Genomic DNA, 133,117 nt, shown 5'->3' with positions numbered 1-133,117 from the left:
TCTATTTATTCTATTTTACATGCGGTTTTTTGCGTTTTTAATTGTGTTTTAATAGTTTACGTCAACAGAATATACACTAAAAAGGGATTCTTCGATATTTCCTTGCGGGGGAGAGGGACAGGATTAAGGCTTACTGTGAAGAACTCGGCTTTTATTATATTATTTTAGATGCGTTGTTGATTGCGTTTTAATAGGGTACGTCAAGAGAATGTACACTAAGAAGGGATATTTTGAAATTCCTCTCACGGGGGAAATGTTATACATTTATAATAGATACATTTTGAGCCACAACAACGTGTGGCCGGGTCAGCTAGTCTAAAATAAATAAGTGGAAAAGATTTTCCCTTTACTTGTGAAAATACATACGAACAGAACGTAAAAGCAGAGAACACTAGCATTATTTATAATCGCTTAGTTATTGATCAATTTTAAATTAGCTTTAATTCAGCTTTTATGAAATTATTATGAGTCATCATTATCACGTTGCATGCCATTAAAATTGACAGAATGCCGAGTTTGGTATGAAGACGTCAAACGAAGATTACACAATGAGCAATTATAAAAGAATATCAAAGAGAGAAACTTTTTCATATTCTATTTTAAAATTGAATTTTTTTAATACAAAAAGTTTGACCTCTCGTTGATCTACTAGCCCGTAACAAAAAAGTTAATTTGATATTATTATGCTGTTATTAATTTGTTGCGATACACAACTTATACACATTCAACAGCAGGTAACGAAGCGAAATTCATTTATTTTTCTCCTTTAACATCGTCGATTCAATTTCATATAAAAAATATAATACTCGAATTTCGTCAACCTATTCCTTCATCACGTACGGCAACACAGGAACATCATATTACTTTACTCACAAATAGTTGATTGGATATAAAACCACTAAATATTGTAACTGGTTTCGGGTTTTTGCCTGACCAACTGCAGGCACGTGATGTTTATCGAATTTACTGTCCGCGTCTGACATCTAAACACAAGAGTCACCTTACAATAGGAAATATCTTCCTGCAGATACACTCCTTCGCAAATTGCTCTCGTCTTATGTTACGCTACCTCACACAACAACACTTTATTCACTTAAAAATCGCCAAATATAAAACAGTAGTAAAAGTAGACCAAGTATAAAAGCCCCGAACATAAAGTCAGAGAAAGTCAACCGCGGAGCAAATTAGTTCCTGTTTCAATTCTATATAGAGCTGTAATTCGACTGTAATTCGCAATACTAAATTGTTTCACCCAGAATCTCCCGCTGAAGAGGGAATGTTAGAAGAATTCTTTTACATTCTAGCAAAAGTAAAACATTGCTACATCCCTCAACTACAAGAAAGACATTCACAATTTTGTAATCTCTACTTTCTCTTAAAAAGTATTTCGCCATGCTTATCAAGGAAAATTGTAATATACAGTCGACTCCGCATAAGTCGATACCCCAAGGGAAAGTGGAAATGTGTCGACTAAAGCGAAGTTGGAAAAAAACCACAAAACTACAATTAATATATTACAGTAGTGCTTTATACAGTAGCATAGACTTACAAAACATTGTGTTCTCCATTTACAATTATTCTGTAGATGAAAAACTGAAAAATTTGTTTAGTGTTGTTTGTTTTGACACTTAACTGTTTCGACTTTCTTTTTCAACGATCACGAACGCCTTGAAAACATCATCTTCGCAATTGTCAATTGTCGGCAAGTAACGTCTAAGGATTCTTCATGCCTCTAACGTGAGAAAATGAAAAATTGGATTCTGGTGTGACGTTGATGTAGATTGTATATTTTCTTTTTGTTTATCTGTTATTATTTTATACATAAAAATTCATAAAATGTTAAGGCATTTTATTTAATATGTATATATATTAATAATATTAATGTATTATTATACTATTAAATATATTAATTATATATCAATAAATAAATCGACTCCCCTCCTGAAAAAAAGTGAGTTCGTACCCCACTGCAGAGTGAATTCATTTTTTCGGGAGGGGTGACGACTTATCGGAGTGTGGGACAGCAAAAGTATGTCGACTTATCCAGTGGTGTCGAGTAAACCGAAGTTTTTTTTAACATTAATGCCTATGTAAGTCGGCCGGGACTACAGAAAAGTGACTACTTAACCGAGGGTGTCGAGTTATCCGGGTGTCGACTTATCGCGATTCGACTGTATATATATATTCAGTACAGGAAGAAGAAAAAATACACCTTAAACATAAAATTACTGTATATATATGTTTAAAGCTTGTACTGTACGTTTAAATTGTATTTTAAGCTCTATAAATGAATTATAATTTATTATTTTTATAGTAATTTTTATTTACCATTGAAAACTATAATACTATTATAGAATGACTTTAGATAATTTTTGTGAAAAAGCCGATTTAATAATTCATTCACAAACTTTCATTCAAAACATTTAATTTATTAAATACAATTTTAACATTAAAACATCACACATTTATTATTCAGTTAAAGATTCAGGAAGCAACTGTACAAAATACACCGAACAAATGTCGATAAAATTCACGAGTTTCTAATTTGTTTCAATGTAATTACTTTGGTTTGTAAGGTCCAATAATCTTGCGAAGTTCATCCAATTCGGGAATTCGCTCCCATTTTTGATTGATCGTAATCAGCTGGAAAATATATGTATATGTGCTTAATTAAAATTTATATTTAAATTTCACTCAGAATTTATTTTTTTAGATAGTTTTAAAAAGTTATTTTGTGTCATAATAATAATACAATTAAGACATTTCTAATTTAAGCGTGTCTACACTTTTTTCATTTGTATTATTCCTTCAACAGGAAAATTGTTGATCTTACACACTTCTAATTATCATGTTAATCTAATTTATACTTTAAAAGTGGTATTTGAAAAAAAAAATTTGTAATGGAGAATTGATATTAAATCTAAAGTAGTTATTATACAGGAAACGTCGAAGGAAAAATGCAGAACGGTTAACTTTTAGATTAATTTCAACATTTAAATAGTGAAGAATCCGGAAAGAGCCTATTGTTCTATTTTTAAAAAATAAGATTATTTCTATAACAGGACTTTTCTAAATAAACTGCTTTTGATATAGTTATTAAATCAAACTTTTTAATACGAATAAAAATCCATATTAAAATCCTACCTTCTGTGGTTTCTCGGGATCCACCAATTCCCATCTCGGACAGGCTCCTTTTACAAATCTGTGATTTTATATTAGAATAAACATGTTATTTAATTTATAATTTTATACATTTCTAATTAAAAATGTCAAAAGTAAAAATGAAATGAGACATAACAAGTAATATAAAATTTTTTTTTTTAAAGTCAATTCCTACTTAGGTCAACAAAGAAAAATTTTATTTCAGTTACATTTTATGAAACGTCACGTACCTTGCATCTAAATTGTAAAATAATTGATATATAACATAAGAGACCATTCCTGTCGCAGCGGTTGCTGTAATAAAAACTAATGGAACAAGCTGTAAAAAATCAAAAAAGTCATTCGCGTTTCCTTTTATTTAAGCAATTTATGATAAATATTTCAATAATAAATCATATAAAAATAAATGAAAATATACGGCACTAACGAGTTACTACGATACGATTTAGAAGATAATTGTTTATTACCAGTTTGTATTATAAAAATAAAAAATATTAACGTCGGTTATTTATTTAAAAAATCCTAAATACAATTCATCGATAAAAGAAAACAGCGTCGATTACTTTTAAAATTACTAAAATTATTTCTATGACTGCATTGTGAAAACAACGGATTAATATACTCAATAAATACATATTTATGTGTTCATCATAATTTAACGATATTTTACATAAAACTTTCATACATTCTGACTAAAGTAAAAAAAAAAAAACTATTCATTTTAATTCACTGGTTTTCTTTTTACTTCGATCATTTAAAAAAGGTTTAGGAATAAGTCTAGAATATCGAGTTTAATAAATATATTAAGTTGTATCTAGTAACATTTTTCGGGATTTCAATTATCTTATAAATAAACTAAAATACATACCTCCGGATGTGTTCTCATTGTGCGCAAAGAAAATAACTTTCTGAAACTGTCCATTAAAGGTTCCCGTCCGGGACAGGTACCACGAAACTTTTCAAAACCCATTTCAACTTTATTCTATAATTTAAAAGTGTATTGAAAATTAACTTATCGTCAATAAAACATTTCTTATCTAAATTGCTTATATCTAATACATTTCAATTACCTACATAAATTTTAAAATTAAACTTTTCTTATGTATAAATGAATAAAGAGTATTGTTCATTAAATTCAGCTTTTATTTGCAAATCTGAACTACGTAAACTGTCGCTATTCAAAGGGAAAGTACAGGAAAGTCTGTTGTCAAAAACACATTAATTTCGAGTTTGCTAGGTACTGTTCAACAACAGTTATGAATCGCGATCCACGTTACAAACCGTACTGCAGCGAAAAGTATAATTCAGAAACTCGCCACGCCTTAGCCTATCTTAAAACTAAGAAAACAGATATAAGAGATATATAGAAGAAACGAAGTGAATTGATACCTCTTGTCTCAAAATGGTGAATGATGGAGACGATGCAGTCTTCGCCGGTCAAACGTAGTCCTACACACGAACAATACTTTTCAACAAATGGCTCGTATTTACCGGTCCACCGGTATATATCCTTCTGTCCAGCTTCCCCCGCTGGGTTTATTGTCCCCCTAGGCAACATATCGACTATACAAAAACCATTAGGGAAGCGGCCAGATGGCCGAGCGGTCAAGGTGAGCAGCCTGCCGCCCTGGGGAACCTGGGATCGAATACGGACGGGTCGAAAAATCCCCAGGAATTTTTCGGGGGGTGGTCCGTCCAGATATGTCGGTCCCCGTCTCTCACCACCCGGCCGCCCCATTGTGGGCCTGGCCGAACCCATAATGAGCTTGCTATAAGAGGCCCTCTTAGTACCCGCAGGGCGGAAAGAGTTACAAAAAAAAAAAAAAAAAAAAAAAAAGCCATTAGGGAAGACACAAAAGAGTACCACTGAACATTCTAGAAATATTTATGAACAACGAACAATGGTGGCGTTAACTAGAAAAGCCTCTTTGTTAAAAGACAGTTTCGCTTTAAGTTAATTAAGCGAGCAGCGACGTCCACACGCGTTTAAATGGCTGCCGCCACAAAATATACGTATTTTACGTACTGTGTGTCAAATCAAGTTTGTCACATACGAAATTGTATTTTAATCTGCTTATAGGAAAAATTAACAGTTCTACACATAATCTTCTGTTCGGACATAAATATTTTCCGATTTATTAGTAAAGACACGTGTTCTACTCACGTTGTTGTTTACAGTTTTACGCAATATCGTATTTTCTCGATCGACTGTCTCCAATATTTTACAGTCTCGGGGACAATTATGCGTCGTTTCTGATTAAATATTTTTATTCGTTTAAAACAACGTATATAAAGAGCCCAACAACAAAAACGAGTAACACAGGTGTAAAAGTGTTGCCCACTAAAGCGGAAATTTCTTAAAGCTCTTTTCCATCAGCTTAACTAAAGTAGCTTTACGCTCCATTAACTTTAAAATCGAAAACAAAAGATTTCATTAATCATTCAATATGCTTTGAACTTTGCACTTTGAAATCTGAATGAAGACTGAAATGTCGTTGTTGTAATGTTTTAAATAAATAAATATTTATAAAAATACTACAGAATAGTTTTGAAACATTTTAAATTATATTATAATTAAAAATATTTTAAAACTGTTATTATTATTAATGGTAATAGTCTCGAAGACATCGCTTTTAACGTATAAAACAGAACATTCCTCGTGTTTCTAAATTTATCCCATTTCGACGTTCCTGGTTGTAATTCTTATCTCAGCGGCACACTCAATATTTCATCTTGGGGAGCCGAGTTCAACGGATAAAACACTTTTTAAGACGAATTCAATAAAATTACTATCCTCTTTGATAGCCAATTAATACCTGACATAGAAACTGAACACTGAACACACGACACAATATAAATTTAGAAAAAATGAATTTTAGTAAGGAAAATACTTCTGGAAGATTCACTATTGTTTCTTTTCCTTTTACTTTGTAAAGATGTCAGGGTCCCTTCGCCCATCCCCTGCTGCGCCACTGGATTACTCATGCTGAAGTTATTTCTACGAATCAATTCGTCTTATCGATTCCAATTCTTTTCGAATCTTTTTTCAGCTGAAATATTGTAATTATAACATCCTGACTTAAACGGCTAATATCGTCAGCTGTACTTAATTAAACCGACACTAAATATCGCTTTAAGTGGGTTCCAAAGAAATCATGGCGGAGGCCATCACAATACAGTTTTTATTTGAGAAAACAATCAGGTATACAATTATGCTCGTATGTGTGTAAGATTAGCATCTAAATACAATTACAAGTAAAACTAATTATTACTTTTCTATCAATGTCTACACCATACTCAAACGTCACTTTATAAGACGAAGCTGTTATCCACGGATATTCCTTGTTTTGTATTGAAAGTTAGTTTCCGGTGGCAATTTGCGTAGTCGGATAGGTGCACAGAGTAAGCAATGGGCGCGGGCAACAGTGTCTACGATTCTGTTATCAGTTACACTCGTAACTGATAAATGGGGGTCATCAGCTATTCTTCGTGTTTCGATTCTAACTGTCAGCAACCCGGTGGCAACTTGCATTACATATCGAATTTTCAGTGTAGACTACTTTCTCTTCTCTTTTCTCTAACATATGGCTTTACACATCTGAAATGAGATTTATAATTCGTTCTAAACGTAAAAATAAATCAATCATGAAGAGGAATGTAGAGTCACTCAAAAGATCTCATCAACTTTCTTTTATTTCAGAGCGTAAATATTCCTACAATGTACAAGCTTTTATCTATGAAATTCGGACACTTAATTTAACAAACCTTCACTTTTATTAATAGATTATAGCGTAAATTACAAATGTTGATAAAATTGGGTTTACTATAATAGAAGTTTATTCTTTTTTCGATTGTAAGGGTCATCATAAAATCGAAGTTTTTATTCAACTTTATACGAGATGATCATTACAAAACACGATAATATTAGTTTTTGCCTACATATTAATGTTAACATGAATGCACGAGTATATGCAAGGAAAGGTCCGCGGAAATCGCGAAATTCGCCTATACTTTTAATATTAAATTTCGTGGCAACGCAACAATAAAAGTCTGTATATACTCTGCAATAAGAAATTGTCAGAATTTTATTGTTGCGAACGGTTGTATTTTCAGTTCGTGCGATTAAAAATTATTTATTTCAAGTGTTTTTTCAGTTTTTATTTATTTGCTGCGAGTTTATTGTTAGACTACGGTGTTTCTATATTTATGCATTTTTGAACATTGTTAAGCCGAATATCATAATTAGTGTCAATGATTTTCCGACAAATCGCTATTTGCACGACAATTGATCGGTCGTTGAGCGGTTTATTCGCAGAGACGATGAATGAAATCCTTCCACTTATTTTGGGACGTAATTTTTACTCTTGTCATTGTTAATTTTCGTTAAGCGCAAGGCCAATCGAATTGTTAAAGCAAAATGGAAATTAACAAGTACCTGTACATTAATAATAGTTTATAATTTATATACACATCGTATCCCATATGAAATTTGCACCGTTAAAGTCTAAACTTTAATTAAACAGAATAATTTCAAGTTATTCGTCATCATGTTTTCTCTATTTTCACACGTTTTGTGTTATGGCAATGGACACGATTGTATAATTTGTAAAAAACCGGTTTCTCTAATTATATATCAAACATTAAAAATCTCTGAAAAGTTCAAATTACAATATTTATTAATAATAAGATTTCATTATAATATTGATTTGTGACTTTTTGTTATAATTAAGACGATCATCTGTCATATTCTTTAAATTATTTTTTCATTAGAAATCTTACAGTTTACATTAAATACGCATATTTTCTTAACGAATACAAGTTGCATTTTCATAATAGTCGTGTCTTTCTTTTGCAGAATGGAGAATTTCAAAGAAGTGGCACACCTCGGCAGACGATAAGCGGGAGGAAAGCGCCTCGTCGTCTTCCGCTTCGGTTCGAGTGATTCGGGTGCTTCCGAAAGATGTCGAGGAGCGCGAAGAGCGCGAGTCGCCTACACCCGACAACAAACGGGTGGTTGTCATCACTCCGAACGATAGCGCCACGCCTGTCGTCGACTACCTGGGACGACGCTACCCGGAAGTTACAGAATGGACGGTGGAGTGTCGATCACACGAGATAAGACTCGATGGACAAGAGTCGAAAGTGATGGTGGAAACATCCGTCAAGCGGAAAGAGCCTTGGTGGAAAATGCTTTTCTTCTGCTGCATAAAATAAGCCTTTTCTCTGCCGAGGTTTGCTTTCATCCGTGTCCACTTTTCGCGGAATGTTACTGCCACCCGAATGCGACTTTGTTACCCGGAAATGACGTTTCACTCGGCTACGACTTAATTCACTGGACTTGACTTTTCATCCCGAATTAGGTTTTTTCCTTTTCAATTGACTGCCAGATACTTCTGCAGTGTCAGATGACTCGTTGTTCCACTTCGATTAAATTAATAGTCATAGAACAACGTGACTTAGCTGGTCGGCAAAGTGACATAAGGCAGTGCTTGTCGAGTTTAAAGACTGTGTTACGATATTGTTTAATCGTCTATAAATGGAGAAGGCGACTTATATTATACGGACATTCACACTGTATTTAAATCGGTGTTTAACTGTTAACATATTTCACCATAAATAGCAAATATTGGTCGCTAGTATGCATTACAAGAGGAAATCCATTTCAACGTTGAACTTAAATAAAAAAGATTGTAGTCGGTATACGTCCAAACCAGAATTATAATTATTTCAACAATTAAATTTATAAATCGAATTGTTTTAAGCGTATATAAACTCTTATATTTAATAAAATTTAATATTTAAAGATTCGATATTTATCAAAATAAATATTAAAATTCCATATTTTTCGATTCGTTAAAACTTTTTCTTGCCTCCGGTGCGAAATTACCTTGTGCACCGAATTCGAGAATGACCATGAAAATGCTGTTAGCGAGGTTTAGTTGTTAGTAAATAGGCATATGTATATACCGTTAATTCAGTGGAGTAGCGTAGTGGGGGCGGCACGTATAGGGGGCGGCAAAATTTCACAATAAATAATATCTTGTAAAAATACCTAAATAAGGGGGCGGCGAAATTTTCCTCCGCCCCGGGCGGCTGACACCCACGTTACGCCACTGATATAAGCCATTGATCCCATCTGTAATCTGTAACGGAATGCCTTGAACGCCCACTAAGGGCACCCCATTCTGGGCCTTGCTGAATCCATAATGAACTTCCTAAAAGAGCCGCTCTTAGCTCCCACACGGTAGAAAGAGTTTTTAAAAAATAAGGATCATTAAAACAGAAATAAATCAATAAATATGCATCAAATTAAGTTTAAAATTTGAGCTTTCTAGACCTAGTAGATTTTTTTCCTCTACGAACGTCTTCAGTGCTGGATGAAGAAAAAGAAGAAAATACAACTTTTTAAAGCAATTTTTGCACTTTTCGATTGCTTATAAAGATTTTCTATAAAATGATTGCCAAAATGCAACCACTTTATAGAAAATCTTGAAATTTTGCATACTACATAAGAAAACAATTTTTCTTTTGAACGAATATTCGGAATTACTTCAGGTGTTTAGGGCGGAGAAATCGACCCTGAAAATCGACAGCTCTGATTCCTGTATATGTAGTCAGTTAGTGACTTTTTTACTTGGCGAGAGAGTCACTGCCGTGACTTCTGATAATTATACAGATGTACGATTTATGTCATTGTCTTATTTTACATTTATGTCTTTTAGAACAAGCTAAGTTTTATCGACAGTATGAAAAAGGGCCTGTTTTGCACCGTTTATTATAAGGAGGAGTCGTATAAACTTCATTGTAAAATGAGGTGTAAAAATGTTTGTTGTAAAAAGTGATCGCAAATAAAAAGTTTGAGATTGTGACAGAGGAACGTAGTTAATATTTCTACGGATAAAGGGAGTAAGTGTTCGATAGATAGATAGATGTACGATAATTTTATCCCGTAAGGTTGGCAACTCTGTCTCTCTAATCTGTAGTCGGTTCTTGTAGTTAATTGCACCGGTTGCCGTTCGGCAACCGGTGCAATTATGAGTTCGAAATTCTGTTCGAGAACCGATTTGTTCGAAAACCGAGGTTTGGCTGTAAGTCGTTACGCTTAGTTCACACTGAACAAATAGCGAAAGCAAGTGCGAAAAGCAATTTTTATTCGCTTAGCGAAATTGACCCTACAATCAAAAGCGAAAAGCGATTGCGAATTTTAGGCAGCCAATCATTTGCAAGCAAGCAAAAATGTCATCTCGAAAAACAAAATGGCCGCTTCCGATATTTCGTAGTTAACCATATTTGTTTATTTATTGAAAAAGAAAAATAAGTCAAACAGAAAACGAAGCTGGGTGAGAGAAATATTAAAGATCCGTAATTACAACATGTACTCTATTGCATGAGAAAGTTTCTGTAGCCATTTTGAGAACAATAAAAGCCACGTGACAACTAGCGAGAATACGATTGGTGCAAAATTTTTTGCTAGTGGAAAAGCTCGACAGTTCCGAACTTAGAAGCGATTCGCGAAATGGTAAAATTCGCCGGAGACAACGTCATGTCTGACGTGTTATTCGCTCTGTTTTTCGCTTTCGCCAGCGAATTGCGCTCAGTGTGAACTAAGCTTTACAGCGTTTTTTTTAAAGAATCGCTGTCACCATGTAAATTGGTAAAGTAATACCCATTAACATTTGATATTGTTATTGTATTTAAAAAAGTAAAATTTACCACAAATAAGACAAAATTCATAAATATTATTAAGCTTTATAGACGTTTTATTGTGCATGGAATCATGCTATAAACTATGATTTTTCGTTATTGTTGTAGAGCAGGGATGTCCAACCTTTTGGCTTTTTTGTTCTACATTTGAAGAAAAAAATTATCTCTGGCAGTACATAAACTATAAAACTACAAGTAAATGTGACACTAGTAGATTTTCTGTTGAAATAATTTATTTAGCCATAATGTAGCCAAAAAATAGCCAATGCGCCAAATGATATTGTGAGATAAGCAGAGGGTCAGGGGTTTATCCTCGCTGACCACTTACACTGCACGGGTTGGTAAAACCCGATCTCGTTGTCGTTTCGGATGGCTAGGAGGGCAAAAACAAAGTGAGTGGGGATGTGCGTCGGTAAGTCGATGCGTCTTTGATTGACAGGAGACAGGTTAACAAATAAAACATTTATTGATTAACTAGATTACTACAAAATTGGTTACAAGGCTATTCTACTATATACTATGAGAGTAAATGCGGTTAGCATACGCCTGAATGCAACTATATGCAAGTTACAGATTCTAACTAAGACGGCTATGCGTTAAGCCTATTGGCGTTGCGGGAGAGAAAGTTTACAAGGGTCCTAACAAAATACAATCTGGGTGTGAGATTGGACGATATAATTCGATGTATGGCGGTCGCTGACGATGTGGAAGAGTTTCTCGTAGGTCCTCTCCGACGGGACTTCGTTCCTGGGCATGGAGACTGACACAAGTACAATAATAACTTCTTATGCGCGCGCGCAAAGTTCCGGTTGCGCGAGCTTTTATAGAGTTAGTGTGGGAAGCTGTCGGTTGTTGACAATGACTTGCGAATTCTTGACAGTCAAGTGTCAACTTTTCCACCTAACTGTTGATAGTAACGGAGACCTCTGATCCGTTTCTCCGCGAGAATTGTTTCTTTCGGGGATTGTTTGCACTAATTTGTAAGAAAAAAAAATGAAAGTTTTCTTTCATTTACACAGATTTTCCCGCTAAAATCCGCGGTCTCACAATATTTTATGCGCTAAACTTAAAAAAAGGTAGCCCATTTTGGCACAAATTAGCCAAATATTTTCATTTGAGATACAGCACGTCATATGCATATAATTTAGGGTGGCAGCCATCTTAACTTCTGTTTTCAGCACTTTTGAACCTTTTCTTCACTAGCCTGCAGCGGCTAACTTAAAGTGGAAATAGTTTAACTGTCTTTTAACAAAGCATCTTTACTAGGAAACGCGTCGAATGTATATTCTTAAAGACCCTAAATGTGTACTAAAGACATCTTGTGACAATTCTTTTAATAAAAGAGTATTACACGCCGCGCGAATTTTAAAAAATTTAAAAATAAGTACATAAAGATCTCAATGTTTTAAGGAAGTTTATGATTTTATGTTAGGTTGTATTCATTACAGCGCTGGGACATATGCGGGGTCGCGAGTTGGACAGCCTTGTTGTAAAGTATCTCTAAGGCCTGAGGGATGATGATATATACTGATTTCCTGTCCATTTAATGAATGATGCATTTTTAGTTCAACAGGAATCGTAAGCAATCAATATAGTAGGTAAAAATCGGATGTTACGACAGACTGGAGAGGAAACACAGCTGTTGGAAAAACCACAGGCTATCATTAAGCTAGCGGCATTTTGGTATTTAATTGAAAAAGTCAAAAAAATAAAATAAAATGAAATTAATATTTATGCAATTACAAGTAATTCACATTTATGAAATTCTGCTGATAAGTGACAATCGTCCTTCCTATGCAGTGGCGGCCTTAGGGGGTGGCGAGCAGGGCAATCGCGTGGGGCCTCACTCTTGCAGGGGTCTCGCGCAACAACTCGAGTAGAAAAAAGTTTATATTTAAAACTTTTTATTTCATCCTTAGCTATTAGTTATAAGTCGCAAACATCATTTTTAAATTCCTGCGTTATATCTTTTAAGGCATTTATGTACTGTACCTTAGTTTATCATCATTACTAATTTGTCGTCTTTATGACTGTTAACTTTTATAAATCTTCTAATATAATATTTTAAAACTCTAAATTTATTTATTTATAACTTTTGCATTTCTCGTCAATCATAAGAAATATCTATTTTCAATTCACATACTTTGCACAAAGGACAAGGGCCTCGCAAAGATCTGCTGCCCGAAGCCTCGCAATCATTAAGGCCGCCGCTGTTCCTATGATTTAGTAACTAAAATTGAAATAAAACGTATAGTTTAAATATAACTAAGTTATTATTTAAATATATAAAATTACTTGTCTTGACTGACTGAATGATTGATTCATCATCGCCCAGAGCAAACCGCTGAACCTAGAGATGAAATTTGATACACAGGGTACAGTACGTTATAAAAACGCACACTAACAAGGGATTTTTGGAAATTCTCCCGCGGGGGAGAGAGAGAGGATTAAGGCTTAACCTGAAGAACGGCTTCTACTATACTATTTTAGATGCGGTTTTTTTGTTTTCAACTACGCTTAGTCTTCATTAAATACTTAGGTGTATTAAATTGATAACATTTCAGATATTGTTATAAATATTTTTATATATTTCAATTTTTTAACCAAATGTTCGAACAGTTTTAAATTCGAATTTGTTATTGCATATTGGTTCGATTATAGAACGATGGTAAACGTTCCAGAAAATTGATCGAATTGAGAGCAGTTCGTTTGATTCTCAGCAATCCTCATCATTCTCAGCGGTAGGTGTTATATAACAATTACTTTGGTTGTTGAAATACAATATAAATGGTGTTTGCTTGCAAAATCTGCTCGGGCAAAGTCGTGGGTAACAGCTAGTTAAATATAAAGAAATAAAGAAAATATTTTGTTTAAATATCAATACAATCTATTGTATTAATTGGTTTATCGTATTACTTTTTACTGGTTTTTAAAGTCTGGAACTAATCTTCCAATTTTTCCATACGGACAGTATCTTTTTTACACTTTCTTTTACCCAGAAATTTTGGGGGATGCAATTTTGTTTTTACACGTTAAATTCTACAGCGTAAAAAACAAAAATTGGGTGTACTTTCCTTTATATCTAAAGCAAATATTTTAAATATTTTTTCTGGAGTAACGAGAAATGATAACTGGACAACCGAAGCGCGTGTCTTCTGTTCTGAATAATTCAGGCTCGAAACCAATCCGTTTCTACAAATTTGCATCACGAATCCGTGATCGACATGAATAAAAGGCTACTTTTTCTGTTCTCTAAGCAATAAGAGGAATATATTTAAAAGAATGTTGAAAGTAAATAAAATTCATTATAGAATACAATATATTTATTTCTTGTTTTATCTATATACATTTAATGATCCATAAAATAAAAGAAAATTTTTATATACAGTCAAACCTGTTTTTATGCGGGGGATAGGGACCGCATAAAAAAAGTCTAACGTAGAAAATAACTCGAAACCGTACGAAATAACTAGGAATTGCTTTTTTAACTCCTTGGGCCTTTGTCTGCAACACCTAATGGGGAAAAATCCTCTAAGAATTTTAATTTTTATATTAATTAATTATTTCCACTTAAATACGAATCTAACATTAAAAAGTTAAAAATAATCGTTAAATAATGATTTTATTTGATAAATATAGCTGCAGGAAGTGTTATTTCATTTAACAAGGCGTGAAATTTCACACCTGCAGTCTAAAGCTGGAAGGGAGCTAACTTACCGCATCTGTTCAAATATAACATAATATTTATGGTTTTTATGCTATTAAAATAAGAGGGCACCGAAATAAACGTATGAGAAAAAAATTTTACTGAATAAAAAATGAAAAAACCTGCTGATGTCATAGAAAACAACCAATAGAGTTTTTAAAAATTTTACAGGAGTCAATTATGTTCCAATTTGATTGAAATTTTCATATACCGCACAAAAAAAATCGCACAAATAAAAATCGCACAGAAAAAAGACCGCACAAAAACAGGTTTGACTGTATAGAGAAATCAACAGTCGGTTAAGGAGATAGTTAAACAATACATTTCAAAAGTTGGAAGATATAACTAATCGAATAGGGAAGATCCTTCACTGAAGGAATAGACCAACTACATTTTCCAGCGAAATGGTTTAATATTTAGTTATTTTTATAAATCTTTTGCTCTGTAGTAAGATCAATAATTTAAACGATCCGATTTATAAAATTTATTAATATCAAGAAACAGAGAAAAATAATTCTCTTCTATCGAGTAGACAACACAGATTCATACCAAATATTTTTTTGACAGGACTTTTTCGTTTTAAGTCAAAAAATCTAATATTAGAAATCATTTCCGCTCGAGAAAAAACAATTATGCGTATTCCTTTTCAATCATGGCCATTAGTTGTTCTTCCGTCGGATCGTAACTCGGAGGTTTGGGAAGTTGCGTCCGGGTTTCTACGAACCTGCCAAATTTTTAAAATAATGTTTTGTAAGTTTATAAACCTGTTTACGAGAAATATATTTTAAAGTGAAAATGAAGTCTTACTTTTGAGGAGCATTATTCAGAGAAGAATATGCGTCCGCCGGACTAGCCAATCCCAATCTCCATACAAGAGAAGGTTCTTCTTCAGTAGAAAAGTCTAATAAAAAATTTTAAAATAGCAAATTATTTTGATTAGTCTATTTCATGTCAAATTGTTATCTGAATTTATCAATTAAACACATTAAATGTGACTTAAAGTGTAAGGCCAAGAAAACTCGGCCATGTGTAATTTATTTTAATGTGCTGATGCTTTCAATTACAGAATATTATATTTTCTCGTACTGTATTTAGAAGATGTATTCGCGTATACTTTGATTTACGAATAGTTATTTTATAGCAATATAAAATAGGAAGTCATACAAACTATTATGACGGTATAAAATGTCGTAATTTTTGTTAGCCATCTCACACAATACTAACTTATGTAGTTAAACGTGTCCACTTCTAGGAATATAACATCAGTTTAAGTAGTGAGTTTATTAATTTAATGGGTTCTTCTTTTAAGTTGTATAAATAGTCTACTATATAGTAAATGTCGTGAGATTTCTATAAAGGATTCAAACTTGAATTCGATCAAAACACACTTGTGATTCTTTCATATATAATTCAGATTACGATATCGTTCCTCGTCCGACATGCATTCAACTAGACAAGCCAATTATCAATAGAAAAAATTAAAGCAAGCCTCTTAACTTGGCATATACTTTTTTCAGATTCCCGATGAATTTCTTAAGAATTATACATTAAACTGTAATTATACTTATTATACAATATACTTATACTTATTAATTATACATTATACTTATTACATTAATCTGTTTCATTTTTCTATTCTCGATATTCACTTTTCGCGTTATTTTATTACAAACATTCTGTGTTGTGTAACATTAATCCTAATATAGGGCCTACTGTAGATTTTAAATAAAAGTTTAATTCTCTGAGAATATGGATAAACTTTGCGTAGGAAATAACTTATTAAAATACTCCCGATATATTCCAGGTAATTTTTCAGTAATATTTCTAAAAAAAAAAAAAAAAATAGCATAAAGTATTATAAATTGTTTGCTTTGTATTTTATTGTTTTTTCCTACAAAGGAACAATACAAAATTTCACTTTCCATTATATTCATTTACATTTTTAAAACTTTTTAAGTGCTTTATTGGGAAAATGGCAATAGTGTTAATACAGCATATTATTACAGGATATCAATAAATAATAATAATAATTAAGTTTTAAACAATAATTAAACAAATTAATTGCCATACTTGTAAATGTTATATTAGTTTTTATACTTGTAAATACCATATTAAAATGAACAATCTTCAGATTATTTAATATTTAGGTTAACTATCTTCAAATCATAAATAAAATACGGATTAAATTGAATATTATTCCAGAACCTAGTAACCGATAACAAATGCCATCCACTTATTTTTAAACATGTTCATTAATTTGTTCTGCATTATTTTATATGGTATTTTTTGCTGTGTTACCATTACATCTTTTGAATAGACGGCTGGGAATAAAAACACGCTTCAGATATCAAAGCTGTCTTGTAGATGACTCTTCCGAAGAGAGATTTGAGAAAGATCCAAGGTTTCAAGCGTGGCAAAGGTACGAAGGTACGATGTTAAATCTATGGGACAAACATGGAGTCCCATCCTCTGTTAACTTTAGCCAGAGCATTTTTTTTTTTGTGTGTGTGTGTTTGGAGTTTTATTATATACTGACGTCAATAAATATACATTTCAGTTACTAAGACTATTGTTTTATCAGCCTCTTCGAACTCAGCTTCACCAATTCCCCATCCCCTGAAAAGTTCGAGCGACACGGACATAAGCAGCTATTTATTAAATTTCTGTTATTATTTAGTTATGCAGTTCAATATATGTAAAAACTAATATTGTTTACATAAAAAATTATTATAAATTTCGGAGAGCATCGCGAAGTGACGAGAATTATATAGTTACTCCTAATATCTTCATATGTAAGATTAACGATTACTTTGTATCTCATTTTAAAAAAAATTTATTAGTTAAGGATTTTTCAAAGATTATTTACAAAGTTATATAATTTTTAAACTCCAAGTTAAAGAAAAATATCTTGTATGTTAAAGCTTTCTTTTTTATTTTAAAAATATACAGATTCGAAAATATCATTAACTTAATAAATAGAAATATTCATTACTTAGTAAAAAGAGTTCTAAAGTAGAAAATAAAATAAATAGATCTAAAATTTTGATAGACTTACTTCCTCCTGTTATCTTTTGTACATTATTTGTCTGAAATGAAAAAAAAACAACCTATTAAATTCTGGAATAATTTGAATTTTCAAATATAAATCTAAACTCAATTTTTTATTATTAATTAGCAAGAAAATTATTAACAATACAAAAGATATTAATGTTTTGTAAAAGATAAAAATCAATGTGATAATTCTATACACGCATATAATTATACTAAACAACAAATTTTAACTTCCATAATTTTTCTTAATCTTATGTACGCTTACTGTACATAATTTTGTTTTATCTGTTTTTTCTCATGTTTAAACTAACAAAATATTTCTATCATGTCAGGATAAAAAAATAAAAGCCAAGTTGTTTATTATTAATTTTATTGGTAATAAATAAAAGATACAATTGTATATTACGGTTTAAAAAGTTTTTCTTGTCGTTTTTCGTTTACATGGTGTTACTTTTGAAATCTGAAATCAATGTCCAGCAATAGTCAGACAATATTTCGTCACTCCATTCGCCTTGAAAACATTTTGCGAAGGTTTCCCATGTCCATTGCTGACGTAGCCAAAACTAAAAAAGCTTACGTGAAAATGAAGGAAGTATATTTTCAAACTTGCGTTCGTGCCTAAGGATTGATATGATTTAATTAAAGAACATTTACAAGTTTTTGTAGTTTTCGGAGTTTCTATTTCGTAGAAAGTTTTGTGGTACAGCATTGAAACTACTTCATGCTGCGAGTTCTCTGTCTTTAAGGACTTTTCAAATTCTTTGTTTCTCTCAACAAATTAATTTGACACCTAAAAGCACTCTTAATTTAATTTTAGTGTCGCTTAAATGGTGAAATTTTTGTTTTAAATATAAAATGTCTGGACCTTGTTTTCCATTGATTTTACAAAGTTTTTCATTAAGACCAATTTATATCCAATGGAGGAAGTAAAATTTTATTGAATTGGGCTAATGTGTGACGAACTGCAATTTTATTCGCCTGATACATTTTGCTCCCTGAGTGGCCAATACTTGATAAGCTAGTGCAAAGCTCTTGCTCTACTGCCCATCCGCAAATATCAGTATTTTGTGTATCCCTGTTGTATACCAAGTAAGACAGCTATAACTTTGAGATCAGCACGAACATACCAACAATACTTTTTATATTAAATGTTTTCAAGTAGTCGTGCCATGTGTTTATGAGTTTCCTTCATATGAACTGTGGGGCCAATATAAATTGATGGATAAATATTCTCTATAAGTAGGAGGAAAGTTTAAAGGCATAGTTTTGAAGAATCGATAAAGAGACGCCATTCATCAGGATTGTGCTTTTAACTCGAAGCTAACATCAATCCATCGATATTCATGGAAAAAAGGTATTTTTCCATTATGTATTACGAGAGATCTGTCTGATGATTACTTTAAATAAATGCATTGTATCAGGACTCTCAGGAGCGAATAACTTTCATTCTTGTAACCTCAATCCCAATACCTTAGCTGAGTTTTAGAAAAATTTAACATCATGAATTAGGTCTTCAAATTCGGCTAAATAATCAAACGAGGTTTATCTTCAATTCTTATTCTTAACTTACAGAAAATAAATTACGATCAGTAGCGTAGCTAGGGTTTGTGCCGCCTGGGTCAGTCCATGACTTTTCCGCCCCTACGAAAACACAACATAATACACATCAAACATACTTACTTGTTAGAGAGAAAGTGAAAATGATGTATAGCTATAGGAAAAAACATTAAACGCTATTTCCAATGTTATTAATAATTAAGCAAATTAAGTGGTTAAATAGGTATCAATAAGACCATTTTCAAGGGAATATACAGTATTTCGACATCACTTTTCGTGAAAAAATAAACTTGTGTATGGCATCCTGTATCCTTGGATTGTCCCGACAAAAAAGCCTTTCATTTCACTTCTCATTACAATAGATACTTTGCATCACAAAAAACAAGTTTCCTTTTCATTGCGTAGATTAAGAGTGCCGTCCCCAAAAGAATGCCGCCGGGCGGACAACCCTCCCCTAGCAACTCCTACTGATTACGATATGAAATTTTACGCTTTATTTCTGCTTGAAAATCAAAGATCCTGTAAAAGCAATAACCTGTGTTATATGTTTTGTCTCACCAAATCATCGCAAATTGTTAGATGGCATGCACCATTTCTATGCAAATAGCATAGAAATGGTCATGCCATCTAACCAACCTCTCAAATAAACAGCACACTGTGCACAACATATGACAAGAAGCCCAATATTTGTTTTCAGTCTAAATTTTTAAACCAAAATACGAAAAAATGCGCCTTTTCTGTTAGAAATGCATTGTTTCGTTTTTGTTGTTGAACTTCCCACACATAAAACAGAAACTGTCGGGGTAAGGTTGAAGTTATTTATGCAATCGTAAGACGTTTCTGATGACGAAAACTGTTGAATTCAATTTCTTAAATAAAAATTGTTTCATTTCACACTGCTTAAGTAGTTTCTTTTAGCAAGGTCTATAAACACAAGGTCAAGAAACCAATATTCTGTGCCTTACGTCTTTTCTTTCCCCCCTTCGCCACGTGGTGGGTCCGTCTCCGTGGAGAGGAGTTGTGTAATTCTGGGTGTGTAACTACTACTACTATAAAAGTTTAGAAGGCCGTACCTATGGCTTAGCCTTAGAAGAGAAGTGAGAAGAGGAAGAGGGGGGGAGGGAAGATGGGACAAGGATGATAGAAAAGTGTGAAGAGACGGCCATGAGCGGTCAGTACCGGGCAAAGATAAGTAATGCCAAGATAAGCTTTTACAGAACGTGGGCCTAGGCCCGCAGAGAACAGTGTGGGTGCTCCAAATTGGAGGTGACAGATGAAACCCGACAATTACAGTATGCTTATCTAAAACAAGAACAAAATGCTCCTTCAAAGGAGCGGTAACACACAAACACCAAATCGGAGTGGACAAAGAACACAACGAAGCAAACGCCGTTACATGGAATTTCGAGTAAAGCACGGGTGGCGGGCGAACATAAACCGACGAATCACTGTCTTGGGGAACTCTGAGTACCACGTAGGACATACTACAGGTTCAGGGGTACAAGAAAGGTCGCGTGATGGACAACCCTCCAGATGAGAACATAACATCCCCAATGTGGGGGAACAGAGCCCGACAGAACACTCGGTCCCGATGAACCGAACACAATGAGCAAGCCTTGAAGAAGCCGAACGCGGGTGCAAAGACGAACATCCGGTGAGAGCCCCAGGGCTCGACATAACAGAATAATATCACGACAATACACGAAAGGCAAGCATTCGCTACAACCTTTGCTGACAAGTTCCCATCTCGGGAAGGTCCTGGGTGCCGTATCGGACTTACTACTGGCTCAGGATTACAAAAAGTCGCGTGTAGATCTATGTGGCAGGATCAGAGGAGGGACGCCTACTGGAGCTCTGGTTAGTACTAGGATGAAAGTTCGCAGATGTGATCCCCGTGTTGTAGATGAAGGTCTTGAAGGCAGTTGTTGTTTTCTTGTTGAAGAGAAAGTCCTTATTCCGACAGGGCCAATGGAACCCTTGGGAGTACATGACGCTTTTCAGCTGGGTGGGTAGAGTACACTGGGCAGTGGAACAGTATATGTTCTGGTGTTTCTTTTCCCCTCTTGCAATCACATTCCGTCGCCTTTGTTTAAGAAACGTTTAAGGTAGTGTTTAAAGCCGCTATGCCCAGTGATGATGGGTGTGTAACTGAGGGTTCGAGTTTTATTGGAGGGTGTGTCTCAGGGAGAGGTCAGAACGGAAGTGGAGAGAGGACAGAGAAGCAAAGTGGTGGTGGTGTGTGAAAGTGCGGGGAAAAATAGTCGGGAAGTGGAAAAGTAAAGACAGTGAAACCAAGTCAGTGTGGAGATTTTGAATTTCGAACTGTTTTCTGCCCGGTGCGAAGAAAAGGAAGAGGTGCACTTCGAACTCATTTGTCGGTATGTTTTATGTCCTCACGTTACGGGAATTTTGAGCAGTATATTGTCGGGAGATTTGATGTTAACGATATTCGGTATATTGGATTGTCGGGCTCCGTACATTCCTGTGTTTTTTTCCTAGAAGTACTGTATGTTCTCAGGAAAATTAAAGGGTTATCTTGTTAATTTGGATAGTTGTCTTTGTCTAGTCCCTATTGAGATCAGTGGATTTCCCCTGCTAAGCGTCTGCTCTATCAAGCACGCTTGTTCTAAACTTGTCCCTTCGAAGAATCACTAAAGTTCTACGTGTCCACTCGTTCTCACGTTTTATACTCTCACAGTTCCTTATGGAGTCGCCATTTTGGTTCCTTAGTTTCAAGTTCACAGTATAGATAAACTGCATATACAGGGCGTGACATCCATACCGTAAATTCGAAGGAACATGCATGTTCTTTCAAGTTTACGGGGAAGTATGACCGATCGTCATACTTCCCTCTGTTATAGCAGAGCAGGGAAAGTAAAAATACAGTAAAACCTATGTAAACTGGAATCGCATAGTACCGAATTATTTTTTCTGTTTTGATAGATTTAAGTAGTAAAAACTTTTTCAATATTTAAAGTACACCAGATAAATGTCTCACAGTTACATTTATTTTTTATAGTAAAGCTATTTTACATGCATAAGATATATTACTAGGCTTAATCCTTGTAACGTCAACAAAACACGAGACATGAGAGTGTAACATGTCATTGCCTGTATATCTAACTATTTATTCGCCAAAACAAAAGTCCGTACAAACGTAAAATTATATTCTACTGTATTTATAAGTTTTATCAACGAATTGAATTTTAAATTATTTATAATTTTATTTGAAAAAATCAAAAATTTAAACATTTTTCCACAAGTAATATAACTTCCTTTTTCAAGAATAAATAACATTTGATTCAACTATTACTTTCAGGAGCCACCATAATGATTTTTAAGCTAGAACAAAATGGCCAAATGATAAACGATGGCTTTCGCACAAAAATAAACCTTGAAACATTTGTTTGCCTAAAGATAATGGCAACTATAACCGAAACTCTGATCATGCCAAGTGAAGTTTTGCCAATTAACATATATTTTGAGCATGTTTCGGATAACATTGGCCAACTCTTAACGACATCTATTATTACAATAACAGAATTCTACTGTACTATATTCTTATTTTTCTTAAAAATTTTGGAATCTATAAATTATACATTAAAACAAAACTACCCGTACTATAGTATCAATACATTTAACAAATTGCACCGCACATTCACAAACAACTAATAATGATTACATAATACTATTTTATTGAGTAAATTATAGATTTGCTGTAGCTTTATTTTGTCTTCTTATTTTGAAGTATGTTTTTATTTAATTCCACGTTAACGCCAAGAAATAAAAAGCTTGATTATTACTATACATGTACGAATATTCTCCAAATCGTTGAAAAATTTCTTATTTCAGAATTTCTTTATATAAGCATTCTTATAATATATTTTAGCTACCTATTCTAAGAATGAATTTTATTTCTGAGCTGAGGTCATAAAGTTATGAATAGTTCTAAATTGATTTTTGCCCATGATCTGGAGTGATGCTAAATCACACTCACATTTTTGTAAGAAATATATTGTCATTTGTTCATTTTTTCCGTTTTAAGTTTCAATATCAGTTTATTTACGGATTCCTACAATAATTTTATCACAAAATTGTTTTCGAAACAATGTATGTCGATAAAACCAAGGTCGATCAAGATTTACACAATGTATGGTTTACTATTTGCACGATATATTTATATTGCTCTCACGCTAGTCGATTATTATTATAATTCATACTGTTAAATATCACATTTATTAACATAAAAATTCTGACATTACGGTTCATCTTTTTCTGAATTCGATGAAGCTGACATTCAAACCATGCTAGTTTCTTACTCTAAACTTAATCTATTATTCCGAGGATTATCTGGGAAAAATCTTATAAAATAATGGAAGTCCAGAGTTTTTAGATTCATATTTATCTCACTAAACATATTTGGAAACATATTTTATGAGAATTCATTGAAAGCCACGTAAAAAAATCTTATAGTTCGAATTTGAACCGCATACAAACTATTAGAAAGTTATTACCATACATTAAATATCTTATAGTAAACCCTTGATTTAACAAGCCCCGATTTAACAGACTTCGGAATTTAACGGGCAAAAAATTTGTCCGACAGAAAAATTTAAAACCTTTTTATTTGTGAATAGAACATGCTAAAGTTGGATTAAAGCGAACCGTGTATAAATTAATCAATGTACAGTACATATAACGCTACTAATATTTTATTCATATTTATACATCACAATAATATTGTAACACCTTAAATATTTTCGTTATTAATATAGTTTTAAAGCACATTCAATTTAATAGAATTTCGGCAATAGCGGACACCCTTTCCCCTGATTAGTCTGTTTAATCCAGGGCTTACTGTATTTTCCAATCGAGAAGTCATTCCCAATCCCGAAAAAAATCCTGGTTCGATTCTTTTATGAATCAGATCTCCGAGACAAAATTTAGGCTATAATATAATTTACATACGAGAAAGTCTCACATAAAAAAGCCAATCCAATCCATTCAATCTAATTCGAAATTCATAATTAGATAAGAGAATATATTTAATTAACTGTAAATATATATATTTATAGTACTTTTTCTTATGTACAGTACAAAGCATAATTAATAGCAGTAAGTATATACCGGTATATTAAGTTATAATGCGTAAATGCTGAAAATCAAAGCTATTATAATTTTTTAATCTTAAAACAATTCTAAAAATCCAGCAAGAAGTTGCTTAACTTTCCCAGTAACATTTGGTGGCGCCATCTTCTTATTTTGAAGTATGTTTTTATTTAATTCCACGTTAACGCCAAGAAATAAAAAGCTTGATTATTATTATTATATATTATTTAAAACTTTTTATATTCTTAATTATTATAAAATGGCAAAAACCTTACTTTGAGAATAGGGATGGGTTTTATAAAAAATTGTAAATGCTAATAACGAGTAAAATCGTAATTAAATTTGACCCTACTGGAGATACACACAACCCTTTATCTCCCCACCCCCTCGACCTTTATTTACCAAAATTTAATAGAATCAGTCCCCTAATAAACAAACCTCCTTGCAAAATTTCAGAAATTTTCGACAAAAAACACAGTAGTTATTCAAAGAGAGTAAACAAAATCGTGCCCCTCACACACTCATACATACAGAAATTACTTCCCTCCCGAATTTTTCGCATTTCTTTACGTTTCGAGGTCCCGAATCCAAAAATGTAAAAATTTGGGGATGTGTTCATTGTTTGACCGATCGCCATACTTTTCCTCTGTTATATATAACAACCGAGAAAGCAGTGGCGTACCGTCATTGGAAGAGGTGGAAGCGCCGCTTCCACCTTCCCTTGTAGTTTCTAAAATATAAACTTTCTTATTTTAACGTACTTTGAATTAATTAAAATTAATATTTTATTATAACTGCATTATGTGTCTTATTACAAATTTCTATACTACATGTGAAAAAAAACGATAAGATTGCTATTGTATATTTGAATATCAGTGGCGGAATGGAAGCGCTTACGAGACAGCTTCCACGGCGAGAATAACTGAATGGTGTAAAGCAGCCAGAGGGCATTGGCGCGTGCGCTTTACAGAGCACCAACCTCACCCGGTTTAGCTGGTGGAAGTTACACACGTATAACGCTTCCAACGATTCTATCCCTTAGCCACTGGCAGGGAGCTATCTGACTAAGTGAATTGTTTAACCCTTTCCCTGCCGTCTGCCACGCCCCCTTATTTTGTAAAACGGCCAAGGTCAAAATAGGTAAATCAGGCAATATTATTTTAAAAATTCACCAAAAATTAAATTATTATTTGATTCATATGAAAAAAATCACATATATTTATCAATATAGTTAGTTTTAAATACGACATTTTTCAATAAAGTTTGTTTGAAAAATTTATGAGAAAAAAAAATAATATATGATAATTGACATTCAAACTTGAAAATTTGTTACTTTTTGTCAAAATTAACATTGTCTGGTTACTTTATTCTTATTGTCACTGAGCCAGAATGACGTAGAATATTGTTCTGTACAGTTTGATATTACATTTATGCACGTACGTTTATTCGTTGTGAAATTATCGCACATTATATCAAACATTTGTTTGAAATCTGAACTTTATTCTGCTTTCATCTAACATAATTAACTAATATACTTTATTCATTTCATATCAAACAAGACTATATATTTTTGTAATAAACATACGATTACCAATAGCAATAGATGTAACATTTGCTAATATTTTAGATTTAAAAAAAAATTAAAAATTAAAAATTAAAAAAAATATATAAAATATCAGAACTGAAGGTCATAACTTAAATATTTACGATATATTAACATATTATAGCTGAATAAACTTATTATAGCATAAATCAACTTATTATAGCAATATTATTGCATGAATATGCTAAAAATGAAATAAAAAATTATCAGAAAATGAAAAATTAAGAAAAAATAACCGATAATTAAAATTTTTTAAGTCGACAAAACACCACCTGGACAAAAATATGTAGAATGAACGATAAACAAGACGATGCCGTCAAGTGCTGACATCTGTTGTCGATAAATTTTATAAAAATCGATTGTTAACAGGGTAACGATCAATCGGTACCCTGGCCGTTTTGCTAAACGAATAGGGTAACGATAGATCGGTACCCTGGCCGGGAAAGGGTTAAGATTTAAAAAGTAAAGAGTATTCAATGTTATTTTTATGTACTTTTTTTGCAAAGTTATATTTGATTATAATTTTCTTTTAATTATACTGTTATTATATTGACATAAAATCTTTAGAATTTTTATCACTTTTAGATGTTAATAATTTTAATATTACGAAAAACAATTTTTCCAAGCGTGTTTTAATTCTTTGAATTAAGTAAATTTTATGGGAAATTTTGTGATATATCTAAATTACGTAGCGAATTGCAATACAGTATTTATATTCGTGTCCCGACTATATTGACAAGTAACTCGTAAACATAAAAATATTATAATTAATGTCGATCCGAACAAAGACGTACTAAAAGAATTATATGATATAATATCATTAATATTTACGGTACCATCTACCGGTGGGGCTGTTGAGCGCAGTTTTTCGACCACGAAGCAAATTCATACATTGGCCAGGAACACTCGGTCGGAGGAAAAATTGTGGTCGCTAGCATTGCTTTCGATAGAAAAAAAGCTTTCGAATACGTTGATGGAGTCGACGACCAGCGACTTTATGATAAAGTAATTAATTTAGAGAAAAATTTATTAGTTTAAAAAGACATAGGTAAAAGTCGTTTGTAGTCGGACACCCATTGTTTATATCAAACTGCCAGGCAGAAATCATAAATCGCGGAAGGAAGTCGTCCTATGATCGGTGGAAGATCGAATTCATCTTTTATTTTGACTTTTCTCCGGCTCCAGGTAAGAGTCTCGTTACACTTAGTAACCAGGGACCAACCACTCGGGATGCGTGATTGAGGGAGAACGACCAATCAAAATGGATGAAAGAAAGAACAGAGATTGATATAATCTCCGACAATCGAGGACACCTAGCACTCGGTTAATGTTCCGAATAACCAAAATGCCGTGTGTCAACGCGCAAAAAAAAAAAATAAATAAATAAATAAATAAATAAAAACAGTTTCTCGTCTATTGTGCCAACCTGTAACCCGTGCCACTTCGGACTTAGACCGTGTCCCCGACACCAACAGAGGAAGTCTCCCCGTGCCCTACAGACTTGTCAACGCCACTGTCCCGGGGCCACCTTCGATCGATCATCAAAGAACCACATCGACGCTCAGGATGTCCGAATGGCTGATTGTCCTAAAGCAAACTATTTTGTACATAGTATATGTTTATTTTATGTTTTTTTTTTTTTTTTTTTTTTTTGTCGGTTTTTGTCAGATACGTCTCTTCTGCCACAACGCACGTACGAATGGACCCTAAGCCATCATTGACGCGCGCAATTAACTGATTGCCCCTGGAAGTCGGCTTCTTACAGAAACACAGCTTCCCTATCACCAAATGTCACGGCACGCCACTGCGAGAAAGTAAAAAGCGTAACAAAAATCTTTTTAAATGAAATAAAGTATCGATAAGTTTACTTTAAAATACTTTCCGTAGAAAAAAATTGCTAGAATATTTTAAATCAATTTTTATATATGATGAAATGATATTTATAGAGGGAAAAAAACCTCACAAACCTGAATTAATAGATTAAAATCATTTACAACTTACCAATTACATTAAAAATATTTCAAAATATTATTATAATTTGAAATTTATGTGTAATCTTTCAGTTATTGATTTATCAAAACAAATTCTTTTGTTGAAAAATATTTGTTTTAAACATTATCTAAATTTAGCATGTAAAGCAATTTATTTTTTATTTGAATCGATTTTCTTTACACACAGCGAAAAGCCAACAGGAAAACAATATATCTATTTTTGACTTTTAGAGCTTTATGTTTCAATTTAAAAAAATTATTAAAAAGTAAAATTCAAATTGAAAGTTTTAAATATTTTTTTTACGCATTTAAATTAAATTATATGCCAGATTTAAATATTAACTAACTACAGTATTTACTTCAGTAAATCGAGTTAAATAATTAAAATAACATTGAAAAAAATACAGAATTAAAATAATAATGTGTCTATGTTCATGTTTCTATAATTCTGGCGTATAAAATAACAATATGGAATACAAAAAATATAAAAATAATAATTTGTTATGTAATTACTGTACATTGTGTTATATTAATTTCTTTACTGTATTACGAAATTATACGAAAATTATTCAACACTACTATCGGAAACCGACAGGTGAAAACGAACCAGCTTCTAAGTTTGGTTTATGTATAATTTATAAATTATTATTATGATTATTCACCTTGAAAGCTCAGTTAAATTGTGAAAACTAATAACGAAACTGTACGAGAAATACTGTACTATTTAATGGATAGAATATCGAAAACTACTATAGAATAAATGAACGGATACATACTGTATATAAACTACATAATATATATTAAATACTATAAGTTAAGTATTAATTGATATTACTCTTTAATCCAGACTAACTTAATAACTCCGCCATCCACAAAATCTAGAAGTTTTAAAGAATTTTTTAATAGAATAATTAATTTTAAAAGGTTATATCAGAACATTTTTTTACTTAGAATACTACAGGATGAATGTTTCTCAATGGTATAAATTTTTAAATTGAAAAATTGGAAATTTGTAGCGTGTTATATATGAATTATACTATTAGAGTAATAAAAAAATGTACGTACTAAACATAAAAAGGGACAACTTTAACGGCGTTATTTCGTGGATGACAGTATAATAATGATTAAAAAAATTCGACAGAGGTATATTAAAGAAGATTTAAGTCGACAAAATCGATTAACTTTCGTAAAATGCTTAATTTTTACACCATAAAATTATACAAAATAAAATTCTTAATTCGAAATTTTGTAATCGCTGGATCAAGAGTTGATGTTATAAATTATTACTGACGTCAAAAATAAATATAGATTAAATACATAATTATATTTTTCATAATATAAATTTAATGAAAAATAATTGATATTGATTAATATGTAATAATGCTGTAGTATAAAGTGTTTATATTGTATATCGGATATCATTATCGAATGGAGTTGACCTATTGTGTTTCAACACTGTTGGCATTTTTGAATCCAAATCGTATATTTATCATCAATACTTCTTTGTATATGACAATTTATGTCTTTAAAAATGTAATTTAGGACAAATGAATTAGGTATCCTTCATCCACACTTATTATCATATCAAGTTTTAATATGATGTTTAGGGTAAATAAAGGATGAAAAACAATGCTATAAATAAATTAACAAATTTAAATTTCGACAGAATTTGCAATTTTAGTTTCATAATTAATTTCATTAATATTTTAAAAGCATTTGTTAGGAGTAAAGACGTGCGACTTTAACAATTCTTCACATATTCTAAGGTAGATTTAGAAATAATCATTAAAATCGTTCATATACTGATGTCGAGTGCAGAAATTAAGTATTCCCTTACACTATGATTATTTAATATTAAAATTAATTGAACAGTAGTTTACATGAATAAATAAGTATGAAAACAATAATATAATATTTATAGACATTATCAATAACCGAGAGTTTTTAAAAAATTAGATTATAATGAGACCTTTACCTTATTTTGTTTTACGGGAGGATTTGTTTTCGTGTCGGCCATTATTAACCCTTTGCGAAACGATACCTTCCTTTCTACTTTCTAAACACATAAAGATTTTTGAAATTGACGTCACATAAATTATTGATGTTTCTAGAGAAACGCCTAAGAGGTTTTTAATAAATTTTAACGCACGAAATATACCAGAATCGATATACATTTATTTTCAAAATTTAATATGAAAAATATAATACCGAATAATTTTTTATAATGTGTGTAGTATTGAACTTTATACATTACAAATATTGCATGTCGTATAGTTATTTAAATTTTAAGTCTATAAATAATTCATTTTGCATTATAATATATTGCTTTTCCTTCTTTAAATTTTCGAATAATGTTAAGTTACAATAGCTAAAAATGTTTTTCGACTAACTATTATATTCATGGTAAATATTAAATAAAACTGATTAAATATTCATATTTTTTAGTTAAAAACAATAAAAATTATAAAAAATAAATTAATATTCATTTTTTCAATTTAAAGATTAATTTTAATTATAATTAATTTGATCAAATTTGTTAAAAGTTAAGTATATTTTGTACTGTAATACAACTCCTAGACAAAAAATTAGAATATTCATCTAATTGAAAGTTTAGTGTACATTTTCTCATGAACAACACAGAGTACGAAACTTTTTTTGACTCTACATAAACAATGTCTATGTATATTTATTATACCCAGTAATCAAACAAATTAACTCAAACTTTTTTTTGTTACAAATGTAAATGAAATGACAAAAAAATAGAATAACAGTTTGACCATGACAAAAAATTAGAATAATAGCAAAAACAGCCAAACAAACACCCATAAAAAGCTATGTTATAATGCAAACTTCCATATTGCTGAGCAGAGCTGTATAAGAGTACAACATGGGCCGTAAGCGCGACATCAGTGACAAAACTAAAGATATTATCATAGCCTTGTACAAAGTAGGAAAATCACAAGAATAAATTGCGAATTATATATAATGTTCGCAGCCAACAGTCTCTAGAGTACTGAAACAAGAAAACCGTGTTCAAGTTTTAACTAATAAACGCCAGAAATGTGGACGTAAACGAGCAACGACTGCGAGGGATGAGAGAAACTCGAGAAGGATTGTCATGCAAAACCGCTTTAAGACCGTTAAACACTCGCATGCACAATACAGAGCAATTGGAGTGAATGTTAGTAGCCGAACCACATGCCGAAAGGTTGCACGACTTGCACTTCAACTTCCATGTTCCCAAGACGAAGCCATCTCTAACGAAAAAGCAACGATAAAGAGAGGGTCAGATGGTGCAGAGAGAGGCTCATGTGGAACAAGACAACTGGAACAACGTTCTCTTCAGTGACGAATCCCTACTTTGTTTCTCCTGTGGTGACTAAGGCCCACGTGTATGGAGAACAACCAAAGAGGCCTTCGAAAAGGACTGTATGAGGAGATCCGTGAAGTTTGCATCATCTGTCATGATCTGGGGATGCACGAATGCTAACGGCGTAAGACAACTGTGCATTCTTTGGGAACGTGTCAATGCACAGACATATCAAGACATCTTAGAGACATTTATGATACCATCGGCAGAGAATTTAATTGAGAAAACATTTCTATTACAACAAGATGGAGCATCCTCTCATACCGCGAAGTCAACGATACGTTGGTTACAAGAACGACAGATTGCAATCCTGCCTTGCCCAAGCAATTCCCCAGACTTAAACCCGTTAAAATTTTGTGGGGAGTCATGAAACGACGATTTAATTAAAACGATGATCAACTTCTAAAGAGGAACTAGTGACGTACTGTACATACAGTACATTCGCCACATCTGGAAGTGCATCACTAGAAACGAATGTGAAACATTAATCCGCACCATGCCCGACACATTGCGAGCACTGATAAAGGCAAAAGGCGACGCACCAAAATATTAAGTTTATTTTGTTGCATTTTCCATATTTAACCCACATTTAGCTAATATTCTAATCTTTGTCATGGTCAAATCGTTATTTTTTTTTGTCATTTCATTTACATTTGTATCAAAAAAAAAAAAAACGTTTGAGTTAATTTGTCTGATTAATGGTTATAATAAATGTACATAGACATTGTTTTCGTAGAGTCAAAAAAAGTTTCGTACTCTGTGTGTTCATGAAAAATGTACACTAAACTTTCAGTTAGGTTAATATTCTAATTTTTTGTCTAGGAGTTGTATACTATCAGGGTTATTACCTAATTATGTTCTCTTTTTTGAATAAGAAAAATAAAGAAACATAATTAATAATATGCGTGCATATAATATAATAATATAAAAAATATAGAAAGAATAGAAGAGAAATATAATTAGAGGCGAATTAATATTTACCATTTCTAAGTTATAACATTCTACTTAGCTCTTTTAGGTAAAAATATGCCTTAATAATATAATAAGTTATAAATCAATTGATATCTATTTTATCATTTATTGAAATTCACTAAAGCTATTTTCAATTCGTATTTGTTAGATATAAATATAACTTTAATTTCAAAATTAAGGTAATTTTAAAGTGTCTTCCATCGTTATTTCTATTGCTGGCATCGTGTGGAGAAAATGATGCCAAAATTAATATAAAGTTGCCTAATACTAAAAATTATATTTAGAAAACGCTTTTTATCAGATACTTCAATATGACTATTATAAAATATTAATAGTATCTTAAAATTTATCTTGTATACTAGTCCTTTGTCAATTAACAGGACTTACACTGGAATTATGGTATTCTAGTATAATAAGTCCTGTTAATTGATTAAAAAAAAAGTACTAGTATACAAGATAAATTTTAAATTACGATAGAGGACACAAAGGCATAATAATTAATTATTAATAGTATCTTTTCCGTTTTTGATTTATTATTTAAATATCCTAGAAATAAACAACGTTTTAAATAGTTAGCGGATTTCCTGATAAAAATATCAAACTTGTGAGATACTTTTAAAAGCATATTAGAAATTCTTGAAAATTTATTTAATAAGAAAAGCTAGAGAATATTTTACAAAATATTGTAGGTGTACAGTACATCAACATATAAGCGGACTATTTCCGAGTGGATAAAAGAACTGAATTTCCTGATTTTTATCCTGTTTCTAATATCCAAATAGGAACAGTTTCCTATAGAAAGTCCTCCCGAGAGATCGTCCACATGTTGCGTTATCTCACTCCATTAATCCAATTCAATCAATGTAAAATTATTAATTTATACAATTAAAAATATAATTTTTAACAGTGATGATATAAATGATATTAAAAATAAAATTATTTTAATCTTTATATTTTGCATAATCGTATTTGAGGTTATATTCAAAGATATAAGTACCCTGTTTACTTTTGAAATTAAATTATTGATTCTCATTTTGGTTAAAATGAAAGTTTAAAATCTCATTATATAACTTGTTTACTCATTAAATAAATGTGCTTTTCTATTAAAAAAAAAAACATCAAAAACACCACTAATTGATATTAAGACTAATTAAATTATGGCTTAATTAAATTTTCTACTAAAAAATATACATTTAAATGTTTATAATTTTAATTATTTTCTATTAAAAGCGATAATGCGTATGGAATACTAATGTTTTTGAACACACAGAAAATAATTTCGTTAATTTTTAAATACTTTATATAGAAAATTTTAAAAATACAGTAGCAATAAAACGATATCTTAATTTTAAAATTAGTATATAAAAAAAAAATAAATAAATAAAAGTAAATATAAAAACACCTTACCACTGGGAATAACACCTGGATAATATGTACTGTACAACAATATTGAACGGTTGTCAATCTTAAATAGTATTGTATTAATTTTTATGAGAGATAGTTTATTATTATTATAATTTAGGATTTTAAAGTTAAAAAGTCGTTAACTATAAACTCATTTTAAATTTGAAATGTTCGATGCTGTTTAAAATTCGAACACAATTTACCTGATGAAGGCTCATAAATAAAGCCGAAAAACGCTTGTAAAGAAAATTTAAACTCCCCAATAGTAAGGTGTTTTATACTTAGTTATAATAGGAGCTGGGTTAGAATGGATTGTTATAAATAAAAGTTTAAGTACTTATTTGAAAAGTGTTTAACAATGAAACTGCATTTATATACTTATTTATCTTTGCACCTAGTTTGTTTGATTCCCTTTCTTTTGTTGTTTCTGTAACAATTACATTTATATAGAGTAGGGTACGGCTAATGCTACGCCCAAGTCTTCTTCGAGAAATAATAAAAAAATAAAAAAAAAGTGCAAAGTTTTGTGCAATACAGTCGAATACAATTTCGAAAGTATAAGTAAAATGTTGCAAACTAATCTTAATGAGAACTGTTGACTCTTCCTGCCCAAGAAACCGGAATTGAAGAACCCAAGACCACAGAAAATGGAGAAATCTCGCTGTTTCCAATCTGTCCAGTTATACAGTCAAAACTAACACGCACATATCCTACGTATCTTATTTAAAAAGTTCATCAATATTTCAAATTCGTTTTCTAAATAATTTTATTATTATTAAAAGTTAGCATATATAATAAATATTGGATATGGAAGTTTACAGCTTACCGGTAATTCTATATTCGTACAAATAATAAATAATGACAACAACAATAAAATTTTGATTGAAGAAACTTTTGCGTGTTGTGAAGTAATAAATATTTGTGGTTATTTTAAAAATAAGTAAAATGATTATATGTGTGCAAACTTTGTTTTTATACGTATTAACTGAATAATGAATAAGTTGTTTATCCTGTTTTCCAGCTCATTGTCGTATCCTCAAGACTAGAGGCACCATCTGGTGGTAGATATTGAAAATATTTTTCGCAAAGTTGTTTACCATTTGTAACGTGTATACAATACATCATAAATATCGTTTTCTTCAGTTCATATCATATACAATTAATACAACATTAATTCTATTCTAAATATTATATTAAAATTTTAAATTTTTATTTTACGTATGCATTTATTAAAAATTCAAGCGTCGTATTTTATATTTCATCTCCTCGGCCGTCCTGCCGTCCTGTGTATTTGATTCGCTGTCACTTTATGATAAAGACAAACTTCTTGAGAATGAAAGTTATAAAATGGAAATATTAATGGAAGAGACATAGGGGACATACAATAATGTAAATTAATTACAAAAAAGATAAAAAATAGAACAAAACCACAAAACTGAAAGGGAATTCATTACTTAATCACGATAATACAACAATGTCATCAACAATAGTAAATCTATAGAAGCTAAATGATTCATTTGCAAAAATAAACAGCGATTATTTATGTAGAGAAGAACAGGATAATTAAATCTAAAAATATCTTGAAATACAAAAATAAAGATCTTTAAAATGTCGAATGATTCTCGAACACTTGAAGATTAAAATTAATATAATAAAACTTAAGGAAAAAATACTGTTAAATCTAGAAATTCTTTTTACGTTCAATTCAGTGACTTGGAAAATGTTTTAAGCGCTTATTCATGACAACGAAATTGTTCGTCTTATTGAAAGACAGTGGTATAGTTAGAGTTCTCCAGGCCCGGTGCCGAACCAGATTTGTGGGCCCCCGAAAAAAACTTTTTCGGCAGGAGGTGTCCTTATTCGTAATGGTGAATCGGGAACGTCCAAACAAAAACAAGTAATTTTTTTCTGTAAATTTCGGCTTTTGAATTTATTTATTCCGTTTTGTGCGAGGTAAAACAAATTAGGTATTTTTTGTTTTGTTTACGTAAACGGACTAAAATATATTTGTGTAGTGGTTTATATAGTGTATAACTAGATTAGGGTTGAGTTGCTGGTTTTCTTGTGTAATAGGGGCCCCAGCAACTCGAGCAGCCAAATAGCCTACCAAATTTTGCTTTGTTCTGATTTCCGTGAAAAATTTTTCGGGTCTTTTTTTTCCTGTGATTTTGGGGCCTCCATGGGCCTATCACTTTCCAGGGGCCCGGTGCAGACCGCACCTACCGCACCCCCTAGCTACGCCGCTGTTGAAAGATAGTATTGTCGATGTCGTCTCATAAAAGTCGGATTGTTGAAATAAGTTAGTTGACATGCTTCAAAAATTCCTAAAATACAATTCAATCCTAAAGCTAAAATCAGTTGCATCATACTTGATTTACTGTATTTCAAATGAATTCTATTAGTCGCATACAGTATTATACATAGTTAATCTTTTTATTACGCATTATAAAGTACAGTAGGCCTACATATAAATATACAACAGAAACGATTATTGTCAAATAGGAAATGAAATTGCAATGACATAAATAATTGAAAATTCTGAAATCTCTTCTTACAATAATATTTTCAAAATTAATTTCATTTAATTTATCATTAAATAGGGCGAGTCAAGAGTTTCTTGCACCCTGTTTTTATTCCAAAATACTGAAGATATTAATCTTTGTTAATGTAGTTACATATGAAGTCATTCGTGAAGTATCGGATGGAATCTTTTTTGTTGACCTAGAAAATCACGTTGTAACTTTTTAACGAGAAGTAACCTAAAAGTTCCAAAAACAAAGTTAAAGAGCACCATTTAATTATCCTAACGGCCACCAACAACATTGTAAATCGGGAGTCATCGAGATTTCCGGCTAGTTATTCTAAATTAAGATTTATTTTATTTTTCATATTCACCTACTTAATCTAATAGTGAATTAGGAAATCCCCAAATTGAAGTGAATAAATACGTTACAAAGTCTTTGATTTGTCCGAGTGGATCATGACTTGTCTGCGCGAATTGTCATGAGTAAACTACACACGTGATTTCAAAGTTTAATAGACGTTAGATTTAAACGGTGAAAGAAACTATGAGAAAGACTTTGAGAAAGAAGTATTATTAGAATTAGTTGCAAAATATAAAAATTTGTTAGAAAATAAAAAAAAATAAAAAATGCACTACAAATATAGAGACAGAATATTACTACAATCAGGGAATTGTTATTTTGTTACAAAATCTTAAAAAAATTAACTGAAGCAAACAAAGATCAAACGGAAAAGAAAGGGTAGAATTTTGTAGACCGGAAATCCTATGTTGTAATCGTTTACGTAAATCGATTGTTTATTCATTACTTGTAACACCATTTTCAGTCAGTTTCTAATTTTAAACTTGTAAGAACTTAGAATCGCCATAAAAATCGAATATCTCCATATCACTTTTCGAAGAATTCAAATAGCACATGCCTTAAGCTGCAGTTCGTGAATTATCTCGCCGATAGAGGCGAATTAAATCACGATTCAGATTTCAGAGTTAAATCCAGAATCATTTTCTGGATTTTAATCATCATTGTGTAAACAGATGTTTAAGATACTAACTTTTAAAAATTACAGTAAATTCATGAGTTAAAGTGATTTTAAGTAACTTATAAAATCATCTCCAAGGTCGACAAAAATGTTACATCCAATTTTCCATGTATGAATTCCCATTTCATTCTACATTAACAAAAATTAATATATCTTTAGTATTTTTGAATGAAAATGGTGCAAGAGACTTTTGATTCACCCTGAATAAATGAAAGTAACTTTATGCAACGATTTAGAAACTAATTCATTATGGCGGAGTTTATATCATATAAATACAGGATACCTAAATAGACTGTTTGATAATTTGAATTGGAACACCATTAGGTTTCCTGCATTTATATGAAAGTAAATTTATTAACTCAAAAACTTTTCATTGTGCGATTTTAGTACAAAGTTATCAAAAACACAGATTATTTTTTATCGTTATAATTTGTAATGGTTTCTACTATCAATTTGGTGCAGTAGGCCTATATACGGTACTTGTAGTTCTGTTATGTTGTTATTCCTTTATTGAATTTTCAATAAATCAATCGAAATAAATAGAACTAAAAGCAATTTATCAATTAAATATCATTTAAACGCTTATAAATTCCTACAAAAACATATAAATTAAAAACGATTACAAATAATTTGGCTGCAATTTGAAAAATTTTAGACAAATTTCCACTGTCGTCTGTCTGCTGTCTGTTTTTCCTCATTTTCGAGAATGGAGTTAGATAGACAAAAGCCGAGATCAGATATGGAAAGCTTAGGAGCAGGAGGCCTGATTCTAATATTCTAACTTCCAGTGTAAACCGGAAGTCACGTTATTTCAATTTAAAAGTTTTTTCTGAAAGGACCGGCACAGTCTCCGTTCCTAACGGAAAAGTATGATGTACAGGGGCAAGTCACTGGAAAATGCTCAATATACAAGACATCTAAAGAGTGTATGGTCACACTTTTAATGGGGCATAATGGATGGAATATAGTTTCTGTGTACACAACAAATGCCAGGCATCATATGAAGAAGGAGAAGAAACGTGTATGTGTGATGGATGTGCTAGTGATTCAGATGAAGATTGAAGTTATTTTGTGTACGCACCTACGCATGCACATGTATCTATGTTCGCAGATAAAAAGTGTAAGAGAAAATATTATATGTACTACAATAAAAATTAATTTAAGTAACAATATATAAACCAAAGTATCCTCTCAAAAAATTAGATATGTATTATCACGAACTTACCCATGTTATCACGAAATAACCATTGTACGTAACATATGAAATATATCCATAGAAAACTAAGATATAAATACATTCATAATGATAAAAAGCAATGCTGTTATCTTCAAAGTATGGTTCATTTAATAGTATAGTTAACATTTCCATTTACGAAATATTAAAGAATAATTAGTTTTATCACGAATTTACCAATGTTTACCCTTCTCCATATTCGTAAACGAGCAATGAATAATATCTGATTTCTGTTCATATTTTAAGAATATTAAAAAAAGCCTCATAATCAGACAAAGAGGACTGTAATTTATATAGAGCAAATAAAAACATATCTAAACACTCTCGATGAGATCATTGATTCAGCCAACGAATTTCTCGGCGTTTGAGATTATCACTTGTCATAGAAGTTAATTTTTTTAAAAAATACTAATTTTTACTATAATTTACAAAAGAAAAGATAAATTTTAAATAATTTCTATTATATTTAAAATGTCTGCAATATTATGTAATCCCGAAAAAAGTTATTTATTAAGAAAATATTAACAGTTTCAAACAGCAGAATGATATATGTAACGTGTTCACGATGTCATTCGTGACCTCTACATCTGACACGGATACTCAGAATACGTAAACACAGGCGAGAGATTGGCCGACACAGCTGTAAACGAATCAGCTACTTTAAAAGACCAATGAGAATGTTTTTAGTGCCTTAGTTTACGTCTCGTTCTTTGTTCGCTGATGTAAAGCTACATATTATAATTACGATTAATAAAGACTAAAATAATTATAAAAAATATTTTATACATAATTTGTAAGACAATTAAGATTCCAAATATTTGAATATGACAACTGCATCAATGTTTTCATGAAGCAATGACAATTACACAATTCAAGATATAGTCAGTGACAACATATTCATAACAATCATTCGTAGCGATTTTATGTACTTTAATGAGAAACATGAGAGAATATATGATAATAACAAACATTTACAGTTTATCGTTAGAGTTAACGACAAACTATAAACGTTCGTTATTACCATATATAAATAAAAATTGATCATTTCAATTTGAAATGATCAATTTTTATTCAAGTCACTTTTTCTAAACCTTATCTGAGCATGTTGAACAACTATTATCATACTGTTTATAAAGCAAACTTTCTCTGAGTCATAGATAAAGAAAGTTTGGCTATTATTTGTTTAATGTACCTTGTACTGTAATTCGTTAAAAGCTTGTCATATGGCATAAGGGCGCCATTTTCTGGACCAGCTGCCTGAAGTTTGCCGTAGCGTTAGCGTTGCGTTTGTATTTGTATGTAGTTTTGAGAGTATTATTTTAAAAATACGGCGTGTCGTGCTGTTATAGAATGCTCAAATAGACCTAGAAAGATGTTAAAATGTTTGTTTTTTCTTTTCGGAAATGGAGCTACCGAGAAAAGAATTTGGATAACTAAAGTTAAACGATAAAACTGGAAGAAATCTCGTAATTTGAAGTTATGTGATGCGAGTATCATATTTATATGTTACTTTCATTAAGAAAATTTTATCAATAAATTTAGATATTTGCATTAATTGATGTTTTATAGGTCAGTTTTTAGCTTAGACTAATCAGTTTTTGGACCTAATATTCAAACAAAATTAGAAATAAGAGAACCCTTGAGTATTCAATTGATAAAGACAACATTGAGATTTTGGACAAAAATATTAGAATCATCGCCAACTACTTGCAGAATAATTTTGTATAGGAAATTATTGTAATTAGGAGACAAGAATATTATGTATAAAATATATATATATATATATATATATATATACCACGTATATATGTTTGTATAGGAGAATCATGCTGTCCGGAATTATTTACAACTTGTAATTCGAGTGGTAATATTTAGAATCACCCTGTGTGATTCTAATTACTGTATATGAAAAAATTTTAAAATCCGATTCTTCAAATGATTTCAGCCATAAAAGTGCATATGTTCAATACGGCATAGTTGTAACAATTGTTGAAAATTACCACCGCCAATTTAATACAGGATTCTATTATCCGCCTCATTGATTACGGTGCGCGTTCACAAATATCAGAGGTGTGTCAAATTATTTCAAAAGATGCGATAATGTGATTCCGTAATTTGTCAACATTTTCAATGATGCGACATATTAAACATCCTGTAACTTTAAAACTATGTCATTTTCAACATATATTCAAATGCACATTTATGGTTGAAATTCTTCGAAGAATCAGTCCCTGAAATTTTTTGCATATATTTTGAACGTATATCACCCTGTATAATGACAAGCACTTGATTACTGTGTAAAAATAAATGGCAGATACATAGGAATTTCCATAGTTATATTTTTTGTATAATGTTAATTACAAAATTGAATTATTAATGCAGCTGAGATTGAATCAGTACAGAATATTAATGGGAGAGCTATTATAATACTGAAATATAGTAAAATTAGTTCTCTTTTGAATTGGAGTTTAAGATTGATTAAGCCACATTTGGTATGTGTTTAGATACTTTGAGAAAAATCGCTTGATATATATCACTAGTGCTATATGTATACAGTTTTCTAGCATAACTATTAAATCAAGTCAAAGAATTTATATAAGTTTTGTTATGTCCTTAACTTTTTAAATGTAACTAACCAGATTTTCTCTTGCATTATATTGTAATTAAAATTATTTTGTTATTTTTACGTTACGTTGCTAATCACACTCTTTTGTGACATGCTTTAATACAAATAAAGTTACATTTGTAAATTTTTGTCCAAATGGCAATTATATTATTAGGTTTCTGAAGACAAACTCTGCCCAAAAAGGGACCAATAAAGTGTGTAGTCTGGAACACGAGATAAATAAATGGTGGGCCCTTTTTGGGCAGACTTTGTCTTCAGAAACCTACAAATAAAGTTAATTAATTAAAAAAATATATAATTTGTAAATCTTATTAAATATAAATTTGTATATAAAAGTTAAAAATAATTTTTAATAATGTAAAATTAGATAATTTTAAAAAATGGTTTAATAAAACTTTATTGAGTTGTCATTTTGTTAATTTATTCTTTAAGTTGATAGACTTTAAGGCCAATTTTTTTTCAGATGTCAAACATTGATTCAGATTTAACTTGAAGTCACGAAAAAATAATTATAAGTAGCAGTTTATTACATAAACTTTTAAAATTCTTATTTTAATAAGTTTGTGCTTATGTAGTAAAATTTCAGTGCTTCTTTTAAAGTAAAAATCCATAGTCTAGTAAGTCTAAATAATTTAAGATTTTTTAACGATAAATCACGATCACTTGTAAACTACTAGCAGAAAATTAAAATTAACGTGAAACAGAAACATGTTAGATAGCATGTTAAAATGTGATTAATTTTCTTAATTAATACTGGATGTTTTTACTTATGACACTACTTGTTGCATTTCTTTATTCGATTTGACATCCTCAAATGCTTTTTCCTGCAACGTACTTGATAATTAAATAACGTTATTAGTTATGTTATAACATTTATCTGTGCAACTAGAACGGTAGTTAGGCACTTGTGTTAATGTTTAGCTAGAAAATGGCGCCTATATATAAATAAATTGTCACATGGCCAAACTGTGTTCACATATGGCTCCTGACTTTCTTAGATAGCCTATAATGAGAGAGTGGCCATATAAGTAATGCTTTTCTATTGGCAGTTTGTGATCACATGACTTTAAGCTGCCATTATTCTTCCAAACGACGTGTTAGAGAGATTAACGTTCACTGTTATCTTAATTTTATTGCCCATATGCATCGACTTTTATACTTGTAGTTCATCTTAGTTTTCATTAAATAGTTATTAATACGTTAAATAGCGAATAACAGATTGATGAATAATAAATATATTGATATTTGAATTATACTGTATTTATCATAAGTCACTTATAATAAATTTTCATTTTAGTTTAATAAATGACAGTAATAATATATATGTATAATGTGTATTGTGCAGGAATTAAGTTGTTTTATAAATACAGTATAAAATATATAATTTATACGGGTATATATTATATGATATATCAATTTATTTCTTAGTAATAACTTATTTATATATATATATATATATATATATATATTATTTAATATGAGACAGCTTATGTTATAAGATATTTTTACTTATTTGTTACTTATGGTATGGTTTGCAATTGTATAATTATTTTATAAGTTCCATGCAATTAAATAAGTAATAGCATAAATTGTTTAAATCAAAATATATCTTAATTATCTGAAATGATACACTTAATCTGATTTTCGTGTATATTTTCCTGATGATCAATGGAAAAAACTAGAGTTGATGGAACCAGAAAATTGAAAGAAGAACGATCAAATTATTAAAAACATGAAAATAGAAGAAAGGGATGCAATGAATATGGGTCAATCTCTATCTAATACAGAAAATAGTGTATTATATTTTATTGCAGGCTATATATTATCGAACATAAGAGAGAACAAGAAAATATGTAATGTATGTTTTGAATCTGTATGCTCCAAACACGCCATTGATGTAGATACAAATTTAACAAAATTAGTATCTCTGAGTAGTTACAAAAAAATTACCTAGTTTATGCTGCTAAAAGCATATATATATATTGTTTTTATATATAGAAACAAAATTCAGATCTTTGGAGAATGTGTTTTTTGAAGAAGAAACAAAACTAAGGATTTCATAATTAAAATTATAAATTCTGATTTTGAAATTCAGAAAATCCATTTTAAAGAATGTCACAACATTAAAAGAAAAAGAATAAATCGTTTTATAACATTTAGACTTAAACTTATTGGTTTAAAAAAGAAAAATAATGTAAATACAGTTTAAATGAAAAAATTATAATTTCTTTTATAATTTTAAAAATAAATGGTATCAATTTACCAGGTGAATAGACGGGACGACGCGATACTTTTGTTTTCCGAGACGTTTCGTATCATTTTGTCACGTTTATTTAATCTATTTTTAAAACATAACATTAAATATTCAGAATATTAAAAAAGAATTGGCTTGTCACTCATCGCGTCGGATAAAAGTTCATCACAAACAAATTCCAAAAATTATTAAATAGTATATTAAATAAACAAATACAACAATAATAGTAAAGATTAATTCAAAAAATCGAAAACGACATTTATTTTCCTCTTCCCGAATTTCCATTTAAATGAGTACTGGATTATTTCCGTTTTCCTAACTAAGTATAGTATGTGGCTGCGGCTAAATATGCAGTTTAAAACAGACATGGCGGCAGCTATTCCTATGATCACTCTCTCATTATAGGCTCTCTAGACTTTCTTACAGTGACTAGATATATATAGTAGTGTGGCCATGCAACGTACTGTACTGTACATCCGCATATTTCTCTGAATGACGTTCTAATGGAAAGTTTTTTGTTTCTGAAAAGTTTTTCCATTTTCAAAATCAAAAATCGAATTATTATATTTATTAAGGATTCAATTTTTGAATAAAAACAAAATTTAATGCTAGATTGTTTACAAATAAAGCAAATTAAAATTTTTAAAATTTCTCAAAAAATTAAATATTACATTTTAATAAGCATTATTACAGTAATATACGAAGATCATAAAATGCAAGAAATATTTTACATCAAGAACATTGTTAAAAATGTAGTAAAGTATCTGATCAAGTTACATTAAACATCGATATTGTTATAAAAAGATAAGCAGCAAATCTATTACAAAGTTTACATAAACTTTACATAGGGAGCAACAGATTTGCCACTAAAGACATTATTTGAGTTTTAAGTTTTTTAAAATTTATTTTTAATCTAAAAACTAAATATTTTACATAATTATTTCATGTAGATTGTGACAATTAGGAATGTGAAATATTTTAAATTCTTCCATTTTAGTTTTAAGAATGTTTTTAAATTTAAATTTTGCTTTGATTCAATTTCATAATAATTTTAAAATGTTTCTTCTAGTTGAACGATGAAATTGAATGTCTTTTCATTGCAAAAAAAACAGAGTATTTTCTTTAAAACATTTAATTGTTGTCATCCTTTCATACAGCAATTCATATAGATGCAATCTTCCAACTGAGTTTAAGTAATTTTCACAAATTCTAGTATTATTTTTGATGCTTTTACTTTCCGGCTCTGTTATGTATAACAGACAGAAAGTATGGCGATCAGTCAAAAATAACCCCTGAATATTTTTATATTTTTGTATTTGGGACCTTGAAACATCGAGAAGTTCAAAAAAGGCAGGTTTCTGTATTATGGATGTGTGTGGTAGGGGCACGATTTTGTTCATCCTCTTTGAAGCTTAATAATTCCTTTGTCTTTTATCGATAATTTTTGAAATTCTGCAGGAAAGTTTGTATATTAGGGGGGTTGATACTATTAAATTTTGGCGGTTAAAGGTCGAACGGGTGGAGAGATAAAAGGATCATGTGTAGTATCTCGAGCAGGGTCGGACTTAATGACGACTTTACTTGTTATTAGCATTTACATTTTTTTAAAATAAAAACCCATACCTATCCTCGAATTAAACTTTTTGCCATTTTATAATAATTAAAAGATATAAAATGTTTTTAAAATAAAATATCGTAACAGATGGTGGCACACACGCAGTTTTAAATGTTGCAGGGAAAATTATGTAGGATTTTGATTTTGATTTTTTTAACAGTAGTTAAATTTAATTAAGTACTTTACACCCATATAATGATATACGCTTCATGCATTTGGAATATCTGAAACCCGTAAGAATACTGCATAACATCTATGTATTTAGAGAATAATAAGAAGTGCACGTCAGACCACTGATAAACAAATTTTGGGTTGTTTATATTTGGCCACCTTATTCCTATTATATAGTATGTATCCTGTAAAAACATCAGAACATAAAATTCATGTTAAATCTACTATTTTAACAACAATTGCATTTTAATACTTGTTAAATTTGTTTTAGCAATAATTACGTCGTTATTATAGCCAACTGAAGAGGACCATACAGTCGAAATGCATTTTGGCTTACTAGTAGTAGTATAAGTTAGTAACCAATGTGTGATTAGTCTATTTTTATGGGTCTCGTAACATGAGTATTATACTATAATCAGAATACGAACAAAAAAGCTAAATATTAATATTATTAATATTAGTAGTTGTTTCCATAACTATTTGTTATTAATTAATGCACAAAACGAGTTAGTGAATGACTTTCAATACACAAAAGCAGGTAAGCACATACACACAATATGAAACTGGAAGGTATATCCCATCAGAACTGGTACGGCCAATCAGAAACGATCTGTCACGGCCCTACTGTATATATCTAGCCACTGTAGACTTTCTCAGCTTCTAGCGACATCTAGCGAAGATTTTTAATATTTATCATTCGTTTTGTATGATACAGTATAAAATAGTAAAAAAATACTAGAAAAAATATGCTGCATGAATAACACTAGAAACGAAAACTGCGATGGAAGTCTCATATAATTACAGAGGAACTGAAAAGGAATAATAATTTTTTAATTATTAGGCAAATAATTAACTAAACAATATTTTATAGTTTATTTGTTTTAACCATTAGTTGATAACATCTTTGAATGTTTAAACAAATATAAAAATCATATGTGTATTTAAAGAAATGAAAATACGAGTTTTATTATCTTTAAGCAAAACATTTTTTTCTTAACTTTACCAAATTCAAAACCACTGATTTAACAGGATATTTTTTGCATTGAATTTGCAGAAATATTGTGAATATCTCATAACTTAATACGTTAACGTTGTCATTGATGTTATTAACCTTTCTTTGAATGTATTCAATTGTATAGCATGTCGACGAATCATACATTAAGGATTTAAGATGAAATTTCCAAGATCTAACTTGAAATTCTTGATTTCTTTTTGTGGAGATTATTTAAAGACAGAGCGTATAGAAATTATCCATATTTCCTGGACAGTGTTTTCAACCTTTTTCTCATAGAGGATCGGTAAAATTATGGATAATTTTACGCAGACCAAGTAATCATATGCGACTATAAATTATGCTTACTTATTGAGCTTATATATGCTAGTCTAAAGTCACTGTACGTAAAAAAGTACGTACAGTAACTCTAGATTACTATTTAAATGACACCCATAATAAACTGAGCCAGCGTAAAATATTTTTCTGCGGTCGATTTCGCCTAAAATGCTTCTATGCGTTTCACGAAACACGTGTAGGTCCATCAACTTGTGTTTTCAGAAAATAACTTGTTATTTTCAATACCTGTGATGAACGGTAAATTATTCATTATTACTTACACTACTTATGCAAACAATCCTACATTCACAATAAATTTTGAAAGTTTTGAGTTGGGGAACTTTACGGACAGCATGTATTATGAAGGCTGAGAACCCGTAATAAACTACATTAGGCCATACTATGTATTGTAAAGCTAATTTTGTAATGCTAAAAGATCCGCAAATATGATTTATATACGCAAAGATTAACATATCTTAATATGTTTTTTTTATTTTTTAGAAAGATGTAAATCACTTCTATTCGAAAATGTTTTATATGGCCACAATTAAGTACTCATATTTAGTCAGAAGAGAACTGATGTCATCAGCTCTTGTCTGATCTATACGCAAAGATATCATCGTAGATTCTAGAATGATAAATGACCATTGACTTCTACGTAAGTCAATTCGAAATATTTTCACGCATACATATATAAAAAATATTCTGTAACAGATTAGAAACCCTAGTCTGTAAGTATAATACAGTAATTTATGTACAATTTTTTCGACAAATTATGAAATATAACATTTAGTCAGTCATTGCTGACTTTCTATAGTTAAGAAATTATATAATTAACTCGAATGCATCTTGTAGTTTTTTTCTTTTTTTTTGTGTGTGTGTAGGTGTGTTTGTATACTGAATTTAATAAATCTTGGCGAAGCGATATCCGGGCTCGTCCCTCACCATCGGTTGCCTTGTCGTAAAGCCTGAACGAATTCGTAATGGGTTTGTAATTAAAATCCTCCAGATGGCCACAACGCAGGAAAATTATTTTAACAAAAACAAAAACAGAAGTGTTTTTAGTTTTGTAAATTTAAAATCATTAAGATTTTTATAACAATACTTTTTTAATTTTTACATTCGAGTTAATTAACGTAACAAATAATCTGTCGATGTTTTTTTTTTCTTTTGCTATAACTGAAACTGTCACATAATTCAATTAAATTATTTTAGTAAAACTATTTAGAAGGCCTATTACCGAATTTGTAAATGATTTCTCACTACAACAATTTTAAGAATCGTATGGAACTATGAAAATAGTGCATTACGATTCTTAAAGTATCTTTCGTAACTCAAAGACTTAAAGTAAAGATTCTTTGGTAAAATATCCTATCTATTTATAGCCTGCAGATGAATTAAATTATTATTTTCCAATTTGTATTTGTAGTTCACTATAAACTTAAACCAAAAATATTCATACAATTTGTAAACGTTTAAAAAATCTATAAATACATTAAAAATATAGTATTTTCGTTTGGCTTTATATTCTTCTTGTCCTTCATTTTACAAACAAACAATTTTTTATCTTTGTACTGTATATGATTTTATCAATTATCAATCAAAATAAGACTTACTTAATTTAAGGTTATGCCAATAATAATAAATTACATAATAATTTAACTTGAATAGTCGCTGAAGTTAAAACTGATAAAACTTCAAGGATTATTCCTGTAATATTCCTGTGTAGTTTCATAAAAAGCAGCAGTAACTGTGCTAACATTACAGTCATATTTAGTAATGAAATTTTACTGTTAACATTTAATAATTGTTTGTTTTCTATGTATATATGTATATATATATATACATATATACATACATATATACATATGTATGTATATATATATATATACATACATACATATATACATATATACACTATGTATATATGTATATAATATATATATATATATATATATATATATATATATATATACATATATACATAGTGTATATATATACACAAAAATATAAAACTGTTTTTGTTTCGATGTAATATCGTTTTCAGAAAAACAGCAGTAAGATTGGTTGCAACTTAAACTTCCAAACGACATATAAATGATAAATATTATTTTTTCATAAAATAGATTGCTAAAAACTAAATTATTCAACTGCACATCATTTTGAAGTGTTTTACTGTTGTTATAACGGCTGAGTTTATTAATTAATAGTAAATGTAAAAAATATTCTCTCATAATGTAAATAGCAATTAAAATAATACAGAATTTTATTATTAACATAATATAACTTTCAGAAAAATAACGAGTAACTATTTATATAGTCTAATATAAGAACAGACAATAAAGCAACACGGTGTTTTTAAATCAGCTCTGTAAATATTTATTTACGTAACTTAAATAAGTAGATTTAATGCAAATAGATTACTCGATTACGTTTCAAACAAATTAAATGTCTGAAAACATTTAAATATGTGATATATTTTCACTATTGATATAAATATAATAACATATTTTTCCATTTTATTCGACAACTTAATTGAATAAACAATTTGCATAAAATGAAAAGTGTAGGCTATATAGATCTATACGTACTCATTAAGGTTGGCAAATTAATTCAGAATTAATGTTTTATTCATTTTCTAATATCTTAATTGAAAAATGAAAATGAAAATAATAATAACTAACAAAATTTCAATGCATTTTTTAGAAAAAACTTCAGAATACATGTGAAATGTATCTAAATATATTGAAGTAAATACGAGCGATAAAATCTAAAAACTTATAAATCAATAATGAAAATATGAAAATAATTACTGAGAAGAACTTACTTTTCTTTGTTTATTAACAATCTTGAATTTGGAAGGATCAAATCCGTCGAGAGATTCCTAAAGAAAATAATAATTGTCACAATAAAGATTTCAAGACACATTCTGTAATTAAATGATTTTAAACTTCATTCATGTCTTGTATTAAATTTCTTGATTATTATAAAATTAAGAAAGAAATTTTATCATGAAGATCATTGTAACATCTAATATTAATCTAACAAATGCGGATCGTTTTCTGTAATTATTCAAAGGAATTTCCTATAACTAAAATTTACTAATCTAATGAATTTAGTGGAAAAAGTAAATTTATATAATTCCGAATGAAATGCTAACCGGTGGAAGTTCATTCATCAAGATGATCGTATTCGTAACGTATTTTTCCTCAAAATGTTCATATTAATTTTACAAAATATTTGAAAATTCATATTGAAACCTATCGAAAGTATGAATATAATATTTAGATTTAATTTATATATATATATATATATATATATCTAATTATTTAATAAACGTTATATCATAAGAAAGAATATCCATTTTATTATTAATTGTAGACGTAGAAGAATTAGTGTTTTTTTATAATACTTTAAAAGAGCTTCAAATGGCTAGAATGAAGCAGGTGTTTAATAGTCGTTACATTACTATCAATATATATTTTATTAAAAATGTATCAGAACATCAATTGGTTGGATATAAATAACAATAAAATCAAAGTATCGGTTGCTGTCCGAGAATGATAGATGACTAAATTTTGAAGTAAAGTTTTTTTTCAATCGATACTTTTTATTCAAATTTCTCAATCTTCTCTGAAGTAAAATTTCCCCCTTTCAATCCTCGCTTAAACTCGCGAGAAAAATCACCCAATGAACCATATAGAGACTTCAAAATTTCTATAAATACATTGTCAATTTTCTCTGTATTTCAAATAGTTAAATAGTTATAATTTTTCCATAAAAAATCACCTAATTATTATTAGAGATTTGTGGTACTAAACCTTTTACTATATAATTATTTATCTAATCGTCACGAATCACATATTTTATTATAGATAATTTCGATGTTAACATCATAACATTAATACAAGATTATAACATTCTAAAGAAATGAATTATTTTCCAAAGAATTATGAATAGTTTTGATGTTAAATAGGAATGTTTATGACTAACAAAAATAAAAATAGTTTAAATATTGCCGATCTATGCGTTAAGTGTGGGTTGTCTTCTTTATGTTAGTTGAATAATTATCATTTTAAAAATATTTTTAAAATAAGACTATACAATAATGAGTCTTCTTATGTCCTTATACCTCAGGAAATAACAGTCTTGTCGGAGTCGACCTTTATTTAGAGGCTACTCATCCACTTCAATATGCAAAGCGTAATACAAAAAATTCCCTCTGGTGACAAGGAACAAATAAAAAATATAATATACGCTGACTAATATAAAAATCGACTCTGCCATAAGACTGTTATTTCCTGAGGTGTGAGGACATAAAAAGACTCATTATTGTATAGTCTTTTATATATATTTGTGAATGTTTACAATTATCGTCCTGGCAATTTTTATTAAAATACAATATTTCGTTTTAATTAATTTGTCTCTAAATAATCTATTATGATTATAAGAAAGCCACCTTTATTATTATTATAATTAGAAGATGGCTTTCTTATAATAGATTATTTAGATAATCTATTATGATTATAATAGATAATCTTTATTCACAAAATGGGGATTATCCCTGTTGCAGGGGGTTGTACAAAATTGACTTATAAATTTTCATATTATTAAAACATTAACTAGGTTATTAATATTTAACCGTTTTTATACATTGGTTTTATATTGTTTCGTTATTAACATAAATAAAAACAGTTATTTTAACAAACACAGTAATATAATTATACAATAATGGTGAAGTTATACAATGTTGATATATTTAGACATACTGACATAGATTTAAAACATTTTTGTAATCTTAATGAAATAATTATACAGAGAATAGAGATCATTTTTATTTAGGTTATTTAGAGAATTTCTATAATCTTGGGATGAATCACTTTGGAGTATTCGAGGAATGTTAAAAGAGTCACGTACATTAGAGAGATTTTGACATTTTTGAAGTAAGTGTTCAATTGAGAAATTATCGAATTTGCACCATGGGCAATGATTGTTTGACAGGTCAATATAGATATTATTGATATAAAGGGAATATTTATTTAGACGTAATTGTGAAATTAGCCTTTTTACGTTGAAGTTAGTTGATTTTATCATATAAGGTTGTACAGAAGGTATTTGTAAAATTTTTAAGTACCAGTGATGATAGGTATTGTGATTTAGGCTATTTTGATCCATATTTATAGTGAGCGATAGCTGATTCCATTAACATAGTATATCCAAATTTCCAGTCCTGAATATTATCTTTGAATAAAAGGTCTGATACTCCAAAAGAATTTAGTATTTTATTTAGTTTAGTTTGCCAGAGTTGTATTGTAGTTGATTTTTTACTGCCTTTGATTATTTCGTGGTGCAGAAAGGTAATATTACTGTCAGATTTGAATGTTAAACGATAGTAGAATTTAATGATACCCATCTTCTAATTATAGTAAAAAGCAAGATTATTATGCAGACATAACGTCAACAATCATTTTATATATTAGGCTTTATAGTATTTATTTATGTCTAAAACATCGTAATGCCGATGTTTTACATAAACTTAATACGTATATACATTAATGATATATGCATGATGATAAAATTGATAAGATGTATACATAAATTAATTTTTAATTACTTTATTATTTCGAAAATTGATTCAAATTTTCCCGTTACGATCCCATTGGCAATAGCGTTAGCAAGCCTATGTTTAGATTTTACGGATATAATTTATCTTTCTAAATAATGATTAGAGTTGTTGCACATTTTACGGTATTTCCTGTGCATCTTATGATTGTTACACTCATAAACATTAACACGAATATTAAAACAAACATTTTTAACATATCAATAATTATTAGTTTATGGTGGCTTATTTCAAAATATAGATTTGGAACGACTGTTAACGTTTCATTAAGAACAATATCCACTCTCTCTAGCAACTTTTCATATCCTTGTTGCTATCAAAAGATGAATCAATAAATCATTTTTCTGAAAAAATCAATACTGTTAATTGCATAAATATCTTTCGACTAAATCGCTGGATTGACCTTTTTTTTATCGACTTTGATAAGAACACACCAAGGAAACAAAGCTTAATCTACATATTCATAAATTTAAGAAAAATAATCCGTTTAGACAGCGTAAGAAAATTATTGAAACACAACTGGAGAGATGCAGACTCATTTACTCGGGGACGTACTGTACTATACTGCATCTTCCGGAATGTACTGTACAGTACAGTTCGTCCCCGAACGCTAAAGAGAAAAGGTACTCATGGAAAATTTTTAAAAATATTAATGAAAATTTAAATACTATGTAAATATTAAAAATATTTTTAAAACGTCTGTTTTATTTACCACTGTGTGTTATTAAACTACATATAAATATATACATATATCGTACTTAGGAAGCCTACTAAATTTTGCCCTCTTCAGATCCTACAATTATTTCATAATATCAGATATTTTTAAAACAATTTGCATAATTCATAAAGTTTATATAAATTAATATTTTACCTTTTATAATTGAGTACATAAATGATATTTTATATTATGTACAGTACAGCCAAGAACTTAATCTTAACGTTATCTCTATTGAGAATTTTCTGCCTCTTCAGCTTTATAATTATTTTACAATTATAGAAGATGAAGAGGACAGAAATTTATGTCCTGCTTAATGGATTGTACAGTACTAAGACGTGAATAAAAAATGACAAGCGCATATACAGTGAGAAAATGAATTTTAAGTTTTAAAATGTAATCTAGTAATTTAGTAATTTTATTTATTTAATTGCGTATATCAACCGATCTTCTATTTACAGTCATTCAAAATTAATAGTGCCTTGTCAAGTTTCCAGTTTTTTAACCAAAAATAAAAGAATAATGAATTTTTCAACACAATTACGTTTAAAAAGTAAATTCTAATTATTAAAGAAATATAATACACTCCATATTCATTTTACAAACTTTACAACGCTCCAACACAGAACATATGGTCGGGATGAATATATCCATAGAACAAACAATAAAGTTTGTTTAATGTAGAATAAACTACATGAATAAATACTCTCTACTATATGAATTTCTAATAAACTAATAACTTTTAAATAAAAGTTAACTTCGATTTGACAATTGCTTAACTCAAAAATGATCGCTCTTTCATTATTTGATTTATAACATAAATATTTACACGTTATACGTAACATATATTTGTGTAGTAATGTATTGTTAAAAGATTTTCCAGTATCTGAATAAAGTATTTATTTATAAAATGTAAATAAGCAATGTATGGAGCTATCCATAAATGACGTCCATACTGGAAGGGATGGAAGGGTTATGACAAGTTGGACAAAGTCAGACAAGGAGAAAGTTGAACTTCAACGGACGTCCGTTTTATTTCATTAAATTTTATGCAGTTTAAACATTTTATTATTCATAAAGTGGTAAAAATTTTGGGGAGTTTAGTTTTGTTGGACGCCCGAAAAAGGGAGGGTTACGGAAACTCGGATATATGTATATATATACATACAGTAATTTTATAATTACTGTAAGAAAGAAAACTTGTATATCATATTTTTCATATTTTTAAAAACTGAGTATAACTAGTGCATTAGCTCGTCATATAATATATTACGTAATATACAGCATGAAACTACCAATTTGATATTGTAAGTAAATAAAAAATAAAAAATAGCCATTGCTTAACTAAGATATAAAATTTAGTTGTACCAATTACTTGCTTTGAAAAACTGTATTGGAGTTCTGTAATGATTATTCTATTCAGTAAATTTCATAGATATACAAGGAAAATGTAATATAACTCAGAATCATTCAATTGCTTGAACATTGATAGAGGAAGCAAAACAAAAGTAACACGAGAGATCGTCTTCTATGACATTTATAAAATATCAGCAGGAGACAATTTTTAACAATGAGTGATTAGAGATACCATTTGAAAAACAAAGATAAGTAGAAGTAATAGCAGCTTTCCATTTTCTATTTCTCTAATCAATCACTGTAAAGAAATCATGCAACTAATGTTAAAATATATTTATGCGGTATATAATGAACGGCGTAGAACTATGATTCTCAGAAGATTGTTTTTCATTTAAAACTTCTGCAGACAGAACTTAAGCACTGATACATTCGAAATTATTATTAGTTGAATCACTTTTCTATATAATTCATTTTTTCTTTCTTTTTATTTTTTTTGTTAAAGTTGATAGAGTTCTAGCATATTATCCCTTAAAATATTAAACCATTTATAAAAGAATTACATACATATTTAATTAACATATTTAAAAATTCAGTACGGGCAAAATTTGAAAAAAACAGTTTTCATTTTTATATTAATAATAAGAGACACAGTAGATGCGATTACACACAATTACAGTAAAAAGACATAATCCTCATTTAGAAAACTTAATATCAATTTCGTGTTCATGTTTCTACTTTGAAACGTATAATATTACAAACATATTAGATCTATATAATAGAACAATATATTTTATGTATATCAACATTCAAACGATTCCAAACTTTCTGTATTACTAATTATGTAACTAATTAAAGCTTTAATCCTGTAATTTAAAAATCTTTATATATTTTTTCTAAATTAATGATTGCGTGTTTCACTCAAGAAAAAGAACTGTTCATTTTATTGTAAAAAAACAAAAGAAAAGAATTCGGTCAGATCTAATTCGATATGTTGTGCTGTTGGACAAAATTTCAGTTTATTATAAATGTTTAAAATATTCAAACCAGAAACAGTTAGTTATCTCAAACAGTAAAATTATGTTAAATATTATCTCATTTTATATTTACGTCTGAACGTTTCAACATAGCACAAATATTAATATTACAATCTCAATAATAAGTTATATACAAAAATAACTTTTAAGACATATATTTAATGAAATATTATTTAAAATTCCAAAATAATAATAATAACAAAAGCAATAGTAGTAGTAAATAAAATATTTTTGAATGCTAGTATTAAATTTAATTCATTTTTAAAACTAAAATTACAGTTTTTCTCGGAATTAATTAAATAATTTTAATTAAAGTTTTAGGGAACAAAGGGAATAATAGCCGTTTAAAAATAATTTTGAAAAATGATGGAAAAGTACAAAATAAGACAAAAATAACACAAATAGCAATTCTCTGTGACATAAGTAAAATATTAGCTAAGATGGTTTTTATCAATGAATGATTGATGATATTGATTAAAAAACAAAAATAAGCATAAGTAAGAACATAATCTACTTCTCTTATCAATCATTGTAAAGAAACTATGTAACTATCGCTAAAATATATTTCTATTAATATCTTACAAATGTCTGGATTATGTTTGAAGCAAGGTTTTTTATCCTCGTATAATTTTCTTTCGTGTCACTCTCGAAGTTTGTTCAAGAATCCAATTATGAGATTAAATTTATATAATATTTAATTGCATTTATCATTTCACTTAAAATATTTTATTTTATTTATAAAAAATAAAATAAAATGGAGGTTTTTTAATGTTTATATCGGAATTATTTCAGTTTAAAATATTGAATTCGAGAACTTTGTCACTGCAATAATTTTGGGCTAGGACGGACTGGCCACGTGGAGTTTTCCGGGTTTTCTCCACGTCTGTAACGCCTAAATAGGAGCCAGTTTCCCTTAAAAAGACTTTCCGGAAGGCACCCTCCCAGGCATATACTGTAAGTGTTGTGTTGTCATAACTATACAAACAAACAATAATTTTGAACAAGTTATTGTTATAAAAACAATATTACTTGCTTTTATTCTTAATAGTAGTTAACTATTACCTATTAACTATTGGTAACAATATTTACTGTAGCTCTTTAAATTATGTATATGTATTTACTTTTTAAAAGAAAAAAATTAAATTAGCCTGTAAATTTCAAAACTTAAATATATTTCTAATACGTATAACTTCCTATTAACGCATCTTAACTAATAGAATAATAATATTTTCAATTAAGAAAAGTTGATTTGTTTTTAAATAAAATGTTTCATATTACACCTAAAAATAAATACAGGTTATAATCTCTTTCTGTTTTTTGAATTATTAAGTCAGTCAGCTTTTACTTTATTTTCCTGTCAACGCATTATAATGTATCAACTTATAGAAGAGACTATAAAGGTTTACTTTGTTATATATAACAAAGCCGGAAAAGTAAAAATTCACGTATCAAAGATTTAACAAATATACGAAATACAGCCTTGATATGTCTATATGACCTATATAAAATGTTTTCACGCAAAATTCTCGATAGAGTGTAGTTTTAAAATGACTATATCAAGTAAATATCAGCTTCATTCTATATTTAAAAAGCTTATATTATCAGAATACACGCATTAAATTATGGTTTATATGTAAACTATATTTATAATTACTCTTATTTGGATGGAAAACAATTGTACACATTATAAAACACTACATTTGCAATTTGCAAGTTTTGGTAAATATTACACAAAATTTAAAAAATAAAATATTGTTGATTAACACTGTATAAATAAATGTCTATTTCTAGTTAGTTCGTTGATCTCGGATCAATAAAACAAAACAAACTTTTCGAGTATGTTAATATTTTACAGTATACTATAAATATCTGATTTTACTTGCATTCGAAAACTATTATTAAATTTGCCCACTTAAATATTCTGAAGTAAAATATTCCTAGCAATAAAACGACTTAAAAATAATTTATAAATTTAAAAATCTTTTGAAAAAAGATGTTTTAAAATAAAATTAAATTCAAAATTTAGAATTTTGGATTCATAAAACACTATTTGTGGTAAATTTAAATTTAATTAAGAGCACATTTGCTATGAACTCGTAACCTATTTACGTGACATACACTTAACTTTTAATGTTAGTGGCTAATTCACAATGATATGTAATATCAAAATTGCAATTTGATTGCATTATGATTACCGGTAGTATCAAGACAATGACAAAATCATCCACTTTGCAAGAGAAGTTTGAAGTCACTTTATTATATCAAAATAATTTTGTATTTGCATTAATTGCTTTAAAAATGATTATATTCTATATATAAATAAACATATAATCTTTTATTATTATTTATTTTTGAATAAAGTCGAAAATAACTTAAGAAATTAACATAAATTTCTTTGATAGAAAATCAACGGAACTAAATATCAAATTGATTGAATGTAAGCTATGCGTGACCAAGTTGAAATATTAATTTGCGTGATGTAATCATAATTTTAAAAAATTGACTGAGTTACTTCATATTTTTTCCTTACTAAAATATACCCACCAGTCAAGAATATTTTTGAATATTCCATCAATGCGTGAACGATTTAATTTTTAATAGAGTAAATTCGGAGTTTCAACGTGATCGGATAATATATTGATTCCAAACACTCAGAAATAACAAATATAATAAATAAAAGTTATAATACGTGCATATTATTGTGAGAAAGATATGTAAACTAAAAACTGATCTGACAATTTAACTTATATATTTGTATTTAAGACTCGGAACTATAAAATTAAAATCCTGCATGAGTCTATAAATTACTAAATTATTTCATTAAGCTGTAAAAATGAATTACCTTTATACGTATTTTAGTTTTAATAATCATAAAATTATACGTAGCTCGACAATTATAAAATTTACAAGCAAATATTTCAGAATCGGGTTTAAAATATATTAATATATTCTTACATTTATTTCGTTGTTCACGTAAATAATAGTTTAATTTATAAAATTTAATTTAAACGTAAAAAAAAATATAATTATTGAAATTTTTAAAATGTAATTATCTCAGTCGATTATATATAAATTTGATATAAGTGTAAATTTGAAGAGTTTTCAGTAATAAAACTCTGTCCATTTTTTTCTGTTCAGTATTTTATAATTATTTTTAAACTTTTAATATAATCGATTCTTTATACATTCCAAACTCAAATGATAACGGTTACAATTTGTAAAATTTTTGTCTGTCAAAAAATTTTTAATGGCATTTTTCCCCTTTAACACGCAATAGTACCGAATAAGTTAGATATTTGATGAAAAATTTTTGTTTTTATTCCATAGAATTTGACATATATATTATTTTCATGCACTACATATAGCAAGAGAATATAATAATATTTGTTATTTTCCGAAAACTTTTCATTTTCTTCTATTTTATATTATGTTTAGTTTCTAAAATAGTTCAATAACATAAGCATTTTATACGAAGTCAAACAATATAGCAGATGAGAATACAATGCAAAAAAGAAAATCTGAAAAAATCAACATAATTTGTTATTTACATTACATTACGTTATTATTACGTCAGTAAAAATTTAATTCTTGAATGAAAAAGCTTACTGGTTTTCACAAAAAGTTCATGTATGAAAAGTTTATGAATTATTATTATAAAAATGCATCAATTTAAAAATTTAATCTTATAAAGAAATATTTTTACATTTTACATATTAAAACTATTGGTTAATTCATAATCTTAAATACTCGACGAACTGCTGTTAAATATTACATAATAATAGCTGTTAATCAATGGTACGAAGAGAATTTCGTGAATTAAAGTAAATTGACAATGACTGTAAATGATGAAAACTAATAAAAATAATTAAAAAAATTTGCAATTTGGATATTATGAATAAGATCAATGAATGAACTGCTTAATAATGGAATAAATAATGAATGATGAAAAAATTAATCATCACCAGATGAATGTAAGCCTGTATGAAAGACAATATTGCTTGTATAGTTGCATGACGCTTAGATATGTTCCGAACGTTTCAGGGCCGTTTAAATGTCTCCAAGAATGATTTTATACTTTTAAAAACTCAGCCATAATCAATAATTTTTCTCGATTGTTCTTGATGATCGTTTGTTATAAATATCTTTGCGTGAATGGTAATTGACGATCAGTCTTGAAACATTTTATGGATCGAGGAATTCATTTCACTCATAATGGTGAAGTCAATATTCACAATTGTAAGAATGGGTAACTGAACTTTAGATGTTCTTTTATATTCATTGAAAATCATATCGTTAGTTCCTTTTATGAAGAGTTCTTGCTCATGTTCAACATTTTTATATAACGATGTTATATATTAAGCATAAATTTCGAATTATTTTGTCATCTCAGTTCTACAACAATATCATCAATAAGCACTATCTCATTCAAGCTTTTGCTAACATATAGTTGGTCATAAATATCAACCAACACACTGCTTGTGATTCATGAACGAGATTACAATAATTTAAAAAATTCGTACAATGTAGCTACTATTGTTCGTTTGATTTCAATTTTTATGAAATTTATACTTTGAAACTGTCTTGTTATTTACAAATACTTAATTAATAGTGACGTTGCTATTTAAATATATTTATTGAGAATGCAAAACGATATAGTCTAAGAGCAGTATAAAATAGAATATACTATTTTAAGATGCAATAAGTTGCAGCTAACATGAAAAGCCTCTTTCAATAACTCTTTTAAAACAATTACAGTATATTGTACATTACAAAAAACTCTAAAGTATTGAGATGTTAATGTTAATGTCTCGATCCTGGATAAAAGTAAAAAAATAATCATTTTTACGTTGTCATCGATTTTGGAATGGATGCTTAGAATCAAACGGAGCAGCTTTCGAATCTAGGTTTTAGGATAGATTCGAAAACATGGTTTGAACGGAGACACATTCGACTGGTATAATTATTTTTTTTATTTATTTTATTCTGAAGAAAAGTTTTAGAAGTAGAAGAGGGATATAGAATGGTTTTCTCTGGGTTGAATTCCAACATTAGACAAAGTTGCATGAGAAGAGATGTAGTGTCTTCGTACTAGTAGAAATTACCCTGGCACTTCTTCTCCATCAGAGCGTATGAGAGTATTCTTTAACGAACCGAAGTGCATGTATATCATGTAAATTGTGCCGACATGTATTTGTATACCTCGTTTTCAGTACGCTGAGTGTTCAGTGAGATTTTAAAATAAATTTGAGCATTCGGTATAGTAATAACAATTTTAGTATCTATTTCTATTATTAAACAAAAACATAGTATGATATGTCTGCGTGATAAATTATGCAAAATTCGGCAGATCGTATGTGAAATAAAATTGATAATTTCCTTTTGATGAATTGTCTCAACTAATATCCTTAGTAATATTTAAGAGTTCATTAACATTGTCTAATCGATAGTAAGATATATAACTTCCTTATTCTTAAATATTTATTCTTGACAAATAATTATTCTAAATTTTTAATGCAAATGATTAATATTTTACTTATGAAAATCTTAATGTGAACTTTCGGTGAAAAAAATCATAGAATTTTAGTTAAATAATTGATTTAATTACAATATTAATTTAAGAAATTTATTCTCAGAACTTTTAATAATTAGGAAGAGTTTATTTTTCCATACTTTAAAATTTTGGAAATTAAATTAAGAAAACCCAAGGAAAGAAATGAAACTGGAATTGAATTAATACTGTTCTTCAATGTTCTTCAAACCTTTTAGAAAAGTTACCTTGGTTTTTTTAAGTCACAATTTTTAAATAATATAAAATTACTCGATTAATATACAATTACTTATTATATTTATTAATTGTATAGTCTTTTAATAAAATGCAGGTCCTCTATAATTAATCAGTACTATGAAATACTGATTAATTATAGTGGACCTTGAAAATCGTCAGTCATATAAATTCCATTTAAAATTAAACACAAAATTTAAATTATAGAGAAAAAGTATGCTTAAATTATTCACGCCGGTTTAATTGTAACTAATGTTTAAAATATAATTTTAATTATTTATTCATAAAATCCTCTTTGAGAACATTATTAACATAAATAATAATGAGAATATGTTAATAAATACTTATTAACATATTCACATTACTTTTACAATAAAGATTAAAACCATCATTACAAATTTATAATACTTTTTATTATAATATTATTTTTATCCACATCAAGCCCGAGTAATTTCGAGAAACATTATTAAATTAGAAAATATAAAATAAAACGAAATTATTTTTCGAATTAAAAATTACTGAATGTATTTCTCATAAATATTCTAATCTTAAAAAATAAATTGTTTAATTTAAATCAAATCATTCCTTTGCATTTTTACAAAATGATGCAATTTTAAAAATCATGTTTTGTTAATAAGTCAATTATAAAAAAAATATTTTAAATATTAATATCAGCAGATTTCAAATTGTTAGACATTTCATGTTAAAGTCTTTTGTTATTCAGTAAGCAAAAACTGACTTGATATGAATTATTTTTGTCATTTATTATATCAGATAAAGTATCGAATATACTCTCTTGAGTTATTGCATTTCCCTTTAAAACCTGCAACCCACTTTCTTGAAGATGAATTAGTTATAATTCAGCAATAACCATTGAATAAGTCCAAAAATGTTTTTACATATAAATAATGCAAAATTTTCTATACCTAACAGCAACAAAACGATGAAATTTTTTGGTCTGCAATTTGAAAGAATTTGTAGGTCTACAATTTTTTTTTTCAAATTGCAGAAAAGTATAGGGACAAGACACTACAGTACTAACTTAAAGTGGAGACATATATTTTAAATTAAATAAATTAAAAATATAATTAAAAATTGCAGCTCGGCATTGTGACGATGTTACAATAAATAACTGCTAGTATTAGTTTAATTTTTTATTGTACCAATTCATTAAATTTCATCCAGAGAACTCTTTTAAAGATTTTTAATTTGCGTTTAACACAATAGAATATAATGAACATAATGACATTTTTTACCTTGAAAGGAGAAGTATAATTAACAGATATATCATTACATCAATACTAATGAAGATTGAATACCTAGATCTACTTCTATGATAATTGAATAATGTCATAACATTTACACTCAGATAGACATCTAAGAGAGGGGAAAAATTCGTTAATTTTATGTTTTATGAACTCTTTCTGGAAAATTTATCATTAAAACGAGAAAATATAGGTTAATAATTAAATATGTAGACCTATAATTTATCAAAACATAAAATATGGGTCAGTTAGAACAAAGGTTAAATGTCGTAAATGCCGATGTAATAAAAAAGTAGTAATTTTGATTTTTAAAAATAGTAATTAAAGGAATTGTTGCTTTTAAAGAGTGTACATGCTATATTTATATTATATAGAGTTCGGAAATGGTTATATCATGCAATAAATTAGTAGTTTAAGCAAAGAAGTCACACCCAGATCATATTCAATATCATCGATCAATACATAAGTTATTGTTCCTTATTTCGAAATTACTCTATTAATCAAACATCCTCATAATTAGAAAAAAATTTTAAATACAATTAAATTTACAGGAGCAATTTTACAAATTTTTATTTTTCTCATCAATTTAGAAAATGAACATTAAACTGATTTCTGACTGAGAAAAATATTTCAAGAGATCAAAAAAAAAAAAAAAAAAAAAAAAAATTATTCTTGCGCAAAACTGAAGTAAAACTGCCTACTTAGAAATTAAACTATTAAATTTTAAATGGTTCTCCACCCAAAATACCAAGTAAGTAGGCCTAAAAAATTTTCTAAAGCGCACGATCTCTTAATAGGTGGAGCATAACGCATTTTAACAAATGCCAAATATATATAATTTTAATATTCTGCCAAACTTTAAATTAATCGATAAATACAACACTGACTTGTGAAACAGAAAACGTATACAATTCAGCTTGAATTGAATTTATTATTTTATTTTATATGCTTTATGTTAAAATAATTTTTATTATAAAATTAATATATTTTTAAAATTGTATTTTAAAAATGAACTGCAAAATATTAATAAAATAGATAGAGTTTCCAACGTTATATGGATTTCACTATTATAATACTTTTATATATGTTAATTTGATCTATTTTATTGATATTTTGCATTTGATAATTTCCGTGCTTAAAGGAAATAATGCAACAAGTGAATAAACGGAATTAAAAAATTTAGTCCATTATTTTAATGATTTGAACAATGTTTCCCAACTTTTTACGTACACGTATCCCTTTAGAGACCTTGATCTCATTAACTTACCTATTTATCAAACTCAGCTGTATTGAGCATGATATAATACATAATTTTTTTTTCAAATTTTAACCTTTCAACATAAAATAACAGGTGCTTGGCGATTCATTAATTTGTTGGATTTCTCCGTCCTTATCTGTTGATACGTGTTTATGTTTTACACGTATTTGTACTGTTCATGAGATTAATTTTATTGGTAGTAAATAAAAATACTGATAGACGAATTTAGAAGATTTTTGCTGTCTAAATGTCAGTATTTGTACTGAAAGAATAATCTTTAATGATCAGGTGTATAAGCCGAACAAACAACATTGAAATTTTTAAAAATAATTTATGTTTTTTAAGTGAGATTCAAAAAATTCGCAATGTTCTTGGACTGAACAATATTAGTGTTATGCACATCACGTTTTATGAAATTTGTAACGTTTGAATATTTATTTGAATTTAAATTCTACAAAATATATTCTATATAATAAAGTTTTTATGATGTAACTTTATTCAATTTCCTAACATTAATTCGTATATTATTTTTCACGTAATATTAAACCAAATAAAAAATGATCTTTTATTTCTCTTACCTTTCTGTAATTCCAATCATTCTGGGTTTCGGCTTGTAAATCGTGTACAGTTTTTACATTTTCATCGAAAGCATTGTTAGTCCTATTCGTCAACCTGGTTATCTCGACGGGAGGTAAAACTGAGGGTTTTATCTGTTCTCTGAGATCGAGTCCATTGCCGAGACCAACATCATTTATTTGGCCAATTTTCGTTCTATCCGAAACTACGGAGTTCATATTAGAAAAAATGCTATCGATGTCTAAGGACAAATCATCATTTGGCACTGACTGAGTTAAATCTCGAGTTCTTTCAATCACTTCATTCTCGGAAACGGAAACAACCTCTTCCACCTCTTCCGTCACCCTGGGATCTTGGTGTTCAACTTGCGGTACTCTGAGAATTTCTTGAGTATTCGGTTCCGGAGCCTTCTGAATATCTGGGGTTTTGACTGCCTCTCGAGATCGACTTGAGCCAGTCCCCATCTTTTCTAAGAAAAACGAAAAATAATATGCAATCCATTAAATAACGGGAGATGGACATCACTCATGCACTTGCTCTTCGACGACAACATTAGCCACCTGGTGGTAAAAGTCGGAAATCAATTTTTTTTAAAATTAATATAAAATATATTAAGTTGAATTATATACTACCATTATATATATATATATAATAATTATAATAAAAATTAATATGCTTGGTTTTATATTCTGATACTGATAAAATAATTTTTATTTCATAAGTAATTTCTTAAAATATCAAAATATCAAATTAATTTTTATTAGTAAAAATATACGTAAAATATTATGTAATAAATTTCTTTACTAACAATAAGATTAAAATCAATTCATAAAGCAAAATTTAGGCCTAGTGTAAAATTTGTTTATATAATACCTTAAATTTTTATAGACTTTTGTAAAGAACTCCAATCTTTTAATTAACAGACAGTCGAGTGACATTCAAATCGTTCGGTATTGATATTCAGTCAATTAATATCAATGTTTCCAATTACTTGCATTAATATAAGTCTGTTCTATTTATAGCATCGTTGCGTTTAAATAGGTTAACATTTTCAAAGCACGTGCTTTATTAGGAGTCACGACCGCTTACAGAGAAGATAGATAGGACACGCATCAAAGCCCGCGATCTCGGGAGGTCTGTGAATAAGAATTGAAATAAAGCTCCCACTATGGGGTCACAATTTGTCAGGAGTCTTATAATCTTTTTAAGTGGATCCCTGTTGAATAGGATCGGATTTATGCATTAAGTAAACTATAGCATTGAGTTTTACACTACGAGGCTACAGCTTGCTCGAACCTTTTTTATTAATTAATATTCAATAAAAGAATGAATTCTTATATATTGTAGCTTAGGATTATAATGACTATAAATATGATCCTGTTGTTGGAAGAAAAATATTTTATTTTATTCGCTATAATTTATACTATTATATCCTTGTTAACGTAGCAATTTGTCATTTTTCTCTTCATTTGTCTTCATAAAAATTCATTTAATTAATAGTTATAACTGAGAAACACGTATCTACTGAATAAATAATTTCATTAGTTATTAAAAGTTAGAAGTCGCAATTTCCGGTACAATTTTAATTCTTTAAATATTTCGTGATTCTTGTTATAATTCTTGATAAATTGTCTAAATTATTCATAATATTTTAAAATATTTATAAACACGAATTAAAGAACTTAAAAAGCTTTTATTGTAACAATAGAAGCTATTAAAAGTTGTTCGTTTTAGTACATTAGGTCTTGAAAAAGTGAAGAATTAACAGATAATTTTTAATAATTTAATAATGATTTTACGAATATTTCAAATTTAATTCCACAAATGAAATCACGCAAAACTTAATCATTTAAATTTGAATTAAAAAAAAATAATTCAATGATAAAAAAATTTATTTATATCCTAGCGAGATGTTTCAGTCACAAAAAATAAATACATAGCTTTTTTTACATAGTTTTTCTTATTAGAAAACAAAACTAAACAAACATTTAAAATTAGATGTTTCTTAAGAAATATATTTATACATTTTGTCCTTGATTTAATATTTGACAGAAAAAAGAATACAAAATAAAATAAAACAATACGAACGAAGAAAAATTGTTACGATTTGTAAACAAACTTTTTCTGTACTGTACGAACAAATAAATATGAAAGAAGTTTGCAATCACGCAAAGATTTATCACTTTAAATAATAAAATTTTATAAATATATTTCATACATTGCAAATTTAACAACAATAAAATAACTGCAATGAAACAAAAGTTTACTTAGGAATTATCTAGTATTACATCGAGTCCAAAGGGAAAGTTTACACGTAAAAGTGAATTTCGAAATTAAAAAAAAAAAAAAAAATATGAAATATTTAAATAATAGATCGACATATAATTAGGCATAAAATTAATCGATGGCGTAAAACTAATCGATAATTTCGACGAAAAATTAAAAACGGCCGAGTGCAATCGTTTTCAGAATGCACGTCTGTATCGAAACTATATTGCACAGACCTGTTGCTAAGGTGACTACATTCGATGATTCGAATGAAATAATTTTTCAAATATTAATAACATTATATTATAGTATTCTTCCACTTTCAGTTTTCATGCTGTTCTTGCAATACAATTATAATATCAACAGCTGAAGTAACTTGCATAAAAATAACATAACACATTTTATCGACTTATATATTATAAGGAATAAATTATTGATAAAATTTTCAACTCTCTCCTCAATAACTCTACTCAAATTGCATTATTATTATGATAATTGTTTTCAATTTGAATTTGATTTTATCCAATCTTCTGAAGCTTGTAATTATTGATCTGTATTCATTTCATTGATTTGGATGAGTTTTTATAAGCTCCCTCTTCTTTCAAACGTCCTCTTTCCTAAATTTTTCAGCCATTATGCAATCAAAACAACTACAATAAAAAATGTTAGTTCGTGATTCAATATTCATAAATACAAAATTATCGAAACAAATCAATAAAATATATTATTAATATTTTTCTCTATATCTTAATGCCGATAAGACTGTAATCTTCAAGAATTATAATAAATAGAGATTTGACTAGAATATATTGAAATAGAAGTGGCGAGAGTGTGTGATTTTTAAATAAACATTCTTATCAAATGATTTGTTATGACTACAGCTCCACAATGTTCGAATGCAAATCACGCAATGCAGTAGTCATATAACCACTAAAAAAGTAACGTAGGATTTCAATATATTTGAAAGGCAAACCGTCATTGTGTTCTACGTAAAACAGTAGAATGAGAATTAAAATATTTTTGTGATTTGCCTAGCTGATCAGAAATTCGTATGAAATATTTTAAAGAAGAATTACTTTTAGAATAATTATGCAATCTGATGAATACATAAATTGGAGCTGAGACCAAAATTAACATTTTTAAAGTTTATTATTTTTCTAGTTTCTAATTAAATTTTATTTTCTATTTAAGCTCGTTTTAAAAAATATAATTACTAACATAATTTAAATTATGTTGATAATTTAAACGCTTCAAGAATTCGCTTATATTTAAACATTCGGATGTAAAGCAGAGAAAACAAAACCTACTCGAAACTTATTTTAAAAATATGCTACCTATTTACATTGATGTAATTAAAATTGTAAATAAAAATGATATAATTGGAAAATTAGGGAAAAAAACAACTTATATTTAATTAAAACTTTTAATTCCAAATAGAAAATATCTAAATATAAGCTATGGACTAATAGAAAAGAAGATAAATTCATTCAAAACGTACAGTGGATTCAATTTTCCTATGAATACTCAACTCCACTGTGTTAATTAAAGTGTATCTGTGTTACATATAGTTTCTAATAAAGTAAAGTTTTTATGTTCTTGAATTAATACAGAATTGTGGTCATAAAATTTGTGTGTTAGGTATTTTGAAAGCGAAAAGTTTAGAAGAAATAAATCTAATGTTATAAGTAACTATTCAATAAAATCTCTCTATTTAGTTCATTCTTTTTAAGTAATTGTTGTTTAATCATACTATTACTGCCATTCTACGTAAAAATAATATTAACTCTTTATTTTGATGACGTAATTGCCTTGGGTCATCAAAATAAGGATTTATTAAACTTTCCTCATTTTTTGTTTTCTAAGAATAAGTAATAATTTTCTTAGTTTCAATGGCATATTAACACAGTCAAAGAGAAGAGTAAGATTATTTCATTCAAAAAAGTTATTGCTTAAATTAGGATTTTGTTATATTGTCATTGAAAAATTCTGGATGTGGAATTTTATCTTTTAGGCATAATTTTCCAGTTCGTTATTTCATACAGATGCAAAATTTGTACAACTGGTAAATAATTATGCATTCCACCCGTGTGTCCAGGTTTACATAACACACAACATTACATAAACCGGCACAAAACATTTAATTTTCCTTTCTTTGGGACACAAATATGAGAAAATCCTAAATTTGATAAATCTTTTGTGTTAATAATTCTTAAAAGATTTAAAATTGTTTTAACAATAGTAAATTTATAGAAATATTAAACAGTAAAATTCATAACAACTTATAGAAAAAAAAACAGATTAAATATTCGATAAATTCGTGCTTACTTCAATAATTCTTAAATAACTGGTCATTTGTATTCCTCTATGGATCTTACAGACTTATTTTTGTTATATAAAAAAAAATACGTTTTGTTATATTTGTTAGTAAATATACTTTTATATGTATATAAAAATATATTTCTGTCATTTTTTTTTATAAATTTTAAAAATATTTTAAAGTAAATTACATTTTATAAACTAAAGAGAAAGACCTAATTTATGTGAAGTTGCGTGTCTCTCTAAGTGAAATATATACGTACAACTATAGTTTGTTTTTTTTGTATTAATTTACACATTTAAAATGAAAGTTTAGACGACTGAGGTAGATTTACTTATTGTATTACTTGTGATATATGGTATATGTTTAATACAGTAAAATAAATAAATATACAAAATCATAAAAACATTTGAGTAATTTCAGATTTTTTTTAACTTCGATGTATTCTATTTATAAACTTCACAAATGTAAAAAATCAAAAACTTTGTAATAAATAATACTTCATAAACAAAACATATTCACTTTATCACAGAACATTCACTGTCATAGGCGTGGGCTTGGGGACAAACAGGTCGTTTTTCCCAACTAGATCAGGCCTTCTGGCCAGGACGAGGGAGTTTGGAAGCTAGAACCTCGTATTAATAATTCATTCCCTAAGTAGAAATAGAATATAATAGAAATTTCTATTCTCTGCCTCACTTAGTGGTACGGTACTTTTATATACAATAGCTTATATCAAGCTATAATATAAGCTATTATATAATTTTAAGCAATAATTATGATACTAGGACTAGATCTCTTACCCCCTTGAAAAAGTTGCAGCGGACGTCCTATTTACAGTATTTACATAATAGTCATTAATCTATAAAAGCTTATTTTAATTCAGCATAATTGGACTATTTTGTACTTTTTACGTTCAACAATTGAAAAATGCATTAAATTTATCTACATACATACATATATATATATATATATATATATGTAAGCATTAAAATGCACAACTTTAAATATATATATATATTCAAAGTTGTGCATTTTAATGCTTAGTAAGCTCTTCTGATACTGATTTCATCTTTTTTTCCCATGCCTCATAGCACAGATTGAAGTCATTTTCGTCGAGCTGTTGCCCAACATCAGTTATAGCTTTTTGCATGTTCTCGATGGTTTCAAAATGATGACTTCTAATTGTCCGTACACATTCAACGTTATCATCCAAAGTCGAAGTTGAAGAAAGTCCTGATTTTGACTCATTCGCCATCATTTCTCGCCTTCTGAAAACATTATATGCCAACGAGCACGTGACAGAACGTCACCACAATGCTCAGTTTTTGATGCATCATAAATTTCAGTTCACTCTTTTCTAATTTCATAAAAAATTTCATTAAATGTTGTTGTTCGATACTTTTTTCTATTCTTCCGTAATCGCTACTCCAAACATACGTGCCCTAAATCTTTAATAATACCCGTTATGTACCACCAAATGTTCAGAAAGAATTACGCAATTGCTTGTTATGTAAATGAATGTTAGTGCCATAAGGCACAATGTAAACTTAATATCGTTACTTTCAATCAGACCTAGTTTATAACTTAAGTTGTTCAACTGATATATTTCTGATGCTTGAAAGAGGCTTTGCCGTGACAACCTTAGACATGTAATTTTTTAATCATGTCAATTATTATTATTATTATTATTATTATTATTATTATTATGTTGGGTTAACCGAATATATCTCACTGGTTACCTTGGTTACTATGCTGGACCAAAGTCAAGGCATAGTAACCAAAACAAAAATTAAAGAAGTGTATCAGTGTGTGTGTCTGTATTCAGGAATTTTCTCACAATATGACATGTATTCAATATAGTGGCTTTTTGTAGTGTGATGTATGTGTTTCTATTCAATTCTAATGTGCCCAGGCTTTTGTGTAGTGTGTGTGGTATGACACCTGTAGAGGAGAGAACAACAGGTACAATAAGTACCCTATCCATCCTCCACAGATGCCTTATTTCCTGGGCGATTTCTGTGTACTTGCTGACTTTTCCAGTGCACGTGTTGTGTACATTGTGAGTGTTTGGAATGGCTATGCCTATAATGTATGTGATTTTATTGTGTTTGTCAATGAGTGTGATGTCTGGTCTGTTATGGTAAATTATTTTATCTGTGATTATGGCTCTGTCATAGTACTGTACAGTACATTTTGTGTGTGTTGTTTTCCAATACTGTCTGTGGAATGTATTTGTAGTATGGTTCGTGGATGTCTACTAATTTGTGTTTCTTTGCAAGCTCTTGATGTATTATATTTGCTACTTGATTATGTTTATGTAAATAATCTGTCTGTGCCAAGAGCTTGCAACCGGAAGTGATGTGTTGTATAGAGTCAACCATGATGTGACATTTTCTGCATGTGTTATTATTATTATTATTATTATTATTATTGTGTTTAGTGAGTCATACTCCGTTGACACCGGTGGCTGTGTACTATGCCGGACCAGAGTCAAGGCATGGCAACCAAAACAAATCTAAGATTAAATTAGTGTTTCAGTGTGTGTGTCTTTATTCAGGAATTTCCTAACAATATGGCATGTGAGGTGAGGATACTGTTGTGTGAATCTATGGTGTAGTTGTTGTCTGTATGTTGTCATGTTTATTTCGAATTTTGTGATAGTATAGTAAGTACGGATGATAAACTCGTTCATTTCCATTGTCCATTTCATTTGCTGGCGTGGTTTTCCAGCCTTTGTGGTCTGTGGATGCATTGCCACAGAAACACCAAGGCTAGATTGGTTCCTCGCATCTGTTGAGGGCATTGCAGTAGTCATGCTTGAGCCGGCGCTACTTTCGCCACCGGTAACCAAAGGAGACTATGGCATATTTTTCGAACGTAAGCCTCTGCCTAACCCACGAACGCGGACCTTGTTAACTCGGGAGACATCCGAGCCGGTATCAAACACAGATCTGGTTACTACCATGATAAATATCTCCACAGAATGTGGGTGTGGTCACTCTTAGCTTCATTTCTCTCCATAGACCTTACTGGCATGGTTGTCCCTACCAGGAGCTTGTGCTCCAGCCTGCATTGCTCTATGGATCAGTAATATTACTGGGTTCTCCCACCACGACCAGGTGGTGATCACGGGAGAATTATTATTGTTATTATTATTAAAATGATTTCTGCCAATACATTTTTGTTTATAGGGAAAAATAGATTCCAGATTTTCGAAGAGGTTTATATTCAGGTGGTAATAAAAGTCTCTCCCAGGCAAATTATTTCAAAAACTAATAGGGCAATTACTGGAGATTTTTTACCGATACAAACTAAGTCGGACATGTGATAAACGATGGTGCAAATTCCGGCCCCTCCAGCCTTTCTACCGTTCAGAGCTGTTGTAATCTCAGCCCCTAATGAAAATAAGGCATCATTGCCAATTAAAAAGTTGTACGTGAAAAATACGTACTATTTCTTTTTAAAGCATTCCGAAATATCAAATAGGATCCCGGAACAAGCTGTCCAAAAATGATTAGTAAATGCTTCACTGTATAACATACAAGGAGTTGTAGTGCATCGCTGCATGACACAAATGCAATGCGAGAGTGTTGAATGTGCTGTTAGCAGTGATCTGGATATATAAATGATTCGATTTAATAGAAAATATCAAACGCGGTTAAATAAAACAGAATTGACCTACTCACCATATCGTTACTAACCTAAATCTAACCGCATATTCAACCACTCCCTCGTTGTATTCGTGTTAGGCAATAATGTACTACTACACCTTGTGTCTTGTGAAGTGAAACATTTACTTGTCAAATATGACACTGTCCGAATTCCGAAATGTTTCGGAATACATTAAAAAGAAAATAGTACGTATGTTTGATATGCTACATCTTTGTAATTGGCAATGTTGTCCTATTTCCATTCGTGACTGAAATTACCACAGCCTTCGACGGTAGAAGGAGTGAAGGGACAGGAATTTGCACCATCGTTTAGCACATTTCGACATAGTATGTATTGGCAAGAAGTCTATAGTGATTGCCCTATAGATTTTGAAATAATTGGCTGGGAAAAGACTTTTGTTGCCATCCTATATATTAAAAACTTTCCTCATCCGTATAATTTTTATTTAAAAAAAAATCAATCCTTTACAAGCAAAAGCTACAATGAATCTTTATAATTACCAGAATCAATAATAACAACATTAAAAATAGTCTTGATTTTTCTTCAGAGCCTTCATAGCTATTTGTAAATTGTTTAAAATGTTCTTAAAAGGAATATGATTTTACAAATGACTAAGAAGAAAAGTTAAAACTACTTTCAATATTTTTAACATTGTTTTTATTTGCAGAGGTTTGATCTTTTTTAAAGTTTTAAATAAAAGATTCATATTATTTATTGAATTTCTAAATTATGTAATTTTTATTTAGAATATAAAAGAGCTAGTTTAGTTTATTAAAAAAGAACAAAGGTGCACAAAAATATTGCAAGAAGATTAAATATTCGTAAGAAGTGTCAAAAGAAAATATAAAGAGATAGAAAAGTTGATAATATGAAATAAGTAGCATTCGAACGAAATATTTTTATTAATTATTTATTAATTTCAACTATTTATTTACAAATTCACGGCTTTGCTACTTTTTAAAAGATGGATTTGTATGTATATATATACAGTAAGACCCCACTTAACGCTGCCTCGCTTAACGCTGATTCGATATAACGCGGTCTGCTCGAAGACTAAAAAATATTCAAAATTTACGCCGATTTAAGTTATCGCGGCATTTTATTGATTCGTATGTAATAAGATTATTTACGATCACGAACCAATCACGAAAGGTGTCAAAAAGGTGTAGTTTCTTTAAATCTATGTTTGGTGCAATTTTGAAAAAAATGTAACATCATGGATGCCATAAGAAATATATCGACTTCTCTTGACAAGACTTAAATGCACGAAGTGTGGAAGAAGTTATGGCTGAAGGTATCCAAAAATTCTCAACGAGAAGAGCCCATCGCTGTATCGTTAGGTTGACCAAATTGTCAACCTAATCGATACAGCATGACTAGGAGATGTAGACGAGCAGGATATTGAAGAGTTACTGCACGTTTCTGGTTAGAGCCTTATCAACGACGACCTTCAAGAACTAGCAGAACAAGAAATTCGTGTAGAACTGAAAAATAGTGATTCTGAAAACGAAGAACCCAAAAAATTTCTCTACAAATTTCCTTAGTAAAAGTTTGGTAACGATAACCGAAACGTTGATCAAACTGTAGCGAATGATCCAGATTTTGAAAGGAGTGCAAAAGCAAAACGAGGCATTTTGGATGCGATCTTCTGCTATCGACATTTTTTTAAGGAAAGAAAAAAGCGACAAATGAAACTTTACGACTTTATTGCAAAAAAAAACAAGAATTTCAGAAAAATCAGGACCTTCATCACAAAAAAAATGAACTTTGTATTTTTATGTGCATATGTTTATGTGTTATTTAACATATATTATTATACAAATTAATATAAAAATAACTTAAAATTAAAATCAGTTTATTATTAGTCACATTTCAAGTAATTGTTTATATAAATCTGAAGGTATTAGATGTTTTAAGTGCAAAAAATTCGGCCATAAAACTAACGCTTGTCCTCAAAAAGAAGTAAACAAATTGGAACTAAGTCATTTCCCTAAGCATAACAACAAAATTGAAACGGATGTTGAAATTCTAGGCGCCAAAACAAAAGAACTCATTGACACGGGGCGGAAGTAACGATGATACCAAGGCATTTTAATGAAAAAATAGGATCTCCGAAACTAAATTCTGATAATGCATCTTTAATTGGATTAGATGGGAATAGTATTTCTCCGTTAGGTTTCTTCGAAAGTGAAATAAAGATTGGCGAATATTCTCTTCCTGCAAATATTTACGTGTTAGAAAGTGATCTGTGTAATTCTATAATAGTTGGAATAGATGTTCTGAATAAGCTGAATTTCTCTATAACGAACTATGGATTCAAGATCACAGGAAAACGAAGTCAAAATACTATTCGTGTTATTTATGCTTGAATTTTTATTCCCGAAGAAAATTCTGTGACTGAATCAACACTTGTTCGCCGTCTGATTTAACAAGATCAGACAGCGAGCATGGAAAAGGACAGACACCTCTTTCGCATTCTATCGAGCGGAGTAAAGAAAACGGCTTTCGAAACACCGAATCATTTAATGAGCGCCCATCCTTTGTGGCTAACGACGTAAATGATTTTGGTGCAAATAAAAAAGAGAAGTCGTCTTTCGAATCTAATACCATTTCATGTAAGCATTACAATGAAAGCGAAAAAACGCAAAGGCAAACGGATCAAACAGCATTCGAAAAGATAACTGCTTGATAATTGAAAAATGGCTATGGATTTATTAACAAGAATGACACAAAAGAAGACGTATTTGTACATCAGACAGCCATAACAAAAAGTAATCCTCGGAAAGTCGTGAGAAGTGTGGGTGGCGGAGAAATCGTAGAATTTGATGTCGTTATTGGAGAGAAAGGAAATGGAGCTGCAAATGTAACTGGACCTAATGAATCTCATGTTAAAAGAAGTCCTAGATTTGTTTTTATAACAATCATAATATTTTTATGTAATTTATATTCTTTAAAATGTTTTATTATCAAAATCTTTCTTATCTTAATTAAAATTTTTCAAAGACGAAAATATGTTTTATATACAGTATATATAATTTATTTATAAAAATGCAGAAAAATATCGAACGTAAAAGTGTATTTCTACATAAGATTGTATATTGTATTTAAAATACAGCACGTCTTCAAATTTTTATCATTTTTAGACGTATTAGTCATGAAAAAGCATAGATTCATGCATTTTTCCACAGATTCAAGTACATATTAGTATTACTTTTATTCTTTGTCTTGTTTTTAATTCAGTTAATTTTCTATAACTATAAATTATTATCTGTTACTGTTAAAGCATTAAAACTATTAGTAGCCTATACATTTTTAACGAGTTGTTAGTTCGAAATTCTGTTCCTGAACCGATTTGTTCGAAAAGTGAACCGTTCGAAAACCGAGATTTGACTGTATTTGTAAATATATAATAGTTAATAACAAATATATACAATGCATATTTTTCTAATTGTTCTATACTAATTACTTAATAAAATGGCCCGGAAGACAATATATAAAAATTATAAAAAACAAATGTCTTCATATTTCGATCTTGTGTACACCTCCGGAACAAACAAAATTTAAGTTAATATATTTTTTATAATTTTGCTATCACCTGAAATTTTTTAAAACTGTTTTTACATGAGAGACGGAAGAGCAACCTAAAATAAAAGGTAGATTCCCCCGTAAACACTTGTTTGTTCCGAAGATATTAGCAAGGACGAAATGTGAAGACATTCATTTCTTCTAGTGTATTTTTATATGTTCTATAGTAAGATCTGACGCAAGTCGGTTGTAAATTATTTTCGACACGTCTATAGTCACGAACGTGGAATCGTGAGCATTTTGCGGGTAAGAGAATAGAGTTAGCAAAGTTCCATACTATTATGAGAGGAGAGAAAACACTATAGTTTCACGAACGTACTGTATAATAATTTAGTTTTTGTGGTCGATGAATTTTACATACCGTTCGACGGAGAACGGTAGAAAGAGAAAAATGCTAGGGAGGAAAGTAAGTGGACGAAGAACTAGCTCAAAAACTTTAAAAAATTCGACAAAAGACTTTTCAGTCCTTACCCCGTATGTTTGTTCCTCAATTTCTTTTGACTTTTAGTCAATCAAATATTTTGGGCAGAAGTCCGAAACGCCCATTCGTCAGTCAGCATAATAAAGTTTATTAAAAATTAAGTAAATGTTTAGATATTCGAGTTTTGACAGTAATAAAGGGTTTAGTTTCTCATCCTTTTTCCTCTTACAATTGTTTGAAAAGAATAAAGTTCGTTAATTCTGTGAAGACTTTCTCGTTTATAATCTATTTTTTATAAAAAAAAAAAAAAAGGTGGTGTCTGAAACGGGGAAATTAAAATTTGTTGCTATAAAAGTTCAGTATGGAACCTCACATAATATTTTCAAAATTAACGTTTTACTTAATTATGCCAAGTATTTAGAATAAGTGTTTGACCTGATTAAAATAAATTATGTAAATAAATGCAGATTTCAATTATATGATCAGATTATCAACTATAATCATTTTCAATAATACACTATCATTGGCTTCCTACCAAGTAATCAATTTAAATTATTTTATAATACATAAGATTTTCACATAGAATATTAATATTACATAATCTGAGTCATTTAATGGTTTAAATAAATGAAATATATATATATCTTATATATAAAATTCTCGTGTCACAATGTTAGTTACCTTACTCCTCCGAAACGGCTTTACCGATTTTTACCAAATTTCATATGCATATTCAGTAGGTCTGAGAATCGGCTACTATCTATTTTTCATACCCCTACACCATTTCCCCCCTTTCAAAAATATATTTATATATGGATTAAGGCTTTTATGTCCAACAGATGGCGCTAACTTCCGACGACCTAAGTTTGCTTTTCTGTGAGGCATGAGGCATTCTGCTTTTCTGTAAGAATGGACTGAAGCAGATCATTTTCTATCTATCTATATAAATAAAATATAACGTTCGTTTGTTCCTACCGATTCCTTTGAAATTTTGACACAACGTTGCATTCGAATACGCACGTGTTTTTATATAATATACATGTCGAAATTCCCCCAGTGGGGGGAGATGGACGGGATTAAGGCTTACCGTGAAGAACTCGGCTTCTATTATACTATTTTACATGCGGTTTTTTGCGTTTTTAATTGCGTTTTAATAGGTTACGTCAACAGAATATACACTAAAAAGGGATTTTTTCGATATTCCCCAGCGGGAAAAGTGACGGGATTAAGGCTTACTGTGAAGAACTCGGCTTTTATTATACTATTTTAGATGCGTTTTTGATTGCGTTTTAATAGGGTACGTCAAGAGAATGTACACTGAGAAGGGATTTTTTGAAATTCCCCCCACGGGGGAAGTGTTATACATTTATAACAGATACATTTTGAGCCACAACAACGTGTGGCCGGGTCAGCTAGTATATATATATTTTAAATGTTTCAACATATAGAATTATTATACTAAAATTAATTCGAGTTATTGTAATGCTTTTTATTGCTGTTGCTTTTAAAATTGTTTATAATAAATTATATGTTATCTTCATTTTAATTCACACGTCAAAACAAAATTGTAATTTTAACTCATAAAACTAAATGAAATTTGTTTTTGACCTATTAATTCACCTTTTACTAAGTGCAAAGAGAAGCCACTCGGGAAAAATAAGGGTGGAGTTTGATCCAAGCAGGAACGAACCCAATTTTTCCTGCTGCAATAAGGTATCTTTCATTTCGCTAACCTGTGACTAAAAATATTAAAAAACAAATATATTTTAATTTACTACCAGAAGATAAAATTTAATTAGTGTTAATCTAATTAAGATAATAATTATTATTATTTGATAGTTTTCAAGAAAAAAGTTTTGAAGTTTTCTAAAATATTCAATATTTATTTTTTATTTCCAAATTTATATAAGACCGCACAGTAAGCGTTACAAAACTGAGATTTGCATTTAAATTTAGAAACTTGCTATCGGTTTTCTTCAATAGTATTTAATTTATTCAAAGAAATAAGTTCAATTAATTTACTTATAAATGAAAGTGATTTGAATTAATAAATAATTCATTCAATATAAGTATGAATTTCTATAAAATGATTTTTTTCTGAAATACGTCAATGATTTAATTTCTAATAGAAGATTGTCCCACGTTTTAGTTATTTTCTGATTGATTATTTGCTAGCTGTAAATTTAATAGTTAAATATAAAAGTAGCAGTTGTGCCCAAATTTAATCAACGCAAATAGTATTAAATTTATTTAGAACATCAAACAAAGTATTATAGAACAAACTAAATTCAAATTCTAAGAAATATCTCGATTTCCCTAACTGAATCTCGAATAATTTAATTATATTTATTCCAATAAAGATGTTTTTAAAAGAGAGAGAAAGTTTAAATGTTATTACAAAACATTACAGAGTTATAACTTTAGCAGTAAAGATAATTAATTATAATTTCTATTTCTCGAATATCCATAAAAGAAATTAAATTGTACAATTTTATCAGCTTTCTAGATTAATAAAACAAGAATTCAAATATGTTTCTGCCAATGTGAGAATAAAATCAAACGATATATTGATGTACTGTACACGTCAGGAGAAAACAAATTTGTCCCATTCTATTTGCATGAAGCAGACGTCATTAATAATTATAAAAATGAATGTTATTGTAAGGTATGGAATCGCCAAGACGCGCGATTCCCACCTGTTTGTTATAACGAACTGTCATAACGGAAAAGTCGTTAGGATCGGCCGGTAGAAACGACCGTTAGGAACTTCCGTGGGAAGAACCGTTAAGTTTCAAATCGTCGACCATCGGACGATTGGCCGGCGGGAAGTGACCGTTGGCGGCCGTTGCGGGAACATTCAAATTTGATTGGAGCAGGGTTCGAACGCCGTCGACTATTTAAGCTCGGATCGAAGTTCGTATCGAGATCGGCTGGCATCGAATCGGAGGTGATCGGATCGGATCGGATCAAGGGAGATCGTCGTTATCGAGGTGCTAACTAACTCTCTCGTTGGAAGTTACGTGTTTGTGTATGAACTTGTTCCTGACTCGGAGGTTTTGTTAATTACAAGTCTGTTTGTTCGTAAGGAGTTCTTTCGACGAATTTGTACGGGAATAGTCGGTTGTTGTTGGAATTAGTGTTGTGCATATTTAATTGTAACTCTAAAGTGGATTATTTTGTACATTACTGTAAATATAAAATTTGTGTTTTCGTCAAACCGACTGAGTGGTTATTTTGAACATTACTGGCGCAGTCTCGACAGGATATTTTGGATACTTTGGATTACGTTGGATTATCCTGGATTATACTCCAAAGAATCGGAAGAACTGAGCTACGACAGAGAAGCAGACGTACAGAGCATCACCAGCAATTAGACCCAGGTAAATTTTTTGTTTCTCGCTAGCACACAGAGATGCCTAGACGCGCGAAATCGCGGCAGCTAGATGCTAGGGATTGGGAGGATGACGAGCCGAGTTCATCGCGCAGGACAAGCGGGTCGGGAGACGACCTCGAAGCGCTTAGGAGACAACTCGAGCTCTCGAAAGAAGAGACAAGAAGGGCAGAAGTAGAGTTAGAACAGTTGAAGTTACGACTGGGGATCACAGGAAAATTAGACGATACGAAGCGGCAGGAACGGCAAACACGATCCGAAGGACTTAAAGTCGAGGGGAACCGCGACTTCGGGGATAGGACAAGCTCGTCGGGAAACAGGCCGCGGGTAGAATGGGATAGGCCAAGGGAAACTGACCGGCAGAAAAGAGGGTGTCCTGATAGGCGGGTAGACGACGAGGCCGAACGCATGCGACCCAAGGCAGCGGACCGCGTGGTGGTGGAGGTGAGAGCATCCAAACTCTCTTGCCCACCGGGGAGCGGGGAAGCAAAGGATCGGGTCAAGGCAATGCGGGGAGAAGGAAGGCCCACGTACGTAGCCGGATCGAAGACGAGGACCGCTGGGGTCAGGGTGGCCAAAGTCCCCATGCTAATAGTAGAAAGTAGGCGCAACTCACAGGTAGACCGGGACGTTAGGGAGTCCAGTGGAGTCGCGGCAAGACGAGAGGAGGCAGTTCGTAATATCCAAACTGAGGTCGGGAGGTCGCTGAAGGAAGCTGAGACAGTAAGCGGCAGAAATGGTCCCCCAGTTAAGGACGTTTCGGGAACGGAAGCGTCAGTTTTAAGGAAGTCGAGGGTACCAGCGGTGACAGAAACGAGGGGGAAGACACGGTTAGTGGGAGCCTTCGGTCACCGGGTAGAGGCAGGCTTAGCGTCAGTACCACTTGGATTGTGGGAGGAAGGACGCGAAGAAACGCCAGGATCGGCACGGGTGACGTGTGCGATCACCAATAGGTTAGGGAAAGCGACAGACGCTCTCTTAACGGAAAGGGACTTCCGAGCGCTGGTAGAAGCGAGAGAGAAAGCGGATTCCGAGGCAAGAAAAAGGGAATTAGCTGAGGAGCAGAGTATATTAAGTGCGGTAGCGGGGATGTTCGTGGAAGCGAGCGAGGCGGTTAAACGAGAGCCGCCCGACGACAAAAACCGGGGGATGGTCATAGGACCGCTTGACCAGACACAAGAGCGGCAGCGCACGGCCCAGTGTGAGCGGAGGGCGCAGTCTGAGCAAAATAAAGCAGGGGACGCGATTCCTATTGCGAGGAGATATTCCGGTAGCGAATCGGATAGCCGAAGCGAACGACCCGCCGCGAACAGGAAACTGGAGGGCGAGGACGCTGATGAAGGGAGGCCGGGAGTCAGAGCAGTAAAGAATGGGGTAGCTGGGACGCCTCAGGGTCAAAATTGTGGCGTCGGGGAAATAATCGACTTGGGAGATATCGGCCGGGAACCCGCGACGCAGTTGGCGCAACACGCCGATGACCAAAGACGAGCGATCGGGGAAACTAGCGAACCGCTGCTAGGGTTACCGAATGCGACACGGGATAAGCCCCTGGATGCTACGAAGGAGTGTCATTCCGTGGACGACTTGGCCGGATTGATTGGGCAACAGGCGAACGTGATCTTGGCGACCGTCACTCGGGTTCAAAGAAAACACAGCGGTGAAGAGACCCGGAGGTCTCGGGCCACGGCGGGCGCGGCCAGTGGCCAATCGGAACCACCCACACACGTGCTAAGTCCGGAGGGAGGCATATCGCCGGTCCGGAAAACGACGGACAACGGTCACAACCGAGCTCGCGGTAAGAAACCCAAATTCCGTGAGAAGGGCCGAGCGACATCTGGTGACCAACAAAACCGGATGACGCGCCGAAGGCGACGGGGACGACCTCCTCGTAGGGGGACCCGCGCGGATAGGTCTCGGGGATCCAAGGGGTCCTACACTATCGCGAGGCATCTCTGTGCGCGGGTTATAGCGAGTTTGCCCGGTTGTACCGGAGGTAAGGGTCAGTCCGCACGAACGGACATTTGTAAAATTGCTGAGTGTTGTTGGATCAAACAGGCTTGGGCTAAGCTCAGTTTGATCCTTGGCCGCGGAGGTGTAAGGTATGGAATCGCCAAGACGCGCGATTCCCACCTGTTTGTTATAACGAACTGTCATAACGGAAAAGTCGTTAGGATCGGCCGGTAGAAACGACCGTTAGGAACTTCCGTGGGAAGAACCGTTAAGTTTCGAATCGTCGACCATCGGACGATTGGCCGGCGGGAAGTGACCGTTGGCGGCCGTTGCGGGAACATTCAAATTTGATTGGAGCAGGGTTCGAACGCCGTCGACTATTTAAGCTCGGATCGAAGTTCGTATCGAGATCGGCTGGCATCGTATCGGAGGTGATCGGATCGGATCGGATCAAGGGAGATCGTCGTTATCGAGGTGCTAACTAACTCTCTCGTTGGAAGTTACGTGTTTGTGTATGAACTTGTTCCTGACTCGGAGGTTTTGTTAATTACAAGTCTGTTTGTTCGTAAGGAGTTCTTTCGACGAATTTGTACGGGAATAGTCGGTTGTTGTTGGAATTAGTGTTGTGCATATTTAATTGTAACTCTAAAGTGGATTATTTTGTACTGTAAATATAAAATTTGTGTTTTCGTCAAACTGACTGAGTGGTTATTTTGCACATTACTGTTATCGTTGTCACGTATGATTTATATTCATTCTAATTATCATTGTTATGACGTCAAACGTGATTTTAAAAAAGGAAATGGAATCATTAAAGTAATTATAATAAAATACAAAAATTGAAAAATGTAGTAAAAGTCTATATTTTTGTAAAATATCACTTTGGGTGGCATTTATTTTTAGTTCTGTTTATTTAAGTGAATGAATCAATATAGAAAAATAACTAAAATATCGAAAACATTTATCACTCGGCCTTCCTTAATGAGATTTAAGTACAATATATACACCACATGATTTACAGAATTATTTAGATCTAAGAACAATTGTTGTGCAGCTTAAATTTTTCATCCCTTTTAATTTTTTTTCACTCAATATTTAAAACCTTGATAGGAAAGTTCAAATAAAAAAATATATTTTTAGACAAAAGAATAATGTTCAGAAACCAACTAATAGATGAACTTTTTTGAAACTTGCGAGTTCATTTTTCAGTTAATAAAATTTTATTTCTAGCTGTTCTTTTGCACTAATAATCATAATTCATTAAGTCACAAAATCATCTCGAATAATCTTCTTGTTAAATCAATACTTTTGTTGCATATATTCAAATATTTAATCATCTTAAATATATCCGAATGTTTAAAACGTATACATTTTAATTAATTTTACGATACAGTATTTAATCCTTAGATTATAATTTTATACTACAAAATTTTGGAAACCTCTTAAAAATTTGGAATTGTATCCTGTTATATATTTTAGTATATACACGGGAGTAATCTATATTAATAAAAATATTTTCGTTGTTGCTATTGATATTACCTAGACCTACATATGACCGATCGATTACACATTGTAAAAGTTCACATTTAACTCGAATGAGAGTAATCCTTGTTCTATGATTTAAACTATCGATTTTTCAATTTGACAAAGAAAGCATAACTGAAAAATTTCGTAAAATCCTAATGTCTCAGTATATGAAAATAAAGTTATAAAAAATAAAAGTCGGGAGAATGATAACTTCTTGTAAACGTGCAAAATTAACTCTTTGATTAATTTTAAATATTTTCTAAAAGTTAAAAGGTTTATTCAAACGAAAAGTTGATGCCATTTACTATGATATTACTAATATATATAACCGAACCGCGTAATTGGCGATAAAGAAGTTTCTTCTGTATCTTGAAATAAAAATATTATTAATATAAAAATAACAGGTAAAAATAAACAACATAAACTGATAGGAAAATCAGTTCAAAAGCTATTAGAATAAATATTACTAAAATAGTATGATTTGTAACGTCATCCTTGAACAACTATGAGTTGCGACCTGTTGCCATGCTTAAATTTCAATCGATGTGCGTATTTAATAGTTATGAACCTCAGGTAATTAATATTTTAACGGTTTTTTTTAATTTTTTGTGAAGGACTATGGAGTCAAGAGGAATGTTGTAACAAGAACTATGTAACTGAGGAATACATAACGAAAAATTTTAAAACATTAAATGACTCAAATGCATTGATATTACTGCATTCAAATATAATTGATCTCGCACCAATCTAATTTTTCCTTTACTATAAGATTAAAAAGCACATCCGAGAACAACGATTTCAATCATATTTTTAATCTGAACAGAAAGATTATATAATATAATAATTCAAAATATATGTTAAATTCATTATTTCAAAGATGAACGAAATACTGAAATTAGTATACTTCATTAGAAAACCATTATTTTGAAAATGAGTAAAAGTAACTTTATAATAAATAATTTATGTGTCTGGAAAGTAATATCATTACCTTTGGAATATTCATTACTTAAAGTAAAAATAACATTTAAAGTTCAGTGATTTCATTGTAAAAACATTTAACACATTTCTTATTTTGATAATGTTTTGTTCAAAGCGGAAAATTTGACGTGCTACTGTAATCTTAATTATAATCATTTACTATACACATTGTACAATAAAATTAACAATAGGTTCTTTTTCTAATCGTACAGAAACAAACTATTCATAACACAAAATATTGTGACTACTAATACAACTCAATTGTACTAATAGCTGTATTTTCTATTTAAGGAACACTAATTGGAAATACATACAATTATAAACGGGCTATCTGATTGAGATTGTAAAAATTTCATATTTTGATTAAAACATATTATATATTAGAGCAATATCATTCGAATATTTAAAAATTTCTAATTATCATAGTATATCTTCCTAGCTTTTTCTATATAATTGTTATTTATTCACATGCTTTGAAAACTGTATTCAAAACAACTTTGTTAGCATATATTTTAATTTAAAAGTTATCTAGAAAACTGTTGTTTTCAAAATTAAAAGCATTTTAAAATAATGTTTTATTTTAATTTTAATACAGAATGTCGTCTTTTCTTAACATATAGCTATTTCTATTTATAGTCTATTTCTATTATCCAACAAAGAGAACATCGTATGAACAAAATATAAAATTAAATACAGTATAATAATATATTTTTATTTTTACAATAAATTTTTAATACAAAACAGACAAATCTTTTATCTTTAAAACGAAAAAATACTTTTAAATTTTTATTAGAAGTGTTTTGCGCTTAGCATTTACCTAATTTTTCTATTGTAAAAGCTATTTATTCTCTTAATCGGATTAAAACAATCGAGTTACAAAGTGGATAGGTCTTCAAATCGGCTTAATTTACGAATTAAGACCTAAGTAAATAAAATTTTAGAATAAAATGGTTTTATTTTCTACTCCTGATCTTCAAATAGAAAGTGAAATCTTTATTACAGTATCCAAAATAATAATTATCATTTTGTTTATTTACTTAACATTTAAACATTCTAAAGACGGTCTTCGTAAAAAAATAATTTCGTGAATTTCAGGATATTCAATGCATCAAAAGTTCTTTCTTGATTACTCTTAAAATAATTTTGTTAAAATTAATCGACTCATTTAATGATTATTTGAAACCCTCTCAATATATTCGAATATATTGAGAGGGTTTATATTGAATATACTTAATATGAATCATTATTTAAACTTAAAAAAAGTAATAATAATAAAACGGTTGGCATTTTAGCTTGAAACTATTTTTATCTATTCATTCAAATACAGGATATGTATAACTTATGCTCTTTTTTTAACGTATCTGTTGAGAGAATACATTTATATTTCAAAATTATCTAGGTTATGTAAGTCATTAGCTGGAATAACGTATTCTTTCTCTGTAAGCATTATTTATACATATTTTCGATCAAGAAAAATAATGTCTACGCGAAATGAATTGTGTAGGCTGCTTTAAAATCCTTTCTATATTTCAGCTTATTATTAATATTTGAAAGTAGGTCTAATATAACGAAATATCGAAATGAAATGTAAAAAAAAATAACAAACATATACTTAGATGCTATATAAATTCATAATCAAATAAATATGAAAGTTATGTATTTTATGTACGTCTTAAATTTATAAAAGCATTTACATAATATTCCGTTAAAGTAGAATTAAGTTAATTAAATTAACTTTACAGGTGTCAGAGGAAATCGATAGCGTTAGTAAGAAAAATTTTTATGGTATCGAAATAATTTCTCGTATGGTCTTTCAAATTTCTTATTCTCTATTTAATTTTTTGTTTTTCTATTATTAAATTTATCTAATTGACTAATTTTAAATGCACCAAATGAAAATTAGTACAAGCAAACGTCAAATAAGGTGCAATTTAACTATTGAATGACATTAGTTTCAATATATAATTTCAAACATTCAAAATTTATACATTAATAAGAAGAAAATGGAACAAAAATTATTGTAAGTTAGAAATATACTTACGAAACATTCGAGATATTTAACTTTATATTGATATGAAATAAACAAATAAAATTGGATCATCCTTGGCATTTAAATTATATATAAATAATAATGCCCTTTTAGTAATTAGAGCATAGCCATCTCGGTATTACGTTAATTGTTGGTTTTATAAAAAGAAAAATGCGCAAATAATCACTTGAAATGCAGCACACAGTGGAAAATGTTCATTTTTACTTAATACGAATTCACCACACCCAGTTAAATTTTGTATATCAAAACCTATAAAAATTAATGCCTCTATAGCCTATAAAATTTGCAGTAAGCCTCATTTGATTTTATAAATTGAACATTTTTATCATTTATATATTTATCTTATGTAGACAGACATTCGTTATATAAATTTCGACATCTAATCACTATCGAATCATAACGCACTTTTAGATTTAAATAAGTAACTTTACTAAAAACAAAAATCGAAAGATTTTCGAAAAATGTGTATATTTTTATCGTTAAATAAATGATAGTATCTAGATTTTTTTAAAAATATTTTACATTTACTGCTATAGATAGAATTACTGATAGCGGAAAGTCAATACCGTCTGTATTAAACGACATTTAATAAATGTAAAATTCTTAACCAAAGAAATCAATGGAATAGACCTGAAAATATAATTTAACGTAAATTTCTGTTGTTACTTACCCAGTGCCACGCGTGAACCACATAACTCAAGGAGAATTTTCGAATATACGAACAATACAGTTCGACCACTTATCACGCTAACTCTGAGAGCCTTAATAGGTCAACACTTCGTCTTCTCCATTATCTAAATGAATGAACAATTCAGCGGTGTAACTTTAGAACGGTACAGTTGTTACTTTACTATACAACAGGCGTTGTTAGGTCATAACTGTCACTAGAGTAAATATGCCACACTACTACCTCTATTTTGATCAATATCCCTGACTAGTACAATGACTGTTCGTGTACACTGTTACTTTCCATTAGATCTCTTCTGTTTTTTACTCTTTTATTCTATCAATTTATAACTCCATCTACTGGAAGAAAATAAAAAATGAAATGTATAAAATATGTAATATAAAAAATGCACGTGACAAATGTCTTTGACATATCATTAACTCTATTCGTGTTCGGAGAATTGACAAAAAGTTATGATTTATAATCAAGTAATAAAAAATCACATTATAAACTTTTATAATTCAAAATTATTACGTAAGTGCTATTACTTTTCCGAATTGTTACATATAACAGAGGGAAAAGTATGGCGATCGGTCAGAAAATGACCCCACCACCGAGATTTTTAATTTTTGGGCTCGGAAGACCTTGAAACTTCGAGAAATAAAAGAAAAAAAATTGGGAATTTTTCTGTATGTATAGTCGTTAGTGTGTGTAGTTAGTTTGACAAAGTGGGTGAACACGACCGTGCCCCATAAACACATATACATGCGTTTATGGGACATATACATGTGTTTATGAGGCACGGTTGGGTTCACCCACTTTGAAGCTTTATAACTCCTGTGTTTTTTGTTGAAAATTCTTAATTTTTGCAGGGAGGTTTGTGTAATAGGGGAATTTGTGCTATTAAATTTTAGTGGTTAAAGATTAAGAGAGTGAGGAGATAGAAGGGGTCATATGTCATATCTCGAGTAAGGTCAGACTTAATAATTTTACCAGTTATTAGCACTTATAATTTTTTTTTTTTTTTTTTTATAAAACTCACCTCTACCCTGAAAATTAAGCTTTTTGATATTTTATAATAATTAATAATATAAAAAGTGTTTTTGATAAAATATCATAACAGATGACGCCACACGCAATTTTAAATGTTTTTGCCAGGAAAGTTACGTAACTCGTTACTAGATTTTTTTTAAGCAGTCATTTAATTTATATTATTCCTATCTGTTAGTTGTACAACAATATTTTAAATTAATAATAATGAATTAATTATTATTATTTCTAATTAATAATAATTTATAAAGATATATTGGAGAACATGTTTAATTTCGTCAGCTTCCAATCAATATTTTAAGTTTTGTCTCTGAGGATAGACACACCAACAACAAGAAATTTTAATATATAATACAAACTAAATTCATATAAATCTTAATAAATTTTTAAAATAATATTACAAATGTAAAAAATATGAACGATACTACACTTATTTCTGAATAGCTTCTTTATAATCTGTAATTTTATTTTAGATTATTAAAACTTTTATATTTCTTCTCGTTCCAATTAATTATTTTGTTCACTTTTTATTTATCCTAAAACATTAAATTGTTTCTAAAAATATATTTTGAAATAAAAAAGAAATGAATGACAACGCTACTACGAAATGCATCGGATAATAATATGATCACAATGTAGAGCATATATTTTTCATTCCGTTATTGTACGGCGTTTGAGAAGAATTATAAATAATAAAATATACAGTAGATCATAAAGATCACACGCAAATTTCATTTAAGGTATAGAATTTAGTTTTGTTTAAAGCAAAAAAAAAAAAAAAAAAAAAAAAAACAGAAAAACTAAAACGTATTTACGCGCAATTATTAATTTGAGAGACTTTCTTTTACTCTATTTACACGTTGTTCTTTTTTAAATTAAAACTTCAATTTTTTATTTGCTTAAATTCGTTAATAAATTAATTTTTGAAAACCCAATAACTTTTATTAACGTTATCCAATATCGAAATTTTGTATTTCGCTCTTCTAGTGGTTTTTCCAGTACGCATAATTCCCTAAACTCGATCAAAATGTCTTTAAGATTTATTCTTTTAAGTGAAAAATAAAATATGTGTGATATATTTTCGTATCTAGAAAACTAAAGGATATTTTATATTTTTAAAAAGATTTTTTTTCTTTTGTTGCAGAGTAAAGATTAATATGCGACTCCTTTTCCTAATCAGTGAAAATTTATAATAAACGAAACACTGTATTAATTGAACTATTTACTTCTAAAATGTATTAATCGTCGAAATTTTTTCTTTAAAAAATACAAATACAAATAATAAGTTTCACTTTTTAAGCATGAAATATTGTGTACTGCGCTGTACTGTACATATATTTTGTTAATAGTTAAAGATTCATTTTCCGTTTTGTTATGAGTGTTATAATTATTTAGTTATGTGACTAAGCTAGTCCATAATCAATCATAATTATTTTTATTGATGTAGTCATAATAAGATACCAAATTATTTATAATTAGTACAAAAAAGAAATACAGTATAAATATAGCATTTATTTTAACAAATTAAATTTTTATTTTATCGCGTAAAACAAATATTAAATGTATATTTATGTTATTTTTATAACTTATTGTATGCATTTATGGGATTGTTTATTTTGGCCTTGACAACTACAAATATGCATATTTAATTTATTCTTCAATAATAAGATGAATGTGATACTTTATCGATTTAGCAAATATTTAAATAGAAGACGTTCAAACATTTATTTAAATAAAAAATATAATTAACATTTTTAAAAAAGTTGTTTTTTGAAAAACTTATTGGATTTTCAATTAAGTATGTACAGTACAGTTTATTTGCAAAATATGTTTATCGATTTTGCTTACAGATTAATAATTAATGAGGAATTTTTTATTAGCTAAATATAGCTATAATAAAAACATGTTTCCCGTTTTAAAGTTGTAAACAATGCTTTTCAATTGTGTTTAAATTTGTTTTTTTAGAGTCGTTTATCTAATTAAAGTGTCAGGGATTAATCAAATGCGTTTATGGAATAAATTCGTAGTTGCAAATTTTTAAAGAGTTTTACAGTTCAAAACAATTGTAGAAAATGTCTAAAAGTTTGAATTTTATTTCCCGAAATTCTCTTTCAACTTCTAAAATTTGAAATTGCACGAAATGATATCGTAAACATGAAAATTGAATTAGTCATTTCCTGTAATGAAAATTATTTCGATGCTGACGATGATGCATAATTTTTGCATTAGACGGAACCGGACACGGAAACGGACTTTGTAAAACTTATACAATAATTCTAACATTTTACATATTTTCATTAATACATGTTTTTCCTTAATGCATGAAATGGTTACAGTACAAATATATCATTCAGATTGCTAATTAATTACCAAAATTAAAGAAAAAATAATAATAATAAATTCGAAAAAGAAATTAAAACGATAAGTTTAGTTAAATTATAAATTAATAATTTAAAGAATAATTTATAATTGTTGTTAAATTTATTATTAGTAAAAATTTTAAAGTTTTAAAGAAACCTATCAAAATAAGGCTTTAAACTTGATGAAAGCTATGCATTTTCTATTTCAATATTTTTATTTTTTAAATCTTGAAAAAATATTTCATTTTATTTTAGTAATTCATATTTCTTAAGAAAAACTAGAAAGGAAACTAGAATATGAACTCGAGAATAATCATAGCTTATTCTTTTATTAATGTATAAATAAATAAATATTAATTTAATTAATAACTAAAGAATAAACTGTGAATAAATTTTTTAATAATAAAATTATATTAAATCTTTGAAAACTTTATTTTAATTAATTAAATTCAAGAATAAGAAACATTATTCTTTGGTTTATCAGAAAACGACGGACGAGTGCATTTTCTTAAATATAAAATTTTAAGTGTTTAATTTTATCAAAAAGATCTATTTAAAATTTTAATACATCTTAAAGTATCAAAACTTTCAAATGTTGTATTTTTATATTTTCTTACTTTTCCTATTTAGCAACAGATGGCATCATTATTGGATAGGAAATGATTTCTTTTGTAGATACAAATCAGAGAATAACGAGCTATTATTATAACCACGCTTTTAAATTTATTACTTAATCTTTACAGTATATATTTTATAAAGATTAAGTAATGATTTAATATTTACTCACTACATCAACTATATCACAAAAAAAGTGCATTTATTTTTATTTAAAATATTCATAAGATATTTTAAAATGAAACTTATCTGACAGGAAGAGTGCTTAGTATTTTTGTTGATGACAGCTTCTTGTAAACCATTACGGAATATATAATATATATATATATATATATATTCGAATATCCTATACATATCGAAGAAATCGATAATTCTTAGCTTTTAGCTTAATTTTTAATTTCTTTTCTTTTCTTTTTTAGTTTTGTCTGCGACTTTTTAGCTTACTTAACTTGTCTGTACCTCTGTCATATAATTTTGGCGCTGTAATATCGAATACGAATGGTGTTAATTGCATCGGGATTTTAAATAGCTAACTGTCAAAAAAAATTTACGTAATTATCATTTTTGAAATATTTAAAGATTTACTTATTATTTTCAAATTTTAAAGCAGAAGTTAAAGTAAATAAAATTTTAATACAAATAGTTCTAATTTGGTGTATATAAAATTAAGAAATAACATTTAAAACGATGCGAGACTTACACTTTTTAAGATAAAAATTAACTGTAAAAGTAAAGAAATGAAATTAATTATTTTATACATAGATAAAAAATTTTAAATGTATTCTACAAGTCTATGTATTTATCAGAAAATTTATATTTTTTTATCTTTTCATTTAATATTTATTTTTATTACTTTGTGTTGAAAATTTACTCGAATAAATTTTTTATAATATTTTATCGTAATTATAAATCGTAACTGATATTTTAAAAAATTATAAAATTATAAATATTTACAAATAATATTATATTTTAAACATAATTACTAAATTCATTTTAAATTATTGTATAACTCGCAATAAAATGAATCCAACATTGCAGTTTAATTTACATAATAGAATAAATCAATATTAATAATTTACAGTATAATATCTCCCGGAATATATAAAAACAGTTAACTTATCTTTTCGCTTAAAACTTATAAATTCTTCTTGTAATTTTTGAACTTTTCAAATGTTTATAAGCAGAAATAATTTGTAGAAATAATAATGGTACTTTATCGTTTAGTGCCACATTTCAACGATAAGTTTCTTAGCAACTATATGACGATGATATATATCCAAAGCAGTCGTGTTATAGCTTTTGTTGTCAAATTTAAAATGTTATTTTTTCTAAAATTGAAAAGTTTTATCTGAAAATCTTTCTGTGCTAATATTTATGCTGGGCATTCAATCGTGTTAACAAATCATCAAAATATTTTAAGTACTAATTTCAAGCTTTGAAAATTTTATTATGATATAAAAGTATGTGAAAAATTAAATGTTAAACTGGCTCTTAGTGTAATTTAATGTTTTACGGTAAAAAAGAATCAATTTCACATATGTTAAAATAAAAAAATAAATAAATTTGTAAGTTTTTAAAATAAAAAAAAAATAATAATATACTTGTACTGTGAGTAAATTTCATATTTTTAATTTATAATATATGCTCTTTACCTCAAATTAGTAGTGGCTTGCCCCTATACATCATACTTTTTCTTTAACGACAGAGTCGTGCCAGTCTTCTATTATCTGCTTTTAGGAGAAAATTTTTGAATTGAAATAACATGACTTCAGGTTTGCATTGGAAATTTCTATATAGTTATTCGGGGTATCCTGCCCCTAAGGTGTCCATATCTAGTTTCATCTATTATTTATCTAACTCTGTTCTCGCGATTGAAGAAAGGCGGACGGACAAACGGACGGACGACATTGAGAATTTATAGATCTACAATTTCTTCAAATTTGCAGCCCAATAAAGAGTAAATGCCATGAGAAAAAAAAAATATATATGTTTCAATTAAATTATTGAAATCGCTTATATTCTGGTTATTTTGAAAAAAGGATTTGAGTGAAAGTTTAAAGAATTATCAATTTTCTAAACATTTTCGAAAGACGTTTTAATTTTTTATACATAACTTGACTTTTTATGTTAAGAATTATGATTAAATAATATGCCAAGAATTTATGGACATGACATTTATTATTTAAATAATATATTTAAAAACGAAAAATACAAATTAAATTAATTTTTAAATTATTAGAAGACAACTAATTTATTTATAAATTTTAATATATGTAATTAAATTGTTTTATTTATCCAAATAAGTCAAATCAGATAACCTCGTAACATCCCGGATAATATTGATTAGGTTGTTTTTGTACATCTTAAATAAGACTGTAAATACATAATTCATATTCTTTAATCTTCTAATTTCTGAAATATTTATTTTATATTATATAAATCTTATTTTATAAATATTTGAATTTGTGATATTATGATGATAAGTTTTGCAAGTTTATTGGTTGACTTACAAAGTTTAATAATTTTCAGTTCTGTCTTTTGCCTGTAATTTATTAATAATTATTTTCCTTATAACATATTACTAAATTTGAAAATGTTTTCTGTTAAAATAATAACCTTAATATATAAAATATTTGAAGTAACACGAATGACAGAAGAGAGGTGGTTGAAAAAAATTCTAGATTGAAACCCAAAAGAGAAAATACAGTGAGGTAGAATAAAAGGAAACTAGAGGCACAAAGTAGATGAGACGATGTCAATATGAGGCCTTAATTAAGCAAGAAATATACAAAGATAGTGTGGGGTGGAAATTGGCATGGAGAGACGACGTCAGCCGTAGAATATTCGTTCTATATTATTATATAGACCTATACATTTAAATTCATGCTTATTTATTTTAAATACTATAATATTAGTAACATGTTATTACATATTATCAATTAATTATGACAGAAAATGTTTTTAAAAGTTACTAATAATTTTTTATAATTAACAATAATTTAAAAAATTATGAAAATTGTAATGAAAGTAAAATATATTTTCTGTCAAAAGAAATTATTGAGTATAAATTTATGAAAGAAAGAAATTTACGTCCAAAAGAAATTATATTGTTAAGATATTTATGCTACTAGAATTAAAATGTGCGACAATTATATATTCAATAGGCTATATATATATATATATGTATTTCTTTTTACCCTTTCTTGTAGCCCGCTTACAACACGAAATCGATCACTAGCTGATCAGCCGATGGAACGCGGAAATGAATCAATCAGCAGAAGTCAAACGATTAGGAGAAAATAAAAGACAAGGACTGGCGGTCGGAGAGGAAGAAGAAGAAGAAGAAAGAATAGAAGATAGAGAAACGACGGAATGCAGAAGTAGAAGAGAACTCCTGGTCCTGGATTGTTCTCCGTCTTCAGAATGATGCTATACAGTACATCGAAGGACCAATAAGTTTAATTAAAGCTTCTTGTCTCAAACTGTTTTCACTTTAGGATTTCTCAAACAATAAATTCGTGGAGATATACTGTATATGGAGACTAATCACACTGCTATTAAGAACATTGTGATATTGTATTTTCGTTTCAAATTACAGTGCACTCTCGCTAATTCAAACTCAATTATTATAGAGGTTATTCGTATTAGTGAGGTCCTATATACAGAAAAGACAGGTGAAAAAGTACATACGAACACTTGTATTACTTTCCCAGTTGTTATATATACAATAACAGATAAAAGTATGGCAATCGGTCAAATAATGAACCCCTCCCAAGAGTGTTACATTTTAAACTCGGAAATTTGAAACGTCAAGAAATGCACAAAAAAAAAAAAAATATGCGAGTGTTTTTTGTATGTATGTTAGTGTGTGTAGAGGGTACAATTTTATTCATCCACTTTGAAGCTTAATAACGCCTGTGCCATCTATCGAAGATTTCTGAAAGTTTGTTGGGGGATTTGTGTATTAGAGAGATTGATGCTATTAAATTTTGGTGGTTAAAAGTCAAGGAGGTAGAGAGATAGAGGGAGTCGTGTGCCATATCTCGAAGTAGGGTCAGACTGAATGAAGATTTTACTCGTTAGCATTTGTACGTTTTATATATATATATATATAACTCACCTCTACCTTCAAAATTAAGCTTTTTGTCATTTTATAATAATTAATAATATAAAAAATTTTAAATAAAATATCATAACAGATGGCGCCACCATTTGATAATTTTAAATGTTTTTGCCGGGAAAGTTACACAACTGATTAATAGATTTTTTAATATATTGTTTTACATATACTGTACTATATAAACTGTTTTAATATTCCTAATTATATTTAGACTGCCAGATGGCCGAAGCAGTCTCGGGCTTGGGTCGTGGTCAGCGGTCTGTTCTGATATGATAGATCTTTGCCCTTTCATGCCACAGCCAAATCTATAATGGATATGATTGAAAAATATCCTCTTGGTGTTCTCAAGCAGAAAGAGTAAGAAAAACAAAAACATTCTATTTACAGAAAAGAATCAAGATGCATTTAGTTATGCCGCACAACAAGAATAAACTAAGCGATGTTATTAAAAACCGGTTTAATGGAAATTTGTTTCAGTTATGAACATTCTGAAAAAAATATTTTTTGGATGAGTTCTATTGCAGCGGTCGCCAATCTTTTTGACCTCACGAACTATTAAACTCACAATTTTAAATCCTGCAGACCGCTATCTTAACTATACAACATTCTATAGAATAATAATGATAAACGTTTCATTCCACTTTATTTTACTTTATTAACATGAAATTCACTTGTTTAATTATAACAAGTTAGTGTAAAGTTTGTTGCTGCTTGTTTGAAATAAGTTTATGGATTCTTGGCTCTTTTCCAGTAAGGATGACAATCACACTCACTACATTATTTATTGATTTATTGACATTATTATTTATTGATAACAGTCATTCGTGTTTGGTTTTAGACTTGAATAAAAAACTCAATGAGTGAGAAAAAGCAACCAAGCATTTTGCATTTCTTTCGTAATACTTCGATTAACCTTGAGTTGATCAATGCCCAAAGTTCTCCATGACCACCAGTTAGCGACCGCTGTTCTATTGTTTGCAAATCGAAAATAGAACGCCACTGACTTATGAATAGAATATAGAATTTAAATGGTCAAATCGATTTGAAAAAATTGTGATCAATTAGTAATCGATTATCGTTATAAATGCAAGGTGTTATTACCTATTAAATTACATGTAGTGTCAAAGATATCTGCATTGCATGTTACGATAATGTGTATTTCGATAGACGAATTGAACAAATTTAACTCTTTGCTTTTTCTTCTCTTCATATTAATATTTTTAATATTTACATCCTTCGCAATATTATTTAGAATTTAATCTTTATCTGAATATAAACAAATATTTAAACGTGTTTCTAAATCAATATAAATTATCTGTGTAATATTTAGACCAGGCGTGGCCATCCCAAATTGTTTTGTGAGCCACTTTGATTACGCGTAAAATTACGCTGGGCCACAATTTAGGCATACATGCTTTTAAAAAAGTAAAACAAATACAAAATGAATAAGATTTTATTGTTATACCAAGAGTTCGTACTCGCACTTGCGCATTATAACAATGACACATGCAAATTTTCATTTACTTAATTGTTTTGGTATACACATAACGGGAAACAAAAGTTTTAATAGATATATAATATCGCTTAGCGGGCCACACAATTTAAGGTGACGGGCCGCGGGTTGGCCAGACCTGATTTAGACCTATAAAACTATTGAAATATAAGACAATATTAAAATTTTAAAAAATTATTACAGAAAATTTAATATATTATTATTAAAATTATTAACAATTAAATACTGATAATTTATGTGATTCTATTCTCACATTACATAATAAATTTTCAAATTAGTTTTGAATTATTATTAGCAAAACAATAATTACTTCTTGACTTCATTTATTGATTAACGTAAAAAGCTAATTTGAATCAAAGTTGATAGAAATATCAATTTTCCTAGATACTGTACAGTACATTATAAATCTTATCTTAATCTAAACGTTAGAGAAAAAATTTGTTAAGACTTCAATAACCAGTAACCAATGACACAGAAAATGTATACCAAATAAATAATACTATAAAATGTATTACTTATACATTATATATATATACATATAATATAAAATATATATGATTTTAGATATTAAAATTGTTAAAAATACATTTCTATTAGCGTTGCTAATTGCAAAACAATGAACTTTTTGTACTGTACCGGTACATTTAAAAAAATTTAAATAAATGAACATTAAATCAGTTCAACTTTCTTTGAATTTTTCATTATGGTGACGTTTTAACCGTTTCTATATATTCATTTTCTATTCATTTGTTACAAAAATATTGGCATGTATAGGCCTATACTGTATTTTCAGTACACATCTTCACATAATTACAGATTTCTTACAATGTAATTCAAAACGAATGTATTACATAACAAATTTTGAATATTTGTGAACTGTAAGTTCTCTTTTCTCTTTTAATTATAAACATAAACTAACATGAACTAAACAGTAATAAGTCTACTATATCATTGAATAAGAAAAGAAAATTTCATTTAACTTTTCACTTGAATCAAAGATATATATTATTGATATAATTCAGGTAATAGTAATCACGTTGTTTGAAGCAATTGGAACGATATATATTATTAACGAATGCTATTATTTTAATCAGTGTATATTAAAAAAACAAAAAACATTTTTTTAAATTACTCGTAAATATTAAGTTAAATTAGTCGTAAACATTACTCGTAAATAATTAAGTTTATTAACTACTTACTTGTATCATATATATGTCTTTAATCAATATTTACAAACTTTAAATTTTATTTAAAAAATATTTAAAATTGATTAGATATAAACTGATTTTGTTGATTGTATAAAATTTACTTTAAAGCAACAAATAAGATAAATATTTGTGTTTGTTAGTACGTAAAAATATTTTTTAATATCATTCTTTAATCAACAATATATAGATTTGGATTTAGATCATGTATTTACTATTTAGAATCCCCAAAAAATAAATAGAATATATTTAAAACGGTCGTATACTTATATTCAAAATTTAATTATTTTATAAGCAATATGATCATAGCTTGTATTTTTGCCTGTGGTACTTTCATTTTTAAAAAAATTAGTAAAAAATTGATAAAATTTTTTTCACAAAGCATATTGCTCAAATAAATAGAATTTTCTTCGAAAACTATTAAAAACTTTAAACAATGAGTTTTATGGAATTCTTATGAACCAATCTTTTATACTTATAAATCAAACTGAGTAGTATGTCACTTTGGTTTGAATTGTAGGCAGGAAAAATACAAAAAAGAAAAAAATTGAATATTAGCGATTTAAATATCTCAGAACTCGATATAAATATTTTTCTCTGATCTTATTTATGTCTCATACTATAAAATATATCAATTAAATTTTGTTAAATTTTTATTATCATTATTATTATTCAAATATTATATAATGTCAGCGCGCGAATGAAGAGCGTGAACGGTAAATTGGCATTAAAAAGTAATCTAACTAGTATTTTTATTCTGTGCTAATTTACATACTAAATTAATCGGCCAATGGACAAGGCTAATCATGCAAATTCTATTAGATCCACATTTGTAAATAATGAACAAACCCTATTTTTATTTATTATTACTTTCATTGTTTATTTAGTTTTAATTAACTTTTTCAAGTTGAAGATAATAGTTAAATGATAGTCCTAAACCATTTTTCTAAAAAATATATCTTTTTTTACATTACGTTCATTAGTTAATATAATTTTTTTTATATATTGTGAATTGATAGTCTATCTATATTTTAAATCAGTGGAGCCCAAACTTTTCGACTAGCGGCCAAATACTGCACAAGTCGAAGATAGAGGGCCACAAATATTTTGTATATTCTACGTATTACAAAAAGTAGGCTTATTCTTATCATTTATATCATATATTTCTCAAACTTTTTGGACCGCGACCCCCGATCTGCACTTAAAAATTTCAAAGGACCCCCGAAGAATGAGTATGTGTCGAAAAACATCCCGGAGGGAGGGGGTTAAGCTCGTGTTTAAATATTTATATTCTTTTTATTATTTATATGTGCAATTTATTTAAGTAAAAATTATTTTATATAGTTTTTATTTCTATTATTTCTAAACATAAATTTATAGTAAATTTATAAAATATTTGAAAAAAAAATTTATCTAGAATCAATTTTTCAGCGACCACTCCCCCAAATAATTTTCACGACCCCTTGGGGGTCGCGACCCCCACTTTGAGAATCACTGATTTATATGATAATAATATTTTATGTGAGATGTCAAATATGTTTGTGGATCGGATTTTGGCCCAGTGCTATAGTTTTGACAACACTGTTTTAAACGATTGAAACATATACTTGATTTATAAAATTTTTACATAGAAAAAATTTTCGATTAATTGATTTTTAATTTAATTTTACAATTTTACATTAAAAAAACCTCAAACAAATACAGAAATAAACAGCTTCTAATTTATGTATGTGATTAAAATACTCGTATTACAGACATGCCAGTTTATATTAAAAAATAAAATAAAATAAATAATTAATATGTATCAAGCTACAATAATAAAAATAGTTAATGTACTGTACAAGGTTTTGTTATACTCACAAGCTGGCATTAAAAATTTTTACACAAACTGTTTTTAAGTAGGCTATTCAGAAATTTAATCCAAAAACATAAATGACTATACCTATATAAAATTACCTCAATTTACAAGAGAGGATATAAAATCCCCAACTTACAAATAACAACACGATAGATTTTTCCCTATTACATCCTTTCCGTAGTAGTCAAACTGTCGCCTGAACGATTTCCTTCGGTCACAGATGATTTATCGGCATAAAGAATTTTTAAAAGACTATAAATTATTATAAGGAATTCGTAAAAGTCTAATATTTATATGCTTATACAAATGAATGAATATTCAAAAAATGATTTAAGCATTTATATATATTAATCCATTAAATTATCTGATTCTTTTTCTGAATATAAAAACATCTTCCCACATTCGGTCTTCTGAAATTATTATAATTATTATTACATAACTTCGTGAATCTTCAGCTTTATTCTCTTCTCTTTTATGTAATTGTTATTTGCTAATTTTGATGCTGATTGTAAATATTTGCACAATTACTTTTGATAAAAGAAAAAATATTACTACAGAATTTATTTATCTAATCATGACACAAAACATCTTGATATTCTCTATCTAGTTAGAGTTTATGTCTTTCTTAATCCTATTTATTTGACAAAAGACGACAGAGAAAGGTATTAACGTTCACAATGAAAGGGATCAGTTACCAATAAACGTAATGGAGGGAAGAATCCCTCTGTTTATCCACATGACGATTTGAAGGTATCTTATTATGCTCACGCTTCAAAATGCCAAAATGTTCTTTAAAATATTCTAAAGTACTATATTTAATTGCATAATAAAAAAAAACTTTCAAATATTCTACTTTTCCTAGATAAAACTTTTTCTTAACCATAAAGAACTAATACGTTTTTCACTTTTTCTTCAGTTCAATAGTAATTATGAAGCTATTAATATTAGGTTTTAAATGCAAATTTATGATTTTTATTAAATAAATCATATGATATATATTCTCATGATATCCAAGTAATAATGCTTAAATAAATTCAAAAAATATATTTTATGTAACATTTTACATTAGGTAAACAATTGTAAAAGGTTTTTACAATATGCTTTCATATATATTTTATATCAGTAAAAAATATTCAAGCAGATAAGATAATACTAAACTTAACTATAATATATATATAGACATCGTATATACGATTTTATATAGACTTACTTAAAATATTTATTATCCTAACTACGTTATATTCATATATTCAATTGCAGCTCTTTTTAATATTCAAAAAAATTGTTTTATGTAGAAGTCTAACTATAAAAACATTCAATAAGTTTAGCAGCAAACGTTTGAAATATACCATATGTTAAATTCAATTATAACATGGCAAAAAATCGATGTCAGTCTGGTCGTGTATCTATTTTAATATTATAAATAGAATTTTTAAGATGACGAAATGTAAAGTTAAGCTAGAAAAATTCCATTCTTTTTAAATATAAAATCTCGAAAGATTCGAATACTTTATGCAGTATCATCTTGAATCTTATTAAGATCGGACAATGCCTCGTTGTTTCATTTTCCTAAATTACGACCAATTATATATATATTAAGTTACGGTAATACTAAAAATATTACAGGGAAATTTGGCAGAAATCCCACTTTGTATAGTGCAAAGACATTCGAAACTTATAAAAGATGACAGATAAATTAGTTTATATTTGAATTCACAAAGATAAATAAATAAAATAAGTGAATAGAATTCTTAAATGTCTTTCTACATATTTTTTCTGTTTTAAGTAATTCTGTTACTTAGTAAAATTAAGAATTTTTTAAACTTTTATATATAATTATAGAAACATAATTACGTATAAAAGTTATAATAATTTATTTGGGTGTTTTCTTTTCTTTTTATCATATTTGATCGAAATATAATAGTAATTGGAAAATTCCCCTTACTAACATAGTAATAAATTGACGTCACAATACGTCATCGATCCTAAGAGTAGCTGATTTGGCGGAGAAGACGAACTTTATCAGAAGCGCTGCAGGCAACCAGACGCCAGTTTGGGTTTGTTTGTCGACGTGTGAGAATGGAAGTGAATAGAAAAGGTGCAGAGAGTCGACTTTTATTGATTAATCTCAAAAATATATTATATTTGAAGAGATTTGACGAAACCCGCTGGCTATTGTTCTAAAACAATATAGGATGAGTACTAACACAACTGCTTATATATCGTCAATTCTAGCCAACACGACTTGCTACGAAGCGAAACCGGATGTTACTACAGCAGTTATTGTAATAGTAGATGCCATCTTGGCCGTAGGAGCCATTTTTGGAAATCTCGTGGTGATGAGTGCGGTTTATAAATATCGACAATTACGAACTGTCACCAATGTGTTTGTGGTTAGCTTAGCTGCTGCAGACTTACTAGTAGGTCTAAACGTACCATATTATGTTTTATTTTACTTCAACACTCCACTTTCTTGTAATAAATATGGCTGTTTGTTGAGGTATTGTTCGACTATCTACGCTTCGGGATGCTCTATGTTATCTTTGGTAGGAGTGGCGATAGACAGATACGTTGCTATTATTTATGCTCTGTCGTATCCTCGCATCATGACATTCCGTTATGCCACCCTTTATATCGTCATAGTTTGGTTGTACATGGGAGTTATAAGCTCAATGCCATTATTTGGAATTGGAGAAACGTTTAAACCCGGAAACGAATGCGATCTCTACTATACGCATACTTCGACGTATGCTTTAAGTGTTGTGGCTGCTCATGTTCTCTTTACTCTAGTGTCCACTACAGTACTATACGGGATTATCTTTCGAGAAGCGTGGAAACAATCCTTAGCGGTAGCAGCTCTGGAAATAAATCATCGAGTGCATAAAGAAGCAAAGACCGCACGTACGATGGCTTTGGTGCTAGGTGTGTGCTTGATTGGATTTTTGCCATATTTCTGTAGTATCACCGTGCGCTACATCGATGGTATTAAACAAGAACAAGTGGATGCTGTCAAAAGATGGATGGTTTGCTTATATTTTGGAAAATCAGCGCTAAATCCTATTGTCTACGGATGGAAAAATCGTGATTTTAGAAGCGCTTTTAAACGTTTATTATTAACTAAAAATAGACCAGAGAGAGTAAATTAGTCATTTTTAGATGTAACAATTTAGATGAGAATAATAAAAAGAACACAAGAGTACGGTCGTTATAACCTACTTTTAACATTAAAAAATAACAATTATATGATATATTGTTAATTGTCAAAATGCATTTTTGTTGATGAACAAATAGCATAAGTTTTACTAATGTTAACTACATAAAAATATCTTGTAATCTTTTTTATTATATTATAATTTTATATATTTTGTTCAGTTTACATGAATAAATGAATTAGTTATTCAGTATAAAGATGTGTACTGCCATTGTTTTACGTATCTATACAACTTCGTTTATTTTAATCATTAATACGAAATAATATTAATTAGATATCTTAATGTATTTTCTAAAAATATTCTTTTAAAATAATTTGCTGCTGATAAATAAGAATGTAACTCGTGTAATGGAGAATGAAACAATGAATTTTTCTTAAAAGAATTGCGTGAGACAGTTTTTTTTATTAAAAAGAAATTTAACAGATTCCATTAAATATTTGATAACATTGTCTTTAGTAAACAAAAGAAAACAGTTTTAAAAAATAATATATTGAATTATATACAACAATAATTTTTGTATTGTATTGTGCTGCTGTAAAAATATATTTGATTAAAAAAATGTTTATTTAAATAAAATATTCTTTATTAATTACTTTTATTTGTTATTATTACTATATAAAACATCCTAAAATACTAAAGAAAAATCATTCGCAACAAGTTTCAAAATAAGTTTATCTGTTGAAACATAAATATCTAAACAACATTTTTCTCTATTTTATAAACTTTCAATGAGAATTATCTAAAAAATAAATAGAAAGTTAGCTAATATCTTTCTACAGTCACAAGGGAAATATCCCATTATATATAGAAATGTCTTATCAAGAACGTCGAAGAATCAAGGTTTCTGTTCATAATTTATAAATAAATTTCAGGATACAGTTATACTTTGGATAAATTCTGGAAAATGTGATTAAATTCGTAATATTTTAAGTACTTTAGATTACTTTAGAGTACTTTATAAAGCATTCTAAACAATTTAAATATGATAAAGTATCAACAAAGAATATGATTAAAATCATAATTACATACAATTGATATTTATTCCTTAATTTTAATGTAAAATATTATTTTTAAAATTAGAGAAAGTAACTTGCTTTAAATTAATGTATTAAAATTCGATGATTAATTACAGCATTTGAATTAAACTGTAATATTTAATTTAATTACAAAAATTTCGATTAAAGTTGTTTAAAAATACAAATATTCAAATAGTGGGATTTATTTTTATTAAAAGTATAAACTAAAAATAAGTTATTGTATCTATTGTAAATTATATTAGCTTCTTATCTAAATTAAATATTTGTCTCAGCATCGGAATTCTCATTTGTCTAAGTTGTTACAGCTGTAAAAGTGAAGTTAGACATAAACTTTGTAACCTGAGTGCATTCGATAATAAGAAAAGTCTAAGAAAAGTAATTACGTTTTTTATAGTATAAATTACGGTGTTAAATATGTTGATATAGTTATAAAATTATTCTAAAACTATAGTTGAATTATTTAAATTAAATTTATCATATAAATTTGATCAAAATATATAGAACGTATTATTATTTATAAAATATACACAAATAACAGAATTTATCATTACGTATTAATATAAATATTAATGAAATAAAATTTGAATATAATATATTTATATTTGAATATATTTTGAAATATATTTGAATATATATATTTGAAATTTGCATAAATAAAATATAAATAACATTTTCTCAACTTTTATAATTTCAAATGAACTATTTTATGCTTAAAATGTTACATTTTCAGATAAAATTCGTAAATTTTTTATTTAATTAGAATAATTTTCGGTAAAAATCGAGAGTTATAATAAACAGAAATAATGTATTAAACGTATAAAATACAGTATTATAATAATAAAGAATCACCGAAATATTTCTTATGTTGTTACAATGATATGTTTAATTATTAAGTTTCAAATTAATTTAGTCATAAATATTTTAATTATACACGAAAAATAAATCAATCATCAAGCACAAAAGAAAAATTTCTGAACTTATTACAAATTATGAAAATAAAATACAATCTGTTTATAAAGAACCAATCACAAACTTATTTAAAAATAAATAAGTGTGATAGCATCCGTTATAAACCAAAGAAAGGAAAGGTCTCAGTTGAAGCAGATGGTGATAATATATCTATGTATAATTTTAGTTCGATTTTAATCTTATCTCTGAGTTGAGTTTTCCGATTTATTTTTCTTGGAGAGCTTCACTTCACCGAGATTTTTATTGCCTACAATGAGTTTCTTGACATCCGATCTGTACATTCACTTATTAGTTTTTCAACTGCTTTCGACCGAAAAATCAATTTTCATTGAGCTCATGCAATATTTATAATTAATTAGATGTTCTATTTTATTTTAACTGTTTTATTTTGTGTTTCATATTATTAAATTCCTTGTTTTATTTTCTTTTTTTAAAAAATTCAACATGGATTATGCTAATAATCATCTATACAACTTAATTTCTAACGAGCTTTCACAATATTTTTAAGTCTTTTTGAATCCTTGACTATTAATATAGTGTTATGTTTATAATTATAATTGTAATTGTTTTTTATTTTTATGTGCATCATTTTATGTCATATTTCACTTTATTTAAATGTATTTTTTCCTGTTTAGTTGGTTTATTTTCCGAAAGAAATACTACCAAACGCAAATTATACGAACATTTAGAAATTATCGAAATCCATGATAACGTAAGAATAAACGAAAACACAGGGGTACAACTAGATCCCATGTGGCACCCTTACACATCTGAAATCTATTAGCCAGTAGGTAATATTTATATCACTGGGTGCCATTCTATAGTAGCATCGCTTCTGTACATTCTGAACATTGTACGAGCTGACTGCCTGCAAAAACGTATGTAACCTTTCTTTTAATACAGCTCTTACTTTTGTAACTGTAATTTTGTTTATATCTTTGATTTAGGTTCGTCTACCACAGTATTTACTTCACAATTAATTTCGTTAGCAACAATTATAATCTCTAGTTACTATTTGTACGGAAAAAACAATATAACGACTGTGAAAGATACCGAATATGAAGTCATCAACTCGTCAGCAACTGATTGTTCCTTTTATGTATGTATAAAAATGTAATTTTGTAATATTTTAATCATAAACATGTTTGTAACAAAAAAACCGCTTGTATTTTTGTAGATGCCTTATACCCACCAAATTGTAACAAACACGGCTGAAGAGGGACAGACAACCTGTCCGAAATGCATAATAAACTTGTGTCTACCGACTTCTGTGTGAACGTCAATAGTGTGTGATAAGTCCTCCACAGAGCCAAAACTTAGTGATAATACTTCCATATTATTTTTCTTTCCTTTAATTGTTTCAAAAATAAAAGAAATGAAAATTTTCTACTCTCTGTCATAATATTCTAAATAACTTTTATTTATATTTCTATTAGGAGGTACTCTTGCAACGAAATCCGATCGATTTTATTCAAGAAGCAAGTCATTTGATACCATTCGGAAACGAACATTTGTTTCTTCCTATTTTTTTGCAATGTTGTATAGAAAATTATCTGTAGAAAATGAACTGTAATTTATTCTGTCACTTTGCTGAGAAAAAAAAATGTTCATTGTATTATTATTTTTTAAAAATTTCTACTATTTTTCATATTTTTCATTACTTTTATAAGAAAAATATAATAGAAAATTAAATCACTTATATCTCCTTTATACTAACAAATAAATAAAAATTAAAATAATGTAAAAAAAATAATAATTACTCTTTTTTTGCCAACCTAATTTATTCATTAAAATATTAAATTACAAAACAAGAATATCGATTTTTCGTATCGATTAATTTATATTATTTTAAAAATTTATGCATAAAATTTTCTCATAACAACATTTATTATTTATTGCATATTTATACTTTAGTAAAATTATAGTGTTAAAAATGAATTTGTTAACATTGAAATATTTATAAAGCTATCATTTTTGCTTAAGATCTTCGCCTGTGAATAAAGAAAAACTAGACATTCCAAACATTGTGTAGTATTATTTATTATTAACAAATTTAGTAGGTCAAAAATACTGAACTTCTACATATATAACTTCTAAACACGTTTAAAACTTCCTACTTTGTATTGATTTTCAAATATACTTCCTTTCTATATAAAAATTTAAAAAGCAATTTTATATATAAAAGATATTTTGACAAATATGAAAATATTCAAAAAAATTTTAAAGCTTTTAAATTAAATTAATTATAAGAGATCGCCAATTAAAAGATTAATTATAACAAACTGATTATTGCGTTTCGAACGTTCAAAATTGGTAGAAAATTAAATTCAATACTTGCGAAAGCCCTTAAAATTATTAAACAAACACTTTTGAGATTAATTAGTATACATACTACTCGATTTTATCAAAATAAAATAGACTTTAGCAGATATTAAATAATCCAAATACTGTAATACATTGTTATTTGTGAGAATTATTCTAGCTATGGTTTTTATCGATAAACTCCGTTATTAAATAAGAATAGCTTCACTTTAAAAATACACTTTCAGATTAATTAGAGTAATAAAATTATTTAGAAAATAATTAATTAGACAGAACGGAATTTACATCAAATCTAGAAAAGCTTAAGGATTGATCCTGTCATGCAGACAGGATAGATATCTAGGAAAGCTACTCTGCCTGCATGACAGAACTAAGTTAAATATATACTTTCCACTGGGAATTAGAGTATTTCTCGACCAAATAGTTAAAATATTTCTAACAAGTCGGCTTCTTTCTATCTCTTCAATGAAGAAAAATCCGGAGTGCAAAACAATGTCAATCTAATAAATCACTATCAATCTTTTGAAGATCCACCTTTCCGTTGTTCAACTTCAGTTTCCGGTCAGAAGATGAGACTTTTTTAGAAGAATAGAACAGAAAAAATAAAATTATTCTTATACTTTTTTCGGTAATTTGTTGTACGAAATAATTAACGCTACAAATTTAAAGCTTAAAATAAGACACTCCCATAACGACGAAATAAATGAATTTAAAACTTGTATCGAAGAGAAAAAATAATTTTTCATATTCTACTATTATGTTGAATTATTCATTATAAATTTAAAAATTTAAATCTTACGCATAATTTTTAAAACAATTTAATTTTTATAAGATATTCGCACGAATAGATAGATTGACGTCACGCTACTATTCATGCATTCTTTTATAATTAATTATTTAAGTTATATATAAATATACATTATTCTTTAATATGTATGAAGTGTAAAATAGTTAAGTGAATTATGTTATTAAAAGTTAAAAATAAAAATACCGTTTTATTCTATTCTGTTTGTTTGCTTTAAGTTTAGTTTTTAACGTGTCTTTCTTCTTTTTTATAGAAAATTTAAAGGCAATAAAGCTTCTGTTTAAAGCTACTTGACCTTTATATCGTATTATTTTTTCCTTAATTTCAAACACTAAACTATACAATGTTAAATAATGTGGTCCTTGTGAAGCTTCCTTGCATATCCTATTAGCTAGACTTAATGGCTCAATCTACAGATGCATTGGACGATAAGTATATAACTATATTGCTTGCAATGTTTTAAAATATTTTAGATACTAATTTAAGGTTAAATTTCTGTGCAATCTTTGGGTATTACCGAATATCGTCAATGACACAACAGAAAACAAAAAGAGGAAATGCATAAGACGTGACATAAGAAAGAATCTAATGCGAAAATCGACCTTATCTCGTCGACGAGCAAATCATACTCTTTTTTACTCCAAGGTCGACTTTTTTTTCTTATAAAGGTTCTTTCATTTTAACTCTTTTTTTCCTTTTATAGTAAAGTAATTAGTAGTTTCGCGTATTCATTAATTCATAAACAGTACGATAAACAGAGGTTTTATAAACGTGCGTGAGAGATTCTTTTCCGTGATAAGTAATTGATATTTAACAATAGTTTTATTTCTATTAATTTAAATTTTCACAAACGCAAAAGTTAGGGCGGAACATATTTTAAAATTATTCATTTAAAATATAATTAGGAATTTGTATTACAAACATGTTTGACTATTTCAAATTCGTTAAACGTCTATTACCGATAGTCATTCGAGCAAGTTTATCCAAGGTCCTTTAGTTGTATCTATTGTCTATGGTTTTTCATTGAAAAAACTGCTCTAATGAGAGAACGATGGACTCACGCGAACATCTACAATTGGTCCCTGAAGATGATTGTTGATAAATATAAACCTTATATAAAACACCATAGAATGGCATCGGACCAGAACAGTGTTAATACATATTCTATAAACGATGTACAAGTTGGATATATTTGTCGTTGCATTACTTTTAAAACTTCTATGGACTCTGTCAATTGCTAAGCGTAAGTAAATTGAAATAAACTTTATTCATCAACGTTATAATTTTTAAATATGAAATTAAAATAATTATACAAGATAATACGAACTTAAATAATCATTTTTATGTTGGTAAGTAACTAGATTCTCTGTCGCTGAAAGTAAAAACTTTGTATATGTAAATAGAATTTCTTTCGCTTTTAAAGTTTTTAAATTTAATTATGTTTATGTTGTTAATGCTTTTGTTAACATTTATACTTTACATTAATTTTACAAATTTTAAAGCTTTGTAATAAATAAAATTATAGCTTGACTGTGTCGATATTTGAGTAGAAAAATTTGTGCAAAGTGGATCATACTCATAAAAAAAATATTAAAAAATCGAAAAATTAAAGTTTGCATAGAATAAAATGGCATAATTATTGCGCCACATATTTTACCATTAAACATTTAAATTAGTATATTCATATTGCAGAATTTATTAAGTTTTTATGCCTTCTGTACAAGTTTCAACTAGGTACATTTAAAAATATTTCCCTCTAATATTAGATCAACTATTGAAAACACAAGACAGGTCTTAAAAGTATATAGGTATATTATATTTCCTTAAAAACCATTTATTTTTTGATGTTCATTTTTCACATAAAATTAGATATATTTTTTTATATTTTTGTCATTTATCTAAAAATCGCATTTAGTAGTCAATGTTTTTACAATAGTTGCTATAGTGACATTGATATTGGTGAAATAATGATGGAGAATATATTTATCTTAAGGACTTCTATTAACTTTGGTCGATATAAAATTTACATTATAATGTACAAAAAATATTGTTTGGTGAATATTTAATAAATTACGTTTGTTATTTAATAACGTAATTAACTACGTGATAAACAATTATTATTTACACTATGAAATGTTATTTAAATTAGAGGCAGATTTCAACTGTACTGGTATTTATAAACATTTTCCTAACGAAGATGTGTATGATCCAGTACAATTATTGAAAGAACTTGTTGTGATTTCGAGTGTCATCCCGCTGACAAAATATCGCCTGTACACACGTCAAAATCCAGACAATTTTCACACCCTTCGACCCGGAGATGTAGTGACTGTTAGAAGTTCTTATTATAAAGGTGACCTTCCAACAAAATTTATCGTGCACGGATTTAGACAAACTGCCGACGATGATTGGGTTCAAGTATGTGATTTTTTTACTGAATCGGGTTTCAATTTAATATAATAGATACAAATTAATTCATTTTGTATCTTTTCCAGATGCTAAAATCTTCATTACTGAGCTATGGAGATTATAATATAATTATAGTAGATTGGAGTGAAGCAGCCAGAGTTCACTTTCCCTATTCTGTGCTGAATATTCATCGGATTAGCACGGAAGTCACTTGGATGATCAAGTATTTAAAGGCAAAAATCGTCTATAAATTTATTATGTTATTGATAAAAATAATTTTATAAGTAATATATAAGTATATTAGTACATTTAAAACAAAATTACTTACATTTCTAGGAAGTTACTAGTGGAGATTTAAAGAAATTTCATCTAATTGGATCAGATTTAGGAGCTCATATAAACTCATTTGTGGGGAAGCAAATTAACAAGTTAGGAAGAATAACTGGTAAATATGTGCTGTACTGTACAGTACATGTTATAAATTATCTAATTTCAGTTATCATTATGTCCAATTAGCGTGTAATAAGTTAATTATATATATAGGATTAGATCCTTCTGGTTCTGGTTTTAAGACGTATCCACCAGAATTTCGTCTTGATAACACTGATGCAACGTTCGTCGATGTCATTCATACGAACGGTGAAGAATATTTTAGAGGTAAAAATTGTTTTAATATTTAATAAATATACGTTAAGTTATTAATTTTTCAGTTTTAATGAATTTTTTTAGGTTATGGTCTTCCTCAAGCTATAGGTAATTTTGATTTCTATCCTAACGGAGGTGTAAATCAGCCCGGATGTTTGGATAAAATAGTTGATGCAGCAAGCAAACAGAAACTACAAAATGGTATAAATATTAACCAATTACAAATACAGTATTTAAGAACATTAATAAAAGTATTCTTAATAAGATATATTAATAAAAATAAAAATTATATTTAGCACAAGCATTGGCACGTTGTAGCCATCATTGGGCTGAGTCTTTATTTAGCGATGCATTATTAAACCCCACGTGTCAATATGTGGGATATACTTGCACCGATTGGGACACATTCTTAGATGGAAAGTGTGCCAGTTGCGGATCGGATGGAACCGACTGCGCTATTATGGGCATCCAAAGCGACTCTTGTTGCACCGTACCTCACGACGGTATTCCAAGAAAATATTATTTTAAAACAAATCCGCATTGGCCATATTGTCGTAAGTAAAGATTTATAAAAAAGAAACAGAAAAATAATTCAAAAATTCGTTTTGAAACTCGTCTAGTAATAATGACATAAGTGTTTGTTTTTCTACAGTATATCACTATCAAGTATTGGTTAAACTTGGAAATTTTCCAGCCAGCGAAAGGCAATATGGTCAGGTTTTTATTAGATTGAAGGGTGAAAAGAATGAAATGTCAGCACAGTTGAGCAAAAGGTGAGTTTCTTATTTATTTATACATTAAATTCTTCTTATCAAAACGAATTTCAGATTTTAAAAGCATATTATTACCTATAAAGATTAAGATCTTTATAAGTTAATATTGAATTAAACAGAAGCCCGATTGAATAAAAAGTATTTTTATAGTAATAGTTTCTTTTGATAATAGCACAGAATCATTTATACCAGGAGAATTGTATACGTATCTCGTTACAAATCCTGAAAATTTGGGTCCCATAATTTCTGCTCATGTATTTTGGATTCGCTCAACATTCAGAGTATACGATACTAAAACACCCAGAATATCAATTGATTATATTCAAATAACACCAATGTCAATTCTTAAAAGGTAAGTTTATACTTAAATGTTTTATAAAATAAATTCAGCGTTAATTTTATATTCAAAAAATAATAATAAATTACGCAAAGATGCTGTAACCCTCTTCTCTTTTTTCCAGAGAAACTAATGATGGAAAAATTACTATATTATATGGGAATGTGAGAGAAGTCATTCCTCCAGGTTTAGTTCTAAATATCACTAGAAGAATTTAAATATTTTAAACAAAAAATAATAATTTTTAAAGTAAAATTTAACGTTTTGTTTTACTTTTAAGTACATTTTACGTATTCAAATTATATAAAATATGTATGTTTTCAATAAGTAAACTTCCTACTTATTGTAAGTTTATTATAATATTCATTTAATTTTAATAATAATAATTATTATTATTATTCTTTTATACTTTCGAAATTGTATTTACATTATAGTATCACCTATCCTATTTTTAAGTAGATTAATCGATTTTTATAAAATAATAATATTCCATGTCGTCCTCTATTGACCTACTTGACGATTGTAAACTATATGAGTAATTACATCATACAATATTTACTTCTATTTATCTGATATCATTTCCTTACATTTTCGAAATATGATTAATGGTAATATCGTGATACATGAAAAAACAATAAATTTCTGTTTCTCATCTTCGTTAACGTGCTTTTCGAAGTTTTAATAAATAATTCTGTATAAAATGGATAAAAAATAAATAAAACAAAGTTTAAATGAATATAATTTTTATATTTTATTAAATTTTTGTTCATTAAATGCTCGATAGTATTTTTCTTTCGTTGTAAATATTACATTTAATGTATAGAATTATTAATTTTTTAATCCGATAATCGAAAATTTACATTAACATTGTAAAGTATAATTATACATTGATCCGAATTTTTACACTTCTAAAAGAAAAAACTGTATTCATCAATTTTCGGTTGTAAATTTTTTATTAAAATTGGAAAATAATTATTTTAAAAAGAGCGTTATTTTTTCTCCAGGAGAAATCGATTGAGCTTCTTTCGTATGAAAAATATATACAGATGATAATTCTCCCCTGAAATATAATGAAAATCGAATTTTTACAATTTAAGAAAATTATAAGAATTGTATTTAAATTTTAAAAAAATAATCGAATTACGAACCTTTTAATTTCATTCATCGGCTTTAGTTCTACACGTTTTAACGAAATCTGTGGATTTCTTGGCATTTTCCCATAAATTGGATAGAAATACCAAAAAAACCAAGCTTGGGTGGCAGGCAAAACGTCATATTGACTAGTCATTAAATGTGTATAAATCTTTCCCGGTTCGTACAAATCTAATCTAAAATATTTAAATAAATTCATTAAAGTAAACTGGAGAGAAAATTATGATTGTATTATTTCTCATGTTTCACATATTTACGAGAATTTTCTTACCTGTCATTAGAAATCGTTATATTTTTTCCTCCTACTCCAAGAAACGTGAGAACTGATTTACCATAAACTCCAGTGAAGTTATTTTGTGAAGTATCTAATATTATCGTAATCTGGTAATGATACACTAAAAAAAATGCGTTTAAGTTTTACGTAATCATCTCTATTACAATTAATTTACTTTATGACAATTTAATACTCACAGCAAAAAGGCGAACTCCCAGCGGTTTTTATATAAAATATTCTATCCACATCCTCTTTAAATTTTCTATATTCGTATGCTTCGATACCGGCAAGTGCGCAATCTTCTCCATTTTCACCACAATTGAAACACTGACCTTCTAAAAAGTTCTCATAATCAGAACAACGATAGGCCAGTGGATTACACTCGGGATACAAAATTGTCTCTTTATAAAATTCGATAGCAAAACTATGACTACAATTATCGAAAATTATAGCATAACCTATATTAAAAATATATTTAAATTAGAATTATATATGTTATTTTATAAATATTGTTTTTTGTTAATGTAAAAAATATATAAATTTACTCGAGAAAATGTCTCCTCGTACACGATTTATTACTTTTCCAGAACATCCAGGTTGAATGTGACCACCGTTCAAATAGATATTGATATGACCAACTGGAATAACCATGCCAATTTCTAAAATAATAATATTATAACAAACTAAATAAAACTAAACATTTTACTACAGAATAGTTTTTAAAATAATTATGAGATATTTTAAAAGTAATTCTTAGATATAATGAAATGATAAGATATACAAAATGACAAGATATTTCTTTCTGCTTTTTTCGAATATAATTAAAAACATATATATAACTGCAGTTTAATAAAGTGAAATGACAGAATTGAGCTTCCTATCCATATACAATTATATCTTGGTTAACGAAGTAGAAGCATTCTAGGATTTTAATTCGTTATAAGAAATTTCGTTAATGGTAGTGAAATTCCACAGGAAGTACATTACATGTATATATTCTTCCATTCGTAAAAACGAGATACACTTTTCCAAAATATTAAACATTAAATTTACTATAAACAATGACGTAAAATATATAATAACGATCGTTTAATTAAATATTTTCTTAAAATGCATTTAAAGTCGACCATCCTGCTTTTTTCTTGTGACCGCGTAGCATCTCACTATAACAAATTAAAGCGTTTAAAACTGATCTCTTCAAAGTTTATTTAAAATCGGAATCGTTTTTAGATAACACGTCTAAGACATGAGTCATTTTAAGGCATAAGGCATTTTAACAACTAAGATTGTTAATTGCTAGTAAAACGATTAACTTAGATAAGGTGTCTATTGCTAATATCTTCGTTGGAAGACTCTCCTAAACTGTTCACGGTAACTCTTGGAGTTTTTTTCGTTTTGTTAATGTTTCGGGCGTGGCTATTTAAAAATCCTCAACGTCAAGTATGTTAACTTCCTTAAAGCCAAGTGCTTGTGCCTTTTGAACAACTTTTGTATTAATTGCAGAAATTTTGTGTTTTACTCTATTATGTTCAGTACTTTGACAGTATCTAGTCTCTAAGGCACTGATTTGTCACTTCATCTCAGGCTTCTTTGATATTGCTGATTGCTTTCATAATACAGTATTATAAATTTTCCAGAAAACTTTGATATACTGTATGTTTGTTGCTTATCATTAATCTCGATCAGATGAGTAAACTTGCATCTCAGATAATAAGCTTTAAAGGCTACAATTGCACCCTCGATTGTAGCAGAGAAGAAGTAATCCTATTAAATAGAAGAAATACTACTTTGACAGGAATGCGTGTTTGAAGTGAGCCAAGATTTACAGGATGGCCTGATGCATTGTCCAGTAACACAACTGTTCTGGATTCGAAATAACGTTGGACAGCAGGACAAAACTAGTTGACAAACTAATCGGTTAACAATTCCACTTATATCTAGTCTTTTCTATTGGGTTTCCATAATCACAGGTAAACTAGGTTTAGAGAATCCCTTCATAGTTCGAGAAGTTTCTGGATGGTATACAACCATAACTTCATGTTCCCAGATGCTTGTTTTCTGGGATAGATAGTTAAATAATGCTTTATATTTAATTACCGAATGACTAGAATGTAGCGCTGTGTCATATCATTAATCTAAACAGCATTTTTCTACCTTTTCCAGCGCTACTACGTGTCCTGTACGTGTTAATTTAAGTGCTATAAAGCCATTTCAATTTTATATACTGTTAACTGCTTAACTTTGCTCGCTTGATTTAAAATTGTTTTTAATACATGCAGACATAGTTTACAATTAAGTAATGAGTAATTGTAACTATTGATACTTAAGTAATAGCAATTACTGTAGTCATTTCTTAAGTACACGTTATTTAGCTGATGATTTATGTCAAAACTATTTATAATGCTAAGTATCAATTACTAGCTTATTTCTTTCAGAATTTCTAAAAACAGTTTACAATTGAAAAATTGCTCGTAAGTGTACTTTAACAATGGAGTCATTGACAGAGTATAAATCAACTAATTGTCTTTTCTTTCATTTGAAGTCAATTTTGATTAGATAAATTCGTTAAATAAGTTACATATTAACAGATATTCTTAAATAATTTGATTAAATTAATAAACATATTTACGTGATGTGAATACAGATAGGATTGATCATTCTTATTATAACCGAATTTAGATATTAAATAATGAAGATTTCTAAAAAATCATGTTATAGGAAAAGAGTATTCAGAATTACTTTCAAAGCTAGTACTGTAATTGTCAAACCGCAATAATGCTTTTTGTATGTCCAGAACTATCGCGAATAAAATATAGGTAAAGAACTTCGTATCAACTTCCGGATATAGTTAATTTATAAAATATCCAAATATAATCCGAAAGTAAACTCACTTTCAAAAGATTGATGAAGAAAATCATTGAACAGACATCAAATTATAGTTTCCGGCAAATCTTTAAATTTGTCCTTGAAAAAGTCAGTTATAAAAAAAATCTTCGTATTAAAAGTTTTACGATATTAAATTACGAATTCTATATTGTTCTATTAATTACAAAATTGTAAATATATTTCACATTTTAATAAAAATCGACAAAAAATAATTTTAATATACTTTTAACCAAAAAAAAAAAATGTTTTTTATTGGTCATATTGGAGTGGGAATGGTGGATGGGAGTAAGGTCACCCCATCAGTCCTGTTATAACAGATTTATCAGCAAAATTATTACAGAGTTACAGATTTACCGATTGTATTGAAATATTTATGATACGCGTACAAAGGTTTATACAATAAAACATAATTACCTGAGATTATAGTGACAACACAATTCGTGGAACTAAAATTCTTTTAGCTCCACTCTTATACACACTAGAACAGTTAACTCCACTTTCCTCCTCTTTTTTCACCTGTCTTCTCACGAGTCGTGTTCTCCTAACTGTCACTATAATCTCAGGTAATTATGTTTTATTGTATAAACCTTTGTACGCGTATCCTAAATATTTCAATTCAATCGGTAAATCTGTAATAATCTCTGTAACTCTGTAATAATTTTGCTGATAAATCTGTTATAATATAACTTAAGAGGGGCATTAAGTCCGAAATGCATATCCTTTCTATCAATAAACCGACCTTTTTCCACTAAAAGTGTTCCTGTGTGATTTGTTCTCAACGGCAACCTTATGCTAAGAAAATACTTAAATAAAAGTGTTTAATAATAATAATAATTAGGCCTAATAATAATAATAAACCTAATGACTCGGAATCATCTATAAATTTATAAGAGTACAATGTAACTATTTTTAAAATATAAAAGACTAATAAGAATTAAATAAAAAAATATAATTCAGGAAAATAGAGTAAAATAGGTTAATCAAACAATTCAGGATATAAAACACTTTAACATTAATTTAATGTAATGATATATCATGACATTCCTATATTAATTATCTTATCCTAATGAAAAGTAAATAGATTAAAATAAAATAATGCAAGAATCTCTATTTTTAATTAATTTATTTACGGAGATTAATTTTTCAATTTATAAACTATTAAGAAATTTAAAATTAATATTGATGCATTTAAAAAATTTATTAAATTTAAGAAATTTTTTATAATTTACGTTTCTAATTATTATTATTTTAAAATTATATTCAGTGAAAGTAATATCAATTATTTCTCTAAATTTTCAAAAACTAAAACCTTAATAATAACTGCAAATTATTTAAAATACCTCCAGCAGTTGTGATCAGAAGATCCACGAAATCAGCGTCTGTTCTGTTTAAACGATATTTTACTGGAAATGCATCAAAACATACTCCAGCGGGATCTATAGCTAAAATAATAGCAATATTTAAATTGTTTTACATCTTAACTCATATATAAGTTTTTACCTTTGAAAGAATTATTGATTTAAAGTATATAAATTAACTCGTTTACCCGATATTCGAGAAACTTTATTCAATCTTTTACCGGTAAATCCTGCAACTTGTCCACCAAGACTAAATCCAATTAAGTGAACTTGACTTAATTTTAAATTTGCTGTATTCTGTTTAAATTGGGGGTAGACATAATGAACATGATATCAGTTAATTTTAATTTATTAATTTAAAAACTATTGAACTATTTTAATAATTACCTGTAAAAATTCTATCATTTTCGCAATTTCTTTACCGCATCTGTAAGAATTTGTAATGGCTCCTGGATAATAAAATTTTGAAGCACCTTCAGCCCAATCTACTATAATTACATTAATATCTCGTGTAGCTAGAATTGCCGTCTTTAATTCCTGATTTAAAAAATAAATATAATAAAGCTAATCGATATCACCGTATTTTACGGACTATAAGACGCATTTTTTTCTTCGAAAAATTGCCTCCAAAATTAAAGTGCGTCTTATAGTCTGTAGCGTCTTATAGTCCGTAAAATACGGTAATAAAAATTAATCATTTTATTATAGAAACTCACCAAATAGTATCCTTGATTCGCACTAGATGTATAACCATGTATAAGAAATTTCGTATCCGTTTCACGCATAAAATTTGATTGAATAATACTACTTTCATCTCCAAACACTAAATTCTGATAATACGAAGGATTTTTACGAGTATAAAGACGAAATTCTACATCAAGTGGAGGAAGCGATTCTGTAATTGATCCAAAAAGTGACTCTACAGTAATGGATGTCCAACCACATAATAATTTAGTATCTAAAAAAATAACACATATAAAATTTAATTGATAATATAAATAAATATTATAAGCAGGAATTTTTATTTATGTTTTAAAAATATATTTTACAGTTTCTTGAGCAACAAGAAGCGGAAATTGAAATAAATAAGCATAAAACAAAAGTCAAATTATATAAGTTCATTTTTCTATTATAGTCGAATGTAATTATTGACACTTTTAATGAATGCTATTTATATAGTCTACATCGTAACTGTGCACAAAAGAATAGGTAAAATGTTAACATGACGTCATTAAATTCTATATTTTCATATTTCTAATATTCATAGGATATTAGAAATATGATATTTTGTAGATATTTACAACACTTTTGACACAAAAAAATGACCCACATTTAAACGTTTCTGCAAGAGATATTGAATAATAGGAACGAAAATGTTTTAAACTTTTTATGATTTCCCGTGAACAAATAAAATGATATGTGTTTTTTAACAAAAACTGTTTTTAATCCATTAAAAGAAGCATTTTAAAATATTTATTAATATTTCATTTTATTATAATAAGGGATATATTAAAATAATATTTAAAATGATAAAATATTATGGTTAATGTTACCTAAGGTTCCAAAATGGCGGCTCGTCTTTGATTCCAGCAAAAAGAAGAAAGAAAACAGTGGGGACGCACGTTCTAACCTAATCTAACCTATTCTAATAATTTTGTTGGTAATAATTATGGTAATTTATTAGCCAATATCATTATACGCATACAGTATTTATAAGTTTATAATTCCATGAAGTCATAAAATAAGTCATTTATTGTTGACAAGACTATATCTTATGTATAAAACCGTACTGCCTGCTGTCTTACCAGCTTAGAGGTATGAAGGAGTACATGTCAGGAGGTGAAATTTGGCACAGAGTATTAGGTGCCCAAATCATGCGCGCATAATATAAACCAGACTTGTAGGTAGTCAGGGGCCGAGAACCAAAACACAATAAAATACAAAATGGCGACACTCTCTACAAACAGGCAGTAGTGCGAAATTTGCACATGCGTTGCTGGTTAGTAAGTTGTAAATACGAATGTTGCCAAATCGAATTTTGACAAAGGAATCTTTGAAAAAAACCCATTTACCTGTCCTGTGTTATTCCCCCACATATTTCTGGTCGCCATGTGCTAACCTTGACCAATTGACTGGAGACATCTCGTTCCATCATCGGAACTTTTTGAAACTAGATAGCGCGTCGTTATAATTTCATAATTTTATATTAAAACTAACTTCCGAAATAGAATTATTTTTTTCTTTTTGCATTTATTAATATATATATATATATATTTCGTTTGTGCAAAATAAAAAAAAAATAATTGCGAACGATATAATAGCCACCATTATTTTTTGAAAAACGGGAAATTTTCGCATTGAAAAAAATTGCTGGGGCGTCATGCAACGGAGAGAAATTTCAATGAAAATGCATGGTGGAAGACCTCGTGGTCGTGGCTGTGGCTGGAGAAATTCGAATGATCGCGCTCAAAACCAGCGATACCAAAGACGATTGGAGAATGAGAACGAGACCCGCCATGAGCGTCGAAGCTTAGTAGTCAGTCTCCGAGACATAGTCTTGTCCCAAATACAGCCTTGCCGTTTTACTTGTTTTGTGTTTATTCTTTATTTATTAGTATATTGAATGAAATGTTTATTTATTTATTTATTTATGTTTTTGATTAAACTTTTTGGTTTAACTTTTCATTTTTTAATGTCCAGTAAATGTTTCAAAATTATAACAAAATTATAAAATAACTTAAAACTTAATTACTTAGAACATTTTAAATCGTTGGATTTTACATATGTAAATTAAAACACTATTTTATTAATTTTTATCGACTAATTTAGAAATCTGTAATATTTCTAAATTCGTTTTGGTCTAAATAAATACGTGATCATTAAAAATTTGTATTATAATCTAACAATAAATATAGAATAATTTTTTTCTTTTTGGCGAGGATCCTTACAAATTTCATATAATTTATTTTAGACTATATTTGCACAAGTAGTTTAATTTATAACGAGCAATTATTTATTGCGACGTCACAATGCTGGGCTGCAATTTTCAATTATATTTTTAATTTATTTAATTAAAAATATATGCTCTCCACTTCAAAATAGTAGTGTCTTGCCTCTGTACATCATACTTTTCCTTTAACAATACAGTCGTGCCGATCATCTATTAACTGAATTCAGAAGAAAATTTTTGAATTAAAATAATACACAGTTAATCTGGTCTCCTGCTCCTAAGCTTTCTATATCTGCTCATGAATTCCATTTATCTAACTCTGTTCTCGAGGACGGACAGACAGATGGACAACAGTGAGAATTTAAAGATCTATAATTTTTTCAAATTGCAGTCTAATTAAATACGATGTAATGGGAAAAAACTTATATCAAAATCTTAGCTAACTTTCTTCATTTGGTTAATTTTAAATTATGAAGTAATCCTTTAATTAAACTAAAATTTTGAACTTTTTAACTAAAGTAAAAGTAAAAGTCACTATGCTACTTTTAACTAGCAGGGGGTGACAGTGGTATTTTTGCATTCTAGGAGAAATAAATTATTTTTTCAAAACGTTGACCTTGTTCTACGGGTATACAAAGCTGAAAAACTTAGATTTCCTTCAAGCCATAACGAATTTGATGTTACAAATCGCTCGAGGTTCCTGCCCACCTTAGTCGATTTTTACTTGATTTTTAACAAAAGCTTCTAACTGTTGCTAAAATTCCTTTCTCTGATAAAGACTTATCCAGTTCTTGCAAAATGTATGACATTATACCTTCAATTCTTCTCGATTTTGAACCTTCGAGCCATTTATCAAAAAATAATTCTGCAAACTTATGCAAAATCTTTTTATATAATTCATAAAGCATTTGAATTAAGTTCTAATTTAGCTCTATTCATAGTTCAATGTAATGTGGTATAATAGAAAGTTATACAAAAAGTATTAATAGCAGGCAAAAATTAGTTAATAAAAAAGAATCAAAAATAAATACTTCATAATAAACAGATGCTGAATAAGGCAAAATAAACACGCAAAAAGAAACACTTGTAGAATGCACACCAGTTGAACCGAACTAATTTCTAAAAAAAAAATTTAAATATTTTTTCAATAAATTAGTGACGCGTAAAAATCACTCAATTCCATTTAGATTGCCACACTGCGCACTGACTTAATCACATCGCTAATACAGTATAATACAGATTATTGGACTACAATTTGAAAAAATTGTAGACCTATAAATTCCCGCTGTTGTCCGTCCGGCTGTCTTTCCTTATTCTCCAGAGAGAAGTTAGATAGATACCGATATGACTCTATTGTTAAAGGAAAAATATGAAGTACAGGAGCACGTTACTACTAATTTGAGGTGAAGAAAATATATTTTAAATTAAATAAATTAAAAATATGATTAAAAAAGCAACCGGGCATTGTGACGATGTCACCATAAATAATTGCTCGTTTTATTTAGTACATATTTACAAATGAAATATGTGAATATAAGACACTAGATTATATCATGTATAAATTCCTTTTATATTGCAATGTGGATTATGTTTGTTTTTGTTACAGTTAAATATTTATAAATATCAATATATTTATGAATCAGTATATGTCAGTAGTAGTGTAAAGTAGCTCTTTGGAGTATACTTTACTTTTAATAATATTTTTTGACGCGAATCGTATTCAGGTATTTATATAAATAAAAATTTGTCTAAATATTTCTTATATCGATTTTAAAAAAATTCGGATAAATAATTCTAGACACATGATATGGTAAGTATTAATTTTAAAAAGCACGGTGATTTTAAATAATATGATACTTTCAAAATAATTTTGTTTTGATATCATATTTAAAATCACTAACGATTACCGTGCTTTTTAAAATTAATACTTACCATATCATGTGTCTAGAATTATTTATCCGAATTTTTTTAAAATCGATATAAGAAATATTTAGACAAATTTTTATTTATATAAATTTTTATTTATATAAATACCTGAATACGATTCGAGTCGAAAAATATTATTAAAAGTAAAGTATACTCCAAAGTGCAACTTTACACTACTACTCATAGTTTGTCTGAGAAAATTTAATTGCTCGTGTAATTAGACTTTGCGATGTATATGTTAAGTTTATTATCATCTTTCATAAAAAAAAGAAAAACCAATGATGGATCTAGATAGGTGGTCGTAGTATAGTGCAATGCACTGGAAATCCGGGCTTTTGGAGGTTCCGGTTGGTTATTAACACCTTGAAAAAATTTTGAATATTTGTTATTATATATAAGCTAATATGCAATTAAAAATATTATGTGTATAAAAAATAAAAACTACGAAACCCTATAAAAAATTTTTTTTATAGGATTGAACGATTCTCTTGCTTCGCTATTGACAAAATCATAACAATAATAAGTGTAACTAATGTTGATAGTTCCATGCAACAGGATAAATGCATGAAATTCGTGTAACTATTTTTTTCATATAGAATAATACAAAAGTACGGAAACGCAAAAGTTACAGTACTGATTCAGCGCGTTGATGTTTAATTTTTAATGCATTGAAAATTTCTATTTGTATTAATCTTTGTGTAATACATTCTAGCATTATTAACTGCATGTTTTAAGTGAACACAAATATAGCAAAACACATGTTAATCATTTTATCATACACAATGAATATTTTACAAGTATAATGGAATCAACCCTCTAAGTCGGTCTAATTGGAGATGATTCTCATCCCAAATTAGTCATCCAAGTTTGCAAAAATCTGAGTTATCGTGGTTCTTTTTTTTAACCTCGTCAAGAATGAATAGGTCTATAGTATATAATTAAAAATTGGTCCATTTAACATCGGTTTTCTTATGACTTGAGTACATACAGCGTATTGTGCTTTCAGAGTATGCAGCATACAAAATGACGAAATTTCGGAACAAATTTATGTTACTATAACGATGACGGCTCACTCGGAATCCAAGAAGATAAAATGATACGTGAAGACGTCCTGTGCGAACGCATTAGATGATGAGGGATGATGATATGTCACGGCTTCTGCTCGGTTGAGGAGATCGTGGACGGAATAGCTGTTAACTTTTGTTTCATTTTTAATTTAAATTTTTTTAAATTTATATTTTTACAAATTAATTACAAGTATCTAGATATTGAATGATAATTTAAGCGAAGTCCAACTAAGCAAGGATATACCATTAGCGAGGTTGAGGCCGAAGTTTTAAACGCGAAAACGTGTACGTCGGACGTTCAGCGCCGCCTTCCTGTAAGCCTAGAAGTTTGGCAATGGCGTTTGGAAAGTCAGTGGAATCATGGTCGACATTCCAAAGGCCTTACCAAACTTCTAGGCTCACAGGAAAGCGGCGCTGAACGGCCGATGTACACGTTTTCACGTTGAAAACTTCGGCCTCAACCTCGCTATTGTCGTATTTTTTGTATACGACAACACTCGCGGGCGATCGGCCGAGAAGGATGCATCCCAAAAAGTCTTTCTATGAGAAACTGACACCGATTTAGATGGTTACAAACGTTAGCAAAACCCCGGAAAATTCCATATAACCAGCCCATTGGTCAGACGAGAATCCACCTCTAACTACCAGTGTTCAGTGGTTTTACTCACTTGGCCACAGGTGAATATGCACACCATTAGTGCAGTATTTAAAGATTTTTTTGACATACTTGTTTACAAATCTTATAGATTAAATTATATAGAGTATACAAAACACACTACATTAAAAAGTATTCTAATTAACAATAAGTTAATCTACGTAAGTCAGAAAACTTATAAAGAAAAAGATAAGTTGATATTTAAATCAGGTTGATTTATCATAGTTCGTATGATTTTATAATTTAATATCTTGTAGCAGAAGAATTCCCAAAGAGGCCTAAATCAAAAATTTTAAATATTTGAATAATTATAAGTACAGTACCTTTTATTAACAGTTTCCATGACAATTGAATTGTATTACGGATAGTCCTATAAATCAGTGGTGCTCAAACGTTTTGACTGACGGGCCAAATTGTGCATTAGTCTTAGGTAGGTGAGCCACAAATATATACAAAATATTTGTATTGTATATTCTATATGTACTAAAAAATAGGTCTATTTCTATCATTTATAAGTAATAGGTCAAATATGTTCGCGAGGCGGATTTGATCCGGAATATTTGCCATCATAAATGTTTTTAAAACAACGTTTTCATGTTCGAACAAATAAATTCGAAACTTTTTTGTGTCAATCGGGAGGACTTAAGCCCTCGTAGCTCCCGTAAATCCACTGTATTGTAGTTTTCTTTTACTTTTATTTTCTTTTAAATTTTATTTATTACTAGCATTTTGAGCCACGCGTTGCTATGGCTCAAAATGTATCTATAATAAATGTATAACATTTCCCCCAGTGGGAGAATTTCGAAAAATCTCTTCTTAGTGTACATTCTCTTGACGTACCCTATTAAAACGCAATCAAAAACGCAAAAAAACCGCATCTAAACTAGTATAATAGAAGCCCAGTTCTTCACGGTAAGCCTTAATTTTGTCCCTCTCCCCCGCGGGAGAGGGAATTTCGACATTTATATTATGTAAAAACGCGTGTATTCGAATGCAACGTTGTGTCAAAATTTCAAAGCAATCGGTGAAGAACTTTCGGCGATTAGCTATTAGGAACAAACGAACATGTACATTTTTATTTATATAGATAAATGTAACTATATAGGCCTATATATTCAAAGTATTTCTACAAATTAATTAAACTATCTGGATATTGAATGATAATTAAAATTATAGAATATTTCAGATTTTCTTATCTAATTATAATAATAAAATACTTTTTATAAGTAAAATAAAGGGTTGTCAATTTAGAAAGATTTATGAAGTGTGCATTTTCTGTAAGGTAATATCACCATTTAAGTATAAAAACTATCAAAACTCATTATTGTGCATGATACTATACTATCAGTCTTGTAATCAATGTAACTTATCGTGTAATACAATACAGTCCCAATTATCCAAGTTAATGTTCAACGAACATACCGAGGATAATCAAAACTGGGATAGTACGAAATATGCAACTAATTATTTTACAATATATAACAGATTTCTCTTAATATAAGTGAATTAAAACAATGTGATCAGCAGAAAAAATTCAGTTGAATTATATATATATATATATATATACAGTTCAATCTTTACAAAAATTATTTAAAAATGAGAAATTTTATCGAACTTTAATAAAGGGAATTGGAAAATTGATATCGAATTTCACTAAATATTATATATAATGGACTTCATGCCATCCTTATTGCATTTTTAATAAATTATCATAAATTTTTAGTTATTATAAAATCTGCTATAACACTGTTGCATAAATAAGTTTTTAAACTTTGTATCAATAAATTTATTAAACGATTTCAATTATACAAAATATAAATAATATTTAGATAATTTAATGTAAATGTTACAGTTAAAACCCGTTTTTAGTTAGAACGCGTTTTAACTAGTTGAAACTAGTTTATACTAGATGTCTTTGTTAAAACCAGTTTTGTCTAGCTAAAACTAGTTTTAACACAAATTCATTTTTGACTAGCAGTAAATTCTAGTTTTAACTAGACAAAACGGGTTTTGTCTAGTTAATTTACTGCTGTACATGTTTTGATTTTAGATAAAACTAGTTTTAACTTTTAACATTAGTTAAAACTAATTTTAGCTACATAAATATGTTTGGGGGAAATAAAGTTATGTGTAGTGATTCGGGAAAGATGCGTAACATTTTGCTTATGAAGGAAATTATAGAGATAATTTGTGTTTTGGAGGTCTCTAACGAAAATATATTCTTGAGCATATTTTTCAAATAAAACTTTGGAGTATATGAAATATAATTGTAGATTGTGTTTGCAATGACGACTTTTTTACTGTCTGGCATTTTAGGCACCCCGAGTATCCGGGTGAGATGCCAAATGCCATTAGGGTAAGATAACAAATATAATTGCATAAAATTAATTTTCGAATATCTTAACCAAATTTAATTTATTGCATATGTAGTACAAAGTACTTCATAGTAAGTATAACAGCACAGTATAAAAGTATTGTTAAGTTTCCTCCCGTTCTAACGTGCTCTATAGCTAGCTGATAGCTTTCTTTCAGTCTAAAAATCTTTTTGAGAAGTCCTTATATAATTTCTATGCATATCCTGCAATAAAACGAGAAAAAACAAAAATTTATTAAAAATAGACATATTTGAATTCAATTAACAAAAAATAGGCATGTTACCCCAAGAAAAATCTGGCATCTTCCCCATCTGTCAGGGTAGGATGCCTAGTGGAGTCACGTGTTCTAGCGTGTCCGACCGGGGTCGGCGGTAGCTCACAATGGAAATTTTAGAACCTTAACTACATCACACATTTATTGTTAATTTTTAATGAATTCTATTTTAACTTTTAAAATGATTTTAAAATGATTCTAGAAACATTTCACAACAAAAACTTCGTTCCTATATTGCTTTTATTCTTCTCAGATGTAGAAAATGACGTAATAACAGCCAACTACAACTTTCCGCGCTCAATATTGGCCCAAAGATTCATCATACAAACGGTGACGTCAGATATTGTCATGTGTTATGACAATATCTGACGTCACCGTTTGAAAATATCAAAAAGTAGGCATCTTTTCCCGCTTACCATCTTAGCCCGAATCACTATATGTTGCAGTCAAAACCAGTTTTTAGTTAGGATGCGTTTTAACTAGTTGAAACTAGTTTCTACTGGATGTCTTCATTAAAACCCGTTTTGTCTAGTTAAAACTAGAATTTACTGCTAGTCAAAAATGAATTTCAGTTAAAACTATGTTACAGTCATAACCCGTTTTGACTGTAACATATATAAATATAATACCTATAAAATTTATTGAGTAACATTTAAATGAATAATAGAAAAACGAATATTAATTAATAATAATAGTTCCTCTATTCCTCTATTATAATGAACATTTGTGAGATTTATACATCTGTTCTAATTTAGTAAATGTTAATATAGGTTAAGTGCATATAAAATTTCATTGTCAGAATTATATCTTGAGATAAAGCTGTATATTGCCTTTCTTTTCCTTTAGATATGCAATATATTAAGTTTGTATTGTTAATTTTATATACACACACGTATAGTATATATATTTGTTTATATGTTTAAGCATATAAATGTATATTAGATTAGCTAATAAATATATAACCAAGTATATAGATTATACAGATTAATTAAGAAGTATTCTTCATTAGAGGAAAAACTCCCCTAAGAAATTTTGTATGCAAAAGTTGGATTTAACTCTTCAATTCTTAAGATTTTTCCTTTTATGCTACGTCATATTATATATACGTAATATGTCATATATATATATATATAATATGACGTATACATAAAGAGCTTACTGTCTTTTTGTTTAACAGTTTTTAAAACGTTCAACTACTAGCAATTACCAATGCTGATTATCAGCTTTTGCTCAGAGACTTTTGTGATTAATAGTATTGGTTTATAAAATATAAAATATGCATTTCATCACAAATAGAGAACGGTGTATACTTTTCAGAAGAAAAATGAATTTTCTTGATTATCGGATTAATTTTAACCTCAACCATTAACGTTCCATCGACTAACCCGAATTGTAATAAATCCAATAATGACAAATCTAGTGTCGCGTTTTTATGCTAGATGCATTAGTTAATCGCATTTATGTCTTTCTCGTGCAGGATATGGCGTCAATTCAGATGAATAACGGATATTATTAACATTTCCCGACCAAGCGAGGTCAGATTCAGGTATAAATATATTATCCTATATACCCACATTGGACATTACAAAATAATATATTTGTATACTCTGTATTCTGATTATCTCATACGGAGACGTTTTACCTATTATATTATTTTTATTGACATTATAAAATACTAAAAATGAATTAGTAAACACTATACGTCATTTCTATTATCTAATTACTAAATGCAATGTTTTGAACTTCTTCGATTGATTTAAATATTCTATACAATATTGAAATTTATGAACGGTAATTTCAGTTCGTTAACATTGAAAAAAATTACATTTTTATATCTGTTTTATTTTTTAATTATTAAATTACATTTTACAAAAGTTTTTATAACGAAGATTTAAACAGCTTAAATACGTTTGATTGAAATGTAGGATGACAATCATTAAAATAATCTTTAATAAACATTTCATCTGAATAAATTTAAATGGTTAACAGAGATTACATAAAGTATAGTTTTATACAATTATTACAAAGTTTAAAATGTTTCGTTATTTAATTACCATAAGCGCACAATATTTTGTGATGTTTGAAAATCCAAATAATAATAAAACAGATAAAATTGCAAATATAATCAGATGCTGAAGAAAATATATTATGTATTAATTCATTTTTATGTAAAAATTCTTTTGCATCATAAAAATAGCAACATATACTAGATTTAGGTTAAAATAACAATACACGTATGTTTTAAATGTAACAGACATATATTTGATAATCCATTTGACATGGATTTGAATATTCAAGTTGCGTTTTGTAGTAATACTTTTTGTTAACATTTATTGTTATTGTAATCAATAACATAAACGATTAAATACATTTAAACCACGATATTTGAAAATTCATTAACTTAAACTTATCAAATATAAATGCCTACATATAACCAATGAAAGATCCAGAAGCAAATCTTAGAAAGCAATTTTTAATTTTTATAATAAATAAGGCTAGGACAACTAGACACTAAAAATCATATATAAGTAATAATTTATATAACTGTTTATATGATTTTTATGGCCTCGATATCCTAGCGCTACTAATAAGATAAGCTATATATAAAAATTTTTATTGCTTTAATAATTCCTTAAACTATATTTTAAAAAATGTACCAAAATTTTAAATTAATGGTAAAAATATTAAAATATTCAGTTTACTTTACTGAAACAGCAAAGCTCACGTTAGCAATAAAAGATCTTATCGCTCTCTTCAGATCCAACCTCGTATAAGACATAAATATTTTTAAAAATTTAAATTATAGCATTAAAAAGTACGTTTAGTTAATTAATAAAAATAATAATAAACCTGAACAACAGTTATATTAATAGATTCTATTAGGAACAGAATCATAAAATTGGTAGAACTATCCTAATTTTTTACTCTTATTTTTAGTCTATATTCATATCCATATCTTATGAAAGTAAGAGTGTTTTATACATGTCAAGAGGAAACAATATTAATTTTGTGAGTCCTGTAATATCACTGAATTGTTCGAATTATTATTTTTAAAAATAAATTAATTCTGCGGTGACGTTTTCTAGAGAGAAGAACTCGTTATTTACGCTGTTGTTGCACATTTATTTTATCCGGTAACGTCGCGCTAGAATAACTAGGAGCCAATCGTCTTTTAAAAAGAACACATTTAAACACGTGGGAATAACTGTGGGAAATTTTTAGTTCAAGAATATTAATAAAGGATATTATGTTATAAATATTATTTAATACTAAATTAGCAGGACAGCAGTCAAGAGAATAATTTTAGTGCAACATCCGTCTCGTCTTCAGTCAGCCTTTTCAATTTTGTTTAGAACATGATTATCGTTTTAATTTTATTTTTCTTTTCAGGTAAGAAAATAACTTTAAATTTTTTTTATAATTTATGTTTACATAATAATTTTTTATATTAATATCATTATCATTAAACGGATATTAGAATTTTAAATGAAGCTAAACATCTCTGTTGTCATATTGATAAAACAGTTAAATAGTTATGCAATTATTATTATTATTTTATTACTACAATTATTTAAATTAAGTGTATTTTAAATTATTGTTAAATATATTTTTCCAGTAGTAAACCTATTAATTAAATCATGTTTATTATTTTTTTATTATTGAACTAAATAATAATTTTTAAATTAAAAATATACTGTATATTAAATTTGAAATAAAATTAATGTTAACAAATCAATTATATATTTTCGCTAACAAAATTTATCACATATTTTTATCATTAATATAGTTAATAAGTTATTTTTGGCCGCAAGCCTATTTGTCTAAACTGTGTCAGATATTGATAAAAAAAAGAAGAAATGGTAAATAGATAAACATAAAGACAGGACATAAAAATAAAACGATTTTGATAACGATACTATGATAAATTAAAAATAGAGAAACTAAAAGAGGATAAAGTTACAAGAAAAATTTGTTTTAAAAGAAGAATAAATAGTTTATTTGTGATTTAATTTTTAGACTATACTTTTCAAAATCGATTTTTATTTAGAAAGTTTAAAAATCGTGTAAATTTTTAAGATAAAATTTTAAAAAATAAATTAAATTCTTATCTCGTTCTTTTTAAAAAAATCATTCATTAAATATTTTAAATTCCATTAGCAATTTTTTTTATAATAGACATTATTTGAAGTTGTCTTCTGATAAATATCTCTTATCTATTAAAATTTTATTTTGGCAATATATCTTAATATTTTACAGTGTTTTTTGTCTCAGTTACTTGCGATTTAGGAGAAGAAAATTAATAATTATTTTAAAAATACAACAAAATCTAACTCATTAAATAAAAATTATAATAAATCATTTGTATGGATTTATACATGCTATATATAATAGTAGAATATAGAGATATAAATAAATAAATGTTTTACTATTCTCATTATGTATTAATTATAAACAAGTATAATACAGTAGCATAAGATTATAAATCGAATAGCTTAAATTTAAATAAAATTATTTAAAAGATTAGCCTGTAATTAAAGATTAAAAAATTGCTTATTTTGCGATATTAATTCTAAAAAATGTATTTTATTATTGAATACGTCAATGAAAGATTGATAACGAGTAAGAAAATGTTGTTATTAGTGACTAAAGTTTAGAATTTGTAAAATAATTTTCAGTCAAGAATTTATTATCTGTTACTAATACTTTTTCCCTTTTTAAAATATAATCGTTTCCTTATTGTACCAGACAAGAGATATTAATCATAATTTACGAGTAAAAATTGCGCTTAATGTTGGTTCGTAGTATTTTTCACACTCCACTTCACTAATCAGCCTAGAAATTCGTCGCGTAAATTTATCATAGCTTAAATAGTAAATAAATGTTATATATGTGTGTGTGTGTGTGTGTGTGTGTTTAATAAAAAAGACTAACTAAAGATCGAGGGCACAGACTAACAACTGAAAACTTACAAAAAATGCTAGTTTACCATGAGTATTTTGTAGATCAAAATTGTGAATAAAAAACTGGTTAAAATGCTGGTTTAAATCATAAAGGTTAATTAAATAAGGGGTTTTTATCGTAAATTTTTTGTATTATTATTAGCAGACATATATATTTTTACATATTAACATGTTTGCATGCATATTTTGGGTTTAAAAAATTGCATAAAAATTTGATGTTTATTTATAATTAATACTAAAATTAATTTTTACATTAAAACACACTTAAATAATGTTCATTATAATAAAAATTATTAATATTTACTCTTAAACTAAATTGTAAACGAAACGTAAAATTTAAAATGTTTACAAATACAGTAAGATCTCGTTTTACTCGTTTCACGTTTGAGTAAAAGAAGTGGCAGCATAACTTACTAAAGAGAACAGCGAAGAGAGAAAGAATTCCAGGAAATGGTACCACTCAGGACTCTCTCCGCAAAGACACTTAAAGAAGCTTTAATACAGATACAAAATTATAGATACAAAAGATACAAAAAGCATTTTTTACAGCTCTTTGGATAGAAAAGCTGTAACAAATGCTTTCAAACCATATTATAATACCTTGGAGGAGAGAAGTAAAAAACCCCAACAGACGCCCTTACTGCAGTTATTACTTGTTAGCCAGAAAAACTTCAAACCCTGAATGACACAACCAAGTCCATCTCATTAAGGCTTCTTCGTTATGCCACTGTTTTCAAATATATATTATATATATATATATATATTTAATTTATAACTTGCGTCTTGTTTTATTTTAAATACCGTATTCTAATCTCATTTTAATATAGGCCTACTGTTCTACAATTTTGCTTCAATTTACAAACGATTCACTTTATAAACATTGGGTTGGGAACCTAACCACTTCATAAAACGATACCTTACTTGCTTATATATATATATATGAGATTTGAAAGAACGAAAGACGTAAAGAACAAAATAGTGTCCACTTTCATACCACAACTGTCCTATTCTACTTCTGTCTCCGTACTGTTTTTTCCGGTCTCTCCTCTCCTAAACTCACACAGTTTGTTTCTCTTATCCTCGGATCGGTTAGACCCCTCTTTAGGACCTTCGCCCCTACATATATATATATATATACTAGCTGACCCGGC

At 28.7% G+C, this 133,117-nt stretch overlaps 5 protein-coding genes across 7 annotated transcripts in view; 3 read left to right on the top strand and 2 right to left on the bottom strand.

Annotated features, from left to right (window-relative positions):
* Window positions 1-14,814: 14,814 nt before the first annotated feature.
* On the bottom strand, window positions 14,815-77,975 carry LOC136975939 (uncharacterized). Its single transcript, XM_067271110.1, has 6 exons — window positions 77,916-77,975; window positions 64,032-64,498; window positions 49,248-49,304; window positions 17,628-17,658; window positions 15,380-15,473; window positions 14,815-15,296 (listed from the first exon to the last, which is right to left on the bottom strand). The coding sequence occupies exons 2-6, from the start codon at window positions 64,491-64,493 to the stop codon at window positions 15,203-15,205; spliced, it is 738 nt and encodes a 245-aa protein (XP_067127211.1). The 5' UTR covers window positions 64,494-64,498; window positions 77,916-77,975; the 3' UTR covers window positions 14,815-15,202.
* Window positions 77,976-101,670: 23,695 nt separating this feature from the next.
* Window positions 101,671-102,868, top strand: LOC136975938 (octopamine receptor beta-2R-like). The gene has a single exon (XM_067271109.1). It carries the CDS (start codon window positions 101,775-101,777, stop codon window positions 102,723-102,725), a length of 951 nt encoding a protein of 316 aa, XP_067127210.1. The 5' UTR covers window positions 101,671-101,774; the 3' UTR covers window positions 102,726-102,868.
* A 6,105-nt stretch (window positions 102,869-108,973) lies between these two features.
* On the top strand, window positions 108,974-112,306 carry LOC136975922 (pancreatic triacylglycerol lipase-like). The gene is made up of 10 exons (XM_067271088.1): window positions 108,974-109,167; window positions 110,074-110,342; window positions 110,420-110,566; window positions 110,670-110,778; window positions 110,877-110,990; window positions 111,063-111,179; window positions 111,275-111,532; window positions 111,631-111,751; window positions 111,924-112,103; window positions 112,213-112,306. Exons 1-10 carry the CDS (start codon window positions 109,098-109,100, stop codon window positions 112,304-112,306), a joined length of 1,479 nt encoding a protein of 492 aa, XP_067127189.1. The 5' UTR covers window positions 108,974-109,097.
* Window positions 112,307-112,820: 514 nt separating this feature from the next.
* LOC136975937 (pancreatic triacylglycerol lipase-like) lies at window positions 112,821-118,898 on the bottom strand. 3 transcript variants are annotated; one of them, XM_067271106.1, is made up of 10 exons: window positions 118,808-118,898; window positions 118,475-118,716; window positions 118,146-118,295; window positions 117,947-118,055; window positions 117,741-117,842; window positions 114,060-114,173; window positions 113,712-113,972; window positions 113,512-113,635; window positions 113,237-113,416; window positions 112,821-113,148 (listed from the first exon to the last, which is right to left on the bottom strand). In XM_067271106.1, exons 1-10 carry the CDS (start codon window positions 118,878-118,880, stop codon window positions 113,061-113,063), a joined length of 1,443 nt encoding a protein of 480 aa, XP_067127207.1. In that variant the 5' UTR covers window positions 118,881-118,898; the 3' UTR covers window positions 112,821-113,060. The 3 variants fall into 3 exon arrangements, with proteins under 3 accessions (XP_067127207.1, XP_067127209.1, XP_067127208.1); XM_067271108.1 differs by having other exon boundaries at window positions 114,084-114,173; XM_067271107.1 differs by having other exon boundaries at window positions 114,060-114,152.
* An 11,312-nt stretch (window positions 118,899-130,210) lies between these two features.
* Window positions 130,211-133,117, top strand: part of LOC136975936 (pancreatic triacylglycerol lipase-like) — a 14,426-nt gene continuing 11,519 nt past the window's right edge. The window contains exon 1 of the mRNA XM_067271105.1: window positions 130,211-130,395. Coding sequence (XP_067127206.1) covers window positions 130,362-130,395 — 34 coding nt within the window. The 5' untranslated portion in view covers window positions 130,211-130,361. The remainder of the gene's footprint in view (window positions 130,396-133,117) is intronic.

This window comes from Centruroides vittatus, unplaced genomic scaffold (genome assembly GCF_030686945.1).
Source record: "Centruroides vittatus isolate TY-2023 unplaced genomic scaffold, ASM3068694v2 contig_391, whole genome shotgun sequence".
NCBI lineage: Eukaryota > Metazoa > Arthropoda > Arachnida > Scorpiones > Buthidae > Centruroides > Centruroides vittatus.
Note: the sequence above shows the minus strand (reverse complement) of the source record. Positions and strands in the feature narration are given on the sequence as shown.

Excerpts from the sequence above, each read along its gene's own strand:
- LOC136975939 (XM_067271110.1), bottom strand. The coding sequence starts at position 64,493 with ATGGGGACTGGCTCAAGTCGATCTCGAGAGGCAGTCAAAACCCCAGAT. Across the intron at positions 17,659-49,247 it reads TTGTTAATAAACAAAGAAAA|ACAAATAATGTACAAAAGAT; the intron begins GTAAGTTCTTCT and ends TTTTCATTTCAG. Across the intron at positions 15,474-17,627 it reads ACAAAAGATAACAGGAGGAA|ACTTTTCTACTGAAGAAGAA; the intron begins GTAAGTCTATCA and ends ATTTTTTATTAG.
- LOC136975938 (XM_067271109.1), top strand. The coding sequence starts at position 101,775 with ATGAGTACTAACACAACTGCTTATATATCGTCAATTCTAGCCAACACG.
- LOC136975922 (XM_067271088.1), top strand. The coding sequence starts at position 109,098 with ATGTACAAGTTGGATATATTTGTCGTTGCATTACTTTTAAAACTTCTA. Across the intron at positions 109,168-110,073 it reads GACTCTGTCAATTGCTAAGC|AGGCAGATTTCAACTGTACT; the intron begins GTAAGTAAATTG and ends TATTTAAATTAG. Across the intron at positions 111,180-111,274 it reads CAAACAGAAACTACAAAATG|CACAAGCATTGGCACGTTGT; the intron begins GTATAAATATTA and ends AATTATATTTAG.
- LOC136975937 (XM_067271106.1), bottom strand. The coding sequence starts at position 118,880 with ATGAACTTATATAATTTGACTTTTGTTTTATGCTTATTTATTTCAATT. Across the intron at positions 114,174-117,740 it reads TCTGATCACAACTGCTGGAG|AAATTGGCATGGTTATTCCA; the intron begins GTATTTTAAATA and ends TTATTATTTTAG. Across the intron at positions 113,149-113,236 it reads CCGATGAATGAAATTAAAAG|GGGAGAATTATCATCTGTAT; the intron begins GTTCGTAATTCG and ends ATTATATTTCAG.